Source organism: Macrotis lagotis, chromosome 3, assembly GCF_037893015.1.
Source record: "Macrotis lagotis isolate mMagLag1 chromosome 3, bilby.v1.9.chrom.fasta, whole genome shotgun sequence".
NCBI lineage: Eukaryota > Metazoa > Chordata > Mammalia > Peramelemorphia > Peramelidae > Macrotis > Macrotis lagotis.
In genome coordinates, this window is record NC_133660.1 from 102,033,411 (window position 1) to 102,177,589 (window position 144,179).

The window sequence follows — 144,179 nt, forward strand, 5'->3', positions numbered from 1 at the left end:
GCATTCATTTCTTGATCATGTTGATGAGATGCAAATCAGGCAAATCAGGAGAGAGGGGAAAAAAGAAACTTGTAAAATCAAGTGGAGAAAAAACAAAATGGTGGTGGCAATGTTTGCTAACAGTGTACAATCTGGGATTTTATGAGTATTTGTTATATAGAGACATCACATTATATAAGCCCAACAACATAATAGGATCATAGATTTGAAGTTCAGAAAGGAGTGTAGAAAGTATGTCATACTTTCTAATTTTACAAGTGATGAAATTTGGGCACAGAGAGGTTATGTGATTTACCTTGGGTCATTTGTTGACTAAATGTTTGAGACCTGTGATTTAAACTCAGGTTTTCCAGACTCTAAGACTATTAGCCTCTAAACTATATCATGTGAGTAAATAAAACAGAAACAGATACAAGTGAACATGATAAAAATTATGGAAGGGAAAAGGTTTAACTATTTAACTCCCTCTATAACTTTTAGTCATGATAAAGTTCTGAAGTTAGGAGTTACATGAATCATCTCATCATGTAAGAAAGAAAATAATGATTTCTTGCCCATATTAACTTTTAGATGTTTCTTTTGAGTCCTGTGTTTAAATATTAACTCTTCTACTCAGTTTTAGTATTTTCACAAGGAATATTGATAATTCTCTATTTCATTAAAAGTCCATTGCCTTCACTCTCATAGAATTATGCTCAGTTTTGCTGGCTAAGGTATTCTTTGTTTTAATGCTGAAATTTGTCTTTGGGAATTTCATATTCCAAGTTCTCTGTTTCTTTATAGTAATGATGGCTGCTAAATCTCATGTTATCTTTATAGTACTTTAATTCTCTTGTTTTAGTTACTGGAAGATACTTTCCCTTGATCTGGGAATTTTCATTATAAATTATACTATTCCTAGATACTTTTATTTTGAGATTTCAGGAGATGAATCGTAAATTCTTTCTATTTTGTCATCTGGTCTGTTTTCTAATTTGATTTCTTGAATTTGATTTTCAATTTGATTTTTTTAATTTTTCATTGTCACTGTTTGTGACTTTCAGTTACCTTGGTGCTTCTTAAATCAGCTCTCAATGTATTTTCAAAGTTAGTTATTTATTCAAAGATATATTTCAATCTTTTAATGAAATCATTTCTTGATGTCTCATATATTGTAGCTTTCATTAAGCCAATTTTCAAAGAATTACTTTATTCAGTAATGTTTTATATCTCTTTTGTCAAGTTATGAATTTTCACTTCATATTTTTTCCATAGTTCTCACTTCTTTTTCCATTTTCCTTTATGATTCTTATTTAATTCTGTAATAATTATTTACCTCAAAAATTTCTCTAATTTTCTCTAGAGTTCAAATAGTGTTCTTGTTGAACTTGCATCCAAACTGCCTTTTTTTGTGGTTTTACTTGTAGATGTTTTCAAATCATTGTCTTCTGTATTTGTGCACAGAGCTTCTGCTTCATCATGATGGATCTTTATGGTTGAAGTCTTTCTTTGTTTGCAAAATATTCCTGTCAAAATATTTTAGAGATTTTCTATTTTCCAGAGCAGCAAGAAGAGTCTGTTTTGAGTTTGGCATAACAAATATCTTTTGTATCCTAGAATGATCTCAGCCTCTGACAAAGTGTATTGGTTGAACTTCATGTTCACAAAAAAAAAATTATCTCTCCTTATTTCCCAAAGTTGTCTATCACAATCCTTGTTCCTTGTCCCTGACAGGCACTATACTCCTGTTTCCATCACTCTGCCTCTCTGCACCACAGGTTGGTCACAAACCCTAAGCCTTGAAACAGTATCATTTTCTGCAGGACCTGAGATATCTATATTTCTTAAGAAATACTAATCATGAGAACTTTCTCTAGACCTAAGGATGATTGTGTTGTTGGCCAACATCCATGTATATATGTCTCCAGCCTTAGTAGTATGTTCTCTTTCTGGAAGGGGGTTGTGGTTTCCATCTACAGACATTATTTTCTTCACTCTGACAAATTAAACATACATTTGTGTCCTGACTCTCCTGTATTGAGCCTGCTCTGCTCTGACTTTAGCCACCCCAAGGTGAGAGGGTGATTCCAGTACAGTTGCCATTCCCAACTATTTCTTGATTTTTCTTGTTTATGCTAATGCTATGTTTTGAACACTGTTAAGGGGTAAGGGAGCTTCTGTCTTTTTATTTCTTTTTGGTGGTCTTTCAGCTGGGTCTGGAGGCTCCTAAGACTTCAGTGTTCTTAAAATGCTCTATTTACTTTCTTCCTGGTCTGAACTAAGGAAACTCTTGACCTAGAATTGAGTGTACTGGTTTCTGTATTGTTTAATTTCAGTTGCCTATTATTGTACTGAGTTACTGTTAAATCTTCTGGAAAACCAGTCTGATAGATGTGATTTTATATCTCATAGAGATATTAATTTGGTATTTCTCTAATGAATCATGATTTAGAGCAATTTTTCATGTGATTACAGATAGCTTTGATTTCTTCTTTTGAGAATTTCATTTTCTTGTCCTTGGACCATTTATCAGTGGAGAATGACTTGTTTTGTTATAAATTTTTTTATCCCTCTTTCTGTCCTTGAGTGCTGGAATATTTTTCATCTCCACTACCCCTTTGTGTTCCTGGTCAGCCCTTGCTCAGTGTTCATAGACATCTCTGTCTGTCCCTTAAGCTGCCCCCCTGTGCTAGAGAAATGTCACACAGATTTTTTTCTTCCAATTATTATTCAGTCTGACACATTTTCTAAATTATTGTGGACGAGATGTGTTGGGTAAGCTAGACAAAAAATGCTTCTTCTCACTCCTTTCCTCTACCTCCTAAACAAACATTTTAAAATATCTGCCATATGCTAGTCACTATGCTAGGGTCTGGAATAGAAAGTCAAAAATAAAAGACACTTTGGTGTTTAGAAGATATATGGATAAAAGAGGAATAAAGGTAGCCAAAATATTAAAGCAAAAATGAGCAGAGTGTATGGGGAAGGGCTATTCTTTGAGTTTGTTCCTTCACATATCACATCCTTAAACAGAATTTTTTGTAACTGAAATAAATTCATTTAATTGGAGTAAAAGGGCATTAGATAAATCTGAGGATAATTGAATGGTGAATATAGTATGGAATGGAGATGGTGAATGATTCCAGGAGTGGGGAACATTTTCTGCCAAGGACCATTTGGATTAGTGGACCATACAAAATTATCAGCTTAAAAATGAACCTTATATATCTGGTCAAACATTTAATTTATTCACCTCTAAAAAGTTCCTTGATTTATAGAATTTTGAATCCCACCTGCGGTTGCCATGGCTTCGCCAGACTCAATGATTCAGGGGTCTTTATATGGCCTGCAGCCTGGTCTAGACTCAGAGAGTCAGGTTATGGCCTCAGTGGGAGTGAAGAAGAGAAAAAAATATCCTCTTAGAGGGTTGATATGTTGAAAAGACCCTGGAATAATGGATGGTGACCTGGGCCCTACTGCCCTAGGAAAATGGTTTGTACACACTGTAGCATTGATTGGTATTGAAAATTTTCTCTTCCCTTTCCCCATAACCCTCTCTTTTCAAGGCTTTGTCCTTTGTTACAAAAGGAACATTCAATCTCAAATTGAGAAGGAATACAAGACTCTTCAGTTCCCTTCCACTAATCAAAAGAAAACAATTTCTGTTCTGAAAACCATGTCATGATTATTTTCCTGTTGTATATTTGTGTGCATATATCTAAAATCATTTTGTATTCTACAGTCCATTAGTTTTCTTCTGCCCCACTGTTCTTTATAGCACTGACAAGAAACAGTCACTATTTAGCAACCAAAGGAAATATTTGGTACATTCATACCTCCACTGCAGAACTGAAATTGGAACAACATGGGATTGAGAGGATTAAATGTTCCCTGCCTTCATGATTCTCTTCTAGAAAGTCTCACTATTGCTATCTTCTGCAGGCAACTTAGATACAGTCTTTACAACCATGGCATAGAATTCTTGCCCTATAGGACAAAGTTTCTTCCTTAATCCTGAGAATTTGCTGTGTCCTCTTTCATGTGATCTCACACATTATCAGACTCCCCTGACTCCCCTTTTTTTGACTGATATGAAAATATCCATAGTTATATCTCTGTTGAATTCTATAGATATAAATTTTATTTAGTTGGATCTTCAGATGGTGTCTATTATCAGTTGTAAAGTTATTGTCTTTGGCAGAAGTTAGAACAGTTCAAAACAATGAAAAGATACCAAATTTCTCTATGCAATTAAGGAATCAGAGTTTAAGTTCAATTTCAAAATTTCTGATAAACAGATATTCTTTATTTCAGTTATCAAGCATTCATTTTTTTTCTCCTCCCTATCTTTCACCAGTGATTGGAAAAAAAGAAAAAAGGAAAGGAAAGGAAAAGAAAATAAAACTCTTGTAAAAACTACAGTCAAGCAAAACAAATCACCATATTGACTATATTCAGAAATGCATATGCCATCTTATATTTTAAAGCTTTCAGCAGGCTTTAATATTGATCTTCTATAATATTTTATTTTCAGCAGTATTTATATGTTTTGATTTAATTAAATATTCTCCACATTAACTTTTGTAATATTTATTTTTTCAAGATTATAAATTTCAAACTCTTTCCCTCCCACCCTTCTCCTACCTCCTAAGGAGACAAGCAATTGATGCCAATTAAAAATATGAAATAATGCAAAACATTTTTCCATATAGACATGTTGTGAAAGAAAACAGAGACACAAGCACAGACAAGAATGAAATATAAAGAAAGTAAAAGAGGTATCCTTCAGTCTGCCCTCAGAGTTCATCTTTTCTCTCTCTGGAGATGAATAGCATTTTTCAACTGGGTTTGTTGAATTGATTTGGATCAATGTCTTGACCAGAGAAGTTGTCTTTCACTGTTGATCATCCTTACAATGCTGCTATTGAAACCAAAGAAACATTTTATGCAGATCTGAAGACTCTCATCATAAATATGCAAAAAGAAGATATTTATAATTATGAATGGCTTTAAAACCCATAGTAGAAACAACAGGGAGACCTTGGGAGGAATGAAATCAGAAATAATAGTAATGATCACTTACTACTGAAGACTTGTGTTTCTTCTCGCTCATGGTTCAGCAAGAGTACAGTTGAAATAAATAATAATAATGCAAACCACCTTTATGACATTCTGAAAGCTATTTGTAAGCCAAAGACCTATGGCACAACTCAACTACTCAGTGCTGATGGAGTCTCATTGATTTGTTATTAGTATATGATCCAAGAAAGATGGGGTGAATGTTTCCATAGTGTTCTCAACAGACCATCATCAATCAATGTTGAAACCATTGAGTATATATTTCTTCCCTCTCTAACCAAACTTTCAATTGAAGAAGAAACTTTAAATATCATTAGGCTCCTCTCATGTGGTAAAGTACCTGGTCTGATACTGTTCCTGCTGAGATTTACAAGAGAGGGGTGCCACTGTTTATACAAAAGCTCACTGAAATTTTCTGGGTTACATTGTAAGAGGAGATTATCCTCCAGGTTTATATGTCCATCTCTATAATGGAAAAAAGAAATAGGTAATTCTGTGACAATTATGAGGGTGAGGGGAAATCTCTTTTAGTCATTGCTGGCAAGATTCTTATGAGAGTCCTCCTTAATATGCTGATTCTTCACCTGAAAGATGGTCAGCTACCCCAGAGAAAGTGTTACTTCAGAAAAAGGTGATATGGTGTTTGCTGAATGACATGTTTTAGATAATGTTGTTAGATGCCTTATACAAGAATGAAAACAGCATCAAGGTTTGCTATCACATTGATGGTAAATTTTCTGACTTGAAAAAGCTATAAGTCAAGATTTAAGTGGAGAGAACTTCTTATTCACAGATTATTGTACATTCAAGGTAACCTCTGAGGCCAAGAGGCAGCAAAGCATGGATCAATTCTCTGTTGCTTGTGCTAATTTTTGCCTAATAATTTCTACCAAGAAAGTAGGTTCTACACCAACACCCACGCCATTTGTTTGTAGAAACAAGTTACAGCAAATAAAATAGTTTTGAATGCTGTGGATAAGTTCACTTACCTTGGCAAATACTTTCTAGTGCTTTCCATATATATGATCAGGTTGATGCATACATTCCCAAAGCTACCTCAGTGTTTGTGAGACTCCAAAGAGAAGTTAGTAGTGAAGAGAATTTGACTATCAAACTTAGTCTTCAGAGTCATTTTATTGACTTTATTGTTGTATGTCTATGAAATCTGGACAATAGACTGATAAAATGCCAGGAACCTTGACTGCTTCCAATTGAATTGTCCTAAGAAGATTCTGAAGACCCCCGGCATGGTAAGGTACTAGATATTGAAGTCCTTTATCACACTAAACTGCCAAACATTCCAACTCTACTCTGGAGACCATAGCTCTGATGGCCTAGTTATGTTGTTTGAACACAAAATACAAGCTTGTCTAAAGCACTGTTTTATACAGAACTCATATATGGCAGGTACTAACGTGTAGTTGCTTTTTTATAAAGATTCTATTTACTTTGAATTTTACAATTTTTCCCCTAATCTTGCTTCCCTCCCCCACTCACCTCCCACAGAAGGCAGTCTGTTAGTCTTTACATTGTTTTCATGGTATACAGCGATCTAAGTTGAATGTGATGAGAGAGATATCATATCCTTAAGGAAGAAAAATAATATATAAGAGATAGAAAAATTACATAATAAGATAATGGTTTTTTTTAAATTAAAGGTAATAGTTTTGGTCTTTGTTCAAACTCAACAATTCTTTTTCTGGCTACAGATGGTATTCTCTATCGCAGATAAGCCCAAAATTGTATCTGATTGTTGCACTGATGGAATGAGCCAGTCCATTAAGAGTGATCATCACCCCATGTTGCTATTAGGGTATACAGTATTCTTCTGGTTCTTCTCATCTCACTCAGCATCAGTTATGCAAATCCTTCCAGGTTTCCCCAAATTCCCATCCCTCCTGGTTTCAAATAGAACAATACTGTTCCATAAAGTACATACATCACAGTTTGTTCAGTCATTCCCCAATTCACTCAATTTCCAATTTTTTGCCACTACATACAGGGCTACTATGAATATTTTTGTACAAATAATGTTTTTAGCCTTGGTATTTCTGGATTAAAGAGTATGCATATTTTATTGCCCTTTGGGAGTAATTCCAAATTGCTCGCCATAAAGGTTGGATGAGTTCATGGCTCCACCCCTAATGTATTAGTATCCCAAATTTCCCACATACATTCCAACATTGTTCATAATCCTTTCTAATCACATTGGCCAATTTGAGAGGTGTGAGGTAGTACCTTAGAGATGCTTTAATGTGCATTTCTCTAATCAGTAATGATTTAGAGCAATTTTTCTTTTGAAAATGGATCACTTTTCTTTCCTCATCTATATATTATCTCTGCATATTTTCTGACAATTTGTCAGTTGGGGAATGGCTTTTTTTTTTTTTAAATTTGACTCAGTTTTCTATATATTTTAGAAATGAGTCTTTTTGTCAGAAATACTAGATGTAAATACTAGTTGTAAAAATTGTTTCCCAATTTACTACATTCTTTTGATCTTGGATACAGTGGTTTTGTCTGTGCAAAAGCTTTTTAATTTAATGTAATCAAAACTATTTAGTTTATTTTTAATGATGTTCTCCATCTCTTCCTTGGTCATAAACTGTTTACCTTTCCATAGATCTGACAGATAAATTATTCCTTGATCTCCTAGTTTGCTTATAATATTGTTTTTTATTTCTAAATCCTGTATCCATTTTGATCTTATCTTGGTATAGGGTGTGAAGTGTTGGTTTAATCTAAGTTTCTTCCATACTAACTTCCAATTTTCCCAGCAGTTTTTATCAAAGAGAGAGTTTTCATCCCAATAGCTGGACTCTTTGGGTTTATCAAACAGCAGATTACTATAATCATTTCCAGCTATTGCACCTAGTCTATTCCACTGATCAATCCATGACTCTATTACTTAGCCAATATCAGGCAGTTTTGATTACTGAAGCTTTATAATAACATTTTAGATTCGGTAAGGCTAAGCCACCTTCTTTTGCACTTTTTTCATGAATTCCTTGGAAATTCTCGACTTTTTATTTCTTCATATGAATTTACTTACAATTTTTTCTAACTCATTAAAGTAATTTTTTGTAATTTTGGTTGGTAGGGCACTAAACAAGTAGGTTAATTTTGGTAGAATTGTCATTTTTATTATATTAGCTCAACCTATCCATGGGTAGTTGATACTTGCCCAGTTATTTAAATCTGATTTTATTTGTATGAGAGTATTTTGTAATTGTTTTCAAAAAGTTTCTGAGTCTTCCTTGGCAGGTAGACTGCCAAGTATTTTATATTGTCTAAGGTAACTTTGAATGGGATTTCTCTTTCTAGCTCTTTCTGCTGCATCTTCATAGTCATATATAGAAAAGTTGAGGATTTATGCAGGTTTATTTTATATCCTGTGACTTTGCTAAAGTTGCTAGTTATTTCTAAGAGTTTTTTTAGATGATTTTTTGGGATTCTTTAGATATATCATCATGTCATCTGCAAAGAGTGAGAGATTTTTATCTCTTCCTTCCCAATTCTAATGCTTTAAATTACTTTTTTCTTCTCTTATTGCTGAAGCTAACATTTCTAATACAATATTGAATAGTAGTGGTGATAATGGGCATCCTTGTTTCACCCCTGATCTTATTGGGAATGCCTCTAGCCTATCCCCATTGCATATAGTGCTTGTTGATAGTTTTAGATAGATATTGCTTATTATTCCAAAGAACAATCCATTTATTCCTAAACTATCTAGGGTTTTTTAGTAGGAATGGGTGCAATATTTTCTCAAAAGTGTTTCCAGCATCTATTGATATAATCACATGATTTCTGATATGTTTGTTATTGATATAACTGTTTATAGTAACAGTTTTCCTAATATTGAACTAACCTTGCATTCCTGGGATAAATCCTACTTGTTCATAATGCATTATCCTAATGATAACTTGTTGTAATTATTTTGCTAAGATTTTATTTAAGATTTTTGCATGTATATTCATCAGGGAAATAGGTCTAGAATTTTCTTTTTCTATTTTAACTCTTCCTGGTTTAGGTATCAGCACCATATTGCTGTCATAGAAAGAGTTAGGCAGAGTCCCTTCTTCACCTATTTTCCGAAAGAGTTTATTTAGAATTGGAACCAATTGTTCCTTAAATGTTTGATAGAATTCACTTGTGAATCTATCTGACCCTGGAAATTTTTTCTTATGGAGTTCAATAATGGCTCATTGAATCTCTTTTTCTGAGGATAGGGTTCTTTAGGTATTTAATTTCCTCTTCATTTAATTTGAGAAACATATTTTTTAAGTATTCATCCATTTCATTTATATTATCAAATTTATTGGCATAGAGTTGGGCAAAATAATTCTGAATTATTACTTTAATTTCCTCCTCATTGGTATTGAGTTCATCTTTTTCATTTATGATACTAACAATTTGATTTTCCTCTCTCTATTTTTTAATCAAATTAATTTTATTGGTTTTTCCCCTAAAACCTACTCCTGGTTTTATTTATTAGTTCAGTAGTGTTCTTGCTTTTGATTTTATTAATTTCTCCTTTAATTTATAGTTTTTCTAATTTAGCATTTAATTGGGGGGTTTTAATTTGTTTTCTCTAATTTTTTATTTGCATATTTAGTTCATTGATTTCCCCTCTTTCTCTAATTTATTCATGTAAGCATTTAAAGACATAACATATCCACTGACAGCTTGAGTGAATCTCATACGTTTTGGTATGTTGTTTCATTATTGTCAAGATTTAGGATGAAATGTTTCCTGATCTCATCTAATTTTATTGCCTCCCCTTGTTTATTGTCAAATTTTCTTCTGTATATATCATACTACAAGGGTCTTGAGAGCAGGGACTCCCTCCCCAACTCCAACCTGCACATCCTCCACCTTTTTTTTGTATTCTCAACTTTTAACACAGTGTCTGATGGATAGTAGGGACTTAATGAATATTTGTTATCTTAATTTGACTATATGTGGCTCTCATTTACTCAGTGTTCCCATGATTCCCATTTGTGATCAAAAGTTGTCTCTGAATGCAATGAAATTCTTTCTGTCAATATCATTAATGTTTGTAACTTTAGGAAGAGATTCCCCCAAAAGACTCCAGGGTAACTCTTAACAAGGTGACAAATAGCTGGACCAAGTAGTCATCAATTAGCATTTCTCATATCTGTGTCTCTTGATTCTTAATGAGTAATTTCTATCCTGAGAGTATTTGTGTATCCACATCATTAAGTATATGTTTTAACTTTAGAAGTCATAATTCCTTGGTTTTTTTGGTTTTTAGAAAGATATTCCAAAGTGTCATTTAACTTCAAGTGTTCATTGATCCTTCTTTCTTTTCTATTTCATATTTGTCTCCTCTATTGAGGCCTTCCTCAGATTAAAATAATCCTCTGTTATTCTTTGGAGCCTCTTTGTTTTTGGCTCTCACAAAAGAAAGAACTTTCTTTTCTAAACTTCCTTATTTTTAAGAAATTCTAAACATTGTGCTTTGACTATGACAAGGTCTTATAACACTAAGTGAAAAAATCATCTATGTAATTTTATTTTTCTAGGCACAAGGTAAAGTTCTCTTCCTCTTCTCATATTCCAATAAGTTTTGGGAAAACTTACTCTTTCAGGTACCCCATAGCTTCTCACCTTCTATCTCACTGTTATTATCTGGGTGTTAATTTACAAGTGTGAATATTGAAAATCTGCATGAATGTGAATTTATTCTCCCCTTAATGTCAATGAGTTTTGGTTAGGGTCACATTAGATAAACATTTCAATGTTGAACTTTTTATTCATAATTATGGAGGGAAAGATTTTGATCCCTTATTTTTAAAATTTTATTTATTTATTTTTGAAATTTACAATTTTTCCCCTAATCTCACTTCCCTCCCCCACCCCTCACAGAAAGCAGTCTTTGCATTGTTTCCATTCTATAAATTGATCTAAGTTGAATGTGTTAAAAGAGAAAGACTATGATCCCTATTAAAAGAAATTTTAAAAATCTGTTGAATCCCAATAAATCTTACAAAACATTATAGTTCAACTGAGGTAGTTTCATTAAGTCTTCTCATTTTATTCCTTCCTGTATGATCTTTTCCATCTTAGAATTTGTATTATTTCTTATGTATTTATGATATATCATTTATATTTGTGACCACCTGTCATAAATGGAAAGGTTATACTCAGGAGCTCAGAAATAGCACTACTGCTTTACATTATAAGGATAATGGTTTTGCCCTGCTTTTAACCTGGACCCTGAAGGATTCATTATGAGAAACCATCCTTGCCAACTTCTAATCAACTGCCACTAGTGAGGTAGCTAAGATGAAGCAGAAAAGAACACTGAGGGGGAAAATAGGAGTTAGCATTTGCCAGGGTAGTCAAGTCATGTTCTGTGATTATCACCATCTTCCCTCAAACCTTGTTAGTGACAGTTCACTTCACTGAACCCCCAAACTAGCAAAACCCTCTACACCAAGATCATTGTTCCAACACCAGACCCAGTCCGAGATAGAGCCTTTCAAATGCTTCCTCAACAGACACACTAGTTGAAAAAATACCAGAAAAGAAAATTTTCACAAGAGGCTTTGGGCTGTTCAATGCTTAGCAACAGAACGAATATTATTTCATATTTTGAAAAATATAAGAAGAGAAATTAATATTTGCTTTGTTTCTGTACCAAAAGGGAAATGGTGCTTTTTCATTTGACTTTTATCACAGTCTCCTATATCTGTCATCTCTCCTTTTTAGAATGTAGGCTGACTGAGAATAGTGACTATCTTTTCTATTTGTTTTTGTAGCACTTAGCACATAAATTTTTGCTCTTTCCTTCTTTTCTTCCTTTCCTTCTCTTTCCTTTCCTTTTTTCCTTAACTCCTTTCTGTCTTCCTTGCTTCCCCCCCATCCTATTGTAAAATTTATGAGGGCAGGGATTTTCTTATATAAGCTTTTTAACTTTCTAGTAGACTATCATAGTGCTCTGTACATAGCAGACAAATAAGAAATAGTAATTAAATTATTTAATTGAATATTTAACTATCACATATCAGGTTGATCTAAGAAATAAAGATACTCAAAACTTTTTGAAATTAATATTCATATAGCATACCTTTGAATAATTACAAGTTTCTAATAAAGAGGAGAAATCATAAGCAAAGTCCCTTAAGCCAGAAAGATTCATGCATTTTTATGTAGGGAACTCAGTGCTGTGCTACACATAGTCACACTATATCTGAGATACCTGCCACCTTAAATCTGCCACAGGTAATAAATATAAAATTTATGGAAAATAATTTAAAGAGATAGAGAGCACTTGCTAGCAATAAAGGACTTACATTAGGGAATGGTGTCTGAACTACTCCTTGAATCAAGGATTTGAAAAATTGGAGGTGAGAAGGGAGAACAGACTGGAAATAAGGGAAACTAGCTGTGTGAACATACTTACCATGAATGAGAAATAGCTAATAGGTCAATTTTGAAGTATACAATTTTACAAAGTTTTTCAATTTTGTTGCATAGCTTCTGAGTGAAGGGTAGTAATAAGAAGTGAGACTGGAACATTAGGAATGAACTATAATAAAGAGCCATTGAAGATTTCTGGGTGAAGCGACAAGGTTAGGTTTGATATTAGAATATCGATTTGACACTAATTTGGATGGTGTTTGGAGAAATTTGAGGTTGGTAGGAGGGATAGCAATTAGGAGAGTTTGCAATAGTTCGGGCAAAACATAGTAAAGGCTGAACTAGTGTTTTAGTGGCTTAAATGAAAAGAGATGAACAGGTATGGGGATGACATGGAAAAAGAAAAGAACTGGAAATGCATCACTCATGGGGATTGAGAAATAGGGGGGAATTTAGAATGACTTCAGCGTTTCAAACCTAGATGGTTGAGGACATGATGGATAAGTGTACTGGACCTGGAGTTAGGATAACCTGAGTTCAAATACAGTCTTAGGTATTTACTAGCTGTGTGACCCTGAGGAAGTCATTTAACACTGATAGCCTCTTAAACCACAAGCAGTCCTACATAACTGGAAAGATGGTGGCACCCTTTAAAGAAATTGAATCGTTTGGAGGAATGAGTTGGTTTAGCGGAAAATGTAGTGTTTCATTTTAAATTTACTGAGTTTAAGATGCAGGCATTTTAGTGATGCAAATTATCATTTTTAAGAGATTGGTTTTAGATACATAGAAATAAGGAACATCTTTTAAACGATGAAATATGGTTATTTTTAAACAATCAGTGTTTAAATACTATGTTCAGAAATAGTAAGATATTCTAATTTTCTTTATAAGTAGGTCAAAATATCTAACATATTCAATATCTAATTTCAGCATCATTTTATATCATTTACTACATAATAAAGATATCAATTTTGATATAAATATATGTTTATGGTACAACATGGGTAGCTGACTTTGATCATTAATTAAAGTGATATATACTTCCTGACGGAATAACAAAACTATCAATGAGATGAAACAATGTTCACAATTCTTACCAAATCAAAGCTTTGGAAAGATTCAAGCAGTCCAAATGGATAAAGGCAGATGGTGATTTCAGCAGCATTTGAACATGAGGGTAATAAATGAGAAAAACTTTCCTCAAATTGAGAATGCTACCCTAGTGAGAAAGAAAACAAACACAAAAGGGCCTTGTTATCTAAAATAGAATTGTTCATCATTCATAAAGTACCCAAACTGGGACTAGACCTTATTATTATAGGTAATAATAAAAGTGAGAGGGATATTTGAGGATTTGGAACACAGTGAAATAAGAATAAAATGAAATCTGGTGCATGTGTGTGTGTGTGTGTGTGTGTGTGTGTGTGTGTGTGTGTGTGTTTATCTATTTGTTTATTCATTTATTTATTTTGGCCATTTATCACTAGAAGAAAACATAAAATCAGTCCACCAGAACCAAAGATATGAGAAGAGGAGAGACAGAGACTATTAAAATTGTATCTTGTTCTTGTTCTAATGCCCCCCCTCCATGCCTACCTTCATCTCTGATTTTAATCTGTATAGTAAGTTTCTAAATAACAGATATAAATGGACAGTAGCAGGAAGTAAGATTGAAAATGGGAAACTAGAGCCATCTACAAACTAGAGTATCATAAATCAAAGGAGTATACTTTACAAATTGTATCATATATTAGCCCAAAATCACATCCTGGGAATATCTACTAGAAGTCATCTAGTCTTTGATGTCAGGACCTCCTTGTCCTATAAGATTTAAGCCTCAGACAAGTACCAGATGTTTGGAGAAATGTGACATGTTATTGATAACTTTGTGATGATATGGACTTGGTACTGAGAACTTAGAGAACTATATCAATGAACAATCTCCAAGCATGCACAAGTAAGAGTTACTCTCTAACTTTCAAAAACTCATAAAAATGAGACTTCAAAACTTTCCCTTGAGCATTTTTCCATCTCCATGGAATCTATGCTCCCAGTTCTATTGCAGGATTAAGTAAGTGATTCTCTGTGTCTCTCCCTCATGCCGCCTGACTTCACCCTATCCTTTAGCCCAAACCATCTACTTCTGTACCTGTTTTGTCACTGGATTTAGTACTTTCAGTGCCTTTTGTCTCTGAGTGTTAGTGATAACACCCTCATCATTTCCATTTCATAATTTTATAAATTAGTGATCAATTCAGAAAGAAAGAGAAAAAAGAGAGAGACAGAGTCAGAGACAGACAGACAATCATTCATTACTTTTTTCCTTATTTGATCTAGGGCTAGTTCAGAAAGATCACTATCTACTCAATCACTCAGATTATCCTTTCACAAATAGAATACATCACATTCCTCAGTGTTAAAATAGAGGAATAGGATTCCCTGAACTCTCATTCTCAAAAAGTTTTGAAAGGTCAAAACTCCCAATAATATTTGTTCAATGGATAATGAGGAAGGTGAGCAAAAGTATAAATATTTGTTTAGGTGATTTTGCATCCAGTGTGTTATCATTCAATATTACTATTTAGAATTTCCCCAAATAGATTCCTTAGTCAATTTGGTGGGTCACCCACACCATGACTGTCATTGGGAATGTCCTCTGAGCTACTGTCCATCTATCAGGACTAAAGAGAGGCTGCAGATCTGCTGCAAAGGGCAACCCTGGTGCATTATTAACAGCACCATTTTCAATGAATATCATTATACTCCCCATAAAAGGGAGCACATGTAGTAATGAGTAGAAGCTGATGTGCAGTGAGAAGAAAAACCCTCCCCAGTTGGCAAACCAACCTTCCCACATGACCCTGGCATATCTCCACAATTACCAACAGGAGCAGGGAAGCAAGAAAGACAGGATGTTAGCCAGCTGCTCGAAGGAAATTAGTAAAAAAAGCTTAAAGTCCCTAGTCAAGAGGCATATCTTTACAGCTGGGCTTTGGATAGATGCTCTTTAAAGACCAGCTCAGAGAATTGAAACCAGGTGAGAGCTGCAGGAGAAATTGAGTTTAATCCAATGGGCAGTAGCAAGAATAAATCTTTAATCCCTTTTTCTGATTTCTGAATTGCATGAAAATGGATACTGACCCTAATTATTTCAGAAGACTAGCAACCAGGAAAACACTATGTATTGATAAATTCATATAATTTTAAGCCTCAGGAGACATTTTCATACACATATGATACTTTTTTAAAAGTGAAACTATACTAACCTGAAGATATTTCTTCATTTTCACTGAATACATTTCATCTGGCATTCTTCTGGGTTAGGAGGGTCATATACTAAATTTAAGGTACAGTTGCATTACTGGTGATCTTCATTTACATATAGACTTCAATTAGAATAATAAAAATTCCTTACAAATTGGTTATGGGGCAGGGAGATGGGAAGAGGGATTAGGGCTTGTTATTTTGTTAACTCAGGTTTGAACCTTGAATGTTGCCATCAATTCCCTATTCTCCCACATATCAAATCATTTCTAGCCCCTCAAAATTTCTTATAGCCATCTTATTTTCACTGCTCACTCAGCCTATTCCTTATTTAGTTTAGGATCTTGTCATCTCTGGTTTGCACTATTGTAGGGTCATTTCATTGGTCTCCTTGCCTCTAGTCCTTCCTTACCACATATTATTCTCCACTTAACTAAAATGACATTTGGCCAAAGGCAGAGGGACTTTTCCCTTGGGATGGGGATATCCTGGGAGTGGAGAAAAAAAACAAAGAATGTTATAGAGTTTATACTTTTTAAGGGAAAAGATCAAGGAGGAATGAAATGACTGAGTTGGACAACTGTGGCAAGAGAGCCAGTAGGGAAAATGGAAGCTTGGAGCCTAATTTACTGACTCATTATAGTTTGAGGATAAGAAAGAAGAATGCAAAAGTTATGGCTCTGGATGATCATAGGGATAAGACAGTAATTCCTGGTCAAATGAGCTGATAAGAAATGGATAGTGACTTGAATTTTTCCTTCTGTTCCAATAGGAGTAGATCTTCAGGAACCTCACAGTTATATCTCACTGCCTGGACTGGTCAACCTGTGATTTCCAGCAGCTTGGGGAATAAGAGTTGGCAGGGAAGTGACCTGACCCCAAATTGTTATCAGTCTTCTCATTTCCTAGGTTCTCTATCTTCCCACAGGAGTCATTGTCACCTCCATGTCTCCACAGAATATATTGTGTGTGTATTTGTGGGTGTGTATGTGTGGGACTTAACAGAGAGAAATGTTCAGTGTTTGCCTCAGAAGTCAAAATCTCTCATTGTAGCTCTCTAGAGTTCTCATAATCTTACAGCTACTTTGTGTCATCCTGATTTCTCTATCCTCTATACTGTTTGCCTCTCAAGATGCTTTATCATACAATAACCTGTAAGAATCATTACATTACATGTCAGCTTAAGAAAATTAAAATGTAACTAGGAAAATTCATTTGATTTTTCTAGAAGTATAATGAATTAAGTAATGTATGTAGTAGATCCTTAAGAGAAGTAAAATCTAAGAGAGACCAAATGGTCTTCATATCCTGACTCCAATTGCAAAGCTTTGTCCACTCTGCTATTCTGTTTTTTAGATAGTACTGCATAAAGATCCAAAAGACTTTGGTCCATGTCCCAGCACTGTCATGAAGTAATCAAATGACCTTGGCACTGAATCCCTTAACTTCAATAAACTATTATAAGAATAATAATAATAAAAATCACAAAAACAGCTACAATGATGTCAATAATGACTATTACTTATGTAAATTTGAACTTTGCTAAGTATTTTACATATAGCAGATCATTTAAGTTCTATAATCAGCCTTTCTGGTAACTAGGGATTTTATCTGTGATTTTATTAGAACTGAAAATTCTCAGGCAAAATAACTCCTTCCAACAATTAGAGCTGCTATCTTTTCTGCAAGTCATGACATGTTGTATATGACGACATGGTCCACTTCAATTATGAAGGATGAGTATTACTAATAAGTATGTATATACATATATATATATATATATAATTGAATTCTGTACTAAGCATTTTATCTATACTACAATTTTTTCAAAGGTCTAATTTTGGACACATCATTACACATATAGATTTCCCTTAGGAATTTGTAAAAAATTAAAGCCATCACTTTAAAGAATGACAATTAAGAAAGTTTTGCAACCTCTTTTGTGAAGTTTGATTCAGAATAACATTAATAATTTTATAGGCTTCATCTTTTAAAATTTAGAATTGTAAAAGTAAAATGTATAGGACTTAAACTTAATCAAGTAAAGTATGCACATATGGCAGAGACAGGAAGGGGAAACACCTCTCTCAATCAAGAATCAAAAGCTGACTGTTCTAGGAGTTGTACAATTAAAATTGTATAGCAGAGAAACTTTGAAGGATGTTCTATATCATGTTCTGCCAATATCTAAGGACTTCTTGAAAAAACTTGATATTTCCTATAAAATTTCCATAGATAGATACTTAATCCAAAATGACCTCCTGGAGTAATATTATAATATATAAATTGTTTAATCTCGTCTCTCAAAATACTTGAAACGGCAATGTGCTCTTCCTGCTTATATACATATGTGTGACTCAGATCACTTTCTTTCTAAAGACAATGATAGATTTGTATTTTTGAGCACATCCATCTGACACATTTGTGAATCTGTCCACTTCAAGGGATAATCTGGATCAAATCCATTTGTCACAAACACTTTTTGAGTGTGTCTATGGCTTTGTATTCTTATATCTATTAGATTAGAATTGTTGATTAGAGGTCAAATGAGTCCTTTCCCTAGCTAGTATCTTCCTTTTTCATGATATCATCATCTAGAAACCAGTCTTCTAATGTTTCTTCATGGCTAAGAAATTTATAATGGTTTCTTGGTTTCTATTTATATAAACTCCACATAACTAATATGAGGCTTAATCTGTCCTCCACCAAATCAGTAACTATTTAGATGGGCTGCTAGGAGGCACCATGGATAGAGCACTGACCTTGAATTCAGAAGGACTCAAGTTTGAATCAGGCCTCAGATACTTGCCACTTAATAGCTGTGTGACCTTGGACAAGTCATTTAACCCTGATTGCCCAGCATCCAGGGCAATCTCCAACAATCCTGATCCATATCTTTTTACTGGATCCAGATGACTCCAAATGGGTAAGTGAGATTGGTGACTTAGCATAGCATCCCCCTTACTTGGATCCAGTTCACATGTTTGTCTTGGCATTACCTCCCTGATCTTCGAAAATGAAGGACAAATATTTTAACTATTTAGATGGTCAGTTCACTTACTTAGCTCATACTCTCAACAAATCAGTAGAAGTTTAATGTGATATAATTTTCCTCTTTAGCTGATTTCTCTTTTCCTTAATCTGGAATAATAATATTATTTGCAATTTAATAGAATACAATAAAATGATTTTTAAGTACAATCTACAGTGATAGCAGAAGCACATTTCACTAAAATTTTAAATTTCTCACTTCCACAAATTTTATCAGACAAATGGATTTAATCATTTTTTGTAACAACTCCTTTTCCTTATTAATGATCATAACATATCCATAAAAGAGATGATGACAAGGTACTTGGTCTAAAATCATCATCACTAGTAAGAAAGTGAAAAAATGAACCAGACTTTATTTGAAAAAATCAATCATTCAATTGTCAAGAATGCTATAAATTGGGTACAGAGCCAAGATGGCAGTATAAAGGCAGGAATTCACAGATCTCTTCCAAAAAACTCCAAAAAACCTTAAAATTATGAATCTAACCCAATTTTAGAGAGGCAGAACCCACAGAAAGTTCCAGTGAAATAATTTTCTAGGCCAAGATAGCTTGCAGCCCTCTCCTCCAGCCTTCCAGGAACAGTCCAGGGGCACCTGAATCCCTGGCAGTGACTGGGCTGCTGGCAGTGGAAGTAGTTTCCAGACCTCCCAACCAAGGTTCACTAAGCACAACTTGCAATATCAGCAGGAAAACTCTGTCAGAGTAGACATGGAACCCAGACCAGTGCAGCCTTGGCCCCAGGGAAGTGTAATCAGGCCTTCAGAACCACCCAGTAGGGAGCCGTTCTGCCGCTGTTTCCAGAGTGTTCAGCTCACAGAAGGCAAGGGGGTAAGGGGAGACTGTCAAGGTCTCTTCACTATCCCTGAGACAGGACCTTTGTACTTTGTCCATATTCATAGCCTGGGGCCTCCTATTGCCATAGTAGAGCAGGTACCCTCCTCACAACTCCAGGATAGAGGGGGAAATAGCTACATAAAACTCCATAACTGGGACAATGTACCCTCCATCTTGGAAGCAGAGTCCTCTTTTAACAAAGAGATAAAAATCAAGTCATGTGTTGGAAAATTGAATAAACAGAATAAAAAAACCTCTGACCATAGAAAGTTATTACTATGGTGATAAGGAAGATGAAAACACATATTCAGAGGAATATAATAAAGTTTCCAAGAAAAATATGTATTTGTCTTAGACAATGAAAGAGTTCAAAAAGGATTTTGAATAAGAGTAAGAGCAGTAGAGGAAATATTGGGAAGAAAAATGAGAATGATTCATGAAAAATCAATAACATGAAAAAGTAAATCAGCAACTTTGCAAAGGAGAATCAAAAAGAAATGCTGAATACAATAATACCTTTAAAATGAGACTAGATCGAATGGTAAAAGAAGTACCAAAAAACCAATAAGGAGAAGAATGCTTTAAAAAGCAGACTTGGTCAAATGGAAAAAAAAAGAGATACAAAAATTCTTTGAGGAAAAAAAGAGACACCTCCTTAAAAAGTAGCACAAGCCAAATGGAAAAAGAGGCACAAAAGTTCACTAAAGTAAATAATTACTTAAAAATTAGAATTGAGCAAATGGAAGCTAATGACTTCATGTGAAATCAAGAAACAACAAAAAAGTCAAAAGAACAAAAAAGAAGATAATGTAAAATATCCCCACTGGAAATACAACTGATCTGGAAAATATATAAAGAAGAGACAATTTAAAAATTGTTGGACTACCTGAACAGCAACAAAAAAGAAACACATCATCTTTCAAGAAATTATCAAGGAAAGACTGCCCTAATCTTCTAGAACTAGAGGGTAAAATAGAAATCAAAAGAATCCACTTATCATCTCCTGAAAGAAATCCCCAAATCAAAACTCCCAGGAATATTGTAGTCAAATTACAAGGTTACTAGGTCAAAGAATAAATTTTACAAGGAACTAATATTATGGAATCATAGTCAGGATAATATAAGACTTAGCAGTTTTATTTTTAAGGATCATAGGGCTTGAATAGGATATTTTGGAAGGCAAAAGATTTTGGATTACAACCACTCATTTGGGTACAGAAATCTCGTACCCAACATAGAAGTAGTAGGGAAAAAAGGGACATGGGTAATAGAAGCGAGGACAGATTGGAGGGAAGGGCTGGTTAGAAGCCAAACACTTTTGAGGAAGGAGAGGGTGAAAGGAGAGAATCAAATAAATGTGAGCAGTAAAAAATAGGATGAAGGGAAATACAGATAGCAATTGTAATGGGAAAAAACAATTTGAAGCAAGTTTCTCTGATAAAGACCTCATTTCCTCAAACATAGAAAATGGAGTCAAATTTATAAAAATAAGATACATCCTCCAATTCATAAGTATATATATTTCTGGATATAAACACTTTTTGAATGGGGCTTTCAATGTTCTTTATAGTCATATTAAAAATATTCTTACTCACTACTGATTAGAGAATCGCAAATTGAAACAATTCTGAGGTACTACCTGATGCTGATAGATAGGTTATTAGGACAGAAAAGGAAAATGACAAATGTTGGAGAGGATGTAGGGAAAATGAGACATTACATCTCTGTGGTGGAGTTGTGAACTGAATCATTCTGTAGGACAATTTGGAACTATGCCCAAAAAACTATAAAAGGATGCCTACCTATTGACCTAACAATATCACTACTAGTTTTTCTTCCAGAAGAGATGGAAAGCAAAAAGGGAAAGGATCTATATGTACAAGGATATTTCTATTAGCTCTTTTCTTGTGTCAAAGAATTGGAAATTGATACCCATCAATTGAGAAATGGCTGAACAAACTGTGGTATGTGATTAGGATGGAATGCTATTCTGCTATAAGAAATGATGAACAGGAAACTTTCAGAAAAACCTGGGAAGATTTACATGAGTTGATGTAAAGTGAAATACATTCTGTACAAAGGAGAAGTATTATAGATATCTTTTTAAAAAAAAATTATTCATTTAAGGCAATGAGGTTAAGTGAATTGCCCAAGGTCACACAAGTAATTATTAAATGTCTGAGGCTGGATTTGAACTCAGGTCCTCCTGACTCCAGACTGTGCCACCTAGCTGCCCCCAAAGTAGAAGTATTATAGAATAATCAGCTGTGAACAGTTTAGCTTTTCTCAGCCATCCTGGGACCTAGACAATTTTGAAAGACTTATGATGAAGTATGCTATCCTTCCTCAGATAAAGATGGTATCTGAATACAGATTGAAGCATATTTGTTTTTTTTTTACTCTATTTGTCTTGAGGTTTCTTTGGAAATGGGTGGTCCAAATGTACTTTTGCAACATGATTTTTATGGAAATATTTTGCATGACTCTATATTTATATCCTATATCAAATTGCTTGCTTTTTCAATGAGGCAGGGTGGGTTGGAGGAACAAGAGAATTTGAAATTCAAAGTTTTAAAAAATGAATGTGAAAAATTGCTTCTACAAGAAACCCAGTGAAAATAAAATATTAAATAAAAGAAAAAAGAGAGAAAAATACTTATTAAATGACTGAAAATTCAGAACTCTATCCAAAATGCCACTTAATTGCCCAAGGATTGACATATAAAATGACATCAAAACTGAACAAACACTAACCACTTGCCTAAGTGACCATTACAGTCTTATAAATACAAATTATTTTTCCTTTTGAAAATTCTTCTCATGTAGAGCTATAGATTTCTCATTCCCCAGGATAGAGGATAAGTATTCAAAATGAGGGCAAGTAGATGACACAGTGGGTACAGTAATGAATCTTAAGTCAGGAAGACTCATCTTCCTAAGTTCAAACCACTCCAGTATTTTTGCCAAGAAAACCCCAAATAAGGTCGCAAAGAGTTAAAAAAAACCCTTAAATGACTGAACAAAACATTCAGTATCACTGCTCTCCTCTTCTACATCAACTGACCTTCTCCCCAAAGTGCCTTGAAGGTTGTGACTTTGTCCACTTGCACATGATCAGAATAATTAAATTTTTTAAAAAGACAATTCCCTTAGGTCAAGTAAAGAAATACCCCAGATTTAGACTCATTAAAATTATAAATTGTAATGATATTACATCTAAAAAATTTTGTTTTGTTTTCTGGCAGCCAATGTAACTCCACTGTTGCCATCAAAGAAAAAGACAAGTCCCTAGAGCTGAGAGAACAAAAAAAGGCTAAGATGTATTTCACAATAAAGTTTTATAGAATGTGGGATGGACAGCTGATTTCGCCAGGTAATCATCAGGAGAAAACACTCAGTCTCAATCATTACAGAGCTAGGAGATATGTTCTCATTCTATTATGTGCCAAACAAAAGCCCACAAACTGTATGTTATCAGGTTTATTAGTTACCTTCTCACATTTGTGGTGAGGATCACCTCTGATCCCTCCCTCTTAATGACATGGCATTAAAACACCTCCCTCATCTGAAGCACAGAACAACCCAACACTCCCAGAAGAATTCAGAAAGCTTGTCATATGGGGACTCATTATTAATTATCCTTTCCTTTTTAAGAGGTTCAGAATAATGTCTTTCCTGACTTATTTGATTATTTTACTTTTTTACAAAGTAGCAGCTAATGGCATAAAGAACCAAGAATTCTTTGCTTAGAATGTTTAGCATTTATGACAATTTTCAAACTCATAAAAATCACATTAATTGAGGTTGCCTATTTATATGGCAGTCATTCAAGATGATCTTGCTTGACAGACCAAATGTGTCACCTTTTATGTTAAGTTTAGAGCACTAATAAATAATAATGATATAGGAGGTAAATTTCTTGCTATGTAGAGACTTGTGGCAAAATTTTCCATCTATCTTCTCAGATATTAAATGAGTATATAATACATTTTATACAATGGATTTTCTATTTCATTTTTTGGAGAGGTGAATATCAATGATTAAACTAATTAGGATGCTTTGTAAAATCTATTAGCAGGATATCTTTTCACATAATTAGGTTTTCTATCACTCAAACTGTCTAAAGCAAGCTGACTGATATGAAATGCTTCTTAGAACCCCCTTTTCCAGGTATTGATTAATACTGATTCCAAATATACATATATGTTTGGCAAGCAAGATAGGGAGGAGAATGGGATTTTTTAAAATTATAAAATAAAGGGAAAAAACACCCCTATACTTGTAGTCTAACCTATACTCCCTAATGGTAACCCCTCTACAAGTTTACCAATCACATTGCTTAGCACTTATAAGACAAGTTCAAATCACACCTTTCACAGGGTAAGAGAATTAAGTACAGAAAAAGTATGCAAGACCATTTTGCTTTGCTTAGCCCAACACATGGCAGAACAAATTTTATTAAGTTGCTATATTTATTTGAAAAGTGGCAGAGTTAGAAAGTTTAATAGAAGAACAGATATCAAGACTGCTGAGAGTCAAGTAATCAAAGCATTAATTAGAATTTTATTGTTGCTGTTTGCTTGTATTCAACATTTTGTGACTCCATTTAGAGCTTTCTTGGCAAAGATACTGGTGTGATTTCTCATTTCCTTCTTTACTTCATTTTACAGACGAGGGAATTGAGTCAAACAGGATACATGCCTTATTTGAGTTCATGTAGCTATTTATCTTAAGTCATATTTGAAGTCAGATAGATGAGTCATCCTGATTCCAGGTGCTCCTCTCTTTCTACAGTACCACTTATCTGTTCTTATCAGACTTAGGAACTTAAAGATTATGTAACTCTCAGTTCACTCAGTGTCCTTTGGGGGCAATAATGGGCTCATAACCTGACAGAGAGCACTGGGTAATGGGAGATGAAAATTTATATAGGATTTCAGTTACTTTGGAGAATATTTAGTTTCAGTACCATCTACCAATCAGATAGGAAGAAGAACAAAAATGAGATTTAAGGAACAAGGCAGAGGGGTGTGGAAAGAACTTGATCAGGAAAGAGGATGTTTGAGAAATGATACTTTACTCTAACCCTTGAATACTTTGTAAAAATCTTGAATCAGGGCAGTCAGGAATCAAACAACACCCTAAAATGAGAATACAACATATATCTGGAATATTTGATTTTGAGAGAGGAATTTCCTAATTTGGAATGCTATGATTATAAAAGTTGGATTTAATTGAGTAAATTGATCAATTTTACTGCCCTCCCTCATAAAGTAAAGGATAAGCTAGCCTTCTTAGATACCTTTAAGTAGTCAGAACACATCTCCTTCAGTCAAATACTCCAAGATGCTAAATGAACCAGAGACATTCATAGGAAATATATTTTATTTGAGGAAGGATCTTGATAATGTCCTAAGGAGACTGAATAAAACCAGAAGCAAGTTCATAATCTGAGAGACTTGAGAGCTGTAAGTCAGGAGAGAATAATGTTAGTCAAGCCTCTAAAAAAGAGTTCCTTGTTGTGGAAAAAAAAAAACTATTGGCCTTCATGTACTAGTTACTCACCCCTTCCATTCTACCCCCCATCAACATGATCTATTTACTAGGGAAAGACCTAATAAATTTTGGATAATTGGAAGAATTTGAAATTCTTATCTTCCCTTTGTTGCCCTAGAAGCATCTACAGAAGAACCGATGCCTGTGATTCTGTTAAGAGCCAAGGATCAACTGAACACAGATGCTAGGTTTAAAAAACTGAAGTGTTTTAAGAAGGGTATATCATGTAGAACATTAGAAGAGCCCATCAAAAGGAAGTTGAGGAGCTGTGAGTTAGATATATTCTCAAAATTTGTGCCTACTTTCTCCTGGATTTTATATATACATGTTGGAAAAGTTGTCACAGACTTGGGCAATATTTTTTTTCCACTCACCTTATTATAGAAGTTTAGCAAAAATCCTTTATAGAAAGCTAATTGTCTGCATGAATAATTGATATTAACTAATGTTATTTGTTTTTCATTCTTGAAAATGATCAATGCCATAATGATGGTCTTGATTTGTGAATGAATTGGATCCATGTGGGACAGAGTCGCTCAAAGTCATTATTAACCTCATTATCTCCTCCAGGTTTGTTGAAGTCTAGTGGCAAGACAAAGGCCAAGATGACTGACAATGACTAGTATTAATTAATAGTCCTAAATGAAATTGCATCAGAGGGATTTTTGAATTATAACATTAGAAAGATACCCTACATTTTCCTCACCTAGTCCTCTGATAAGAGACAAAGGAGTCTTATTCTAGAGACTTTGATTGTTAGTACCAATAGCAGAAATAAGAGAAATCACAGGGGACTACAGTGACCTATCTTTATATTAAATAATAGCAGGTTTGATACAGTTATCTTAATTGGAAAGGGAAAGGAAAGGGTAGCACTTTAGGTGATTAGGAGAGGATGATGATGTGAAACCTTGCTGGAGTCAGTCAGAAGTACTGGATGAGAAAAGCAATCACCTTTCACTATAGTGGGACTCCATAGTAAGAGTATGCATGGGGCAGCTAGGTGGCACAGTGGATACAGCACTGGCCCTGGAGTTAGGAGTACCTGAGTTCAAAAGCTGGCCTCAGACACTTCCTAATTGCCTAGCCTTGGGCAAGCCACTTAACTCCATTGCCTTGCAAAAACCCTAAAAATAAATAAAAATTAAAAAAAGAGTATACATGAAATATTTGTAAGACCAGAAAGATGAAGAGATGTGCTAGAACAATGAACTGTTACTGTTCTATATTAATCTATACTTTAGAAAAGTAAGAGATGCTAATATCTATATCCTCTGCAGTTTGAAGGCATTTCTACCTCTCTATCTCCCACCTATCCACTCACCCTCCTACTCTTTCTTTCTTTCTTTCTTTCTTTCTTTCTTTCTTTCTTTCTTTCTTTCTTTCTTTCTTTCTTTCTTTCTTTTTCTTTCTTCCTTCCTTCCTTCCTTCCTTCCTTCCTTCCTTCCTTCCTTCCTTCCTTCCTTCCTTCCTTCCTTCCTTCCTTCCTTCCTTCTTTCTTTCTTTCTTTCTTTCTTTCTTTTTCTTTCCTTCCTTCCTTCCTTCCTTCCTTCCTTCCTTCCTTCCTTCCTTCCTTCCTTCCTTCCTTCCTTCCTTCCTTCCTTCCTTCTTTCTTTCTTTCTTTCTTTCTTTCTTTCTTTCTTTCTTTCTCTCTCTTTCTTTCTCTTTCTATTACAGACTGGTGGAACAGTGGATAGTGCATTGGCCTATGAGTCAAGAGGACAACAGTTCAATTCCGGTTCAGACACTTGACACCTACTAGCTGTGCTCCCTGGGAAAGTCACTTAACCCTTATTTCTTCCTATCAAGGGCCATCCCTAGTCTTCCTAATTCATATCTGGTCATTGAACCCAGATGGCTCTGGAGAAGTGAGGCTGGTGACAACTCAGCAAGCACCCCATCACTCAAATCTTTCATATGCTTGCATGGCATCACCTCCTTGGTTTCATGGTCTTCTTCAAGAATGAAGGCCAAACATCATCCATCTATCATCTAACTGTCTGTCTGTCTGTCTGTCTGTCTGTCTGTCTATCTGTCATATAACTCTTTATTCTTGTTTTGTTTTGAGAAATTATTTTATGCTGCTATTTTGTTTCTTCCCCCCCCCTTTTTTGGTGATATTTCTTGCTTAAAGAAGAATACTTTACCCTCTTCCCCCCCCCCCCCCCCGCCCTTCTCAATAGCCTCAAGAGTAGTTCAAAGTACTCTTTGACACTCCCTCTTCTACTCCTTGTTTCTTTTTTTATTCAGGGTAAGAAAGTTCAGCAAAGCTTGATTTATCTTTCTTCCTAATCTGAATCTTCTAAAATAACAGAGTTTTAGAACTGACATTTGTTTTTATTGAACTGTTTTAATTTTCCAGAGACTTTCTGTAAATTGATTGTGTACTCTGCAAAAATTCTCAATAGTGGATCTATGTGTGTATTTATTTTATCTCATTTTTCTATGAATCTTAATCTAGATCCTTTCTGTGTAAGTGGCTTTTCTGTCTGATTCTATTATTAAACAGAATGATATGGTACAGATGACTTATAATTGGGGGTGGAAGTGGGATTGGGATCATAGACAAGAAGGACCCTCAGAGATTAGTCAAGGGGTATCAAATAGGCAATGTGTTCCAGAGCACTGTCAAATGCCACGCCACACCTTTCTAAGACTTCAGAGAGTTAAATTTAACAAAGTTTAAAAGTACAATAAACATAAGATAACATTAGTTTGTGGGTTTTAAAGTCAATGTAAGTTCTTCAGGGAGCTTATATTTGAATTTGAGTTTGATACCACGGATATAGCTAAACACCCTAATTTGACAAGTGAAAAAACATGCTTCAAGAGAATAAATGACCAATCTATGATACTCTTATGTAATAAATGCCAGAGAAAGGAATTTAAGCCTAGGTCCTCTGACTCGAGTCAGCACTTTACTGTATTGTTACTATTATATACTATTAAAACTCAGTTCTTTATGAATACTTATTTTATTGAACTAATTTTCACTTGTATCAACAACCATTTACATACTTCTTTCAATGTGATCACTGGATATATTAATCTCCTTATGTTCAATCATTTTACATTACAGTTTTGAAAGACAAGTTGTAAAAATGGGAATCATTGGGTGCAATCTGCTAAGATGCACTTTTTTTTAGGGTTTTTTTTTTTTTGCAGGGCAATGGGGTTAAGTGGCTTGCCCAAGGCCACACAGCTAGGTAATTATTAAGTGTCTGAGGCCAAATTTGAACCCAGGTACTCCTGACTCCAGGGCCGGTGCTTTATCCACTGCGCCACCTAGCTGCCCTAAGATGCACTTTTGCCAAAGTTTTAAAACCCCAAGTTCTTGATTCTTGAAGCATGTGGAAAATCATCACAAGTTGATAAGAAGAATCTCATTAACAATGGAGTTCAATCTCTTCCCATTTGTGGGCAGTAGTGGCTAGACATGTACAGTCTTTTTCTTTTTATTTCTCTTTATTTCTCTTTTCCCCTTTCTATTTCATAGGTGTTTAGAAATTTATGTAGATACATGTCAACCTTAGCATAATTGGAGCCATACACTTTCTAGAAGTGTGAGTTCTGTTCTGGGAAAATTTTCAAGGACTATTCATTTTCCATAAGTCATTTTTGATAGATTTGTGTAATTAGAAATTTTCTCTATTATTCCAAATGCTTCATAATAAATAAACAAGCATGTATTAAATGCCTTCTATAGACCCATACTTTTCCAAGTTCTGGAGAATCAAAAAAGTGATCAAACAATACTAACTCCCCTTTAAGGTTTTTTTTGGGGGGGCAAACTTCAATGTTCCTTTAATGTGATGCAGGTACCCTTTTGGTTACTGCTAAAATAAATATCTCAAAGTTTGGTCCTTAGCAGATTTGTTATACTACAGCCAGACTTCACGGCAGAAAGATGTAGGTAGTTGAATAATTAGAAGAGAAACCAGAAGAGTCTTGTTAACAGATAATTGGTAAGGGAATGTGGGTCTAGAGTTTATTAAATTTAACACTGACCACCCTCACCTCCAGTCTATAACAGATAATTAGTGGAACACCGTCTTCCTGAAAATCTTATAAGCTCTAGTGTTCATAACAGTCCTGGAAAAGGATATTCAGCACCTTCAACCTTTCAAATATAGTAACAGTGAAAGTTCTTCTATAAGGAATATAAAACACAAAATATTGGTCCTTCTGATCCACTCAGAGTTTCTGTACCACCTGCTACTGGCAAAATTTCACAACAATATTTAAATACTTCCCCCTCAGGGAAAGAGATAATATGCTGTTAACCCCTGAAATAGTTATAATTGTCTATATTTTATATCCTTAGACTGACCTCCTTGTTCAAGGTCTATGTCATTGCCAGAATACTTGTTCTGATTGCTTTGACTTGCTGACTGAAAGGGAGATTATCTTAGAATTGTAGATATACATACTTCTATTCTGATTGGTGGTTTTGTTTTTTCAGTCACCATCATAATTAGGGCTGGGATGGATCCTGCTTCCCTTAATTTTCCCAAAATCTGCTAGTCAGCTACTTTTCAACTCCTTAGTCCCAGCTCTATTTGACCTCTCCCTCTCCCTAAGTTTTCAGTACTCTATCTTGGCCTCCATGTAACCATGAATACAAAGCAGACTTTACTCAAGAGGCATTATCAACTATTGTAGATTTTGAGGGAAAAAAATCACATGATTAAATCTGTACATAAAAAATAGAACTTTAAAAAAATCATAAAAATAATCTAAGCAACTTCCAGCTCATTACAGATGAAGAAATTAAGACCCAGAATAACAAAGTAACTAAACTTAGCTCTGAAGGGTTATCAATGACAGAACCACCTCTAGGCATATATGTCTAAATTCGACTGCTAAAGCTATTTCAATGCAATAATAGGTTAGTGATCAAATCATTTTGGACTTTCTTCTCTACCAACTATGATAATAAATCATCTATGCCTTGTCATATTAATATGCATAATATATATGTGTATCTGTGTATGCATGAACATTATAATGCTACATATAAGCAGGGGAAATTTTAGATGACTTGGCTTCCATTTAGAAGTATGTTCCAAAGATTATTTCAGTTTTAAATAATGGACTGACTTCTTTTCATGCCCTCTCTCCTCAAATTTCTGACCTGAGAGGTGAAAAAATATGAAAATCTGACTGGAGCTAATCTAAACAAGTTTGGTTGTATAAAAATCTGGTAAGGATATTTTTAAATAGAAAAGGAATTAAGGAAGGTTTCAAGCAGATAATAAATAGTGAAAGTTTCAAATAAAATTAATTCAAGTAGAAAGCATAATATAAGTTCCTACAAAGTAAGCACACAATTGGATGCTTATAGATTTATAAAATTAAAAGTTCATTTTGCATACAATAAACATTTAGACTGATTAAATTTTAATGGGAACAAATATATATATATATATATATATATCACAAGAGAATTCCTCTCCCTCCTTCCTTCTTTTTGCCTTTGAATTGGTTTTAAAAATTGGATGTTACAATTTAGGAGAAGGGTATGAAACAATAATGTGAAACCAGAGCAATTTAATTCTGTAGAGTGAATTAGTTCCTTAGAAAATGCATTACAATTTTTACTATCTTTTTTCTGTTCTTCCAAAAAGCCTATCTTTATTTAGTTTTGTTATCTTTTTTTTCCTCCTTTATCCTTTTTGGCTTGGACATGGATGGCAAAAACAAGAGATCTCTAAAGGACAGCAATAAAGCATCAACTATTGCTTCTGCATAATCTTCTCCCCTACCCATTTCTGGCAATTATAACAGAGCACATTTTTTTATTTTTATAGGCAAACCAGTAATGAGACTCATCTCTTGTACTGGTATTGTTAAGTACTTTAGTAACTAAGTGATCAAATGTGAGTGCAGCAAGTATTCAGCAACAATAGTATACAGACACTTTTCTTGACCTACTAGCATTTCCATGTATTGCTGGAATTTGCATGTTTCAGGTTACTGGCTTTTGGACATCTGTCTGGATGTGAATATCCCTGGAAAGAGAATTGATTACTAATCTTGTGTGTAGGAAAAAAATGCAGTTTGTGCACCTGGAAATCATACTGCTTAACTAAAGAAGTCTAAAATTCATTCAATGTACTTGCCTGTGGGGGGCGGCTAGGTGGCACAGTGGATAAAGCACCCACCCTGGAGTCAGGAGTACCTGGGTTCAAATCCGGTCTCAGACACTTAATAATTACCTAGCTGTGTGGCCTTGGGCAAGCCACTTAACCCCATTTGCCTTGCAAAAACCTAAAAAAAAATTTACTTGCCTGTGGAGACATTGAATTATGTGCAAGAATAAGGACAGGGGAGTCAAGGTGGGGAAGGGAGGAAAGAATAATTTCTTAAATACATAATATATGATGGGCATTGTGTTCAGTGCTTTACAAATATTATCTAATTATATATATATATATATATATATATATATATATATATATATATATATATGTGGCTAGCATGTCAATCAACTCTAGACTCTCCCAGATTGATGTTTAAATTATAGGGATGTCCCTGGCTAATTCATCTCTATGGCTCACTTTCATCCTCCCCTTTTTAGAAAAGTAAGAATTTGCCCATTTAAGTTACATCTACATATTTAGTTGTTGATCCTGAGGAAAAACTCATGCCACAATAACCAGTTTAAACAGTACTATACTAACATTTTATCAAGATAAACACGAAGAGTAAAATAATAGAGAGAAAGAAAACAAAACATTTTAGTTAGCATTTCCCAGAATCTATTATTTGGTCTCATTTTTTTCCCAAAATAGTTTGGGAAAAAGAGCTCTTGTATGTCCCTTGTATAGAATTTATGACTTCCTCCCTCTGTAGCCAGAATAAAGTGGCAGAATTTTTTTTTGTACTGGAAGCTTTATTAGTTTTGTCAGAAAACTATTCCTGTCCATATCAATAGCTCCTTCTGACTGGCTCTTGGTTATTGCTTTCTCAAATAAATTCCCAGCCTGCCTTGCCTTAGATACTTTGTTCAAGTCTTGATAAGTCCATGCTGTCCTGGATTGTTTCTCCTTCCATGTATTCAGAGTTGGATTGACTTGTTTTGTTCCTCTTTTCAAAATCAACCTATCAACCACTTGCAACCCAATTTTATAGTGAATGGAATCTTTATTCTCCTCAAATGAGCATTTGTACTCTATGTCCAAATATTCTTGAATTTATATTTTTTCTTATTCCTCCAATGTCAATCAGTCAACAAACATTTAAGAACCTATAATTATAAAAATCAAATAAACTATAAAGAACAAATGAAGGAAGATGCAATCTATATCCAGAGAAAGAACTGATTAATAGAAGTATGTATAAAATGATTTTACACCAACAAAGGAAAGTTACATGAAAACTTTGTTATATATTTAAAAGAATAACAAGTTGTATATAATAGATTTGCAATTTCAGGGGCAATCATCCTCCTCCCCTTTTTAAACTATGTTATGGAAATGCTTATTTTATTCCTTAAATTCAGAATCAAATAAAAAAGGATCCTTTTATTTTCCATTCATTCTATTAAGTTTTGAAAAAAATACAGAATAAATAAAGAATTCATCAACAGAAAAATAGTCCTGAAATTAAGTGGGTTCATGAGAGGTTTCTTAGAGAATTTTAGTTGGCAACTTAAAGAAAGCCAGGAAATGTAGGATATGTAGTTAAGAGGCAGAGAGCTTTCCAGGCAAGGAGACTGGCAGTGAAAACACCTGGAGTCAAGAGATGAAATGCCTTGTTCAAGAAACAGCATTGTCATTGGATCACAGGTAATGAAGGGAAGAAAGTTGTGAAAAAACTGGAAAGGTAGGGCAGAGCAATGATATGAAAGGTTCTGTCTGCCAAAAGGAAAAATAGATTTGAACTTGCAAGTGATAAAGAGTCATGAGTTTTCTGTTTGGATCAGTCTGGATGTGAATATCCCTGGATAGAGCATCAATTACTAAATATGTTCTGTTTTATACTGATTGTAACAATACAAAACACTTTTTTATGATGCCTGAAGGCTAATTATAGGCCAAAGACATTTGGTGCATCTCAACTATTTAACAGTGATAGTGCCAAACTGGTAAATGATAACGACATGATCCTGGAAAGATGGGATAGACACTTCCATGGTTTGTTCTCAACAGACTATTATCAACCAATGCTGAAACTACTGACTTTATCTCAGGTTAGAATCAAGATTTCTCTAGCTGAATTTCCACCTGAACAATAAGTTTTTTACGCCATTAGACTTGTCTTGTGAAACAATGTGCTTGATGCTGATTTCATTCTAACAAAGATTTAGAAGGCAGGGGTCCCCTGCTCATACAAAAACTGACTGAAAATTTCTGGGGAAGAGGTTATTCTCCTAAGAAATCGAGGATGCCTCCATTGTTCATCTATATAAAGGAAAATTCATTGTCAGTAAGATTTTTGCAAGGGTATTCCTTTATAGTCTGATCCTTCAAATGATAAAAGGTTATCTACCCAAAAGCCAGTGTGACCTAAAAAACAACCAAGAAATGGTTGCTATTGTGTCTGTTGCCCCCATCTCAGGAGAACTGCTAGGAGCAGAGGTCTGAACTAAATTTTCATTGATCTGACCAAGGTCTTTCATACTTTCAGTCATGAGAGCTTGTGGAAGATCATGGGAAATTTCAGTTGCCTGGAGAAGTATATATCGGTATTATATACTAATTTAATGAAGGCACGCTTGTACATTACAGCTAATGAATGATGCTTTTGTGCTTTCTCATTCATTAATAGAATGAAGTAGGATGGTGTGCTTGCTCCCAGATTTTTTGGAATGATATTTTCTTCACTGTTGTCAGATGCCTTCAATGAAGATGAAAATGCATCAAGATCTGTTATCATATTGTAAACTATTTCAATTGAAAAGGCTCCAAGGCAAGATTAAACTGGAGGGAGAGTTGGGTACAGCTTTTGTTTGCAGACCTAATTCAGCTTCTGAGACTGAGATACAGTATAGCATGTATTGGTTCTCTGCCACTTGTGCTAATTTTGGCCTAACAATTAGCACCAAGAAAACGATTCTGCTCTAGCCAGCACAGCACCAAGCATATGTAGAACCATTGGTTACAGCAAATGGAGAAATTTTGAATGCTGTGGATAGTTGTTATCTTGGGAATATATTTTCCAGGGATGTCCACTGAAATGATAAGGTTAATGAATGCACTGCCAAAACTAGCTCAGAATTTGGAAGGCTGCAAAAGAATGTCTGGGAGTGAAGAGGTATTAGGCTGCCCACCAAACTGAAGATCTACAGAGATGTTATACTGACTAGATTGTCAAAGGGGTCTATGGGAAAAATTTATTTTTAGTACTTCTAACTTAATCTTTGAAAATCTTTCTGAATTTGAGGGCATTTGATTCTGTAATAATCAACTGCATTAATTCAGTTGAACAATAGTTTAATAATAGGAACTCAAATTATACTATGATGTGAAACAACTTCATTTATATATATATATATATATATATATATATATATATTTGTACATACACAAGTGTATGTATACTTATGGAACTGAATTAAATTGAAATGAACTAAGCAGTAGCATTACAAAGTTTAGGACAGTTTGCAGAAACTCCTCAACTCTCTTCCATGCCTCAGTGGTAGTATCTGTGCAATCAGGTATCACACACAAAGCTATGTCTCTGAAGACTTGAGATTTTTGAGAAAACATGTGATTTACTGAGGATATGCTCTTTTACCTCCAATTATGGAAATTGCCTATTTACCCTAGTATACTGACATTCAGAGAGGAAAATATTCTGAAGATGAAACCTTTGTTTCTCAAAGTGGCAAGGATTTTTGGTGCTATTACAAAAGAGAAAATCTTCATCCTAAGAAATGCTTTAGGATCAAATCAACTTTTCCTCCTGTTTCATTACTTGAGAACTGGCATACAAGCTGAGCATTTAAAAATATAAGTTCCATGTTTCAATGTTGATTATGTCCCATTTCCCAAAATATTTTTCTCATGTAGTTGATGAGCATGGTGTGCATTTCTATCATCTGAAAAGGTTGACATTCATTAACCTATGGGTTTTAGACACATCAAGAATTGTCTAAAAATACTATTTGTGCCAAGCATAGTCCATTTTCTGATTCAAGCTGGTTATCATTTTGCCCATTGAAGCTGATGGGTTGTTTGAGATTTACCAAGGTACCTGTCAGTAGCAGAACTATCATGAATTTAAGGCACCTGTTTTACATTTCCCTCTTTAGGGGGGCAGGCAAACCTCTAATGTCCAGTACTTCCTTTGACTGGGGAAAAATCCTCCTCTATTCTTAATTTTTCTGTTTCCCATCACCACCATCTCCCTATTCCCCAAATAAATGAATATAAGTAATCCATGAAAATAACCCTGATACTCAGAGAAGCCTGCTCTACCCCACTAAAAAATTATTAGCAACACCAGAGAAAGAGTAGTCATGCTAATAGCTACTGTGTTAACCCTGTTCCAACAGAAAAAAGCTTATGTCCCAGATCTATTGATAAAAATACCAATTTCAAGTTCCCCCTTACAGTAAGATAAATAAAACTAAATTAAAATAAGATCAACATAGATAATAATTAAAAAATGATAAATTTGCAGGGGAAAAGAGAAGCACATACATATCAATACCTGATACTTAACTAATGCTTTGAGATTTCCAAAATAATTTGCTATTTGACTGGAAATATTGGGATTTTTTTGTATACTTTAAGGTTTTAAGTGACTGGCCTTGCCATATAGCTCCTAAGTGTCTGAAATTTGAATGTCTAACTCTCCAAATCCAGGCACTCCTAAAGCATTCCCCTATTCTGGTTTTTATCATTGCATAATGGAATTTTTTATTCTGTTCAGCCTACTTTTTGATTCTTGGAATATTACAGGCTTAGTTTTTTAGTTTGTTTATTGATTGGTGTATCTGTATTATAACTCTTCTCAATCCAATATATCTTCCAATCAGGTGCAGGTGATTCTCCAAAAACATAGATCTGACCATGTCAAAACCCTAATCAGTCAATGTTTCTGATTCTCCATTACCTATAAAATGCTTTAGTTGCCTTTTACTGCCTTTTACAATCTGCCACTTCCTATAGATTTCCAATCTTACATTTTGTTCCCCTTTACAATATGAAGATAGCTCCACTGCATTACTTACTGCTCCTCTACCATTTCTTAGTTCTGTACTTTTTGCTGGTGGCTGTTCTTCATGTTTGGAATGTTGTTCCTTTTTCATCTTGGTATATTGGACTTCTAGATTTTCTTTACTACTCAACTCTAAACTTACATTGTGCCAGAAGCCTTTCCCAATTTGATACACATTTGTGTAATAATTAACTGGGATGTCTTGTACTTTTTTTCCTTCATACTGATCTCCTATAATTGTTCTTTCCAAACATTTCAGCTGGAAATACCTTTTGCCTTCTCTTGTTGCTTAGTCATTCAGTTGTGTAAGACTCTTTGTGATTCCATTTAATATTTTCTTGATAAAGATACTTGGATGATTTTCCATTTTCTTCTTCAGTGCATCACATTTTTTTTAAGAACTCTCAACTATGACTTATCCATCTTAGGTAATCCTGCATTTTCAAAGATTCCTTCTCTCTCTCTCTCTCTCTCCCCACTCCCATTGGTGCACAAGTTCCTCTTCCACAATAGCACAGGGATTCTGTTCTTCTACTTTTAGTAATTGAAGAGTGGGTTAATAATATTATCTGGATTAATCATTTGCCATTTAAATATTGCCTTAATTGAATGAGACAATATGTTTAAAATGCTCCATAAACTTTTATCAATCTTTATTACAATAAACAGTGTCTCACTTTCAAATATCATTTCTTCAAGTAGACTGGTATCTTCTTGTAGATGAAGGGAAAATACTTTGTACTTCTTTTGCATCCTTCAATATATTCACACAACGTATTTGAGAATTAACTAAAATTTTATACATTTGTTCATTCATTTAACAAGTTTTTAAAAGCACCTACTAAATGACAAACATTTTGCCAAATACTGGGAATATTAAGACAAAAAACAAAAAGTCTCTGCCTTCAAGGAGGTTACACTTCAAATTCTTAGATGAATATACAGGAGATGAATTATTTTATATTTTTCCCTTGTGCCAGACCTGACATTCCTAGGCTTATACAGCTTGAAACCACAAAGGCTTTGTGAGAAGTATGTAAGGTGGAGTCCTAGGACTCTACATGATTTAGAACCCCTCAGGTAACTTGTGAAACTTTAAAGAATATTTGTAGCAAAAATTGATATAATGAGGAAAGTGGGCTCATATCCTGTCCTTCTCCTCCTCCCACCACATTGTCATTGGTTCTCTTTGACAACAACAAATATGTGAACACTTATATTTACATAGCATATAATTTTTTCAAAGCATTTTGCATATATTATATCATGTGAAACTTAGAATGATCAAGAAGGTTTTTACTTTATATTATCCATTAGTATATGGATCTATGAAATTTGGAAATTTTTTCACCAAATATATAACTGTGACTGCTCTGTAATTTGTGAGAGTTTCTTAGTACAATAATAAGTGTTAGAGAATTTACTGGAGTATGGAAAAATTATGTGTCTTGCTCATATTCCTGTATCTAGTCTGCATCAAAAACATGACTTGAACCCAAATTATCCTGACTTCAAGTAGGCCATTCCCTTTTTACTCATCCTGCTTCTTGTAAGATAGATACTAGAGCTTTCATCTCCATTTTGCAGATGGAGAATTAGAATCTCAAAGATGTTAAATGATTTGCCTATGGTTAAAAAAAAAGCAGTGTGTGGGACAGTATTGGAACCCTGTTCTTTCAGCTGCCAATAACATGATTACAAAAAAAGGTGATCTGAAACTCAATGAGGACAAAGTTGTCAGGGAGTCCTAGGTTCAAATCCTTATCACAATTAGCTGCTAAGTAACAATTTTACCACTTTTTGATCATAGTTATAGCTGCTGATGTGACAGATCTTGATTTTTCACATCATTAGTATAATCAGTTCTAGCTACCGCAATTGGTTCAATTTACTTGCCAATAAAGGTACAAAACCCATGTAATATAATATCATACCAACCCGCATGAGTCTTTAAATGAATCCTTTATTCAAATGTGGAAAATTATAAATAACAAATCTGAATGCCAGATATTCATTAAAATTCTACCCAAGAAAAAATATCTCCCCATTAACCCTTGACTAATACACTCCTGTGTCTTCATGTGTATAATAAAATATAATAAAATAGATAATGGATATATTTTTCTTAACAATACTGTTATAATTTAAATTCTTATATAATGACATGAATAAGGACTTTTTAAACTTGGAAAAATGGTAAAGTGTCAGGTTATAGCTCAACAAAAGTAGCTACTGTATTATTTAAAAGAAGAATTAATGAATCATTCACACTAGCAAGTAATCATTGCTCCACATCTGCATTTTATTTGAATTATTCTTTGGTACTTCCAGAAAAAAAACAGTAGACTTGACATTCATTAAACATAGCTATCCATTTCAATAGCTACATGAAAGACTTATTTGCACATAATTACTGTTTGAAGATAATTTCTCTTGATCCTGACTTACAAGAATTGAAAAGGTAGCCTTTTTCTTTTTTCTCCCCCATTTTTAAATGAACCATTAATGAGTCAGACAATCAATCTGAAGGTAGATATATCCCTTCTTTCTCAAAAAAAAATCTTACAGATACTAGTGGGGGTGTAGAGAGAGAAGAAGAATCTTTGAAAATGACAATCTAGACCAATTCATAATAGAGTCACTGTCTAACAAAGAAACCAAAATGGCTGCAGAATTCAAGTAATTTATCTCAGGAATATTTCATTCCATATTTGTATGAATGGAATATTAAATGAATATCTTAAAAAGAAATCAACTAAACTCAAAGGAAAGATATCTGAACATATTAAAAAAAGAATTAAATCTATTGCAATGAAGTTACACAATTCAGATTCTGAAATCTGGATAAATGTAATTTATTTATTAAACATTTTTACTTAACTTGTTCCTACCATTTTGTTTTTATTCCTATGAAAAGTGATGTAGGAATAATTATGTAAATGTTTCCATATGTTTATACATAAATGCACCTATATGTGTATGTGTATATATACACACATCTTTAGAAATAGTTTCTTTAGGAAGTGAAACTTGACCTGAACCTTAAAGGAAGCAAAGAATTCTTAAAGGTACATATGAAGAAGTATGACATTCTTGGCAAAGGGTACAGACTACACAAAAACACAAAGAAAGGACATAAATGATGAGTTCAGGGAATACCTTCAACTGGAACAAAAAGGTAAAGAAGATATTAATCCTGAAGAATTAGACTGAGTCAAATTATAAATGAAATGCTTCTAATAAAGGATATATTTTAGACACTGAGTTTTGAAGATTATTCTTTGCTTATACTAGCAATGTACATTTGCTAATTTGTATTTTAAACATCATGATTCCCAAATAATTGCCAATAAAAATGGACTTTCATGTCTCATTCAATTTTAAAGATATCAAAATAAGTACCAGCAAGAAATTAGTTCCTGCAAACCACACCATTATAGAAAGGCTTTTAGAAAGAGTCTCTTGGCAAATAGGTGATAGATTTATTTGGCCACACAAGCAAACAACATCCTTCTAATATGGCTTTGAGTGACTGTGATTTGCTTTATTCAAGTGACTCTCCACATCAAAGTAATTTTTGAAGAATTGACTTGTTCAAAATCAATGCAAGTGGAGATACTTGAGTAGTAAATGAATTAATGAATTAAAAAGTATTTACTAAGTGCTCACTATGTGCCAGGCACTGTGCAAGGGAGATGAGATGAAATTTCTTTCCTTCTATTCATCTATCTGTCCATCTATCCATCTATCATCTTCCTTCCTTCCTTCCTTCCTTCCTTCCTTCCTTCCTTCCTTCCTTCCTTCCTTCCTTCCTTTCTCTCTCTCTCTTTCTGTCTGTCTTTCTCATCCTTTTTTTTCTCAGAGTTGTGAAGAAAGTGCCTTGTCAAATTTAAAACATAAACATCTAACTGCTACTATTAAGACAAAACAGCAAGTTCACAATGAGGAGAAAGGAAGATGGGTGAGCAGTGCAGAGAATTTTGAAATTTCTTTTCTTTTCTTCTTCTTCTTCTTCTTCTTCTTCTTCTTCTTCTTCTTCTTCCTTCTTCCTCTTCTTCCTCCTCCTCCTCCTCTTCTTCTTCTTCTTCTTCTTCTTCTTTTTCTTCTTCTTCCTCTTCCTCTTCTTCTTCTTTTTTGCTAGGTAATGGGATTAATTGATTTGTCCAAGATCACACAGCTAGGTAATTATTAAGTGTCTGAAGTCAGATTTGGATTCACGTCCTCCTGACTCCAGGGTCAGTGCTCTATCCATGGTGCCATTCAGCTGCCCCTGAACTTTGGAATTTCTAGGAGAGGAAGGCAAAAAAAGCTCAGCAGATTAAAAGTAAAAGGCACTGCTACTCTGAATTGAATACAATCATAGACAGTGGGGAACCTTGTATAGCTCAATAGCTTATTTAAGTAATTAGAATTTTGCTATTTTTCTAGTCTATTATCATTTTGGGAGTTGATGAGTATTTGCCCCTTTCCTCATTTGCCCTTCATTGCTGCCTGGTTATCAGTTCTCAACACCCTTTGGTATTTTCTGCTTTATTTATTATCTATAATTTCATAATGGTTTTATTTACTTTATTTACTATCTATGATTGCTATCTCACTGAACTCTGAAAGAATGTTAATGCTACAACTAGACTGCTAAATAAAGGCAAAAGGGAGCTCATAAGACTATTTGCCAGAGACAACTTTATCTCTCTATTGAATGTTGCTTATTCTTTAAAAGTGGTTTCTTGTTTATTTATTTATTTTCCTGGGAAAGGTTTTAGTTTCTAGTTAGTAGTGTCAGGAAAGTTATGTTTTCCTGATTTTTCCCCCATTGTTAATTTACCTCTAACGCAGTTGAATTTTTAAAAGGAATTTCAAAGACTCTGGGAAAAGAAACTCGGTGAGTGTTAAAATACATACAACTTCATTATTTTTTCATTAAGAGGTTTTTTTTTTTTGACAATTTTCACATAGGAAAGAAGTTGTATGAGTTTGAAATTATTCTAAAATCAAAGAAAATTCAATAGACATAGGGAGAATTTCATTTTTAAACAATTTGACCTACAAGAAACTACACTGAAATTCATCAGTTATTATCATTTCCAGTTGATTTATTACATAATGTAGTTGCCTAGATAAACATTTGAGAGTGCTCCTTTTGACTGAGAGTTTCATTAATTTTAAATAGATTTGGAAGGAAGAACTGGCAAATTGTAGAAGAGAAATATGAACTTGATTTTATCAGGAACAGGAGTACTTTTCTTTTTTTTAATTAATTATTTTTTTCTTATTTTTGTACAAATGATTTTTTATACATTACTAAAATATTCTTGTTTAAGAGTAAACATAATATCTCCCCAAAATATAGACCCACATGAGCAATAATATAAAGGAAAGAGAAAAAATTAAAATTAAAATTAAAAATAATAATAATAAGTGCAGCCAGGTGTTGCAGTGGATGGAGCACCAGCCCTGGAGCCAGGAGCACCTGAGCCCAAATCCAGCCCAACACACCCAACAATCACCCAGCTGGGTAAGTCACCCCAACCCCATTGCCCTGCAAAAACTGAAAGCCAAAATAAAATAATAATAATAATAATAATAATAATAATAATAATAATAATAATAATAATAATAGGGACGGCCAGGTGGTGCAGTGGACAGAGCACCAGCCCTGGAGCCAGGAGCACTCAGGTCCAAATCTGGCCTCAGACACCCAACAATCACCCAGTTGTGTGGCCTCAGGCAAGCTACCCATCCCCATTTGCCCTGCACCCCCCAAATAATAATAATAATAATAATAATGATAATTATTATTATTAATAATAATAATAATAATAGTAAATATACTTCAGTCTGTGTTCCAACACCTCCAGCTCTATAGTGCATGGATCACATCCTTTATGATAAGTCCATCACAAAAGCTACTTCCCATTTTTCTACCGTTGCCATTGCTGATTGCAACTGCCTCCATTTGTACTTCCCCACTACCATATACTATATTTTCTCTCTCCTTTCACTCTGTCTCTTTTCTTAAATGTGCTATAGGGTAGCTGAGTGGAGCAGCAAACAGATCCCCAGCCCTGGGGCCAAGAGGCCCTGAGCTCACATACTACCCCTTAGTTCCAGCATCCACCTGGCCCTATGGTCCTGGACAGGCCATCCAATCTCAGCCCCTTGCAAGAAATAAAAAAGAAAATATGTTATATCTGACCACTCTCCCCTCATGGTCCACCCTCTCCTACATCACTCATATCCCCCTTCCTCCTATCCACTTTCTCTCCTTCTTACTCTAGATGTCTATAACCCATTGAGTATATATATATATATATATATATATATATATATATATATATATATATATATATATATATGCTGTTTCCTCTCCTAGCTACCTCTGATGAGAGTGAAGGTTCCCTCATTCCCCCTTGCCTTCCCCTTTTCCATATCATTGCAATAGCTCATTGTAATAAAAAAATTTTATTATATGAAATATCTTAGCCTATTTCACCTCTCCTTTTTCTTTCTCCCATTACATTTTCCTTTTAGATATTGACTCCATTTTTACACTATATTATATCTTCAAATTCAACTCTCTCCTGTGCTTCATCTATAAAACATCTTTCTACCTGCTCTATTAAATGAGAAGGTTCATATGAATATTATCAGTATCATTTTTCTGTGCAGGAATACATGTAGTTCATCATCATTAAGTCCCTCATATTTTCCCCTTCTCCTCCACTCTCTATGCTTCACCTGATTTCTGTATTTGAAGATCAAACTTTCTGTTCAGCTCTGGCCATTTCAACAGGAACATTTGAAATTCCCCTGGTTCATTGAAAGTTCATCTTTTTCCCTGGAAGAAGATGTTCAGTTTTTCTGGGTAGTTGATTCTTGGTTGCATTCTGATCTCTTTTGCCTTCTGGGATATTTCATTCTAAGCCCTATGAGCTTTTAATGTAGTTGCTGCTAAGTTCTGTGTGATCCTAACTGCAGTTCCACAATATTTGAATTATATCCTTCTGACTGCTTGTAATATTTTCTCTTTGACTTGGAGTTCTGGAACTTGGCTATAATATTCCTAGGGGTTGTTTTGTTGGATCTCTTTCTGGTGGGGGCATTGGTGGATTCTCTCAATTTCTATTTTGCCCTCTGCTTCTAGGATATCTGGGCAATTTTCCTGTAGTAATTCTTTGAAAATGATGTCAAGGCTCTTTTCCTGGTCATGACATTCAGGTATTCCAATAATTTTTAAATTATCTTTCTTGAATCTGTTTTCCATATCAGTTATTTTTTTCAATGAGATGTTTCACATTTTCTTCTAATTTTTCATTCTTTTGGTTTTGAAGTATTGGGTCTTGATTTCTCATAAAGTCAGCAGCTTCCCTCAATTCCATTCTACATCTGAAGGATTTGTTTTCCTCAAAGAGCTTTCTTAGTTCCTTTTCCATCTGGCCAATTTTGCTTTTTAAAGCATCCTATTCCTCAATAACTTTTTGAATTGTTTTATCCAATTGACCTATGCTGGTTTTTAACATATTATTTTCTTCAGCATTTTTTTTTTTTTTGGATCTCCTTGACTAAGCTGCTGACTTCTTTTTTACATTTTTCCGGCATCTCTCTCATTTTTCCCCCAATTTTTCTATCTCCCTCACTTATTTTCAAAATATTTTTTGAGCTTTGTTGTAGCCTGAGCACAAGTTTCATTTTTCTTGGAGTCTTTAGATTCAGGAGCTTGTACTTCCTCATCTTCAGATTGAGTATTTTGGTCCTTGGGATCATAGACAAAGTATTTCTCAATGGTGTTCCTCTTTTTTCTCTGCTTACTTATTTCTCCAGTCTGTGCCTGGCTTTGGGGTGCTTCCTGAGCTTTTGAGTATTATTGGGACAGCTCCCCACACACAAGGATCTCCTTGTGTGAAGTTCTGTCTTCCCTCCTTGTCTGTGAATGACCACAAGTGCACTCTCTGTCACAGGGTTGAGGTGGCAGGGTGCTGCAGTTCTATGGGGGGCCTAGACTGCGATCAGGATCTGAATGTGGTCAGTGCCCCAGAATCCTGTTCCAGGTACAGAGGACAGACCTTGGCAGTCTCTCTCTTCTCTCCTAACTAGGCTGAGCTCTCAAGCCTGGGGGGCTTCTGCTTATAGGTTCCACCTGCTTCCAATTCCTGGATCTGGGCTGGCATGGCCATGCTACTTGCTGAGTGCCCTGAGGGCTGGTCCTCACATGTTTGCTCTGGCAGAGGTCCCCTGCTGATCTTCCAGGTTGTGCCTGGTGCTCCCTGGGGTGTAGGTCAGGAAACTGCCCCTGCTACCATGAGCCATGGCTCCCAGGAGCCCTGGGGCTACCTCTGGGAGGCTGAAGTTCCTTCACTCTGGTGGCTGCCCCTCTAACCCCATGGAGCTGAGCCTTTCCAATATTTTCTAGGTTACCTTGGGCTGGAGAACTGCCTCACTGGATCCTTCTGTGGGTTCTGTCTCTCAAGAATTTAGTTGAGTCCTTATTTTTATATCAGAGAGAGAGCACCTAAGAGATGATCCTCTTCTGTCACTATCTTGGCTTTGCCCACCCCCCACCCCCAGGACTACTTTTCTTAAGAAGAAATTTGCAACTAGGGAAGTCATTTAGATATACTTGATATATGTATAGCAATTTTTTAAAATAGCAAAATACCAAGAAAAATGTAGATGTCCATTGACTGGGGAATGACCTAATAAACTGTTGCATAAATTTTCCCACAAGAAAGGGAGGGGAGACAATTATACAGTGCCTACCATGTGCCAGAAACTACAAATATTCTTACAAATATTCATATTTTATGTTCACAACAACTGTGTGAAGTAGGTGCTCTAATTCCCCCTTAGAGTTGAGATGTCTTAGGAAATAGAGTTTAGGTAACTACTTCAGAGTAAAACAGCTATTAAATATCTGAAAATGGATTTGAACTCAGGTCTTCTAGCCCAGCACTAAAGTCACTTTGCAGCCTTGTTACAATGAGCTTCAACTCTCTTCTCACTACCCCTGCTCCTTATTATAATGTAAGCAAGGATTTCTATAAAGAATTCAGGAAATTTCAGAGGATATGTATGAATTGGGACAACCTGACCAGTAGAAAAATTTAGGTAATTTAGGAAAAGTAATACAATGTAATGAAAGTAAGGTATACTTGTATAGTGAGGTCTCATGGGTTATGAGATGTTCTCCCCCACACATAGTTTGGAGCAAAATAGACATCTTTTCTCCAAGGAATAATTTAACTACTGCTAGAAGGAGGAATAGAAAGTTTAGACCAGAGACCATACTTCTCTCCTCCAAGGGAGGGGATTCATGGGCTAGGATTATATCATTCTGCTTCCTTAAATCTTGTTAGTATAGGTGATATGATCAGGTTCAATCTTCTGGTCACTATATTTCATTATTGGGAGAAAGGGAACCCAAAGATTTTTAATTAATAATTGAATTCTTTTCTATCAGAAATAATTTCCAAATTAAACACATATAGGGAAATTAGAGAAACCCATTTATCCAGAAGGGTAGCAAAACAGAAACCAGAGAAGGTCTATATAGGGCAATATATGCTAGACAATGCAGAATGTAGGAGCTCTTCCATTAATGAGTGAGGTAACAACTCAACCAGAAAAAGAGTTTTAGATCTCACTCAAGCTAAAACTCCCCCAAGGTGGAGCCAAAATGGCAGAGCATAGCCAGGAATTTCCTTAAGCTCTGCTACGTTTTGCTCATAAACAACTTTAATCAAACCTCTAAAAGGATTCTGGAATGGCAGAACCCACATAAGAACAGAATGGAGCATTTTCCTGCAAGGTCTGTCTTAGGGGGAGTGGAATTATGCCCAGGGCAGGGACCTGAAACCCAATTTCAACTGGCAGCAGGGTGAAAGGGTATCGCAGGGACCAGTTGGAGGTTCTCAGCTATAGGAAAACTGGTAGCACAGACCTCTGGAGTCTGGATTTAGCAGACCAATGGTGCAGCAGGCCAACTGGGAGGATTCCAGTCCTGTTACTCTAGACAACCTGTTCAGCTGGTCAATCTAGTCCAATGAACACTACTCTAGGGTTCTAAATGTGGAAAGTCTGTGATCAGATTTCTTCCCTAACAAAAGAAACTTGAGATAGAACCCAATAGTAAATCTTATAAGGAAAAACAAAGACTATAGAAAATTATTTTTCAGATAAAGATGGGCAGAAAATCATTTCAGAAGAAGATAACAAAAAAAGGAACTACATGTGAAGTTGCAGAAGAGAATATGAATTGGTCTCCAGCTCAAAAAGACTAGGAAGAGTACAAAAACATTTTCAAAAATCAAGTAGAAAAATTGAGAAAAGAAATGCAAGAGATATACAACATCTTACAAAAGGAACCTCAAAGATTGAGGGAAGAAAACAAATCATTTAAAAATAAAATTGGGCTAAAACAAAAACAAATGGAGAAAGATAACAGCTTTCTTAAAAATAGAATTGACCAAATGGAAAAGGAGATGCAAAATCTAACTGAAGAAAATAATTTCTTGGTAAAAAGATTGGGGGAAGGGAACAGGGGTGTCACAGCTTTTGCCTGGTAAGAAGCAGTGGGAGCTTTGGGAGTAAGTTGTGTTATTTAGGGATGTGGCCAAGGACTTCACTGAGGAGGTATGGAGGTACCTGAGCCCTGCCCAGTGGCAACTCTACAAAGAGGTGACACTGCAGAACTACAGGAACCTGGTGTCCCCCAGGCTCTAGAGGATAGATCAGACATTATCTCCTGTCTGGAACAAGGCAAACAATCATCAGCCTCAGATCTGCAGGGAGAAATTCCAAGGAACCCTTGTCCCTGGGAAGGAGAAACTTCTAAAAGGGGTCTAGAAGCCAATGGATGTTGCAATCCAGCTAAGCCCTCAGTTTGGGACTCTAGACTAGAGCAGCAGGAGGAGTCACTTGAAAGACAAGAAGCAGAATGGTATCTGGCAAAATTTGTGGGAAGCCTCAGAAAGCATGTTATTGCTCAGGGTTCCACATTTTGGGCAAGTCTCATCTAGGAAGTCATATTATGGAAACCAATGGTAACTACTGCAGAAGAGAATCCAAAGAATGTCCTTTTCTGGGAAAAGGATCTCAACTAGTCAGCTGGGCTCATGGCCACTGTACAGGGAGGCTATGAAGGCACTGAACTGGGGAGAAACTTTAGTCAGAGCATGCCCAAATGCTAAGAATCAAGGAGTCATATTAAACATGGGAATCTCCTCTTAATCAGCACAATAAAAATGAACTCAATGATTTGGAAGAAAGTAGCTAGGATTCTTACTCAAAATCAGAGATCTCATGGTGAAGAGAAACCATATAAATGCAAGAACAGTGGAAAGATTTTCAGCAACCAATCAGACAATATAAATCATGAGAAAACTCAAGAGGGAGAAAAAATTGTTATAAGTGTAGTCATTGTGGAAATACCTTTAGGCGGAACATAGGACTTAATGAAAGACCAAAAAATCCACACTTGTGAGAATGCCTGTGACTATTCAGAGTTTGGAGAGGCCATCAACTAGAACTCAGATATTACTAAAAATTATCAAATTCATAGTGGAAAGAATGCATTTTAAATATAAGGAATGCGGGACAGCCTTCACTTGGCATTCATACCTCAAAGAACATCAAAGAACTCACAGTGGGGAAAAATCTTATGAATGTAAGGAATGTGGGAGCCAGAGCTCCAGTCTCACTAAACACCAGAGAATTCATACTGAAGAGAAATCATATAAATGTAAGGAATATGAAAATGCCTTCAGATAGAATTCATATCTTATTTGATACCAGAGAATTCACACTGGAGAGAAAACTTATGAATGCAAGGAATGTGAGAAGATCTTCAGTCAGGTATCAGACATTATCAAACATGAAAGAATTCATAGTGGAAATAAACCATATGAGTGTAAAGAATGTGGGGCAGCCTTCAGTTGGCACTCAAACCTCATTGAGAATCAAAGAGCTTGCACTATTGAGAAACCTTATGAATGTAAGATTTGTGCAAAGGTATTTAGTCAGACTTCCTCCCTTATTCAACATTAGAGAATTTATACTGGAGAAAAACCTTGGTTGGTTCTTATCAAAGAAGATCAAAATAACATCACTATGCTTGAAACACAATACAGTGTGTCCAACTGTGGCTGATCAGATCAAAACAAGGTCAGGATGCTCAACCACTGATCAGGCACAAATAGTCCATGTGAATGCCTGGGGTGGGTACTCTCAACTTATGTACATCATGTTTCCTTTGAGCAGCTCCAATTCTGCCTTCCTCATAGAGTACAGCATCATCACTGATAAGGGCATGCCATACTGTACAATTTATTCTAAAGTTCTTCAATAAGGCCTTCAGAATGTCTTGGTATCGCTTCTTCTGACCCCCTTGTGAGTGTTTGCCCTGTGTGAGTTCTCCATAAAATAGTGGGTTTTTTGGCAAGTGTATGTCTGCTATTCTAACAATGTGTCCAGTATACTATATTTGTAGGATTAATGTTGGAATGCTAGGTAGTTTAGCTCGAGAAAGGACCTCAGTGTCTGGTATCTTCTCTTGCCAGGTGATCTTCAGAGTTTTCCCAAGACAAAATGGAAGTGATTCAGTTTCCTGACATGGCACTGGTAGAAATATATCTATGTCCAGATTTCACAGGCATATAACAAAGAAGCTCTGTTTCAATTTGGTAGTCAGTCTAATACCTCTTGTCTCCCACACTTTCTTTCAAAACCTCCCAAATACTGAGCTAGTTCTAGTTATGTGTGTGTGCCATCCTCATTGCCAATATGTACCTCCTTGGAAAGGACACTGCCAAGTTAAGTGAACTAGTTTACAGTACTCAAAGCTTCTCCATTTGCTGTAATAGATGCGTTCCCATATGTATGGTGTGGTGCTGGCTAATGAAGCACCTGAGTTTTCTTGTTAATTATTAGACCAAAATTAGCAAAAGCAGCAGAGAATCCATCCATACTTTGGTGAAGTTCAGTTTCAGAGGCTGCATTGAGTGCATAGTCATTGTAAACAGATAATCATGCACTAACACTCCTTCTACTTTGGTCTGGGCTTGTAAATTTTTCAAGTTGAAGAATTTGCCATCAGTGGAGTAGCTGACCCTGATTCTGTATTCATCATCAGTGAAGGCATTTTGATAACATGATTTAAAACATCATGCTAAAAAGTATTGGAGCAAGGACATTGCCTTTGTCACTCTCACATCATGTCTGTCTCTTCTCCTTATGATTACATAGTGTAATAAATGCCAATGTTTATTATGAGGGGTGCATCCAGGAAGTATTATTGCATTTAGATAAATGGAAGACACTGTTTGTGATGAGAAGGTAATGACATGCACAAGTATTCAGTAGTAGGTGACCACTGCTGTTCCTATTTCCAACTCCATTCCTTCCAACCACTACCTGCCATGTCTGGTAATCTGAGTCTTCTCTAGCATTAAAATAACCTATAATTATAGGCTTGTCTTCTTTTGGTACATTGATGATAAGGGTCTCCTGATCTTCATAAAATTGTTCTTTAACTTCATCAGTGTTCATCATTGATGGTGGCATAGTGTTTTCCTGGAAGTGTCAATAATATTGTCACGAACCTGTCATTCACTACTTTTAGTAGACAATCAAGAGTGTTGATTGCAAAACCTACCCCAGTTTCACAGTGTACTGGGATCACTCCAAAACATGTGTATCTAGCTCCAACTTTAGTAATCTAGCCTTCATTTATCAGTTGTGTTTCATTTAGGTGCTATTTGTGATATCTGTTGAGTTCTCTTGCAACAAGAGATGTTTGTCTTTCAGGCCCATTGGATCTTGTGTTGTCTATGAGTTTGTTCATGTTCCATGTTCCAATGATGAGTGGAATCTTCTTTGAAGAAGTTTTTGTAGACTCTTTTGTATCTTGACCACACTGTGGCATTCCCTGCCCACCAAGGGCTTGGTAATCAGGCTAGGTTTGGGTAAGCAGACAATTTTTAGGGAAGCTTTTCTAGCCCCTTCCTCAAATCAGGAGGTAAGCAGTGCAATACCTCAAAGGGCTCCTTAGTTACCCAGGGGACTGCTGAATCTCACTGCAGTTTTAAGTGGAGAAATGACCCCAAGACCTGAGCCACCTATGTGCAAGGTTGTGACTACAGCTCCCAGTGTTTCCTCATCTGCTACTTTGTCACTTGCCTGTTCCTACAGGACTTTGAGGAATGGTTATGAGTCTTTTGTTATGTGTGTGTGTGTGTGTGTGTGTGTGTGTGTGTGTGTGTGTTTAAATTGTATCTAAGTGAGGAGGAGCTGCATAAAGTCATCTGGTTCACTTTCTCTTCCAAAGTCATCATGATCCAGGATAGTGGGACAGAGTCAAGACAGCTGCTTTTGATGCAGAAGACTTGGTGTCTTCGATGTCTAAACAAATTCTTAAGTACTCCACAGCACCTGCTTCAGTTGTCTTTATAGCCATTTTTAATGCATTCTTCTCTTCTGTCCATTCCACTGGTGGAAGACTTCACATGGTTGGAGTAGACCCCCCCCCCCAAAACTCACTGATGAACTTGGGACTCCCTTGGTTACCCTCAACCAGGTTTAGTCCTCCTGGGGAAATAGTTTGCCAGGGTGTTGCCACTATGCATGCTACAGCTTCTTGAAGAAGCCACAGATGAGAGTTAGGTGACTCAGGTGGAGAGCAGCTCTCACACCCTGAAAGAAAAACCTTATGAATGTAATGAATGTGGGAAAGACTTCAAACAGATCATCCTTATTCAGCATTATAGAATTCTGGAGAGAAACCTTTTAAATGTAAAGACTGTGGAGCAGCCTTCAGTGGGCACTCAAGCTTTATTCACCACTAGAGAATTTACACTAGTGAGAAACCTTTTGAATGTAAGGAATGTGGTAAAGTCTTTAGACAGAGTTCATCCTTTATTCAACACCATGTAATTCATCCTGGAGAGAAACTTTATAAAAGTAAAGAATAATGGAAGACATTCTGAAGAATTATAGTTCTTACTGAATATCAGAGAATTTGCACTGGAGGGAAGTCTTATGAATATAAGGGATGTGGCAAAGTCTTCATCCAGAGAGAAACTCTTAATCAAAATTAGAAAGTTAATACTGGAAACAAACCTTGTCTTTGTAAGCAATGTCCAGAGATACTGTACAAACTATACAGTAGAAAAGCTTCTAGGCAGAACTTAGCCCTTTTTCATTATCATATCATCTACTAGAGAGAAAAATCTTATGAACATAAGGCATGTGAGGAAGCATTCAGTCAGATGCCAACCCTTATTAACATGAAAGAAGTAACACCAGTGAGAAAATTTGAGTGTTCAATAATTAGAGAAAACCTGATTCAATGAGATATGAGTCTTTACTGAACATGAATTAATTGATGCACATAGAACCTGTGAATGTGAAATTGTAGAAAATCTTTCATATGGAAGTCATGTCTTACTTTGAATCAGAGAATTTACCTTGGAGAGAAACTATAAATGTGATGGATGTGGTAAACCCTTCAGTCTTGAGAAGATCCTAGCTGTATCAGGTAATTCCATATGGTAGGAAACCCTACAAATGAATTGAATTTGGAAAAACTTTCATAAATGACATCACCAAATATCTGGTTAGAATTCCTGGGAAGGTGATGAGTATCGAAAGCTCTCAATCAGCAGGCCAGTATACTTCACCATACCAGAGGTCTAGCCTGCTTTACTATACTCAGGGGTCTAGTCTGCTTCACCATCAGTGAATTCCTGCTGGAGAAAATTCCATCCAATCAAAATCACACAGGACAGAAGGAAAGTGTTCTACTAAAGCCCAATTTACCTTCATTTCAGAACTTCAAGAAATTTACCCAATAATGTGAATGAATAGCAAAACAGAAAAGAAATTCTCACAAGGAAAACAACAGAAAAATTGCATAGAAACTATTAGTAACGAGTAAATGCAAACAGAGTTCTAGTATAAAACATGACTATTATCTCTTAGAAATCTGACTTTGTCTAAAGATCACTAAGGGAACAGAGAACAGTAGCTGATGCTATGAGTTGTAAGCAGACTGAATTATTTTCAAAAATGTCCTTGAAAGAATCAATCACCTCAAGAAAGAAATCCAAAATATCAAATAGAATCATATCATAATATCATTGAAATACTTAATAATTTCATCCAGAATAATGATGAGATAGCACACCACAACTTGTGGGATACAGTCAAAGCAGTTATTAGGGGAAACCTTATACATCTAAATACTTACATGAATAAAATAGAGAAAGAGGAGATCAGTGAATTGGGCATGCAACTAAAAAATCTAGAGAAATAACAAATTAAAAATCTCCAATTAAATGCCAAATTAGGAATTCTGAAAATCAAAGGGTAGATTAATGAAAGCAAAATTGTTGAATAAAATACAAAATCATAAAACTACTGAACTAATAAATAAAACTGAGTTGGTTTTATGAAAAAAAACCACTATATTAAATAAACCTTTGATTAATTAGATTTTAAAAAAGAAGTAAAACAAATTACCAGTATCAAAAAGGAAAAGGTAAATTCAAAAGTAATGAGTCAGAAATTAAAGTAATATTTCAGAGCTATTTTGTCTAAATATATAGTAATGTTTAGCACTATAACTGAAATAGATGAATATTTGCAAAACTATAAATTGTCCATACTAACAGAAGAGGAAATAAAATGCTTAACTCCATTTCAGAAGAAAAAATTGAACAAGCCCTAAGAAAAAAAATCTTCAGGGTCAGATGAATTAAAAAGTGAATTCAAACAAACATTTAAAAACAATCAATTCCAATTCTATATAAACTAAAAAAATATGAAAAAGGAGTCTTGTCACATTTTTTCTATGACACCAAAATAGTGTTGATAGCTAAAACAGTAGGAGTCAAAAGAAAAAAAAGAAAATTGCAGACCAATTTGCCTAATGAATATTGATGCAAAATTTTTAAATAATATATTAGCAAAGCAAGTATAATCAGTAGGATAATACTTTATGATCCAAGAAAGATTTATCCCAGGAATGCAGTGTTGGTTCAATATTAGAAAAATTATTTGCATAATTAACATACCTATCTATGTGATAGATTTATAAATCTATCCAAAAACCATAAGATCATTTCAGTAGCATCTGAAAAAGTTTTTGACAAAATATAGTACCCATTCCTATTAAAAGCATTAGAGGAAACAGGAATAAATGGGGTTTTCCTTAAAGCCATAAGCAAAATCTATCTAAACCAGCAAATATAATGTAGAAGTATTTCCAAACAGATCAGGGGTGAAGCAAATATGTTCACTATCATCACTATTTTTCAATATTGCTTTAGAAATGTTAACTTTGGCTAAAAGAAAATAAAAGGGAATTGATGGAATTAGAATAGACAATGAAGAAATAAAACTCTTACTCTTTGTAGATGATATGATGGTATATGTAGATAATTTGAGAAAATCAACTCAAAACAATTAGCAACTTTAGAAAACTGGTAGAATATAAAATAAACCCTCATAAATCATAAACATTTCTATAAATGAACAACAAAGGGCAGCAAGACAAAGAAAGAGAAATTTCATTGAAAAAACTAGAGACTACATAACATACCTGAGAGTCTACCTGCTAAAACAAAGAAACTATGAAAACAATTTCAAAATACTTTTCACACAAATAAAATCAAATCCAAATAATTGGACAAATGTCAATGGCTCATTTATAGACTGAGCTAATATAATAAGAATGACAATTCTATCTAAATTAAATACTTATTCAGTGACATACCAATCAAACTACCAAAAAACCCCTAGAAAAATAATAACAAAATTTATTTGGAGGGGGGAAAAAAAGGTCAAGAATATCAAGGAATTAATGAAAAAATGCAGAGGAAGGTGACCTAGACATACTAGATCTAAAATTATATTATAATATGGCAGTCTTCATTGGCTAAGAATTAGAGTGTTGGATCAGTGGAATAGATTAGGTACAAAAGAAAAATCAACAAATGACTATAGTAATCTATGGTGATAAATCGAAAGATCAGTTTCTGCAATAAGTCACTCTTCTAATAAATACCCTGACAGCCGCCTTGAGTGTATCCCATAGGTTCTGGTATGTTTCATTGTTGTCATTAACTAGAATAAAATAATTAATTCTTTCTTTAATTTGTTGCTTGATCCATTCATTCTTTTTTTTTTTAAGGTTTTTGCAAGGCCAATAGGCTTAAGTGTCTTGCCCAAGGCCCCACAGCCAGGTAATTATTAAGTGTCTGAGACCATATTTGAACCCAGGTACTCCTGACTCCAAGGCCGGTGCTTTATCCACTGCGCCACCTAGCCGCCCCTGATCCACTCATTCTTAAAATGAGTTTATTTAGTTTCCAATTAGTTCTGGGTCTATATCTCCCTGGCCTAATATTGAATATGATTTTTATTGTATTATGATCTGAGAAAGATGTATTCACTATTCTGCCTTTCTACAATTGATCATTAGGTTTTTATGACCTAGTACATGGTCAATTTTTGTGTAAGTGCCATGTACTGCAGAACAAAGTATATTCCTTTCTATTCCCATTCAATTTCCTCCATATGTCTATCATATCTAGGTTTTCTAACAATCTATTTACCTCCTTAACTTCCTTCTTGTTTATTCTATAGTTAGATTTATCTAAATCTGGGAAACAGGAAGTTGAGGTCTCTGACTAGTAGAGTTTTGCTGTCTATTTCTTCCTGTAACTCCTTCAATTTCTACTCTAAGAATCTGGATACTATACCATTGGGTGCATATACATTTAGTATTGAAATTATTTTCTATGGTACCTTTTAGGAGGATATAGTTTCCTTCCTTATCTCTTTTAATAACATCTATTTTTTTTCAACTGCTTCATCTGAGATAAGGATTGCTACCCCTGCTTTTTTCACTTCAGTTGAAGCAAGATATATTTTGCTCCAACCTTTTACCTTTACTCTATATGTATCTTTCTGATTCAAATGAGTTTCTTGTAAGCAGCATATTGTAGGGTTCTGGTTTTTAATCCACTCTGCTACTTGCTTACATTTTAAGGGACAGTTCATCTCATTCAAATTCAAAGTTATAATTACTAACTCTTTATTGTCTTCCATGTTACTTTCCCTGTTTGTATTTTCCCCCTTTTCCCCCTTTATCCATATTCTCCAGTGTTTTGTTTCTGAATACCACCAACTTCAGTGTGTTTGCCCTCCTATATTCAACCCCCCTTTTTTCCCCTTTAACTTTTCCCCTCCTTCCTTCCCTTCTTTCTGTTAATTCCCCCTTTCCTCCCCCTCCCCTTTCCCTCTTTTTAACATTTTAAAGGTAAGACAAATTTCTTAACTTAACTGAGTGTGTGTATATTAACTTTAAACCAAAATGATGAGAGTAAGATTCAGGTGGTTCTCACAACCTCCATTCTTTCCATCTAATCCAATAAATCCTTTGTACCTCTTAATGTAATAGGATTTACCCCCATTCAGTCTCCTCCATTCTCCCATCTCTTTACTGTCCTCCTTTTTAAGAAGGTATTGTTTTTAAATCATTCTATCTGAGTCACAGAAAGGTCTTGAGTGTCCATCACTTCTGGTTATTCTCTCTACTAGAATTACAATTATTGCAAGTTATTAGAGTCTTTCTTCCAGGTAAGGATATTTCCAGTTTCATCTTACTGAGTAACAGTTTTTCAAATAAGTCATGTGTATCATATCTTCTGGCTAATTAAATTCTCTCTAATAGAGTTATAATTCTTGAAAGTTATTAAAGTCTTTCTTCCAGGTAGGGATATTGCCAGTTACATCTTATTTGACAACAGTTCCCCACCCCCTTTTAAAAAATTTACCTTTTCATGTGTCTCTTGAGTCTCCTGTTTGAAATCCAAATTTTTTATTAAACTCTGGTCTTTTTATCAGTAAAAGTTGGAAGTCTTTTATTTCATTAAATGTCCATCTTTTGCCCTGGAAGAGAAGACTCAGCTTTGTTGGATAGTGGATTCTTGGCTGCATTCCATGCTCTCTTGCTTTTTTGGAATAGTGCATTCCAGGCCCTTTGATACCTTAATGTTGATGCTTCTAGGTCCTGTGTAATCCTTTGGCTACAATATTCCTTGGCATTTTCATTTTGGAATCCCTTTCCAGAGGGGATCAATGTATTTTTTAAATAACTATTTTCCCCTCTAGTTCCATGATATCAAGGCAATTTTCCATGTCTAAATCCTGTAATATTGAGTCCAGACTTTTTTTTCTCTTCAATGTTTTCAGGAAGATCAATAATTTTTAGGTTATCTTTCCTCCATCTATTCTTGAGGTCAGTGGTTTTGCTGATGAGGTATTTAACATTTTCTTCTCTTTTTGTAGTTTTTTTTGGTTTTGTTTAATAAATTTTTGTTTTCTCATTAAGGCATTGGTTTCCATAGACTCCATTATTTTTTTTTAGGGAAGAATTTTCTTCATTTACCTTCTGCAACTCCTTTTCCAGTTGGTCAATGCTATTTTTGAAGGAGTTTTCCATTTGCCCAAGTGTAGTTTTGAGATAACCATTTTCTTTTTTGCATCTTCCAAGGCTTTGTTTTCTTGTTGCAAGGTGTTAATTTTATCAGGTTTCTTTTCCCAAATTTCGCAATTGATTTTTAAACTCCTCCCAGATTTCTTCAAGGAAATCTTTCTGTGTTGGAGACCAAATCATATTCTTTTCAAGAGTTCTATGTCTCTCTAAATTAGAGTCTTTTCTTTCTAGGAATTTTTCTATGGTTTCCCCTCCTGCTGGCCTTTCTTTATTTTCCTAAGATCTTGTGTAGGGGGAGGGGCTAGTTCACAGAGATTTGGTATTGAGATCCTTAGAGACTTTACTCATTGAGTGTAATACCAGTAGGAGTGCTAAAGGCTTTGCTCACTGATTGGCTAGTAGGGCATATTGGAGGCTTTTCTCAATGATTGTAATATCTCCTCCCGGTCAAAAGGGGGTGCTAGAGGCTGAAACCTGAACTTTCTGTAAGTCCCAGACAGTCAGTCCCATGTCCACATCTCCATTCTCTGGTTGTTTCTCAGAGCGAAGGGTGTCCCACTGTGAAAACCCCCTGGAATGATCTTAGATTAGTCTAGCTTTTGCCCCTCCCCCATTGACTGTCTACACTCTGCACTCCCCACACCCCTGATCCCTAAAGATAGACCTTGAGGCATGTGTTGTTTTTCTAGCTTCTCTTTCTGGGTTTTGCCAATAGGACTTCATTAAGATGTTTGCTTCATTTTATTTTTGAGGGAAGATCAAGAGACTTTAGCACAGGACCTGGCTTCTCTCCACCATCTTGACTGGAATTCAATAAGTTACTCTTTAACAAAAACTGATGAGAAAACTGAAAAATTGTATTGTAGAAATTAGGCAGAGAACAACTTCTCACACACTATATCAAGATAAAATCAAAATGGGTATAGAATTAGGCATAAAAGGTGATACCACAAGTCATTTCGTAGAACAAGGGATAGTTTATCTGCAAGATCAAAGGGAATGGCCGTAGTTTATGATGAAAGGAGAGATAGAAAACATTATAAAATACAACATGGACAATTTTGATTATATTAAATTAAAAAGTTTTTCTACAAATAAAACCACTGCAATTGAGATTAAAAGGAATACAGTAAATTGGGAAATAATTTTTCCATTAGTATTTGTGGTATATTACTCATTTCTAAAATATCTAGAGATCTGCATCAAATTTTTAATAATATAAGTCATTCCCAAATTGATAAATGGTCATAGGATATGAACAAGCAGTTATCAGATGAAAAAATTAAAACTATCCACAGTCTTATGGAAAATGCTCCAAATAAAAAAAAAATAATTGTTGAAAACAATCTTTGCATTTAGTTGGAAAAATAAATTAATAAACTATTTTTAAAAAAGATAAAACTCCGCAGAGTTTCTAATGTAACAAATTGGGTATACAAACACAGGATACTGCCACTTTTTTCACATCATCCCAGAGTCTTTTATTTCAATAATCTTAATGTGGTTGGCCTCTGAAGTATGGTGGCTATGTCTACCATCCCTCTCAAAGTCAGAAGCCAGAAACTCCTAATGTGACTTGGGTTCAAAGAAAATACAAAGAATATTAGACAAAAATTCAAGGTTCCTCACTTTCTCCAACTCTGTCCCCTCATTTAGAACAGGACATTCATACCCACCAATAAGGAGAAATTGCCACAATTTTACAATGGGATTTAAGGCAAAAAGACAAAATTCTTATCAGCACAATGACCATGACTTCATAGAACTTATTGATAAAGTATGCTCCCTTCCTCTCTGTATAGGGGATAATGGACTACATTTACAAAACAAGGTATAACCTGTCAGACTTGGCTCAAGTATCAAGTCATTTTAGGTTGACTTCACTTTCTTACAAGAGAGAGTTTGAGAGGGAATTAGGTGTGAAAATTATTTTTAAAAAGAACTTCAGAAAAACTTATTTTAGTCATTTTTCAAAAGAATGATAAATTTGGTATATTATTATCTCCCCCACTCTCTTTTTATGGATCATGAAACTATTTCAAGTAGACAACTATTCTAAATTCAAAATTATCATAGTAATATTAGTAAATGATCAATCAACCTTCACCAGGGTAAGGGTAAAGAATACAGGCATTGCGGAGTTATAGATCTAGAAGTGAGAGTGTCCAAAGCCATTTAATTATCAATTTCCTCATTTTACTGATGAAGATCTGAGGCCTAGAGAGTGAAGGATTTCCTTCCCAGAAAGGAAAAAGTAGAGCCAAAATTTGGATCTAGGTTCTTTGATCCCAAATAGTGGATAGATTGCTAATTCTAGTGTCAAGAAGATTTATCTTCCTGAGTTGAATTCTGGTTTCAGACACTGATTAGCTATATGACCCTGGGCACGTCACTTGACCCATTTGCCTCAGTTTCCTTTTCTGTAAAATGAGCTAGGGAAGGATATGGCAGCTCTCTTAAGTATCTTTGCCAAGCAAACCTCAATGGGGTAACAAAGGCACAGAAATGATTGGAAAAAACAAACAAACAAGTTTTCTGACATTTTACCCATCTCCACATGAGAAAAAGGAAGGAAATATGATTTTCTTATACTTCAGAGGCATTTGATTTTATTCTTTTTTATACTTAGGAGTTATTCACATATATTGTGGAGTATAGGAATATTTTAAATATATTTGGCATTTAATAAAGGTTATTCCAAAAGCCTTAGTGAAGTTTTAAGCTTTGAGCATTTCAGAAGTTTTAATGCTACAAACTTACAAAAAATTGAAAAGTTAATTATTTATATTTTTTAAAATATTGATGTATCTTATTATTATTCAACACAGACACCTTTATGTCTAGTGGAATTCAAACTCTATAAAAATCTTTATCAGCTGCTGCTTAGTGACTGAAAGGATTTCATTTGGAATCCTAGCCTTAAGAACATTAAAAGAATAAGATTTTCATACTTACATGACAGTTTTGACATGACCTCTGAAGTAACTGCCTAATAGAGATAGATTATATGACTGAAGTAGCAAAGTGCCCAGTCTAAGAAAATGCCATTCAGAAAATTAAATTAAAATTAAAATTACATCATACAAAAGTTAAAAAATTAAATGAATGTACATGAAATCTAATCTTTTTAGATAGATACTATTTATCATTTTTAGAAAGAATGCTTTGCTTCCTATGCTTTCTAGTGTTTTAAATAGGAATGAATGCTGAAATTTGTCAAAAGTTTTTTCCTCTAAATTTGAGATTATCATATTTTTGTTGGCTTCATTTTTGATATGGTCAATTTTACTTATAGTTTTCCTAATATTGATTCAATCATGAATAACTAGTATAAATCCCACCCAGTTATAGTATATAACCTATGGCTATAATCTCCTTCCTAGCATTTCATTTAAAAAATTTTGTGTCAATGGTCATCAGTCTTTCATTAATATATTCATTAAATTCATTAATATTCATTAAATACATTTTGGTAAGTATTTAGCCTTTATACGTCTAAATTTATTAAGGCTGAAAACTTCACCAAAGTGTCAAGAAACAATAATGTCTTTGGCCTATTGAGAAGGAAGTCAATTACATTTTTGCTTTTTTAAAAATGACTATTTTTCTATTTCTATAATAGAATCACTTTTAAAATTTATGCTTGAAGTATGTAAGTCTAAGGTAAGCCTATTGTTTTAGTTGACAAATAGCAAAATTAGGTGAGGAAATCTACTTTCATTTCTTTTTACCTTAGGAATTTTCGAATCTATAATTTCTTAGAAATAATTCTTTTCAAATTTGACAGTTCTTTGATTTCAGTATGATGCCCTATGATGGCACTGAAAGATTAAAACTTTTTGACACTTTCTGACACTCAATCACACTTGTTTATTGACAGGCAAAGAAAGTATTGTAATATAATTATTTTAAAGACACCTGAGTCCAGTGGCCAGATTTGAATCAGGATGACTGGAGATGACCCTGGATGCAAGGCAGTCAGGGTTAAATGACTTGCCCAAGGTCACACAACTAGTAAGTGTCAAGTATATGAATTTGGATTCAAACTCCTGTCCTCCTGACTCCAAAAGAGCTCTATCCAAGTTGAGAATTAGAATAGAATTTTAGAAAAATGTAGCTCTCTGGAGAAAAGTGAATATGAATACAAGAGAGTATAGTTTTTCCCTCAGTTGTATATAATATTTTCACAAAAATTGACTATGTATTAGGATATAAAATCCTCACAACCAAATCAAGAAAAAAGCAGTGCACCGTTTTCAGATGCATAGACCAAAATTTAATTGGAATAATCTAATTAATTTCATTAAAGAGAATTACAACAAAATACTGAAATTTATAGAATACAAGCAAAACAGCACTTAGATGAAAATATATATCTCTATATGTTTGCATCAATGAAAAGGACAAGGCAGGTTAATTAATTGGACATGCACTAATAAAAAAACTAGAAAAAGAACAAATTAAAAACCAAAACGAGAATCCTGCAAATCAAAAGGACATTAAAATATTGAAAGTAAAAAAAAAATAAATGAACTAATAAATAAAATTAGGATTTTTTTGAAAAAATAAAATAAACAATTTATTAATTTGATTTTTAAGAAGGAAGGAAGAAAATCAAAATGCCAGTATCAAAAATGAGAATGTTGAACATACCACCAATGATAATATAATTAAAGTAATTATTAGGAGTTATTTTGCCAAATTATATATTAGTAAAATTGACAACCTAGGTGAAATAGATGAATATTTACAATAATACATACTGTCCAGATTAAGAGATGGGGAAATAGAATATCAAAATTACTCTACTTATAATTTTTTTTTAACAAACCATATATAGGGGCAGCTAGGTGGCGTAGTGGATAAAGCACCGGCCCTAGAGTCAGGAGTACCTGAGTTCAAATCTGATCTCAGACACTTAATAATTACCTAGCTGTATGGCCTTGGACAAGCCAATTAACCCCATTTGCCTTGCAAAAAAAACAAACCATATGTGATAACCCTAAGAATAAAATCTACAGGACCAGATGAATTTACAAGTGAATTTTATCAAGCATTTAAGGAAAAAAAAATCGTAATACTATACAAACTATCTGAAAAGTGGGGAAAGAAAGAGATTTAGTTAAATTGCCTTTATAACAAAAAAATGGTATTATTGCCTAAACTAGAAAGAGGAAAATAGAAAAAGCAAGCTGTAGAACAATTTCCTTGATGACCATTGATGCAAAAATTTTTAAATAAAATGCTAGGCAGGAAATTATAGTCATAGGTCATACACTATGACTGGGTGGGATACTAGTTATTCATGACTGACTCAATATTAGGAAAACAATAAACAAAATTGACCATATCAAAAATGAAACCAAAAAATATGATTATCTCAAATTTAGAGAAAAAAACTTTTGACATTTCAGCATTTATTCCTGTTTAAAACACTAGAAAGCATAGGAAGCAAAGCATTCTTTCTAAAAATGATAAATAGGATCTATCTAAAATTATGAACATGAATTATCTGTTATGGTGATAAACTTGAATACTTTCTAATAAGATCATCAGTGATAAAATGATGCCCATTATTATTACTATTACTATTATTACTATTATCGCAACAAGAAACAAAAGACAAAGAAAAAGAAATTGAAGGATTAAAAATAGGTAATGGGAAAACAAGAGAATTACAAATAATGAAAAAATATCCTCTAAGATACCACCTTGCATTTATCAGATTGGGTAACTTGACAAAAAGGAAAATGACAATAGAGGGAATATGGAAAAATAAGGACATTAATACATTGATGGTATGGTTGTGACTGATCTACCCATTCTGGAGATCAACTTGGAGCTATGCCTAAAGGTCCTTAAAATTACATTCCTTCTGTGATACCACTACTAGGTCTGTATCATATGTACATTAAATAAAAGGGAAATGGACCTATTTGTTCAAAAAATGTTTATGTCAGCCCTTTTTGATTTGGCAAAGTTTGGAAAGTGATGAGATAACCCTTCAATTTAGGAATGCCTAAAGAAATGGTGAAATATGATTTTGAAGGAAAACTATAAGAAATAGTGAATAGGATGGTTTCAGAAAATCCTGGAAAGACTCCTATGTACTGATAAAAAGTGAAGTAAGCAAAACCAGAAAAAATTGTACACAGTAACAGCAAAATTGCAATTATGATCTGTTGTTATTACTGTTTATATTATTTTTTTTTTGCTTGTCCTTCATTCTAGAACAATGCATGTGAATGGAATTTGAGTGCGGGGATGTTGTACTAAGTTTCTCCTGCATAGTCCTTTGGAGTGGCCAGATTTAGGTCAGGATGACTGGAGATGACTGTGAATGAAAGTCAGTGATGGTTAAATGTCTTTCTCAAGTTCACACAGTTAGTTAATGTCAAGTATCCGAGGCCAGATTTAATCTCAACTCCTTCTGATTCTAGGGCTGGTGCTTTATCCACTGAATGATCGAACTGCCCCTATTATGAAAATGGAGCTACTCTGATTAAGACAATGATCTAAAACAATATCAAAAAACTCATAATGAAAACTGATACCCATGTCCAGAGAAAACTGATGAACTCAGAGCAGATTTAAATATACTTTTTTTCTTTGATTTTCTTTATTCTCCTTGGGACTTTGTTTAAAAGAAAAATTTCTTTTCCAACATTGCTAATATAGAAATGTTTCATATAACTTCACATGTGTAATTGATATCTCACTTATAGGTTAGAGGTGGTAGGGAGGAGTATAATTTCAAAAAAAAAAGTTTTGAAATGAATGGAAAAATTTCATTGTAAAAGGAAACATTTATGAAAATAAATATGTAGATTTTTAAAAAACCACCTCTTTCTCCTGAACACATCTCTTAATATCTTTTTCTTTTATCTTTCTGGCACTTTCCTTTCTTGAATTTTGCTTCTTAGTGAAATAAGACCAGCCTCTCTGCCAGCTCCTAGCTTCAGTCTTCTTAGATAAGAAGATATGGTTTGTTGCAGGACTGTGAGTAAGCTTATTATGTCTAAAGTCTGTCATTTGAAAACTTCAAAATGAGTTGAGACAAAATGAGGGAGATGGGTAAACCTAATATAATGATAACCTTTTCTCCCCTCCCTCTATTTCTCCCTCCCTCCCTCCCTCCCTCCCTCCCTCCCTCCCTCCCTCCCTCCCTCCCTCCCTTCCTTCCTTCCTTCCTTCCTTCCTTCCTTCCTTCCTTCCTTCCTTCCTTCCTTCCTTCCTTCCTTCCTTCTTTCCTCTCTCCCCCCTTTTTTGATCTGTCTAAAATATTTTCTCCTCTTCATCTATTATATTTTTCAAATTATTTAAAATGCACTTCAAATGCCATTTCATTCATGAAGATTTCTCTGTTCTTCTCTACCCCTATTGACATTGACAGCCTCAAAACTCATGAAATACTATATTTTCCACTCCTCAAATGAACTTTTAATGTATTATTTTTTGTGTTATAGCTATTTGTTATTCTTTCATATCCCCCCTCTCACCCTAAAAGCTCCATCAGGAGGCTTATATAATATTTAAACTTTGCATGTGCACTAGATTCATTCTTTTCCTACATTAAACATTCAAAGTATCAATGGAGTATACTAAATTGGTTAAATTCTATTCTTTAAAATATTATATTATTTCAAATTCAAAATATGAAATAAAACAATTTAACTATTTTATATCAGTGAATGACTAAAACTAAATTAAAAAAGTATTTATATATTTTACATAGTTTCAATTTTGGTCATTCAAAGAGCTATGTTCTAAAATCTATGAAGAAGTTTACTAATAACTTTCAACACCTATGGGCTATTTTTGCCATTAGGGGTCTTATCAATCATCTAATCCAAAATCATTTTGTGGATAAGAAAATTAATACCCTTATTTATGGTGGGGTTACATAGCTGTTTATGGAATTTTGTTCTTTTCTGGAAACTGAAAACACATGCACATATATGTGTGTATATGCATGCTTGTGTATATGTGTCTATTCATATGCATATATATTTAATTTAATTTAGACACTATAATAATAATAGAAAATGTGAAATGAAACCATATAATTCCCAGAAATTTGGGGATAGGTTTTCGTAATGGATTGAAATACCAGATCTTGAAAAGTATAAAGGAGAATATCCTAAAATCAATTTTTAAAGACAAATTACTGAGAATAGTTAGGACCTCAATTGATGAGACTATCTTTGACAGAATTTCCTGGGGTTATAAAAAAATTTAAACTAGGCAGTTTTAAATGAATGAATGAATGAATGAATTGGAATGTATTGAAATGTTAAAAATTTGGATAAAAATAGTTGAAATAGAAAATAAAGGTAGTTGAAGAATAACTTAGAAGTTCACCAATTTACTTTTTTATCATGCTGCATACATCTTTTTACAAATGAAATTTGTTCTCTACACAGAATTATTTTTGTCTTTTGACATAAACTCCCTTGAAACCAAGATAAAGAGGCATCTTATCATTTTATTGGATCAACACTTTTGCATTTGTTAGTTGAAAGTTTACACTATTCGTAACCCAGTTTCAGAATGATAGTCTTCAACCTGATATTGCTAAACATAAAGCAGACTTGTCTATGTCAGCCCACATAAGGAACTTCAGCTAGATAAGAAAAATGCATGTCAGTCCAAATGGTCCCTGTATATGAAAATTATAAATCTTTCTGCCATTCTATATCCTCAAGACATCTCTGACAATATGATGGGACTTGCCAGGCTGTGATTATGTTATCTTGCTTCTAAGATAGATGGCCTCTATCAGCCCCATTGAGTTCCTACCTACCATCTATCTCTGGAACTCTCACCACAAGTGCCAAACTGATAACTTCTGAAGTGACCAAGGTCATTGGATGGATGGTCTTTCTGGATGAAAACTAGCATGAATGATCAGACTAAGGCATTTGGCAAGTTAATGACCCAGGTTGCTTACAAAAGGGCCTCAGTCCAGAGAGACTGATTTCTCAGAGTTTGACATGAACTGAGGAGTTCTTTACTAAAATTTTCTTTTTTTACCTTAATGACTGTGTTAATCCCTACTAGAAGTACAGCTTGAACATTTATAAACATCAATGCCTTCAAGTGGTACCAGATTCTTAATAAGCATCACAAGTCATTTGAGTCCCAATATTTAGTTTTCTATGTAACTTTAAAATTGTCATGTGAAGATTAAATTAATTTATAAAGGGAGTACCTTATCAAATTACAACTAGAAAAAAATAACAAAATTCATCAAAAGAAAGGAAAGGTAAAAAAAATCAAGGGAAATAATTGAAGAAAGATGTGGGAAGGAAGGATAACTAGTGGAAATAAATCTCAAATATCTTTCAAAACAAAAATCAAGAATAATTTTGGTGCTGATTTAAAATTAGAAAAACTAATCAATGTTATAGTTTTAGGTTCAAACACCACATCAGAAGCAGACTATAGAAGCACAGTGTATGATACATGGAACTCCATCTATTTGATAAAGATTCATGATTTGACAAAGACTCATGGAATTAGAAATGGTTTGGCATAAATAATTTACCATAATAAGTTCCAAATGAATAAATTAACAAGATATGAAACATTATAAAAGAATTATTATTTTCACAATAATGGCTAGAAGAAAAGTTCTTGACCAAACAAGGAAGAAGACAAAATGGATTAATGTAGATACATAAAGTTGGAATTTTTTAATACAAATTGAATAGATTCTCTTTTAATTGGAATTCCAAGATATCTGGATGAAATTTTATAGCAAATTTCCTGATTAAGGTATGTATCATTTTCTTAAGAAACCCTTTTGACATATTGACTAAGCTATAGGGAGTTAATACAAATCTATGTGGAATAATGGATAGAGCACTAGCCTTGGAGTCAAGAAGATAGGAGTTTGAATCCAGCCTCTGACACTTGATATTTATTTGCCTTATGACCTCACACAAGTCATTTGACCCTGAATGCCTCACATCCAGGGCCATTTCCAGAAAACTTGATTCATATCTGGCCACTGGACCCAGATGGCTCTGGAGGAGAAAGTGAGACTGATGACTTAGCACAACAACCCTTAATTCAAATCCAATTGTTGTGTTTTTCAGGGCATCATCTCCCTGATGTCATGGTCTCCTTGGAGAATGAAGGACAAACATCAATCAATAAGAATAAAAGACTTTGATGAATTTTCAAAGTATATCCAGAGGAACTTCACAAAATTTGAAAAATCTTATGAAAATAATAATAATGCAATTCACCATTAAAAAAGAAAATTTCTAAGTAAAGCAACTCTAGTTTTACTTCATACCAATTAGATCAGCAAAAATGATAAAGTAAATGGAAACCTACATCTTTTCAAGGAATTGGTATAAAACCAAATACACAAATACTTTGTTGGTAAAGCTGTGAAGTAGATCAACCACTTTGTCCTTCATTTCTTGAAGAATGGTGGTGATGCCATAACAAGATTTGAGTAAAGGGGTGCTGTGCTATGTCACCAGTCTCACTTTCTCCTCCAGAGCCATATGAATCAGGATGACTGGAGACAGCCCTGGATGTGAAGCAATTAGGGTTAAGTGATTTGCCTAAGGTCACATAGCTAGTAAGAGTCAAGTGTCTGAGGTCAGATTTGAAATTTCTTCCATCTGACTCCAAAGTCAGTGTTCTATCCAATGCACCACCTAGCTGCTAATAGATCAACAATTATGGAAGCAAATGAAAATCTAAATTGTGCTCACTTTTTGATATAATGATAACACTATTGGGCTCATACCCAAAAAGAGATTAAAGAAAAGAAAAAATGAAAATATGTATAAAAATATTTATAGAATCACTCTTTACTAACAAGAACCTGGAAACTATGGGATACCATAAATTGGAGAATAGATGAACAAATATGTATGAATAAAATATGTGAGATAATAGAATATTGATATTCTGTAAGAAGTCACACAATTTGGGGGGGGGGGCAGCGGCTAGGTAATGCACTGGACAGAGCACCGGCCCTGGAGTCAGGAGTACCTGAGTTCAAATATGGCCTCAGACACTTAATAATTACCTAGCTGTGTGGTCTTGGGCAAGCCACTTAACCCCATTGCCTTGGAAAAACCTAAAAAAAAAAGTCACAAAAGTTAAAGAAACAGAAAAATGTGTATCAAATGATACACAGTGAAGTTAGCAAGAAGATGGGAAGAATTTATAAAATAACAATAGTATCATAAATTTAAACAATTGTTTGAAAGACAAAAATTATTATCAATACAACTGATCATAACTCCAGAAAACTGAAAACAAATGATGCTTCCTATGTATTTGGAAAGAGGTGATATATTCGAGATGCAGAATGAAACATATACATACATATTATATATATATATATATATATATATATTTTTCACACAGGACTGATAAGTGCATTCATTTTGCTTGACTATACATTTTTGTTGCTTTAATAATGCTTTATATTTAAGTGGGAAAAATAGTTGTGAGTAATTTTAACCTTGTCAAAAAGGGAGAGGGGAAGAACATCAATGACATCCTTAAGGACAAATGAAAGATCAAAAGGGTGCAAAGGTGGGCAGTGTTGAAATGGTTTTGTTCAGTTAAGAATAAACTTTGAAATAAATTATATATGATATTCATAGTTTCAAATATATTACTATTTTTGTTCTTTGAATATAGAAATATCCATTTGTTAAGTTCATAAAAATATAAAAGAGGACTTAAAAATCTTTGATAAGAACATTTATTAATTATCTTAAAACTATTTGCCAGATACCTTTTTTCTTTTTATTAATTTAAAATTATATTTTTCAATGTTCTATTACTCTAAAGGATCTGGGATCTAATTTTCTGAGAACACACAAATAACACACATTACAATCCAGAAAAGTCTTTATTTTTTGTACAACTGATTTCCATGTCCACTCAAAATTTCATTATATGACTTCCATCAATGTGCTGTAAACATTTCTGAAATGACCTTGACATCATTTACAGACAAGTACAGTATGTGACATGACTAGTATATTTGTCTATGTAGCTTCTCATATATAATATATGGCAACTTGGTTATATTTACCATGCACATTTCCATTTTATTCTGGGCTGTTCTCATCTTTAATTCTTTGGAGATGCACTCCTTGACTTATAGTGAAATTACAAAAAATATTCTTGACAGAACTTGAACTACATTAATATTGAAAGTACTTTTTAAAAATTTAGTGAAGCTTAATATTAATAAAATTTGAATTTGAAAATTTAGGGTTCTTAATATTAAATAATATAACACATAAATGTGTTGTTTTTTTCCAGTTCACTGTTAATAATCAAAGCAACTTCAAATAGTTCAAGTGACTTTTTTTCAGTTTTTTGGTTATAACATTTTTACATATACAAAATAAAATACTAATACATAAGGAGAATAATTCTTTAAAAAGATGAAATAATGATGTGTTTTGGTACTGAATTCTGAAATAATGATCTCACTTGAGACACCCATACCTCCCTCTGTATGTGACCTTGAAAAAAGATATAGTTCAATCATGTATTTCATACATTAGATGCATCTACTTGGCTGAGGAGCCAATGGGTCACAGCTACCATTTGTGGAATCTTTTTTGACTGAATATTACTAAGTCAAAGCCCCCTTAGTCTGACAATACCAAAGTTCTGAGGCTTCAGTGATCTGACAAAGCCTTAGTTCTAAAAGGTCAAGGTCTCTCAAGTTCTGTTCCTATTATAGCAAGCCACTGTGATCAGATGGTTCTGGAAGAGTTAGTAAGAGTGGTGTCTTTGCACAATATGACTTGCTTTAATACAAATTAAGTGCATGCTATAACATCATTTTATTCATGTTATCATCTTCTCTAAGATCAAAGGACAACAATTAGGGTTGATATATAGGTAAATCAAGTGCTGTGCTAGATATTAAAAACCAAGAGGAAGACCTTCAACATAAGGTCTCCATGGAGACTCCATGGAAAAATAAGCATTGTATTGAATGAAAATGCATATATGAATTGAGATTTATTTAGTTGGAGGGGATGTCCATCAGTGAAGTCATGGACCTATTAAAATGTCTAAGTTAGATCAAGTCAACAAGGCAACCCACATTTATTTGTGCTCATTATTTATGAACCAGTCATTGTGCTAAGCTTTGATGACATGAAGAATGATGAAAACAGTCTGCTTTTCAGAACTCACTTTTAAGTGGAGGAAACAACATACAAATAGCTGTTAATGCATAGGATATATATAGAGGGAAGATTAGAAGAATTCTCATAGTAGAGACAACAGCATTAAAGGGAATGGGAAAAATCTCTTATATAAAGTAGGATTTGAAATGAAACTTGAAGAAAGCCAAGGAGGCACTAATATTTCCTTCAATCTATCATTAAGCTAAGAAGAATGTCCAAAGCATAGCCAGAATATTTCTCAGGCACATGAATTATTTTTTAAAAGGATATAAGTCTAGTAATATTTATGTGAAGCAGATTTAGTGAGCCAGTTCATGGGTGGGGGGGCAAGGAATATGAACTACCTTCAGGTCATCTTTAATAAATTTGATTTTAAGGAAAACTGGTAATTTCTTAAACTAAATATTTAAGCTGAAATTATGTTCCTAGGAGATCTATCCTAATTTCCCTGGATAGGATTTAGTCTCTTATTAGCTGATCAGTTTTCAAGATTGTTTTAAACCTCCAGGTCAGAAAACATATGGAGCTATAATTCAAAGAAAGTACTATATTAAACATTACAATTTTAATGACTCATTTCCATGACAAAAAAAATGTAACCAGCTAAGCATAGTACAAAATCTATCCTTATGTAACAAGACTGGAAAATGGTATCAAATTAAATTGTCCTCATTACAGTCCTAAGCCGACAATCTCACATTATGTCTTACACTTGGTCTGATAAGCACATTTATAATGGTTGCCAGACTCTCATTACTTCTTTCTGCTATTTATCATTCCTAGAGTAGTGAGCCAAGAGGAGAAGTAACATAATAAGAAATAAATAAAAGCAATATAAGTTTTGTAATAAAGAGATCATAATAGACTTTCTTGCAAATTATTTTTTTGTGATGGAATACAGTTTTCCAGTTTTGTCTGACCCTTATTTTATAAGACTAACCAAAAGGGAAATATGCCAACAAGCTGTTGTTATAGTCAAATGGCAAAGGGATTTGTAAATTTCTAGAGTGGATCAGAAGCTGAGAAGAGTAGATATACTGCTGTTACTGTAAACACTGAAAATTTGTCTGGCTAAAGAAATTAGTTTTTTGATAGTCTAACAAGAATAATATTATAGGCTTTGTAACTTTGCAAAGGACTGTATCTGAAGCAATGTTTCAGTATTTGATAAAAACTCATTTCAAAACATAAGTTTTACAACAATACCATTTCAGATAATGGGTGAAGAGGAATAATATTGTCACAGTTTTCAGGAAAGTAAAAACTTTGTTTTTTTTTAAAATGATATGCTGCATGTAAACACAATAGATGAATAAAATGATTATTTGTGAAATACTTATACTATCAAATACAGTGTTTCACTCATAAACATTTAATAATCAATCATATTCTCCTTTTCTTCCCAACCCATGCTTTGTTTTGTTTTGCTTTTTTATTATTTTAATGAATTCTACTTTAAATACCATGGTTGTTTTTTACACTTGTACAGCTGGATCTCTTTTTTCTGTAATCTCTCAACTGATGCTTATTAAACTCAACTATATATTTCTTCCTTTGTGGAAGTGATTCAATATTAGGAGATAAATGATGTTACTCCAGTATGAAAAAAAATGTGAGGCTAATCCCAGGGTGAAAAGGGTTAGGAGTTTCTTATATGACTGGTAGTCAGGAAGAACTAAGTTCAAATCCTGCCTTAGATATTGTCACCTATGATCGCCCAGATCTATTCCAATGGTTTTTGTTCCCATCACCCTTGATTTCAATATACTCAGTTCTCAAATACTGCTTTTAGAATCTTCAATTTCCTTCAAATTTCAATCTAAGAATTATTTTCTTCATTTGGATTTTCTATATTCCTATAGCTTCTAACTTTTTCCTATTCCTCTTCATCAAATTATTTTGTATATACTAACACATTTTTATGCCATTCTCAATGGCATATAAGTTCCCTGAAGACAGAGATCATTTCAATATTGTATTTCTACTCCTATTGTACCTAGTTAGCCTTTTAAGCATAGGTAGAGAATTGGGTCCTTTATCTCATTTCTACTGAGGGGTCCTCACTGAGAAAACTCTTCTCTCAGTATAGATCAGCATCCTCTGCATCATCTTGGAGAATTATATGGAGCATTGAGATATTCAGTGACTTGTCTAAGTCTACAAAACCAGTAAAATTCAGAGGCAGGCAAGCAGGAAGGAAGGGAGGAAGGAAGGAAGGAAGGAAGGAAGGAAGGAAGGAAGGAAGAGAGAGGGAGAGAGGGAGGGAGGAAAGAAAGAAGGAAGAAAGGAAGGAAGGAAGGAAGGAAGGGAGGGAGGAAAGAAGAGGGGGTGAAGAAGGGAGGGAGGGAGGGAGAACAGGAGGAAGGGAGAGAGGAAGGGAAGAAGGAAGGGAGGGAGGTATGGAGGGATGGAGGGAAGCAGGAAGGAAGGAAGGGAGGGAGGGAGAAAGGAGGGAGGGAGGAAAGAAGGGAGGGAGGGAAGAATAAAACATGCCTTAATACATGCCTAGTATTAACAGGCACTGCACTAAATATATTATCTCCTTTGATCTAGATAACAACCTTGGGAGGACTGTTCTGTTACTGTTCTATTTCTACACCTGTTCTTGATTCAGTCATTTCAGTTGTGCCTGACACTCTTTGGGGATTTTCTTGGCAAAGACACTGGAGCTATTTGCCATTTCCTTTTCTGGGTCATTTTACAGATGAGGAAATTGAGGCAAACAGTTAAAGTGATGAACTGGGTTACATAGTGTCTGATATCAGATTTGAACTCAGTAAGATGAGTCTTTTTGACAAAAGAAATGTCAGTCTACCTGTACCCCACAATTGAACAACTCTGGGAGATTTGTGCTGCCACTATTCCATTCCTAAGCCTAGAAGCAAAATAGGTACTTAATAAGTTGTTATTGATTGATTCATTCTTTATTTTTAAGTCTAATTATGGTCCTTGATTGTTAAAAGTCTTCAGTGGTCCCTTATTATCCCTCGAATATAATGAATGTAAATATAGAATTTTCCTTTGTCTTCATATTTAAATCCTCTAGTATGCAATGGTTTGTTTTCCCAAGAGTTCCAGTCATTCAGTGTTGCTGCTAAACACCAGTTAAACTGCAACAGCTAGTGTGCTAAAGTCGGGATACAAATAAGACAAAGAAGGACAGTTCCAATCCTTAAGAAGTGTAGACATCTACAATTTCCCTCAAGAAAAGAAGACAATACACCAAAGGAAGGAAGTTGAAAAGTGTGTGGGAGTACAGCAGAAGATATGAACTGTAGGGAGGGCATTTTCCACAACTACGACTAAAGAAGGCTTCACAAAGACTAAGGTAAGTTAAACAATGAGAACTTTTATTTTTGTGTATTTAAAAAGTATCTAAAAGAATGTGGAGATGTTTTATGTGAGAGAGAGAAGCTAGGGCAGGAGAAGGCACTAGGACAATTCAGTGAATCACTCAATCTGGAATCAGGATTTATGCTTCCAAGCTAAAATAGTTCCTCCACCATCTTGGTCCTTAGGAACAAGACTAATAGCTCCAGCGCGAGAAATACTGATTGGGGTGCTCCCTGGAGACTTGATGACAGGAAATGCAAGTCATGGCAGGAAGAAAAAGTCACACATCCATACCTATTGAAATCAATGCCTTCTATTAAAGTCCAGTTCAAGGATCACAATTAATAGTTATAATAAATGATGCTGCCAGTGAGATACTCCTAGAGTGCCAATTTAATTCTGCTTCTCTGTTTAATAAATTCCAATAACTTTTTATCTCTAGGATCAAATGCAATTATAACAAATAATGATGATGATGGTGATAACAATTGCTCATGTTTATACAGTCTCCTAAAATTTAGAAAGGACATTTCATTGACAGGGTGTTAATAAAAGCCATGAAATGATTTTAAGCTTTAATCCAAAGCTAGACTGATACTTTTGGGACACCATATGTTATTTTATTTGATCCTCCTGACAGCTCTACTGAGGTAGAACTAGTATATTATTATTGCACATAAGGAAGCTGAGTCTTAGAGAGATTAAGTGATTTATCCAGGTAGGCAGTATCAGAGACAGTTTTAGAACCCAGATATTCCATATTCCCATTTCTCCTCACTTACCAATGAAAAGATTTTACATTCCTATTCTATATTCCTCTGAGACATATATATCCCAACTCTAGTGTCACTGATTGCTATATTCACTTGTTGAATTCCCAATCATCCTTTAAAATCTGACACAATCATAGCCTTCTCCATAAAATGTAACCTCAAATGAGACCTACTTTCTACTCCAGAACTCATGTGCTACTCCTTTTTGCACCAATCCTGTATTATCTTATATTGTTACTGTCTGGGTATAAATTTAATCTGGATTATAAAGTTGCAGACAATGTCTTATCCAAATTTTATATCTCCTTTAGGTCCTCCGATACTCTGTATAGATAGTAGATAATTCATATTATCTAAGTAAGGTCAATGAGCAGTCTCTCTCTCTCTCTCTCTCTCTCTCTCTCTCTCTCTCTGTCTCTCTCTCTCTCTTTAGTTTTTGCAAGGCAATGGGGGTTAAGTGGCTTGCCCAAGGCACACAGCTAGGTAATTATTACATGTCTGAGACCGGATTTGAACTCAGGTACTCTTGACTCCAGGGCCGGTGCTCTATCCACTGTGCCATCTAGCTGCCCAACAGTATCTCTTAAATGTGCCTCTTTCTATTTACTTAGTCATGTCTCACCTGCACTATTGCGATGGCCTCCTAATTGATTCTGTCTTAAGACTCTTTTCTCTTCAATCTGTCCAACATTGTTACCTCTGAGATATTCCTAAAGCACCAGTTTAGCTGTGTTACTCAGTTCAATAAATTCCAAAAAAACTTTTTTATCTCTAGGATGAAATACAAATAATTCTCAAAGGGAATTTAAACCTTTCACAACTTAGTCCCATCTTATTTTTCTAGTCTTATTATCCTTCTTGCAGTTTATGGTCTAGTTAAATAAAAATTGCTTTTCTTTACATAAGATATTCTACCTTCTGTTTCTGTGCCTTTGCCTGGACATGGGGGACATGCTTTCATTACCTCTGTCTCTTAGAATCTTAGCTTCTGTGAATGATCAGCTTAAATGTTACTTCCTACCTGATGCCTTTCCTGAATTGTCCAGCTGCTCATGCCTTCCTACAAAAATTAACTTGCACTTATTTATTTTTAAAAAAATATATTCTCATATTTTGTGATGGGGCAATATTCTAACCTTCTCAACTCCATAAAAGTCAACTTAGTTATGTATATCATCATCCACAGATTTATGGAAATACTTCTTTAAATCATTTATATTTTCAGCCCAAATGATCTTTTGGGGTAACAAATTCTCCATGCACATACAATATCATTCCTTTTATTTGTGCCCAAGTCTCTTCTTTTAAGCTCTCATAAAACTCAATTCCAGAGTACTGAATTTTCAGTCTATTTCAATTTCAGTAATTTCCACTTACTTTGCATATTCTAACACATCATACCCAGAATCCATGGTCTGACTTTCGAGACACATTGGAATGTCATCCCATCCTATTGACCATAGTTAGGAAAAGGTACAAAGCACATAATTTGAAATACATTCAAGGTCCTCTGTAACCTGACCCTAATCAAATAGCACAATATAAGGATGGTGGCATGTGTTAATTGTGAAGATTATGTGGCTACATGGGTCACTCTGGAGGTTGCTCATAGGGAAACATGAAATTACAATCTCTAGTCTCCTTTAGTCACTCTTCTCCAAGGGACATTGATTCCTGAAATGAAGGTAAGAAAACATGTTGGAACCAGAGACTGGTCACCCTGCTCCTCTCAGAGAGAGGGCATTCTGGGATAGAATAATATTCATATGCACTTCTCCAATGTTTTTAGTGTAGAGGAAATAATTTCTGGGTTCAAGTTGAACTTCTCATTTCAATCTCTCCCTTCCTACGAAATGCCAGTTCATCTAAGGACAAAAATAAATTCATTTATCCAAGCTGATAGCAAACAGAAATCAGAGAATTTATATAGAGAAGAATACCAAATAATACACAGAATATAAAAGCTTTCCATTGGGAGTGAGATAGTCAAGCTCAATATGAAGAGAAAAGTCTTTTAATTAATATTTAATTTACTTCCCAATTATATATAATAGCAGTTTCTACTTAGCATTTTTATAAGGTTTTAAATTTTACAATTTTCCCCCACCATCCCTTCCCTCCTTCCATCCCCTCACAGAAGGCTGATAATCTTTACATTGTTCCCATGTTATACATTGATCAAATATAATTGTGTTGGCAGAGAAATCATCTCCTTGAGGAGAAAATGAAACATTAGAGATAGCAAAATTATGTAGTACATAAGACACTTTTAAAAAAATTGAAGGCAATAGACTTTTGTCTTTGTTTAAATTCCAGTTCTTTATCTGGATATAGATGGCATTCTCCATCACAGGTACTCTAAAATTGTTCCTGATTATTGCATTGATGGAATGATCAAGTCCATTAAGGTTGATCATCACCCCTATGTTGCTGTTAGAATGTACAGTGTTCTTTTGGTTCTGCTCATTTCACTCAGCATCAGTTCATGCAAGTCTTTCCAAGCTTCTCTAAAATCCTGTCTCTCCTGGTTTCTAATATAACAATAGTGTTCCATCATATATCTATATCTATATCTATATCTATATCTATATCTATATCTATCTCTATCTCTATCTCTATCTCTATCTCTATCTCTATCTCTATCTCATCTATCTATATCTATATATGTGCCACAATTTGTTCAGCCATTCCCCAATTGATGGACATTCACTTGATTTCCAATTCTTTGCTACCACAAACAGGGTTGCTATGAATACTTTTGTACAAGTGATGTTTTTACCCTTTTTCATGGTCCCTTCAGGGTACAGACCCAGTGGTGGTATTGCTGGATCAAAGGGATACACATCTTTATTGCTTTTGGGCATAATTCCAGATTGCTTTCCAGAAAGGTTGGATGAGTTCACAGCTTCACAAGCAATATATTAGTGTCCCAGATTTCCCACATCCTTTCCTACATTGATTATTGTCCTTTCTGATCATATTGGCCAGTCTGAGAGGTGTGAGATGATACCTCAGAGATGTTTTAATTTGCATTTTTCTAATCAATAATGATTTATAGCAATTTTTCATGTGACTATGGATAGCTTTGAGGAAAGAATCTTATCTTATCCAAATTCCATGAAAACTTTAGTGTAACAAAACTGGGGATGGGAACATGGAAAAAAAGCTGAGTCCTTCCCAGAGTTTTTCTCTCCCTTAAAATACCAGAAAAAAATCTGTAATTCTGTACCTTCCTTCTTGAAAATGGATTCCAGGAGACTAAGATTAAGTTCTCAGGAGCTTCTTCCTTCATGGAGAAATGGAGCAATAAGTAATTAATCTCCATCAGTGAGGAGATTCTTATGAGAATAGGCTTTGAGCCTCGGGTTCCATTAACTTTTTTTCTTTTTAAAAATTTTTATTTATTTTCATCCATATGCACATGTATATTTTTTAAGTTAAAAAATTACCTTTCACTCTTCCTTCCCACCCTCCCTTCCCTCAGAGTGAACAGTCACAGTAGCATTATATATATATATATATATATATATATATATATATATATATATATTGATAAACATGTTCGCAGATTAGTTATTTTCGGTATGAGGACATTCACTTTTTAGTAGTGCTTTTGCCTCCTCTATTCTCTTCTAAACCAGGCTACTTGACTCCTCTTTTCTATGCATGCTGTTTCACAATATTTGAAATGGCCTTCTCCCTAGCCCCAGAATTTTTCACCTTCCACATATAACACCACTTAAGGAAATTCTTCCTTCAAAAGTCACTTGATAATAATTATAAAAATAGCAATAGTGTTTATATACATTTTTGATACTGGCAAAGGTGCTTTACAAATATTTTCTCATTCAATGCTTTTAACAACCCCTTGGAGTATATGTTATTAGTATACTTATTTTATAGGTAAACAAATTAGGGTCTAATGATGTTAAATGGTTTACTTAGTGTAATGTGTCTGGAAGAGGATTTGAACTTATATCCTCCAAAAAAACCTTTTTTTCCCCTTTCTTCTCCATACCCTGTAAATATTCTTTTCTAGATCTTTCATTCCACTTGATTGGATCTTTCCCATGAATACAGCATATAATAATTTATGAATTCAAGTTACCCTCACTGGATTTGTGAGAACACTGAGGTCAAGAATTGCATCTTGTTTTTTCCATTAAATATCTAGGACTTATCTTAGTAGCATTATTACTTGAGTATTTTCTCTAGGGCCCTCTTCTTATTCTTAAAAGTTTCCTCCTCATCTTGCTGATATTCTATACTCAAGTTCAGCTCTGTGTATTTGAACGTGCCATTCTTTCTACTTACAAAATTTAGCAAGGAAAGATGAGTTCCCCAAGGTCTCTTAGCCAGTAAATGATATGTCTGAGATTTCAAAATAGCTCTTCTGATTCTTACTCTTGTGACCTGGACTCCCAATGTCCATTTCGAATACCTACTAGAAATTCTTCTTAAAAGAATCATTTTTCCCTATCTAGGGAGTATTTTAGAAATCATTTTAACAAAAGGTAAAGCAACTAATTTTAATATAAATCACTCATTATTTAAATCAGTTTCCCTATAGCTTCTAATTTGTGTTTCAGTAAATAGAAGCATATGAAAGTCCTATGTATTTCTGAGGAAATCAAAACAAAATTCAGATTCTGGGCTGATGACTTGAAGACAATTTTAGTCATCTTTGCTCTCCCCCAATCCCATCTTCCATTAGTTCCTGGATCTGGGCCTTGCAGAGGTAAGGACTCAACTGTTTTTGATTAATTGATACTTTTATAAATAGTCTTTCCTTGTCTATGAAATCAGATATTACTTTTCTCTTTTCTGGTTTCCCAATTTTTAATTTTATTAGCTTGGAAAATTCCCTCCACCTAGATATTCAACTTCTTTAAAATTTCTAGTAATTATAGTTGTCTTAATAAGAGATTAAGGGACTTTTCAGAGTTAGTGAATATCAATTCTGTATCCACTATAATCTGCTTCCTCCTTTAACAAAATAAGACAAAAACAAACAAAAATCCCCTAAAACATCATTTTACAGAAAGGTAAAAGAACTTTTCTTCACACCATGCAGGAAGAGGCTGGCAGCATCCAGAATGTACTTTGGCCATCCACATTCCCACCTAGCACTTTTTTTTCCTACCAGACCATATTGTATTCTGAGATCAATAGAGTGATGAACTTAGAACTATGACAGTCATTGATTTTGAGACTCTGCAAGAAGCATCTCATGGACTTTTTTCCTTGAATTTATGGAGAATTTAATGAAGTAAACTGAACTGGAACACAGGAGGGTGCCAATTAATTTTATTGTGTTTTTTTTCACAAACATTTAAATTTTGATTGGGATAGAGTTGGGAAAGGAAAGTGATATGTAATGGATAAAGATATATTATTGTTGTATTTCTCTTCAATTGCTATTTTTTAAAACTTGTAGTAATTCATACCCCTATTTGAACTATTTACCATCTCAAAATTTACTTAATTCTCTATCTACCACCTAATGGGAGTATACTAAAATCTCTATTCCAGGTTTTTTGCTTCTTTTTGTTCTCTCTCAGGTCAATCATATAGAATGAAAAATAGTGATAGAATCAGGAAAATAATTCTCCTTGAACATATATCTATATTCATATCTGTATCTGTCTAAAGCTATATCAACATCATTTATATACCATGAATTTCTATAATAATTATGATATTAATTATCAGCATAAGAAATAATTTGACCTGAAAGTTCAATTCAGTCATTGGAGGATCCATAGCAAAGAGAAACACTATCAAAAAATGAATCTTAAAAACTTTGATATAGAGAACATCCCTTAATATTTACAAGAATACAATTTGAGAAACACCATGTGTATGTTGTGGCAGAACTAGCTGGTACTAATGCTTTTAAATCTTTTTTTATAGACATCAGAAAGTGAACAATGGAGAAATTACAAGACTAACAAGAATCTAACCAATGTTTTACCTTGAAAATAGACATTCAAGTTCACAAGAAAAGTTACATTAGAGATATCTCTCATGGAAGACAAGCCATGGAAAATTGTAGCCCTGAGACTGAATATTTGTGGAGAGGAAACCAATTAAAAAAATTAATGAAATGTGTCAGTTGTGAGAAAGCTTTTATCCAGAGTTCATGATATGGATGCTCATAAAAAGTATATTTGATCAAAAATCTATTACAAAAAGCATTTTCTCTTGTGATAATTTTAATTAATCACAAGTTTCTCTTTAAATTTTATATTAAATATATGATATTGAAATTAATTCTCATATCATTCATAAAATAATCTAAAACTCTATTAAGTATTATGTATATTTAAATTATATATATATATTTAAAACACTACTTTGGCACTTGTAAAGTACTATATAGAAAAAAACCTTTACTGATATAATCTCTATGTGGATACTTTTGCAAATATATTTATATACATGTAGATGTGTGTTTGCCAATATGTATTCAAATATGTGTGTTTACACAGAAAAAAAAACAAGTGTCTAAACTATTCCATTTTTTTTAGGCTATGACTTATGGTTAGATGGATAACCCACTGAGGTAATCTATCTGGACACATAGCAGACCATCACTATAGAGGGACAAGCAGCTTAGAGCAGTATTGATAGAAGAAAATGATCTAGACTGAATACATTTGAGAAATTGCACATTTTTCTGGCACTCTCCTGTGCTCCCTCAGTTTACTTCATTAAATTCTCCATAAATTCAAGGAAAAGTCAATTAGGGTTGAGTGACTTGCCCAGGGTTACATAACTAGTTATGACCAAGGTTGATTTTCAATTTAGGTCTGCTGACTCCAAAGTTGTTCTTCTAACTACTACTATGCCATCTAGATGTCCCCAAATTCCACTTTCTTTTGATCCCAAGCTAAGTCTTTACAAAATTCCATCTTATTAACACTAATATACTTCTCATTTTGTTAAATTTGTTTGGAAGAATCATTAAAGGTAACTTACAGGCAAAGTAAAAATGTATACATTTAGACCACAACATCATTATTGATAATAGTTTGAAAGTGAAAGGTGTCATAAAAAAATAACAAAAAATACATATTGCCAGGACCTAAGGTGAAATGGTTGTTTTGAGCAAGAGGTTTCAGTAGCACAATTCAGTAGCAGGTGAAACTGTGGGAGCAGGATGGGTCAGGGCTGTGTTCATGATTGGATTGGAGAAACAAGAGAAACTGAAATTGCAATGATAACCCAAGTTTGCAATAAACATATGGGACTGGATAAATGACTGTCACAGACAAAAAGGATGACATCAGAAAGAGCAGGTTTAGATAAAAGATTATTTTGTTACATAATGAATCCAGCACTTGCAAGAATAATCCATTAAGCAACATGGGGGTGATGATCAACCTTGATGGACTTGATCATTCCATCAGTGCAACAATCAGGGACAGTTTTATGATGGAGAATACCATCTGTATCCAGAGAAAGAAGTGTGGAGGTTGAACAAAGACTAAAGACTATTACCTTCAATTTAGGAAAAAAACCCATTATCTTATTATGTAATTTTGCTATCTTTTATACTTTATTTTTCTTCCTTAAGGATATGATTTCTCTCTCATCAAATTCAATTTGGATCAATGTATACCATGGAAAAATGTATAGACTGGTAAATTGACTTCTTTGGGGGGTGGAGGTAGGGAAGCAAGATTAGGGGAAAAATTGCAAAACTCAAAATAAATAAAATCTTTGAAAAAAAAGAATAATTAATTGTATTTAGTATCAGTTTGATAAATGCTAGCTGAAAGAGCGAATTAATAAGTCACTCTCCACAGCATGAAAATATTTTTGGATGATTTTTAATTTTATAATCTGATTAATTTTAACAAATATGCAAAATGAATAAAAAATATTGAGCATTTTTGTGTGGCAACCACTAAGAAAACACATGATAACTATTCATAGAATTAATGTTAAAATTAACTAGTATTTATGCAGCATTTTAAGATTTGCAAAGTGCTTTATTAATAAAATAGAAAAATTATCAATATTTGGGACTGTTAGGTGGTAAGTTGATAGAGTGATGGGCCTGAAGTCAAGTCTTATCTTTCTGAGTCTAAATCTGTCTTCAGACACTTACTGTTTTTACGAATTTTTTTATATGGAAAATGAGCTAGAGAATGAAATGGAAAACCACTCTAGTAACTTTGTCAAATATGGTAAAAATTACTACATAAGAAAAACATTAAAATATCTCATTTTATACTCAAACCTTTGGAAGTAGCTTACCATTATTATTTTTCATTTTAGTGAGTAGAAAACTGAAAAAAGCATGGTATAGTAATGTGTCTAGATTTATGCAACTAATAAATATCTGAAGGGGGATTTGAACACAGATCTTTCTGACTCAAGGATCAGTCTTCTATACTTTGTTCAACCTAGCTACCATGTTATTTCATTTGAAGTAATTGAAAAGTCAAGACAGATTCTGCTCTCAAAGGAATATAGAATCATTATAAAACTATAAAGTCTTATATTTTTGTTTGAACTCTTATCAATAAATCCTGTAGACTGAATCAGGATGTAAATAAACCACATAACATTAATTCAACTTTCAATTAACAAACACATGCTACCAAGAGAATCATGGTGTTTTTTTAATGAACCTATACTATATCTTAGTTGACAAGTAGAAAAATAATGATTCAAAAAATTGAAGGGTAGACATGTACTTTGGGCCTTTAAAAATGAATACTACATATTGGATTTGAAAGGACTTGGATATGTCAAATGAAATTCCACCTTTGATAAACCAAGATGAACAGAACACTCATCAGTGGTCACAAAATCCTCTGACCAGAGATTTTTAATAAAAATAGAAAAGATCATTACTAATAAGGAAAGACAGTTTTGATCATCAGTTATCTATAGCCAGGTCACTATGATTCTAAGTAAGTCTTTTAGGGTAAACATGAGAGATAATCTCATGACTATTATCCATTTTATTTTTTAATCTCAAAGCTCATTGGAAATGAAAAGCTTATCAAGATCTGTACAGGAGAATTCAAAACAAGAAAGTCCCTGTATAACCTAGGAACAATTGTAAATGTTATCAGAGTCTTAAAAGTTAGGTAGTGATTTTAGAGCTTGACCCAGGGTAGGAAATTCAGATGACCCAAGAGTATTATCCAGGAGTAATCTTTTTTTTTTCTTTTACTTATTCTCAAGGGGTGGAATATGGAACATTTCTTACCCTTTCAACAGTTTAGAAGATCATCATCCAGTCTCAGCCAGAGGCACAACTTTCTTGCTTTTGAGGCTGATTCTTAATCGACTCTGCCATATTGTCTCTCCTTGTGTGAGCCAAGTCCAGGCCAGAAGAATACATTAAATGTGTGCAATGTACATTGGTGTTGGGTAAATTCTGGGGATGCAAAGAAAGGCAAAAATCAGCCCTGCTCTTAAGTATCTCATAATCTAATTGAGGATACAATATGCAAACATATGCACACTATATGTGTATATCTATATTTTTATAATATATAAATTATAATACATTAATGTATATCAATTGATATGTGTGTGTGTTTGATGTGTTATGTGTGTGCTTAATCTCAAGACGTTTTGATTAATCTCATTTGAATTGAGGCTTCCTTCATTAAACTTACCTTGCTCTGATCTTATTAGTAGCGAATTACCTTTTGCTTTCCCATCTTTACCAGTTACAACTTTGTTCTATGACTCTGGACTGCACTTTTCATAAGTAGAATACATCTCATTTACAAAGGATGGAGTCTTAAACCCTTACATGGCTGCTAGCTCCATAGAAGTAGTATTCCATATTGACTAAACTTTGTATTGTCTGGGTATCTCACACAGTGCTGAGTATAAAGCACATCCATAAAAAATTCTTATTATTGGATTACTACCATCTTTAATTGTTAACTTTTTTGGGGGGTTTTACAAGGCATTGAGGTTGTCACTTGCCCAAGGTCACACAGCTAGATAATTATTAAGTGTCTGAAGCCAGAATTGAAATTAGTTTCTCCTGACTCCATGATTAGAGCACAATCTACTGTGCCACCTATCTACCCCTAATTGTAAACTTTAAAAAATTTTTACCATCTGAATTCATCTCATTCTCTCCCAGGGATTCAATGATCATCTCTTTGTGCATGGATCCCAAATCTATGTTTCTAGTCCTCATCTCTTTCCTGAAATTCTGTCATCTGCATCATCCAAGGCAGCTAGGGGGCACAGTAGGTAAAATTCAGGAACTAGTGTTAGGAAGAGTTGCATTCAAATGTTACCTCAGACATTTTACTGTGTGACCCTAAGTGTGACTTAACTTAAGCTTGCCACAGTTTATCTGTAAATTGACCATAAATAGCAACATCTACCTTTCCAGGGTATTGTGAAGATCAAATCCTAATTATTACAATTTCTTGACCATGTTGTTCATTGTTTTTTTAATGATGACTGACCCTTTGTGACTGCACCAGTATTTCTCTTAAGAAGCCCCAAATGGAGTCACAATGATTTGAACAAGACTGAAATAACTGAATAACTACACCTAGAAATATATATATATAGTATCTACAATTAGACTACAAGCTCCTTGAGTGCAGTTTGTTTTTGTTTTTGTTTAGTTTCAAACAGGAGTTTAATAAAATAACTGGAACATGGTGGATACTTAATAATGTTGTTGAATTGGATTGGATTGAAATGAATAATAGTTGAAATAGGATTAAATGCATAGCTTTTATTTCATCATATTCATCCCAAGAGAGCATCAGAAAACCCAAAGTTCTCAGCTGCATGGGTATTAAATTTAGCAAGATAATTAGAAGTCAGTAGCACTCTCTGTGACAGACATCACTATCTTACATCTTTGCATTATTTTTTCATACCCAATCAAGAGTCCTGAGGAAAATGTATTTCTTCAAATTGAAGATGACAGTTCTCAATGAATCAAACCACCACAGTCAAGAGTTATAGCATAAATGAGATAAGGATGCCAGCTTCAGAGCTGACCTGGTTTTCTTTGGAAAGTATGCTGGACTTTGAGCCAGAAATGACTTGGGTTTGAATTCTGTCTCTGTTGCTTATTATCTAGAGCTATTCACTCAAATTCTTCACTTACAAAATAGAGATAATAATACACACAGTACCTAACTCACAGGAGTTTTCCAGAATATGCCTGGAAATTAGGTAATACTAGCAATAGCTAACATTTCCTTGACCTTTACTCTCTATTAGGTACAATGTTGCTTGCTTTGAAATTGTTATTATTTCATTGGATCCTCCCAATAACCCTGTGATACAGTTGCTATTACTTTACCCATTGATCAGGAGACTGAGATAAACAATACCACATAACTGCCTCATAGTGCCTTTACCTTCTCCTTCCCTTTATAGAAAGGAAAAATGAACTCCAGAGAAATGACTTTCACCTGGTCATTCAGTAAGCAAGTTTCAGACCTGGGCTTTGAACTCAGATGCTATGATGCCACCTCCAGACCTCTATTGCCAATTCTACAGTGATTTTATGCTTCCAGATCCAGAAAAAAACATACAGTTACTAAAGAACTTAAAGTTATAATGAATGAAGAAACTATTGGGTCAAAAGACTAGGAATGGACAAATACAAGTCTGATTATTTTTAAACCGACAAAAATGAATTCTACAGTGATAATAATCAGCAATACTCTAGAGCACCATATTAAACATAAGATTTGGGGTTCTCCATTGTATCAGACATGGAACCCAACTCAGAGAAGGTGAGAGTGGAAGTTAATCAGTCATTATTAATTGTAATCTCAGGCTATTGGCTTGGTTGATTTAGCTGAAATCCATTAATATAATGTCTAAGTAGAAGCCACAGAAGGCAGAATAAAGGAGATATGACAACTACCATGAGTGCAATGTGGACAAAATACTAGTCAGAGAAGAGATAGCTATGGAAATGATCATAGTGTCCATAAAGATAAATAATAAATGATTTGGCTGGAAAGGTAGGATGAGATCATGTTGTCAAGAACTTTAAATATCCAATATAAGAGGTTTATATTTAATCCTAGAAGGAATAAGGAGTGATTATATAGTTTATTGCATAGAGGTAATACAGGAAGGAATTAAAAATGTAATTAATTGTGTCTTCTGCTTCTGAGTTTGAAATTTCATGGAAGATTAGCCTCAATGAATAAAAATTAGAAATGTATTTCATAATTGAGGAATTGTGTTAATGAGAACTATGAGTCCTAAGAATTTTCAAAATTATTAAATAATCTCTTATTTTTACTTAAGAGGGTGACCAGAACTTTAAAATGGCCAGGGACTTCAACAGGAAAAGATGTTCAAACCACTTGAATTATACAGATTGGCAGGATGAAGCAGAGAAAATTTATGGGAGGGTTGTTTGGAATATTTAGAACTATAATCTTTCATAGATTTGTCACAGGACAGCATTCTCTCTCTCTCTCTCTCTCTCCAGTTTTTCTCTCCATGTCTATCTATCTATATCTATCTCATCTATATCTGTATCTGCATCTCTATTTCCATCAAATCTTTATCTACTGTGCCTATAAATACGTGTATTTATGTATATCTTCAATAATAAATGTAGGTATGTATATGTGTGAACTTATGTGCACATATGTATTGTGTATATTAAACCTGTATACAAATGTATTATATGTATATATATATATATATATATGTGTGTGTGTGTGTGTGTGTGTGTGTGTGTGTGTGTGTGTGTGTATGTATATATGTGAGGGGCCATCCAAGGAAATTTTAAATATTGTCAGAATAATTCCAACATTCTTATAAAATTAACTTGCTTTTGGTCAAATGTGATAGAAAAGTGTTCCTAGAAAAAAGCGAGGAATTGTTTGAGTAATTCATTATTTTGAGGAGATGAAGAAAAGGGTAATAAGGAAATCCCCTAATTATGATGAAGGGACTAAAGAATGTATCACTCAAAAATAAGGGGAAAGAAAACTCTGTTCAAGTATTTTAAAAGCTATTATGTAGAGAGAGTCAGATTTGTTCTGCTTTATCCTGAGATGAAAAAACAAGGAATAATGGATATGATCTGAAGAGAAACTCAATGAAAGGGGGAAAAAAACCCAAAAAAACAATACAATAAGCATCTGGATGTTCAAGTAGTCCAGATGGCAGATACTTCATCACTGGAGGTCTATAAGTCAAGGTGAAATATTCACTTTTAGAGATGTAGAATTTGGAAATACCTCTATTCTCAGATGTGTTTTGTATTCTGTTGCTCCTGAAGCCCATCCTGAATCTGAGATTCCATCCCTCAAAGAAATCACAAGCATAAAATAAGTTTTCTAAAGAGGTTTAATTTTATAGAAGTTTATAGTCTGGTCACCTTTATTAAATAAATAGGCAAATTTCTTGATCCTACCTTGTAATATTAACTCACCCAAAGTCATTGTTTTCAAAAAGATTCAGGAGTCATTAAGTTAAAAATAAAATACATCTATCTAGAAAATCCTTGGACTTTAAAATAAACTATCCTGAATATTCTATTTGGATTAAACTATACACATATATGAGACAAAGAATAAACAATTATAGCTGAGTCTGGAAAGAGATAATCTAACAAGGATTAAAACAAAGTATCCCTTTTTTCTTTTTAATATGGTACTCAAACTTTCCCTGACTCCTAAATAAATAAAAAATCCTTTGTAGTCAAAATTCTCTGCTCCCTGGCACTATCCTAATTCCAACATTATCTTAATTTATAACCCTTCTTAAACCCTGTGACCCAAACTGGACTTTTTGACATCTACAAAATATTTTTTCTTATTGTCACATTTCTTCATCTTTCTTCATACAGTTTTATAATATATTGGATGCCCTCCTCTTGGCTTGTTTTCTCTTGTCACAATCCTATTGTTCTTTTAATGTCCAGTTCAAATGTAACCCCTTCCATGAAGCTTTCCCTGAATCCATGAGTTTGGAGAAAACTATTCCTCACAAGGAATTCTGAGTATCTTTTAATACTCAGTTATCATTTAAATTTGTATTACACACACACACACACACACACACACACACACACACACGTGTATTATAATAATCCTTACTAAATTGTCAATCCTTAATTGTAGGCATCTTGTTCCATTTATTGCTTAAGGTCTCATATCTCCTTGACTCATGTATTACTTAGAGTACATGCTTAAATAAATGCTTGTTGAATTTTCTGAAATATTGACCCAAAGTTTAAAAGATAACAAATAAAAAGCAAGTAAGTCAAATGCTAAGCATGGGAGAATGTCAAGCAGCATTTGACAGGCAAAAGACAAATCCTAATTACAGTAATAAAATATAAAGACCCAGGCTATTAATTTTCATGTCCTTGACTCAATCAATAAGCAGATATTATTGGGTATTTATTGTATATCTTCTACTATATTAAAATGTTTACTATATGAATTAGTTGTTTCAAAGTATCATTTTTATAATTGATGAAATAGGTCCAGGGAGATGAAGTAAATTTTCCTAAAGGTTCCCAAATTAATGTTAGAGCAGGGACTCAAACTAAAGTCTATTAAATTCATTAGAAAAATTTCAACTTGTCATACATCTCTCAGTTTTCTTGTGATCTTTAAAAGTGAAATAGATTAGTTTATTTTTTTATTATTCAAAGTGACTTCAAACTTGAGACAGACTTTCATGAATATTCTCTCAGTTTATCTTCTATTTCTATGAAAAATAAACTTGTGAAATTTTAGGTTAATCAGAACATTTGTGACTTTTTGCTAATTATTCTAAAAACACTGACTTCTAAGGTCTATAAGGAATTAAAAGTTTATTAAAGTGTTACCAGTCATTCTTTAATGGATAAATGACTAAAAAATATGAAAATAATGATATTCACAGAAAAAAAAACTGTCAACAATGGAATGAAGAGTCCAATAATCACAGAAATTAAAATTGTAAGAATTGTAAGATACAATGTTGTACTTATTAAAATAGCATAAATGCTTATAAATGATAAAATTTGTGTTTATGTTAATGTGTAGAAAGTGAAACATTATAAAACTAATGATAGAGCTGTGAATTTTTACATTTTTGGAAAAACATTATAGAATTATATCAAATGGATTAACATATTGCTCATAGATTTTGGTGAAGTGACCTCAGTAAATAGGTCTTTGCTCTAATGATGCAGTTAAGAAGGAAAATATGAAGCTAGCTTTACAAAAATATTCTCCACAGCTTATTTATAATAACAGAAACTAAAAAAAGCCACAAATCTGACTCAGGAATTAGCTGCAACAAATCTTATTATACCATGAGAAGTAGCATATACAAAAACTACAGAGAAATATGGGATAAACTGAATCAAATGGCCCAAAGTGAAGAAAAGAGAAAATAGTAGCAATATTAATCCTGATTAGGAATCAGTGGAAAAGCAATACTGTATGTTCTGGTTTTATGTATATTTTTTATTTTTCCCTATGGATATGAATAGTGTTGAATAGGTCTCCCAGGGTTGTTCTAGCTCTAAATTACTGAGAGGAACTGTCTCTATTATAGGTGATCATTTCACACTCTTAGTTGTAAAATGTTCTCTTGCTTCTGCTTCCTTTGCTCAGCATACATTCATGCAATTATTTCCATGTTTCTCTAAAGTCCAAGCATTCAGTTTCTTTAGAACAATAGTACTCCATAATAGTCATATATAATGCTTTTTTTTCAGTCATTCCCCAGTTGATGAGCATCCCCTCAATTTCCAATTCTTTGCCATTACAAAAATTGCTTGTGAGACTTTTCCCATTTTTTTTTGTGATTTCTTTTGGATGTAAGCATTGTATTGCTATTGTTATATATCAGTTTATATAAATCATACCCTTTGGAGTGATGGGAATTAGGACATAGTTTCATATTGCTCTCCAGAATGGTTGGATTAGTTCACAATTCCACCAACATGCATTAATTTACCAATCTTCTCCAAATCTCTCCAAATTTGATCATTTTCCATTTTTGTCATATTAATCAATCTGATAGATGTGAAGTGTTACCTCATAATTGTTTCAAGAAGTAACAAATCTTTTTCTCAGTTTGCATTTCTCTAATCAATAATTATTTGGAGCATTTTTTCATAGAAATCAATATCAATATCTTTATTTATTTGAAAATCTGCCTGTTCATATCCTTATCAACTGGGAAATGATTTATAACCTAAAATAAAAAACAATCAATTCTCTATATATTTTAGAAATGAGAGCTTTATCAGAACTTCTAGATGTGAAAATTGTTTCCCAAGCATTCTGTTTCCTTCTAATGTTGGCTGCATTAATTTTATTAGTGTAAAAACTTGTTAATTTACTATAGTCACAATTATCCATTTTGCAATTTAAATTGTACGCTATTTCTTGTTTGTTCATAAATTTCTCCTCTTTCCATAGATCTGAGAAATAGGAATATTTCTTGATTTGTTATTTTGTTTATGGTATTGCCCTTTATGACTAAATCTTGTAGCCATCTTTGACTTTATTTTGGTTTGGGTCTATGCCTGTTTTTTGCCATTTTATTTTCCAGTTTTCCCAGCACTTTGTAAAATAATGAGTTTTTTTTCCCGGAAATTAATGTCTTTGGGTTTGTCAAATAATATATTACTATTGTCATTTACTGAAGAATCTTTTCTACCTATTCTACTGATCCATTATTTTATTTCTACTCCAGAATCAGTCAGTTTTGATGACTGCCACTTGATAGTGTAGTTTTAGATCTGGTAGAGTTAAGCCACCTTCCTTAGGCCACCTTTTTTTCAATTCCCTTGATATTCTTTTATTTTTTTTAGGTTTTTCTAGGCAATGGGGTTAAGTGGCTTGCCCAAGGCCACACAGCTGGGTAATTATTAAGTGTCTGAGACCAGATTTGAACCCAGGTACTCCTGACTCCAGGGCCGGTGCTCTATCCACTGCGCCACCTAGTCCCTTGATATTCTTGACCTTTTGTTGCTCCAGATGAATTTTGTTACTATTTTTCCTAGCTCTGCAAAATAGTTTTTTGTTAGTTTGATAGGTATAGCACTGAATAAATAATTTAACGAGTAAAATTGACATTTTTATTATATTAGATTGGCTTTTACATAAGCAACTGATGCTTTTACAATTATTTAGATTTGACTATCTGTGTGAAAAGTATTTTTCAATGTGTTCAGGATTTCAGCATTTGTCCTGCGATGTAGATTTCCAAATATTTTATGTTGTCTACAATTATTTTAAATGGAATTTCACTTTATCTCTCTTGCCTTTGGACTTTATTGTTCATATATAGAAATGCTCATGATTTATGTGAGTTTATTTTATGTTATGCTATTTTCCTGGGTGTGTCAATTGTTTCAAGAAATTGTTTATATTTGTTTTTTCTAGGATCCTCTAAGTATACCATCATATCATCTGTAAAGAGTGGACATCTTGCTTCCTCATTACAAATCTTTTTCTTTCAAATTCTTTTTCTTCTCTTAGGAATACCTAAAGCTAACATTTCTAAAGCTATATTGAATAGTAGTGGTGATAATGGACCTTCTTGTTTCAACCCTAATCTTATTGGAAATGCTCCTAGTCTATCCCCATTACATATATTGTTTGTTGATAGTTTTTAAATAAATACTGCTTATTATTTTAAGAAAAATTCCACTTATTACTATAATCAATAGTATTTTTAAAAATAGGAATGGATGCTGCATTTTTCAAAGGCTTTTTCAGCACATAATGAGATAATCATATGATTTCTGTTGGGTTTATTATTATTAACAATGTTTAATTTTGTTGAGTGTTTTCCTAAAATTGAACCATCCCTGTCTACTTGATATAAATACTATCTGATCATGGTATATTATTCCAGTAATAACTTGCATTAATCTCTTGGCTAAATTTTATTTAAGATTTTTGCATTAATGTTCATTGGGGAGATTGGTCTATAATTTTCTTTGTCTGTTTTAGGTATCAGCATGATATTGATGTCATAAAAATAATTTGGCAGTACTCTTTCATCTATTTTTAGAAATAGTTTATGTAAAACTGGAAATAATTGATCCTTAAATGTTTGGTAGAATTCACTTATAAATCAATCTGGACCTGGACACTTTTTCTTAAGGAGTTGATTGATAGTTTCTTCAATTTCTCTTTCTAAAATGTGTTATTTCAGAATTTTATTTCCTTTCTATTTCTTCTTTCACTCAAGTTACCAAATTTATTGGCATGCAGTTGGGGAAAATAGATCAGAATTATCTCATTAATTTCCTCTTTGTTGGTGGTGAGTTCACCCTTTTCATTTCTGATATTGGTAATTTAGTTATCTGCTTTCTTTTTCAAATCAGATTAATCAAAGTTTTATTTAATTTATTGTATTTATCTTTTTAAAAAATTATTTATTTTTGAATTTTACAATTTTCCACCTAAATCTTGCTTGTCTCACACCCCCCACCCCCTCAGAAGGTAGTCTGTTGGTCTTTACATTGTTTCCATGCTATACATTGATCTAAGTTGAATGTGCTGAGTGAGAAATCATATCCATAAGGAAAAAAATAAAATATAAGAGATAGCAAAATTACATAAGATTACTTTATATTTTTTTAAATTAAAGGTAACAGTCTTTGGTCTTTGTTCAAATTCCACAATTCTTTCTCTAGAAAGAGATGGTATTTTCCATCACAGATACTCCCAAAATGTCCCTGATTTTTGCACTGATGGAATGAGCAAGTCCATTAAGGTTGAGCATCACCCCCATGTTGCTTTTATTGTGTACAGTGTTCTGCTTCTGCTCATCTTGCTCAACATCAGTTCATGCAAACCCTTCCAGGCTTGTCTGAATTCCCATCCCTCCTGATTTCTAATAGAACAATAGTATTCCATCACATACATATACCACAATTTGTTAAGCCATTACCCAATTGAAGGACATTCACTTAATTTCTAAGTCTTTCCCACCAGAAAAATGGCTGCTATGAATATTTTTGTACAAGTGATGTTTTTACCCTTTTCCATAATCTCTTCAGGGTATAGACCCAGTAGCAGTATTGCTGGATCAAAGAGTATGCACATTTTTATTTCCCTTTGGGCATAATTCCAAATTTCTCTCCCAAAAGTTTGGATGAGTTCACAGCTCCACTAACAATGTATTAGTGTCCCAGATTTTCCACATTCCTTCCAACATTGCTCATTGTCCTTTCTAGTCATATTGGCTGGTCTGAGGGATGTGAGATGGTACCTCAGAGGTGCTTTAATTTGCATTTCTCTAATCAGTAATGATTTAGAGCAATTTTTCATATGACTAGGGATTGCTTTGACTTTCTCATCTGAAAATTGCATTTGCATATTCTCTGACCATTTGTCAATTGGAGAATGGCTTGTTTTATTGAAAATTTGACTCAATTCTCTGTATATTTTAAAAATGAGTCCTTTGTCAGAAATACTAGTTGTAAAAATTGTTTCCCAATTTACTACATTTCTTTTCATCTTGGTTACAGTGATTTTGTCTGTGTAAAAGCTTTTTAATTTAATGTAATCAAAATTATCTAGTTTGTTTTTAATGATGTTCTCTTTCTTCCTTGGTCATAAACTGCTTTACTTTCCATAGATCTGAAAGGTAAACTATTGCTTCATCTTCTAGTTTGCTTATAATATTGTTGTTTATGTTGAAATCATGTATTCACTTTGACCTTGACTTGGTATAGGGTGTGAGGTGTTGGTCTCATCTAAGTTTCTTCCATAATAACTTCCAATTTTCCCAACAGTTTTTATCAGAGAGAGTATTTATCCCATTAGCTAAACTCTTTGGGTTTATCAAACAGCAGATTACTATAATAATTTCCTGCTATTGCATCTAGTCTATTCCACTGATCCACCACTCTATTTCTTAGGCAATACCATACAGTTTTGATGACTGATGCTTTATAGTATAATTTTAAATCTGGTAAAGCTTTTTTTTTGCACATTTTCTTCATTGAATCCCTGGAAATTCTGACTTTTTAATTCTCCACATGAATTTGCTTACAATTTTTCTAAATCATTAAAGTAATTTTTTTAGAATTTTAATTGGTAGGCAACTAAACAAGTGGCTTAGTTTTAGTAGAATTGTCATTTTTATCATATTAGCTTGACCTATCCATGAGCAGTTGGCATTTGCCCAGTTATTTAAATCTGAATTTATTTTTGCGAGAAGTGGTTTGTAATTGTTTTCAAAAAGTTTTTTAGTCTGCCTTTGCAGGTAGACTCCCAGATATTTTATATTGCCTGAGTTTACTTTGAATGGGATTTCTCTTTCTGATAGGTTTGTTATTGATATAATTAATTATACTAACATCTTTCCTTGTATTGAATCAACCCTGCTTTCCTGGGATAAATCCTACTTGGTAATAATGTATTATCCTAGTGATAACTTGCTATAATCATTATATTAAGATTTTATTTAAGATATTTGCATCTATATTAATCAAGAAGATAGGTCTATAATTTTCTTTCTCTGTTTTGAGTCTTACTGGTTTAGGTATCAACACCATATTGGTGTCATAGAAAGAGTTAAGCAGAGTTCTGTGTTTACCTATATTTCCAAAGAATTTATACAGAATTGGAACCAATTTGTCTTTAAATGTTTGATAGAATTCACTTGTAAATCCATCTGGACCTTGAAATTTTTTCTTAGGGAGTTAAATAATGGCTTGTTGAATTTCTTTTTCTGAGATAGGGTTAATTAGGTATTTAATATTGTCCTCTTTATTTAACCTGGGAAACATATTTTTATTAATATTTATCCATTTCACTTAGATTATCAAATTTATTAGCATAGAATTGAGCTTGCCCTCTCATATCCAACCCCTTCCCCTTTCTTTCCCCTTTCCCTTTGCCTCTTCTCCCTTCCATTGCTTCTGTTAGTTCCTCTTTTCCTCCCTCCTCCTCCTTTCCCTTTTTAATACTTGAAAAGTAATATAAGTTTCTTAATTTATCTGAGTGTGTGTGTATATGATAACTCTAAGCCAAATCTGATGAGAGAAAGATTCAGGCAGTTCTTACCTCCTCCCTTCTTCACCTCCTTTGAAAAAGGTCCTTTGTACCTCTTTCTGTAAAGTGATTTACCTCATTCAATCTCCTCCATCCTCTCATCTTTTTATTGTCCCCCTTTTTAAGGAGGTATTATTTTTAAATCATTCTATCAGAGTCATGGTTAAATCATAAGTGTCCATTAGTTCTGGCCAAGTATATTCTCTCTAATAGAGTTCCAGTTCTTGAGAGTTATCAGAGATTTTCTCCCAGTTGGGGATATAGCCAGTTTTTTCTTACTGTATAACATTTTTTTTCCTTTACCCTTCCTTTTTTTTAAAACCTTTTTCATCTGTCATCCTGTTTGAAATCCAAAATTTCTATTTAGCTCTGGTCTTTTCATCAGGAAAAGTTGGAAGTTTCCTATTTCATTAAATATCCATCTTTTCTCCTGGAAGAGAAGGCTCAGTTTTGCTGGATAGTGAATTCTTGGCCGCATTCAAGCTCCCTTAGTCTTTGGAATATTTCATTCCAGGCCCTTCAATCCCTTAATGTTGATGCAGCTAGTTCCTGTGGCTCCTTGGTATCTAAATTGTTTCTTTCTTGCTGCTTGCAGGATTTTCTCTTTATCTCATAGTTCTGGAATTTGGCCACAATATTCATTGGTGTTTTCATTTTGGGATCCCTTTCCTGAAGGGAATCGATGTATTCTTTCAATAACTGTTTTATCCTCTGGTTCCATGATATTAGTACAATTTTCTATCACTAAATACTGTGATATTAAGTCCAGGCATTTTTTCTCTCCACTATTTTTAGGGAGACTCATGATTATTAAGTTTTCTCTTCTAGATCAATTCTCAATATCATTGATTTTGCCAATGATGTATTTTACATTTTCTTCTATTCTTTTGTATTTTTTGGTTTTGTTTAACAGATTCTTCTTGTCTCATGAAGTCATTAATTCCCACATGCTCCATTCTTCTTTTTAAGAGAAGAATTTTCTTCTTTTACATTTTGCAACTCCTTTTCCAATTCATCAATTCTATTTTTGAAGGAATTTTCCATTTGTGCAATTGAGGTTCTTTTTTTTTAGGTTTTTTTTTCAAGATAAACAGGGTTAAGTGGCTTGCCCAAGGCCACACAGTTAGGTAATTATTAAGTGTCTGAAGCCAGATTTGAACTCAGGTACTCCTGATTCCAGGGCCGGTGCTCTATCCACTGCACCACCTAGCTGCCCCCTGTCCAATTGGGTTTTGAGAGAATTATTTTCTCTTTGCATTTGGCTAATTGAGGTTTTGAGAAAATAAATTTCTTTTTGCATTTGTCTCGTATTTTCTAAAGATTTGTTTTCTTGTTTCAAGGTGTTTAATTTCCCTTGGGTTTCTTTACCCAAATTTTTCAATTGATTTTTAAACACCTCCCTGATTTCTACTAGAATGTCTTTCTGGGCTGGAGACCAAATAATATTCTCAGAAGTTCTAGATTTCTCTGAGTTAGGGTCTTACTTTCTAAGTTTTCTATAGATCTTCTTTTTGCTGGCCTTTCTTCATTTTCCTAAGATCTTGTGTAGGGGAGGGACTGGTTCACAGAAGTTTGGTGTTGAGATCCCTAGAGGCTTTGCTCTCTGGATTTAGTAACTTCAAGTTGGCCAGCCTGTGATGGTTGCTTTCTCTGGAATGTCTTTGACCTTGATTTGAGGCTCTCTCCCTAGACCTGGAGGGGGTGGATGGCACTGGTGATACTTTTATACTTGGACAATGTGGGTTGGGCCCTGGATCAAGGTAGTTAATCTCCCTATTCAGCTGAAGGAGTTTTGCTACCCATGCCTGATCCTGGGGGAGGGGCACTGTTACTGTGTTTGTTCTAGGAACAGGACTCTGCTGAAATAAAATTATAGAGTCCCTGGTCCTCCAGACTAGCCAGACCCAGTGGATCAATGTCCAACTGTATTCAGCAACTCTCTGCACTGGAACTTGCCTTCCAGCCCTGCTGTAGAGCCCCAGACCACAGCTGCCTCAGCCAAAGTTTCCATGGCTGATCTTAGGCTAGTCTAGCTCTCACCGCACCCTTGTTGGCTCTCTGCTCTCTGCCCCCAGCTTACCCACATTTCCTGAAGACAGACCTTGTCCTTAGATGTTCTTCTTCTAGCTTCTCTTTATGGGTATTGTTGATTGAATTTCTGCTAAGAGGTTTGTTTCATATAATATAGGAAGGAAAACCAGGAGACCTTAGCACCATGCTTATCTTCTCTCCATCATCTTGGCTAGAAGATATTGTATTTTTTTTTATAAAATTAACACTTACTTTTGTTTATTAGATGAATAGTTTGCTTGCTTTCAATTCTATTAGTCTTTTCTTGGATTTTTAGAATTTCAAATTTGGAATTTAATTGGGTATCTTTAATTAGTTCTTTTTCTAACATTTTTAGTTGCATGTACAGTTCATTGATCTCTTTCTCTATTTTATTCGTATAGACATTTAGTGATATAAAACTTCTAAAAACTGCTTTGACTGTATCCCATAAATTTGGGTATGATAGCCTATTGTTGTCATTTTCTTGGGTTGGTTATTTCTATGATTTGTTGGTTAATTCACTCATTCTTTAAAATTAGATTATTTAGTTTCCAATTAATTTTTGATTTATCTTTCTTTGGCCCTTTTCATGTAATTTTTATTGTACCATGATCTGAAATTCATGCTTTTATTATTATGCCTTTCTGTATTTGATTGTAAGGTTTTGCATGTCCTAGTTCCTGATCATTTTTGGTATAGATGTCATGTACTGCAGAGAAAATGGTAAATTCTTTCCTATTCCCCATTCATTTTTCTCCAGAACTCTGTCCCTTAATACTCCAAGCATAGTATTAATCCATGCTAATTATAGTATGAATTAATACAATATCATTTCCTGATCTATTTATATCCAGCCTTTCTAAATACACTCTTACCCTTATTCCCTATTGTACTACAACCCTCCTTAACTAAAGTATCTAGTAATGTAAAGTCAAATCATAATTTAATTATGTATAGACCCTCTAAGTACTCTCCCTACCTCTGTCTAAGTACTCTTGGATACTACCCTCATAATCAAAATTATGTCTCATTTATACCCATATCCTCTAAGTATGATACCTTCAACTATATTCAACCCTTTAACTATTCTAAGAGGAATACCATTCTAGAATTACAAGTGCTACCTTCCCTTGTAGGGATGTATATAATTCAAAGTTCTTGACTAGTCATTTTCTTTTCCCTTTACGATTTACCATTTTTATGCATCTCTTGATTCTTGTATTTTAAGATTCAATGTTCTGTTTAGCTCTGGTGTTTTTATCAAAAAATTTTGGAAGTTCTCTATTTCATTGAAAATCCATCTTTTCCCCTGACAGAATAAGCTGACTTTTTCAGGGTAGTTAATTCTTTTTCATAATCTAAGGTCCTTTGCTCTCTGAAATATCATATTCTAAGTCCTCTGATTCTCTAATGTTGAAGCTAATAAGTCTTGTGAAATTTGACTGTACTTCCTTTTTATTTAAATTACTTCTTTTTGACTGCTCACAGGATTTTCTACTTTAGTTGAGAATTCTGGAATTTATCTATTATATAGTCCTTGGAATTTGTATCCTGGGGTCTCTTCCTAGAGTTCTTCTTTGTATTCTTTCAAGGTCTATTTTGTCTTCTTGATGTAGAATTTTAGAAAAGTTTTCCATGATAATTTCCAGAAAGATATTTTTCAGCCTTTTTTTAAAATCTAGGCTTTCTGGTGGGTCAATAATTTGTAAATTATTGCTCCAGTTTTTTTTCTTTTTTTCTTTTTAGGTTTTTTTTGGTAAGGCAAATGGGGTTAAGTGGCTTGCCCAAGGCCACACAGCTAGGTAATTATTAAGTATTTGAGACTGGATTCGAACCCAGGTACTCCTGACTCCAGGGCCGGTGCTCTATCCACTGTGCCACCTAGCTGCCCCTCAGGTTCTTTTTTCAAGCCATTTTTTCTAAAAATTATTTTACATTTTCTTCACTTTTTTACAGCTTTTGATTTGTTTGATGACATATTGGTGTCTGATAGAGTCATAAGTTTTCATTTGTTCACTTCTAATTTTTAGGGCGTTTTTTTCTCCTCAGCTTTTGTTTTTCCTCTTCCAGTTGGTTACATTTAAATGAGTTGCCTTCCTATTCCAGTTATACAATTTTATTTTTTGATGAGTTACATTTTTTCCAGTTGATCATTTTTACTTTTAAGAGTTGATTTCTTCAGTCAATTTTTCATAATTCTCCTTCATGACTCTAATTTCTTTTTTCCTATTTTTCTTCTTCCTCTCTTTGATTTTTAAAATCTTTTTTAAGCTTTTACATGAGTTTTGGATTTATGTTCAATTCACAAATTCATTTGAGATTTCCCATATCAATAATTTGATACTGCTTTCTTCTTCTGAGATGGCATTTTTTATCATTTATATATGAATGGTAGCTTTCTATAGTTAGTTTGTGTGCTGTCTCTCTTGCTTAGTTTGATATTTGAGCACTGCTCCTGGGTTTAGGAATAAATTCTTAAGTTTTTAGTACTATAATTGTGGCCTGGATTATTGCTTGCCAGGGTGATGCCTATGCAGCTCAGGTGCTGCCTTTGCAGAGTTTTGTTTCCTCCTTTATATCTAGACTTTGTGTGTGCAATGGTTTGTTTCCTAACTAGTCCTGTCTGCTGCCCCATTGTTCCCAGGGAGGACCTTCCCTCCTGGTCTGCTATCTAGTTGTTCTGGGACTTATGCTGCTATGTAGCTGCTGAGACTTGGGCTACTGTCTAGTTGCCAGACCTGGACTGCTGCTTAGCTGCCAGGACTTGTGCTCTGCTATGGATAGAAGTCTCTCACTGGTTTTCTGGCTCTCCCAACTTGATGGGCTCTACTTCCCCTTTCTCCCAAAGAAATAGACCTTTACTGAAGATCCTCCATGATGTCTCAAGTTGAAAACTTATTTTGCTCTTTTTTTTTGGTAGGATCTGTAGTTTTAACATCTTCATAGAGACGTCATTAAGGTTACGTAGGGAAAAGTTCTGGGAGCATACTAGCTTCACACTGCTATCATATCTCTGCCTAGTAATATATTCTGCAATAAAGGTACAAAGGTGAAAAAATTCAAAAGGAGATAATGAAAAAATCACAAATAAAAGTTCTTATTTTTGTGATTCTGAATGAATTAATAATAACTAGTGCTTTGTATCTTGCTGCAGTTTTCTTGTGAAGCAGATCGATGATATTTTGTACATATACTCATTGAACAGGTTGCAGCAACCTTTTATTGAGAATCATATAAGTGATATAATATGTTTCATCAGAGAACTATTAGGAGCATTAAAGTATTAAAATATCAAAAAAGAATATTTATCAAGATCAGATGATACTCTTTAATAGCTTGTGTGATCAATTATTATTTATACAGTGTTGTATATCTGGTTTTTAATTTTATTTTTAAGCATTCATTTTATAAGATTTTGAATTCTAAAATTTTCTCCCTTCTTCCCTCCCCTACCTTATTCCTAAAATGATAAGTAATTTGATATGGGTTATTTATGTGAAATCATGTAAAATACATTTTAATATTAGTGAAAGAAGAAAAAGACCAAAAGAAAAAAATTAAAAATAAAGTAAATGTCAACAATATGCTTCAATCTGCATTTAGAATTCACTAGTTTTTTATCTTGATGTAGAAAACATTTTTCATCATGAATCTTTTGTAACTGTTTTTTATACTTGTATTGCTGACAACAGCTAAGTCATTTGTAGTTGATTTATCAGAACTCTTTTTCAGTCATTCCTTAATTGATAAACATTTCCTCAATTAATTTTATTGTTTTGGCACCACAAATATTTTTGCTTTGTTTCTGAAGAGGACCTCTGATATCATCAAGAGATATCTTGACTTAAACATGAATTGGACTTAAGTGAGGCAGTTTCACAAAATTATGTGTCAGTCTCTATACCTCAGTCATCAAAGTCCAGTAGTAAGACAAAAAATAAGAAAACTGGCAATAGTCAAAGATGGAGAGGATGATCTTGTTTGTCTTCAATGTCAGACTAAACTTTAAGCATTTCACAGTCCCTACATCAGCTGCTCTCATAGCCATAGCCAAATAGTTCTCATCTGCCCATTCTACTGGGGCAAGTCTTTACATGCTTGGAGCAGACATCTCCCAACTCAGAAAAATTTGAGACCCATCAGTTACCCTAAATCTGATTTAGCTTCTCTGCCAAGATGGTTTTACTGTAGTGGCCACTGCCACATGCTACAGGTTTGTGGAGATACAAGAGAGAATTGGGTGGAGGAGGAGCTCAAAGGTGAATGAGAAATCCTGAAAAAGATTCAATAAGCTCTAACACTAGAGGTGCTAGTCCTCCCAGAACACTTTCTCCCATGTTCCAATAAGCATTATAATTGTGCCCACCTTACTTATAGAATAGGAAGCTTTAGGTTACAGTAGGTAATAGTGCTGGGCCCACATTTTGATGGGGAGTGGGTGTGGTAGCTGAGGTCTATAAGATATTAAGAGAACATAAGGAATGTCTTTCAGTATGTTAGGTGGAGAAGCTAATTTTTCCAAACTGAGAATCTGTATAAATTGTACTAGATAATAAAGAAAGGGGGTGGAAGAACTTTATGCTGACAAAATTCCTTAGCTGTCTTTTTGATCTGAATGTCTCTGTCAAAAGATTAAAGTACCCTTAAGGAAGAATAGGCAATAATAATATTAATCACTTATGTATTTTTCACAGATCATGCTCAATCTATATTCAGTATATATTGGATAATGCTGATGTCTAAATTTGCTTCAAAATAATATCATGTTATATAATGTAATATGATTACTTGACATAGGGAAATTGTAAAAAATTTTAAAAAATCATTTTTCATTTTCCATTTTACCTATCAACTGGTAAGTAGAATTTTTGTAGGTTCTTGATTTGGGGAAATAAATGCTCTGACTTCTGAAATTTAAGTGAAATTTTAGAAAAAAATGAAATTCACTTAGTTCTAAAGTAATTTTCCTTTTGGACACATGTAAATCATTTAAAAAGATTTAATGCAATTAGTTTTAGTTAAATATTACTTATCTCACTATAGTATGTTTATATGTTTGAAAGATCCCTGATTTCATCTGTGCAGATATTCCATGTACTATCCCAGGGCACAGTTCTTTAACTCTGTAGTAGATGAGCTACTGAGACCAAAATAAATTATCACCTTTTCACTTGGTTAACTTTATGGTGCTGAATATCTATAAATTTTGCCATTCCATTTTTCACTCAACACACACAAAACTTTCATCAGATTCTATATTCTGAGCCTTTTCAGTTTGTTGGAAACTATCAAAAGTTACTTAGTCTTGATATAGCTGTGATCATTTAACATGAGATATGAGAGCAGAACTTCACATGAGAACCCATAGTTTTCAATTTATTAAATTACCTTTACTTATATTCATACATGTAAAAGGATATTGCAAATAAGTCCTAATAATCATTAGAGGTGGCAGCTCCTATTGAATCAAATGGCAGAAATGGATGGATCTGAAATGCAAGATTTTAGTACATCTTTCTCCAGTAATAATAACATGAGTATTAAAACCTCAGCCCTTCTTTCAATTTGATACACACAATTTAACAAACAATATTTCTCCTACTCAAAAACTCAATTTAAGACAATGGTAGTATTAAAAGAAAGAATAGAACAGCTGGTGTATATGCTAATTAATTCTTTTTCTTCTTCAACCTACTTAGCCATGAAAAAGTGCTCATATTATAATGGATGACTCTTCATTGAGTACAATTTTTATTTTTGAAATGAAATTATAGAAAAACTTATGCATAGATCAATTACCCAAAACATAATACAAGGGTTTTATTCAGGGTAATCAAGTGCATCATTTAGATACACTAGACATGTATTCACTCATCCATCTATCTTTCTATCTCATTCCCTATCTATCATTAATCCTGAAATAAAGGAAGCTCAGAAGAAGAGGGAAAATGCAGCCTTAATAGAAATAAAGGGGTCATAAGCTTGAATTACCCATATATACCTGAGTGTAGAAGTTCACAAAAACAAAAACAAACATACAATTATACAGGACGGTTTTTATACATTCAAGAAGAAAAAGGTATGAGGAGTAAGGTCTAGTCATGGGGTCCCAGTTCTTTCTGAGTTTTTACCCTTCCTGAACTCATATGCTCCAAAACTTGAGGAGACATTAGAACCAGTTTTAAGAGCTGCAGCTAGCTCTCTTTAGATTAGAGAATATAGCAAAGGGAATGTGTACTCCTAGTGAGGTGTCTAGCCCAACCTACTTAAGAGTGCAAAGAGATTATTAGAATTCTGACATTACCAGGTTTATTTAGGGAGTGGGTGGCAATAATATTTATTATTTTCCTATCTATGTATCCATCTATCACTCTGTCCAATTTTTTTTCTTTCCCTCTCTCTCTGTCTAAATATATTTATTCATTTTCCACTTAAATATTTCAGGAATCTGATTCTTTTGCTGTGAATAATAATCTGCTTATATTTGAGAAGATGTTTTTCAAGAGGTGTTGTAGCCAAATATTTCATCACTCTGAATCCAAATTAGTGAGAAGCCTCCTTGATCTTAGACTTGTCCTAGAAGACACATTATAGTCTGTCATAACCTCACCTCCCTAATTAAAATTTTTCAACCTTCCTTATGTCTTCTAGTTTGTATTTTCAAAATCTGTAAGAATTCCTGTCATTTCCACATCATGATGAGGAATCAGCATAATTCTTTTGAAAAAACATATAATAGTAAAAATGGATATGCATGTTTATCTATCATCTATACATTTTTATACCTACTTATACCTACATGTCTGTGTAGTGTAATAGAAAGAATACTTCTAAAGTCATGTCCTAGAGAACCTGAGTTGAAATATTGTCTCAGTCACTTTCCAACTCTGTGATCTTGGACAAGTTAACCTCCTTGATCCTCAGTTTCTTCTTTTGAAATGCAAAAGGGGAGGATTAGGTAGTATCTGAGATAGGTCTTTCTATATCATGTAATCAATGAGCAATTATGAATTAAGAACTATGTGCTAGAAGTGGCTAGCTATTGAAGTAAGGGGGGTGAGAACAGCTTTTTTCCTCTCAAGCAATTATTAGAGAAGAAAACATATAAAAACTATGGACAAATGCACCAGATGTATTGAGAGTAGTTTCAGAGGGAAAGCACTAAGATTAAATAAGACCAGGAAACATTTCTTTCTTCTTTAAAATTTTTGCAAGGCAAATGGGGTTAAGTGGCTTGCCCAAGACCAAACAGCTAGGCAACTATTAAGTATCTGAGGCAAGATTTGAACTCAGGTACTCCAGATTCCAGGGCCGGTGCTCTTTCCACTATGCCACCTAGCTACCCCTAGGAAACATTTCTCAAAAAAAGTAGGAAGGATGTTAACCAGGACTTGACAGAAATCAAGGAAGAGATGAGGAGAGGTAGAGCATTCCAGACATGAGGAATAATCAAAGAACATTCCCAAAATCAAGAGATGTTTCTTATTCAAAACAGAAAGGACATCAATATCCTTCTATCAAAGAGTGTGTACTAAAGAAAATGTGTAAGAAAACTAGAAATGTTGGGAGGGGGTGGAGTTAGGTTATGAAGGGTTTTGATTTACAAATACAAGTTTTTATACTTGGTTCTGGACATGTTAGGAAGCAAAGGGTGTACTGAGTTGGAGGTGGGGGAAGGGATTGACATGATTGGGTCTTCTATGGCAAGACCTTCTTTCAGCCCTCTTTTTTACTCTTCTATTCTTCCCCTCTAAATCTCTTATATTCCCCCCCTTAATCCTTCTTGATAAACTTGGACACATTATTATCTATTCTATAATCATATTGAGGCTGGGGAAAAGTACATTCTTGGTAAATTATTATTCTTTCACTCATTCATTTAGTCATTATTCACATTTAAATCCCCATTATATCTTTATTTTTTCTTTTATAAGTGATATATCACTCTGTATCCTAACCTGACAAAACAATAATAATCCATTGAGAGGGGATTGAGGGATTCAGTCCATAGAATATTTATTCATCTCTTTCTTCTCTCTTTTTTTCTATGTTCCCTTAAATTTTTATCTTTTTTAGATTTCTTTTGAGTCTGAATGAGCCCTTTTTGGTTTTTCTTTTACCCTCAATTTATTTTATAAAAACGATGATCTAGAAATAAGAGATAATTGAATTGTTTTATCTTTTCTTGATAAACAGGTTGATTGATCTTTGTAATTTGCTTCTTGTTTGCAATATTCAAAATTTGAATATTCCACTTATCTCTTTTATTTGAGTGCCTAAAATATTTCTCTTATTGAAATTCCCTATTCTTACTGATTAGCTTTGCAGAGTGAGTTATTTGTTAAATCCTGCATATTTTAAAATCATCAAACATTTATTTCTCTCTCTCCCTAATACTTACACTGGCTACAAAAATCTTTATTTGTATGTATATTTATATGTATATACAGATATGCTTTCATACATACATATACATACATGCATACATACATACATACATAAACACACATAATATATATTCAAGCAAAGTAAATTCCTATATTAGTCATATTTTAATTTGTGCCGCATTCTGGGTATTTATTCATCAACATTTTGTCCAAGACATGTGTAACAGTTTTCATCATCAGTCTTCTGGAATCAAGATCTAAGATCAAGATTGAGCATTTCATTGCATTGTTTAGAGTTCTTAAGTCTTTTGAAATTTTTCTCTCCAACCATCTACATAATTTATTTTATTATATATATATATGTATATATACATATATATATATATATATTGCAGAAATTTCTTTTCAAACTTTGAAATCATCAGTTTTGTTTTTGCAAAATCTTTTTCAATTTCATGTAATGGAAATTATTCAGTTTATTTCTTGTAGTCCTTTTCATCTCTTGTTTGGTCATAAAATCTTCCCTTATCCATAGATTTGACAGGTAAATATTTCCATTCTCCTCAATACTTATGATATAGCTTTTTAGGTCTAATTCATTTTTCCTTTTTTTTTTATTTTACTTTGAAATACAGTGTTTATCTCCATGATTTCTTTTTTTTTTATTTTTAGCAAGGAAGATGGGGTTAAGTGGCTTGCCCAAGGCCACACAGCTAGGTAATTATTAAGTGTCTGAGACCGGATTTGAACCCAGGTACTCCTGACTCCAAGGCTGTGCTTTATCCACTACTCCACCTAGCCACCCCCCATAATTTCTTATAATAAATTATTTCATTATAGTAGTAAAATTTATTCATCAGTTCCTCAATTGATGGGAATTAATTCCCAATAATTTGTCATTACAAAACATCTGCTTTGGTAAATTTTTTTATTTATGGAGAGTATCTTTTCAGTATTATTTAGGATTTCATGTTGGGTTTCATTACTTTTCAGAGTATTTTATTTGAATCTTTTATTTGATGTCTTATAGCTATGAAATAAATCTGAATTATATGATTGAATGTTGCCTTATCACTAAGGATCTTTCTCCTGGTCACCAACATGGTTTGTTGTTAGAAAATGAAATACTATATTTTATTTATTACATGTCTTGGAGTTTCAAATGTGTTCTCTCTCCCCTCCCCCACAGTTATTTCTATGTATTCTATTTCTAGGAAAATTTACTTGTTTAAAGAGAATGCATGTATTATTTCAAAGATGTTATCTTTTATGTATCTTCTGCTACTTATCATTATACTTAAGTAATCAGTTATTGTATTTGCTCTCCATCAGGTATTCCAAGTTGTCCATTCTATTTGTTTTTGCTTTTGTGTATTTGAGAACTCAGATTTACAATGCTATTTTTACCTTGAAGTCTTCTTTTAAAAGCATTATATAATTTAATAAATAATTATGGAGACCTTTGGGGGGCATTATTTTTCCATAATTTCTTAGGAATATACAGAGTTCTTTTTTATCCTTAATTTTATTTATTTAGTAAATACTTGTTTAATGTATTATTGCTATTTTTTAAATTACTCTCTTTCAGTAGGGGAGGCAGAGCCAATGACAAAATAAAGCAGCAACTCAACTAAGTTCTTCCCCAAAACTTTCTGAACATTTTTTTTTGCCAGGCAATGGGGTTAAGTGGCTTGCCCAAGGCCACACAGCTAGGTAATTATTAAGCGTCTGAGACTGGATTTGAACTCAAGTACTCCTGATTCCAGGGCCAGTGCTCTATCCACTGCACCACCTAACTGCCCTCTGAACATCTTTAAATAAAGTCATAAACAATTCCTGCAGGGGCAGAACCCCCAAGAGGATGGAGTGAAATACTCTTCCAGCCAAAGACAACTTAGAAGGTCAGCAGAAAAGATCTGTGACACCTGGCTGAGAATGAAGCACAGTGCAGCGAAAGCTGAGGCAGCCCAGATCCAGGACAGGGATCCAGAAATAGTCCTTAGGAGCCATTGAATTAACAGCAGCAGTGGCTGCCTCTAGAGCGCTCATTCCACAAATGTAAAATTGAACAAGTGAGCAGAAGGAAAGTACAGGGATCTATCTGCTGGCTCTGGGGGCCAGTCCTGAGTGGCAGTTCCTGCTAGCAAGCCAGACCTGTGGCCTCAGTGGCGTAGAGACATTCTTCACAATTCCAGAACAGAAAAAAGAGTGGATACTCACAGACCTGTGCATAGGGCAGGAGAGTAGTAAATACATCTCTCTTTAGATCATATCACCTAGGAAGAACTGAAAACTTACTGGTTCCTAGAAGTATCTCTGAAAACAGATGTACAAAACTTCTGTAGTATACAGAAGGCAAGAAAGAGGGCAGTATATCCTCCTCCCTGGAAGCTGAGTCCTACTTTAACAGAGGTAAAAGTCAAGTAATAGGTTGGGAAAATGAACAAGCTGTATTATTATAAGATGATCAGTTGTGAAAGATAGGTATTCTAAACAACTCAGTGAGGTTCTACCACATCACCTCCCAATTAAGGTCTATGTCAAAAAGTTAGTTGCTACTGAATTTCTAGTCTTTACCTTGGGCCCTCTCTCTCTCTGGTTATTCTTCCTTTCCTCACCTATCCCTCAGTTCACTTTTTTTTTAAGTGACTGAGTAGTCAAAGTGTTTTATGCTACTTGTGAAATGTGAAGGAGGTAGGATAGTCATTGTCTTGGACTATTCAAGAAATTACCTTATTTAGGCTTGAATATACAAGCTCCAGAGTTTCCTTTGCAGCAGCTTCTTTCATAGGAAGAGAGAAATCTGAGAAGAACCTTTATGTATGAGAGCTTTCTGATATTTCATGAAGCTTGTACCTCATACAGCATTTCTGTCTTTCAAGAGAAATAAGTGAAAAAGTTCAGAATTCTTTTGAGGTCAAGAAGATATGGACTCAATGCATATAATGAAAAATACATTTTTGGACATGATTTTTCTTGACCGTGTGTATTTGTTTCAATTTTTTTCTTGTTCATTTTTACTTGGAAGGGATGAGTACTGTGGAAGAGAGGGAGATTGAGAGTGCTGACAAAGATTAAACTAAAAGAACAAAAAGGTTCATTGAGTATTAAAATACATGTAAGAGAAACTAAAGAAGATCATAAAGAAACATACATGAAGGAATTTTTTTTTAAATTACATGACAAAGTCATTAGAAAAGTAAAAGTGGCATTTAAAGATACATATTTAGGTACATTACTCATTCTCCAATATTTTATCATATGTCTTTATGTATAGTGCAATATTTGATCTTTGAGCTTAAGAATAGTGAAATATTTGATCAATAAAAACAAATACATATTTTAATTGAAGCTACTGTTCAGAATTAAGAAACAAAAAGTGACTTTAGACTATTCACAAGACTTTCTCATTACATCATTAATATCATGATGAAGATTGAACCAACATCACAAATTGAAATAGATCCTATCTTAACAGGTCAGAAACACATGGATATTAATGTGGGAATCATTTCCTAAAGGCCAGACTATTTGAAGTGTGACCCTAAGCTATTTTTAGCAAAGGGTGAAACAGAAAATAAAGTGTTAGGAAGTATAATATTGGGGCAAAGGCACTGCATATATTTACACCAATTCTGCTTTGCCCTATTTAAATCTATTTAAATTTAGAGTTTATTGAGGGCAAAAAATAGGGTACATAACATAAAATGAAATTGTTATAGATATTATTATTAATATTATGTATTATATATTATATAGTAATGCAATAACATTGTATTATTCATATATTGTTTTAATATTATAATATAAATATAAAAATTCATATTGTATTGTATATTTTTGCTTTATTTTTAATTTTAAAAATATTTTAAATTAATTTTTTGTTATATTTTGAGTTTTGAGTTATCTCCTTCCCTCTCTCCCAACCAACTCTGCTTTAGAGGACAGCACTTGTTATAAATTTATTCATATATACAAGTCCATATATACAATATTTATGTATGTATGTATTTATATATATTCCTATATAACATATGCTTCCATATATTAGTTCTCTGGAGGTAGATATCATTTTCCTTCCTAAATCCTTTGGGTTCATTAGAGGGCTCTTGTTACTCAAAATAGCTTATTTATTTACAATACTCTTCAAACAATATTGCTATTACTGTAGACAAAGTTTCTTAGGTTCTGTTCCTATACTTTGCATTTTTACTATTTCTATCAGCACAGTTGTATTCCAATACAATCATATACCCTAAGTCATTCATACACCAATTGATAGATATCCCCTTGCCATCACAAAGAGAGTTGTTGTAAATGTTTCAGAACATATAAATTCTTTGCACTATTTCTAATTCCTAGACTGTTGGTCAAAAAGTAGACACAATTTTACTCTTTGGATATAATTCCTAATTTATCTCCAAAATGGTTAAATCAGTTTGAAATTCTACTGTTTTCCAATGTATTAGTGTTCCAATTTATCTACATCCCCTCTAAAATTTGTAATTTACTTCTTATATCATTTTAGTCAAGCTGAACGACTAGAGATATGAGGTCTTTATCCAAGCAATTGACTTTAAAAATTCCCCCCTTCCCCTTCTGCTTTTCTTCTAACCTTGGTTGCATTGTTTCTATTTATATAACCTTTTTAAAATTTAATGTAATCAAATTTATCCACTTTATATCCCACAATTCTCTCTCTTAATTTACTCATATATCTCATAGAATAATATATTCCATGTTCTTGAAGGACTGGAGTTCAAATCTGGTCTCAGACACTTGACTCTTATTAGCTGTGTGACCTTGGATAAGTCATTTAACTCTGATTGTCTCACATCCAAGGCCATTCCCAGTCATCCTGCATCATATCTGGTCACTGGACTCAGATAGTTCTAGAGGAGAAAATGAGACTGGTGACTTAGGATAGTGTCTCCTCACTCAAATCCAGTTCATGTGCTAGTTATAGCATTGCCTTCCTGATGTCTTGCTCTTTTTGAAAATGAAGGGCAAACATTATTATTTTGGTGAACAATTTAAAATATTGATCTAGGCTTAGTTTCTGCTAGACTGTTTTCCAGTTTTCCCTAGATTTTGGTAAAAATTCAAAATTTTGAATTTCTAATCATCAAAGTTTAGATCTTTGCATTTATCAGGCATGCTATTACTGTCACTATTTACTAATGTGAATTGTAATATACTCTATCTCACTTATCACATTTTCTAGTTCTCAGCCAGTGCCAATTTTTATAACTTTTGTCTCATAATAGTTACAAATCTAGTACTGCTAGATGCCTTTCCTTTTAATTTTCTTTTGATAATTCCTTCAATATTCTTAACCTTTTATACTTTCAAATGGATTTTATTATTACTTTTTCTAGTTAAATAAAGTGAGTTTTGTTAATTTGCAATTGGGCTGACATTGAATGAGTAGACAAATTTAGACATTGCAATTTTTATTTTATGTTATATTGATCTACTATGAATGATATTTTCCTAATTATTTAAATTTGACTATATTTGTTTAGAAAGTATTCTATAATATTATGTTAAACAATAATATCAATATCAATTCTATAATATATGTTAAACATAATATCAATATAAATACTATATACAATATATCATTATCTCTAATCTCTACTTCTATATTTCATTTTTACCATCCTTTTGAGCCAATATAGTCTCTTAATGTCACATAAAGAGAGAATGCTAAACTTGAAGTCAGGTCGACTTGTGTTTGAATACTGCCTCTGACACAACCTTAGTAACTCTAGAAAAATCATTTAAGATCTAAAGGCTCCATTTTTCTCATTTGTAAAATCAAGGGACTGAACACAATGATCTTTAGGATCCCTTCAAGTTCTAAACTGATGATTTTTAAAAATTTTCTTCAGAAGTTGAACTGATAAAAAGAGCTAGACAAGAGACTCAAAAACCATACAGTCAGAATGAGGCAATAAACTCTGAATCTCCTTTATAAGTAGAGAGAAATGGCAGTCAAGCACAACATCCAAATTAAGGTGCATTTGTTTATAAAATTCCATCAAGGAAAATTCTGGAAGATTAAAAGATTTTCATCAAAATAACTGTGACATAAGTAGTGCAAATCATCATTTTACAGATAGGCAAATTGAGGATCTCTATCTGCAGTTCTTAATCAAGCTTTCATGAAGTTTTTAAACTCTTTCAGTGTAATTGGTTTCCTTATATTCTTATACATTTCAGTTAATCATTTAAAACAATTTTCTGTGAAGAAAACTATATATTTACCAGACTGCCAAAGGGATCCATCACACAAGCAAAATGAAGAGTTATTGCTTTAAAAGATTAAGTCATCAACTCTGATGCTCCATCTAGTTGATATTTGAGATGGAATTTTGACTCAGTTCCCCTGACTCCATGTACATGGCTCTATCTACTATGCCTCAGTATCTCTCAGTGTCAGGTGAAAGAACACTAGATTTAATCTGGAGCTCTGGGTTCAAATCTCAATATTTTCATTTAATATCTATGTAACCTTGACAAAGTTTTCTTAAACTTTAGGTCTGTTTCCTCAGCTGTAACATGATTGTGTGAAGCTTTGGTTTAAATGATCTCTAAGGTTCCTTTCAGATAAAAATTGTATAACATGACCCCAAAACAGTGATGAAAGGTAGGGTATGGCAGGCTCAGAGAACTTAACAACCTCACTATGTGACCTCAGAAAGTATTTGACATGTCTTTGCTAGTATACCTCTTTAAGAGATGATGGTAATCTTTATTGTTAGAATTTCCTTAACAAGGAGTTCCATAAGTCATTGAAATACCACCCTCTCTACTCCCTACACAGTAAAACTGCAGCATTTAGACTCCAACACCCTCAATGCTCTACTGGAATAGAGAGTTGGAACTAAAAAAAAAGATATAACAAAAAAATCAATGTTAAATGAAAATAGAGATTTTTATTTATTTAAGGCAATAGGGTTAAGTGACTTACCCAAGGTCCCACACAGCTAGGCAATTAAGTGTCTGAGGCTGAATTTGAACTCAGGGACTTCTGATTCTAGGGCTGGTGCTGCCTAGCTGCCTTTGAAAGCAGAGATTTTTAGAGCACCAAAGGATCAATTTTCAAGATTAAACTAAACCAGGGGAAATGTTAAATGACTAGAGGAATTTGAATGTGTATTATTATTATTATTATTATTATTATTATTATTATTACATTCCATCCCAAATACATGTAAAAGAATCTTTCAACTTTTTTAAGTTTTGAGTTCCAAATTTTATCATTCCTCCATCCTTTCCTACCTATCACATCCCAGAGATAGAAAGCAAACTGATATAAATTATATATTTGCAAATTTATGATATTTACATATTAGTCATTTTATAGAGAAAGCAAACTAAAAAGAGTGAAAAATAATACCTTAGCCTTATTATTTTTCAATTTTTGAGGGGACATGAATGCCTATTCATATTTGTGTGTAAATAGTATGAACACAATTTACTCATGGATTAAGAATAAGTTTAATGAAAAAGGAACAAATGATTTTGTACAGTCTATACCCTCACAGTTATTGAATTGACTTAAAATTTTAAAGAGTGCAAAATTTCACCATTTATTATTATTTCAGTATGATGAGCAAAAAGTAGCTTCAAGATTGTCCACCAAGATATCTCCCATGAATATGATCCAGAACCACAGTTAAGCCCACAGAACTGAAGTTCTAACTTTCTATCCTATGTCAAAACATTTCTATCTGTTAGTTTCAGTTTTGGGGAAATCAGACCTGTAATGAGATAGATTTAACTTTACATTCTCTCATTCATTGACTAAGTGCCATAGTGATGATTCAAATTATAATAATAGTTATTACTTGCAAGTCTAAGGGAATGACCAAAGTGAAGAGTAAAAGAGATACGATCTACAATTTGAACCTTGTAAGAGAAAGATAATTCATATAGAAAGAAATTTCAAATAAGGAAAAATCAGTGTTCATTAACAGAATTAATAAGATTAGCAAGATTCATGGACAACTTCTAAGTGTGGTTATAAATTAGCTTGGGGACCAATATTTCAATTTCATTAGGACAAAATGGAGCCTTGTAAGACTGCTAATAAGGTGATTTATATTTTACCTTGGTTAAGCACAATCTGATCAAACAGCCAAGGTTGATATTCTTTCCTCTCAATTGTATAAGCTCCCTTTGCATGCCACTCCAGGGAGAGCATAGCTGTTGTATTAACAAACTTCCCAGGATCCCTAAACCTTCCAAACCTCCCAAGATTTCTGTCAGTGTTAAACTTGGGTATCATGGGATAGTCATTTGTCTAATATTAGGAAGAACAAACACAAAGAAAACAAAGGACAGCCAGGGGTTTTCAATATGGAGTTAATGAGGGGAGCCCCATCAGGGTCATCATGATACCAGCCTTAAGGACTGCCCTTCTCTATCCTTCACCTGAATCACATGTTGCATCATAGATTTATAGCCAAGAGAGACCAAGCCAGAGGTTTTTCCTTTTTAACAAACAGCAATCTGCCAAACTGTTTTGTCATGGGGAAGGGGAAGACCAATCAATCAAACACCAAGAGTTTATTAAATGCAGGCACTATGCTAAGACTTTGGAGTATAAGGTAAGGGGGGAAAGCCCTTCCTCTCAAAGAGAACATACATTAATGAGGAAACAATATGTAAATTACTAGGGTTGAGAGACTGACAGTTTTCCATATCATTCTTTCTGCTCTAGGCTACACATGATTAGAAACAGCCAGAAAATAAAACTTTCCCCAAAAGACCAAGCAATGTTCTTGGATTCACTGAGATTTTCCACATAAACTCAGACATATGTTCCCTGGGTTATCATTTATAGGTACATTCCTTCTTGTTTAATAGGCAAATACCATATGAGAATCCTTGCAAATATATAATGCTTTACTTAATAAAATTCATGTTGTTAAAGTAAATTGAGATATAATTCATGAAGACTTGAATTTAGCAGAAAATGTTAGTCACCAGAGTAGAAGTCTTGTATCAATAAATGAAGAATGTCTCTGTGTTCTTTGCACATTACAGCATACTCACTATATTCAGATTATTGCTTTTTAACTTAAAATTTTTAGCTAAGTTTTGTTTAAATATTAGTTATCTTTTGAATTAAATATATGTTAAAACTCCATAAATATTGTCAAAATAATCTGTGTTCTTTAGTATCATTCACATTTTCTGAACTTTTATTCATTTTATATGCTAATATACAAATTAACTACATTATACATAAGGGCCTTAAAATGTTCAATTACTTTTATAATATGTCATGTAGTACATTTATAGTATTTAGCATATTTAACTCTCAAACAATTATCCCAGTTCTATAAATGTCTTTAAACCAAATCATAATATAATGTTAAAAGACTAAAAGGTGGTATTTAGTAGATAGGATCAGCTTTAAGTTCAAGAAGTTCTGAGTTCCAGTTTTGATTCTGTTAGATTTATGGTATAGGCAATTCACTCATTTTCCCAGAAACTCAAGTAATTCTTTGTCACTATAAAGTTACTTTTGAATTATTGACCTGGGGAGGCAGCTTTCTTATTCATGCTTCCCTGCATTCCCTGAAGAAATTCCAAGTTGCAACAAAAAAAACAAACACTCAAATGCAAAACAATAAAATCGACTGTGTCCACAGGAGAGATAATGCTCTCTGGACCACTATTATTTGTTAATTCTAACCCAACCTCCATTGTCATTATGTGGGAAAGCAACTTCTTTGGAGAAAGGATAAGTCATATAGTTGAACCATTTTGGAGAAAAATCTGAAATCGTGTCCAAAGAATTATTAAACTGCTTGTATTCTTTGATCCAGAAATACCACTACTAGGTCAATTTCCAAAAATGATTAGGGAAAAATGAAAAGAACACATATTTTTAAAATATTTATAACAGCTCTTTTTCTGGTAGCAAAGGACAAGAAAGTGAGAGAATGTCCATCAATTAAAGAATGGATAAGTTGTGGAATATGATCTGATGGCATACTACTGTTCTATAAGAAATGATGAGTTCATTGATTTTAGAAAAACATGGATAGAGAAACAAAATAATGAAGAGTGAAATGAGCAGAAACAAGAGAACTCCTAATAAACTTTGAGCCATAGACCAGGCAAGCACCAAGGTAACCTGAATTAGAGACCAGAGGCAACAATTGTCAGAAAAATAAAATGGGCTTGGCCACTCTCTTTCCTGAGGTCCATGAAACTGAATGACTAATGATAATATGTACATATATTAATGAAAATGTATGAATGCCTATTTTGTCAGTGAGTCCTAAGAACCATAGGACTATGAAAGTTGACTTGCTGCTACAATTTTCTAGTGTTTCCTCCCCCATTAGAATATGAGCTTCCTGAGAGTAAGGATTGTGTTCTTTTTATTTGTAGTAATATTTAATACTTAGAATAGTGCTTTGCACATAGTTCTTAATAAGTACTTGCTTAATTAATTTATTCCTTCTTGTAAAGTTAGTAAAGATTGGAGTATTCATTATGAAGTGTCCAGCCTACTTCAAAGCTGCTTCTTGCAAAACAGTTAGTGATAAGGACCTGAGTGCTTTGCATAATATATGTATGTATGTATTATATATCACTGAACAGAGAAAATGAATAACTAAGTAAGTAGATCTTTAAAGGAAATGATCCTCCCTGGGTGTCTCTTTTTTTCATGTCAAGCTATTCAGACATAACATCTAGAAGTGAAGAAGTTTGGACTGCTTCTACCTATCCTGAGAGGAATAGAGAATTTTCAGCATATGGCAGCTAAAATACATAAATACAGATAGATAGATGATAGATAGATAGATAAATAGATAGATAGATAGATAGATAGATAGATAGATAGATAGATAGATCGGCTTACACGGGCCTCAGTTGGACTTTTGAGCCATTTCTTCTGCATTATTTTTTATGTATAGATGATCAGTGATCCTGAGATAAATTGGTCAAATATTGGAGGAAATAAAAATTTTGAGATATCAGAGTTCCTGAATCCTTTAGTTGAAACAGAAGAAAGGGAATCTCTGCATCAGAGTGAATTTTCACTTAGAGGAGGAAGAGTTCAATATCTAGATGTTTAACTTGAAGACATGAACCTCAGAGTAGTTTTTTGGACAGTGTAGTCATGATGAAATAAGAAATACTTTTAAAAATAGTTTTTGTAACTATTTCAAGTTCTTATATTTAAATTTCAACTCAGAAGAATTTAACTGTGGTTATGAGTTACTGATGCAGTTTTGAGTCATTGGTTTTTTTTTTGCTTTTTAGGTTTTTTTGCAAGGCAAATGGGGGTAAGTAGCTTGCCCAAGGCCACACAGCTAGGTAATTATTAAATGTCTGAGACTGGATTTGAACCCAGGTACTCCTGACTCCAGGGCCGGTGCTTTATCCACTGTGCCACCTAGCCACCCCTTGAGTCATTGTTAATGCTTACTTGGATAGAATTTGGGGTTTAGTATTTTTCCCTATAACACTAGCCAAAGAAGCTATTTTGAACCTTCTCTTCCTTCCTCAATTGAATCCCCATAACAGCCCTCTGCATCTACATCTCTATGTCTATTTCTTCCTGTGCATCGGTCTCCCCCTGACCTCTCTCTCTCCATTCTCCTTTCCACCCTCCATCTCTCTCCTGCATCTTCCTATTTTTCAAGGCACTGATACTTTCTAGTGTCACAAATTTATCTTCTCATCATTACCCTGAACTCCTTACTTTTTCTCACTCCATATAGCCAACTAGATGCCAAATTTTGCTGTTTCTATCTTCATAATATCTCTCAAAACAGAACCTTTATTTCCACTCACACTGCTACCAAAGTAGTTAAGACCTTTTGACTGGATCATTACTATTCTAGACCATTCTTCATATAAGTATCAAAGAATTTTTTTCTTAAATGCAGATCTCATTGTGTGACTTCTCTAGTCAGCTGACTCCAGTGTGTTTGTGTGCATGTATCTGTCTCTCTATCTATCCATCTATCTATCTATCTATCTATCTATCTATCTATCTATCTATCTATCTATCTATCTATCTATTTATCTATCTTCCTCCCTTAGAAAGTAAACTCATTGCAAGTAGGGATTGTTTCAATTACACATTATGAAAAAAGGAGCATTTTAGTATATGAGAGAATGCACAGTACTAGTTCCTCAGTCCCTTGGACCTGATAGCAATTCTTATTATAACTACTAATTAAAATAAAATACTTGCTTTATTTTTTCTCCTAGATTGGTGGAATGAAAAAAATCTTTTTTTTCCATCTCCCTTTGGGAAACACAATATGCACTTGGTACCATGGGAAGTTTTGTTGAGATTCATAGGTAACTGATCCCTTGGCTTGGTCTGAAAAATAAAATCTTGATAGCTTCATAATTGGAACTAATCATTTAAAAAATAATGTAATAGAATTTGAAGAATAAGTGTCAAATAAGATGCATACATTAAAATAAGCATGCATTAATTGTATGTATATACATTTATATATTTATATATCTACCATTCTCTGTTTTATTTCTAAAAAGAATATAATGTAAACTCAGCTTGCTTATTGCTAAAATACAGCGCATAATATTTCATACATGAATTTGTAGAGCTTTCAAATTTCTATCAAATACACTTTTTAAAATCTCTTTTCTTTATGGTATATCTAGCGAACTAATTTGGGGGAAAGAAACAGGAGTCTCTTAAATCTAAACTTAGACCACAGGAAATGTACTTAAATAGGAACTAGACTACTTCATGTCAGAAGTAATTACCTAACTTTTTTTTATCTCTTTATACTTATATCACAACAGTGTCCTTTCTCTGTCATATAGGAACTTATATGTTAAAGTGATTACTGCTTTGGCTAAACATCTGCTAACTCTATAGGAAATGGTGTGGTATAATAGCCAGAGGGGGATACTAGAATTGTAAGTGACAGATTTGAGTTTAAGTGACAGAATTTATTGTCTATATCACAGGAATATTTCATACTTTAAAGTATTATATAAATGGATGCTCATTAATGGGAATGTAAAATGGCAATGAGAGAGTATTGCAGGCATCACTGTAATGTTAATTCTATAATATGAAATTTGAAAACCTTCTACAATACTGTAGCATAAAGAAAACAGTACATATGCATTTAAATAATTATACATAATAAATAATTCTACTGATTGAACAAAGCAATAAAATACAGGAAATCAACCTACTTTTTCTTCATTCCTTCTTCCTTCTTCTTTTTCTTCTTTATTCAATTAGAGAGAAGGTTCTTCACTGTATTTTTCAGGTATCTCAGGTATCTCATTTTCTATGAGATCCTGGTAAGGTTCTGTATGCTAAACTCTTGAATGATTATGGATTTAATTTAGGAGACTGGTTTTCTGGGGTTTGTTGTAATCATCACTATACCATTCACAAACAAATATCTGGAGAACTCATCATTTATGGGGAATCCCTTTTAATCTTGTTCTTTTACCTGGAAATCCAAAATGACAGTGGAAAACATCTTTGATAAACACATCTCTTTATCTTATGGTAAGCTTATTCAAAACAATCATCAACTGGATCAAGATTTGGACTAGGTGAGAGTGGACAAGATTATATCTTTGAAATTTTACAGTTATTTGAATAAATGTTACTAATACAACTAGTATTTATACAGATTTGCAAAGTACTTTATTTGTACCACATTGTAGTACATGAAATTCTACAATAGATGTGGAGAGAAATAACACTACAAGTACTTTGGAATCATGATTCCATTCTAAATAGAAAACATTTTCTACTATAGGGTTCTTAAACATAGTAACTTGGTTGACCAACTTTTAAACAATAAAGGACCCTAAAGTTACCTTTGAAATTCTTGGTCACATCCCTGGAACAAAAGTCCAGAGTCTCAAATTCTTCACTTTATTAAATATGCTAACTATATTTTGAGTAAAATCTCTTGTCATGGCACTTTGTTCCAATGAAGGGTGAGAGTGCCAAACGTAACTGAAACACACAAGATACTTGGGTGAAGAAAAAAGAAGGGCCTAACTCTTTACTCTCCTCTCCTTAAAAACTTCCTAAACATCAATGTACCAGAAAAGCATGTTGAAAATGTACACAAAATGAAAGTCTTTAGAAGATCTTGAAAATAAAGTTACACCTTCCCAAAGCTATGCATATTTATGGTAAATCTCACTCTCCACTCATAAACCAAAGGTTACTTCTCAGTACTCTATCCACCTGCCAGTGTAACTAGGCTATAATATTCAATAGCTCTTTGTGCCATTCATCACAATTATGCAAATTTGGTGCCCCATCATGATTCTCATGGACCTGATATAGTCTTACAGACCATGCCAGAAAACACAGTGAAGGATCATCTCCCTTTGCATGTATGAATTACCCTCCCTCCCCAAATATGATCCATGGAGATAACCACTAAATGATAACAATTAAATTTTATGCTTTATTATTTTAAATTTTTGTTTTCAAAGAAAGTGCCATATGAGTGTGAGTTATTGCATATAATCTGCTAGAGGACAATAGCTACACTAATGACAAAGTTAAAAGATTGCAAATTTACAAAGTTTGGAAGTCTTACTATATGAAATAAGTCATAAAAATGAAAAATGGAAGGGGAGATGGGTTAACAGAAAGCTTGGCACAAGAGCTAATTAAACCAGTTCATTCTGGGAAAACAATGAGGAAATTGAAAAGAGAAAAATAAACAGATGAAAACTAGAAAAGTTCTATCAAAATTTCTATAACTATTTTCTTCACCAGTAAGAATGGAGCCTCAATATAGATTCTAGCACCATAATCTTTAATAGTCAGCATTTGGAAGTAGGAAATCAATACTCAAAGGGAAACTGAAGTGGGAAAATATAGATAGAGGAGGTCTACAATGGAGATGCAATAAATCTGAATGTCCTGAGGAAGCAAATCTTAAAAATATTAAAAAGAAAAGATGTTATAATTTTTTTTAGTTCAAATATCTTTTTTTAATGAGGCCTGAGATTTCAGTTATCTAAAGAACTTCTATTGAGGCAACTCCTTTAACCCATGTGGAGCAATGCTTGTTTTAAAATTTGTGGTTTGAGGGAGTTGGTTAGAGCACTAAGATTAATAAAATATTTTTCCCAGAATCTCACAGTCAGTATGTGAAAAGGTGAGATTTGGACCTAGGTCTTACCAATTTAGAGGCTAACTGTCAATTATATCTTCCCCCTCTACAATGTCACCATTTCTCTAGAGAAAAATGAAGTAAGCCAGAGGTTCTAACTTCATCTGATTCTGGAAAATAATTAGGAATAGGGAATATTAATCAGTAATGACTTTAAATTAAGTATTAACATTAATAATTTAAAATGAATAAAAGTAGTTACCCCCCATGTTGACAACTTTAAAAATACTAGAATTGCATTTGGTGTTAATTTATTATATTATGCCTTCCCAATATTCCTTTAGGAAAATACTCCTGTAAACATTTAAATTTTTAAAAAATAAACTTAAAATCTTGTAGGTGTTGTGCCATAATCCTTTCAGGAATGGCATGCTACTATAATAGTTCAATTAATAATGATTTTCTCTAATTTAATGCCTTCAGCTAATTTTTCCTCATGATTACCACTTCATTTCTTTATAACTATAGTTTTTGGGTTGGTTGATTTCATTTTTTTCTTATTATTTGAGAAATAAATACTACTGAAATTATATGTCCAAAATTCCCAAAAATTTTCAGTTAAAATGTATACTGTTTCCATATGCATAATCATATATATAATAATATGATATATAATATATATAATATATGGTAGCTTAAAGAAATCTATACTTTTAGATTCTAATGAATGAATCTTGAATTATACCTTTCAGTGTCATATATCATGATTGCATAAAACCTCACCCAGACTGAAGACATTTAAAGGAAGCATTGTTTGACTGATTTTTCATTTAGTTGCTTTTTATACTGAAAACATTTTTAAATACTTTTAAAGATTTTGCAATTTGTGTTACCAGAAGCAGCTAGGTGGCACAGTGACAAGAGTAGACCTGGAGTGAGGAAGAGCTAAATTCAAAACTGTCCTCAAACTAAGCTGTGTGACTCAGGGCAAGTAAGTTAACCTTCATTCCACTATCTTTGCCAAGAAAACATCAAATAAGATGACCAAGAGAAGGAAACCACTGAAATAACTGAACAAAAATGATTGCTATTAGAAGTAGCATTTCCACACTGATGAAATCATAAACCATTCATATCATATAATAATTTCTAGAAGGCTTTAGTTTTCTGCAATTGCATTCAATGAAGCATCAATACAGCAATATCTGTGTTGAAATGAGCCAAATGTCAGTACTACTAGATAAATACACATCAAATAAAAAGTTTACTTGAACAGAATTAAACTTTATGTGATTCAGTTTTTTTAATTTTAGTGAAGAAAAAAATTATAATATCCACAGTGATCCTTTTTTTCTGTTGAATAGGCTACCTTATTTTATTTTTAACACAAATACTTTTCCTTTATCCTAGATTATCTTGGTTATAAAATAGTAATAGCAGTTATAGAATACTTGAAGATGTGAAAAGTGCTTTACTCACATTATCTCATCTACTCCTCACTTCAAATTTGTGAAGAAGGTGCTATTATTATCTCAACTTTACTGATAAGAAAACTGGACTGAGAGGCTAAGTGACTTGCCCAGAATCACATAGCTGTTAAGTGTCTATTCTAAATTTTTGAGAATTTTTTTCAGACTCCTAGATGATCACTCTATCTGTTACAGTAACTGGTTTCATTAAAATACAATAAGGAGGGGCGGCTAGGTGGCTTAGTGGATAGAGCACTGGCCCTGGAGTCAGGAGTACCTGGGTTCAAATCCGACCTCAGACACTTAATAATTACCTAGCCGTGTGGCCTTGGGCAAGCCACTTAACCCCATTTGCCTTGCAAAAAATCCTAAAAAAAATGCAATAAGGAAAGCACTAATTCAAACAGACAAATATATTTGATGAAATATTTTTAGTATGTCAATGAGCACATTATATAATTCACCCATATAGATACTGTCTCCTTTGAGAAGTAAAATAGTGTTAATGATTTATTTTAAAGTGATAGATTTATGGCTTTTGTAGACATCATAGTTATACCATAAGGGTCTTTTAAAAAGTAAAACTCGAGGTTCTATATTTATTCAAATTAGATTACCATATCTTTTTTTTTAGATTTTTTTCAAGGCAATGGGGTTAAGTGGCTTGCCCAAGGCCACACGGCTAGGTAATTATTAAGTGTCTGAGGTCGCATTTGAACCCAGGTAATCCTGACTCCAGGGCCAGTGCTCTATCCACTACTCCACCTAGCTGCCCCTAGATTACCATATCTTAACACACATGTAAGAAAGTAATTTTATTTTTGACTCTTAAGTGGTTGTTTTATTTGTAATTACAAGTTAAAGGGGATAAAATATCATTCTATTTTCTCAATTATAAATCATTCCATTATGGCTCTACTATCAACTATCAACATTTTTCATACAAGTTTCAGAGGGTGAATGAATATTCACAATAAAGATGATCCATAGGGGAAAAGAGCAATCAATCATTCATGATTCATATATTTTTGTATTAATTTGAAAAATATATGAATTATATATTATTCCCTATAATGAACTAAGCATATTATTTCCTTTAATTTCTTTTTTCTTTTTTTCAAGGTCACACAGCTAGGTAATTATTATGTGTCTGAGGTCGAATTTGAACTCAGGTCCTCCTGACTCCAGGGCTGGTACTCTCTATCCACTGCATCACCTAGCTATCCCTTATTTCTTTTATTTTCCATTTGTCCAGAAATGCATACAATACTGAAGAAATATATATATATATATATATATATATATATATATATATATATATATATATATGTTTATATATGGTTGGTGATTCAGTCTTCCAAAATCTCCCTAATTTCTCATTTAGCAAAGTGGAACAATATATTAAACAAAATGAATTATGAATCTATTTTAAAGTATTCCAGAATCTCCTCTTTTTCTCCACCTCCTAGTGACTAGTGACATTCACTGAAGGGGAGCAGGTGAGGCACAATTGAGCCTCACCACAGATTAGGAAAGTTTGAATGCATACATTCATGTATACCAGGTGTATGGGCTCAACCCTTCTGAATCAGAGGCGAGACTCAGCTCTGCTTTACTTGCAGAGCTTTACTCACTTTACTTACTTTACTCTATGTACCTGCTACTCCTTTTGCAAATGATAGAGCTGTGAAAGTGGACTTTCTAGGATTTATTTTGAAGAGATGCTTGAAAATTGGCATAATAATAAGTTAGCCTTTACATAATGCTTTTAAGTTTGCTTCCTTATTCCCTGCCTATCCTGAAGAAACTAGGTAAATCTCTCTTTCTTTATCACTATTATTATTTAAATAGTCACCATCATCATACTTCTATTTAGTTTAATTTTGGTGAAGAAGTGGGGAAGAAAGTTAGTTGTAATTTTTGTTTATCTATAATCTTGTACTATAAATAATTATAGTATAGAAATATCATTTATCAAAATTTATTAAGTTGCATACATCCAAATGAAAAAATATTGGACCTCTTTACCATTCTCTATATCTATTAACAAATTTCATGAGAATTGGTGGTATCTTTAACTTTGATGTAACAAATGAACTGGTTGTGATTGAGAAATAAATATATTTGACTTCACTTGTTTCTATATTGAAAATACCACGACACAATGAATTGGATAGTGGTATAAGGAAGACCCAAGATAAAAATTCCATTTTAAACATTTATTGGTTATATGACTTTTAATGTCTCTGAAATTATTTCTGTATAAGCTAAAATAATGAATAATGAAATTCTCAAGTATTTACTATGTGTAAAAAACTTAGTTAAATTATGAGGATACAAGTAGAACCTGCAGCTTCTGATCTCAAAATACATTCTAATGGGGAAGATGACATATATGTATGGTTTCAGTTTATATTCAGGTGGAAAGATCCTATGGTCCTTAAGATGTAATAGTAAAGCAAATGGTAAGACCTCTTATTTAGTTTAATTTCTGCTAATAAAATCATATCAATTTCTGATGCAGAGCCATTTGACAATGCTAAGGATTTCAGTCATAAAAATCTTACTTTTCTGGTTCCTTTATTTTTTATTAGTTTTACAAGGCAATGGGGTTAAGTGACTTGTTCAAGGTCACATAACTAAGTATGTATTGAGTATCTGAGATCAAATTTGAACTCAGGTCCTACTTACCCTAGGATCAGTGCTCTAACCACCACACCATCCAGTCATTCCTACTTTTCTGCATCTTAAGTAACTGCCTAGTATTTGCAGGATCTGGTGCCAGATTGCATCTCTTTTGAAAATGCTTTACTTTCCAGAAAGTTATTTGTAGAAAGTGGGATTCTACTGTATGTACAATTGGTCCAATTCAGTTGATGCTTAACCTATATTTCTTCTTTTTATTGATATTTTTGTTACTTCTTGAGAACTAAATGTGGAACTGTGATTTTGGAGTGATGTTTAGAGGCTTTATTCCTTAGTCATTATTGTTATAAAAATTTTTGCATATCTTGACAGTTTTTTCTTCTGGTGTCCTTTCATTTCAAAACTTAAAAGGATGACTATTCAGATTGGACTCTTGTTAAGTATTTTAAATTAATTTTGACAAAAAATTCATCATCTTCCATTATTTTTTGAGTGAAATTTTACAAACAATGTTTATTTTTTTAAACTACACCTGTTTCCAGGCACAATCTTTTTTTCTTTGTAAGTAAACCAAATATTTACTTATTCAGATATGTTTTCACTTGTTAATTCTTCTTGTGATGAATATTGATTTGCAGTGGTTAAAATGTACAAAATTATTATAATTATTGTTGATACCATTTCTGTTATCATGAATTATTACTGGAAATAATTTCTTTAGATAGACAGGATTAGTTGTTTCAATTGTCTACCTTGTCTTTTCTTCTTGGTTTTTCATCCATCTTTTTTTTTTAACAAATTCTGACCATTGTTCTAAAAAGTTGGTAGCTTGACATTATGTTGATTGTTAATTCAAAGTTGTAACCTCTATCAGTAGAGAATCTTTTCTTATCTGTTAAAATCTAAGCAATCTAATTTTTGTGATATTGATTAGTGCTTGTCTTGTCTGACAGCTACCAGTATTTTATTGAAGAAAGTAATCATGGTCTAATGACTGAGGTTTCTGTATAGTTTACAAACATATGATCTCTTTCATTCATAACTATTAATCTATGGGTTCTAAAATTTTTTTCTCAGCATCTTTATCTATTCTCACCTTTGTAGTGAAGTCACTAAGAATCAAAGTTGATTTAATTTGGTTAGTTCTTTCAAGTTTTTCTTAAAATGTTGCTACCATTTCATTTTTGCAAAAGAAAAAAGGAATAAGAAGTAATGATTTTTCAGATGATCTTTCTGCAAGTACTATCATGAACACAGAAATATTATATAGCAATTATACCATGAAATATTTCCTTTTCACTTTGAGAAACTTACTATATTTACTTCAGTTTTCTCAACTATAAAATATATAAAATAATAGTCCCTATCTCCCATGATTGTTCAAATGAAACATTTGTAAAAAATGTGCTTTGAAATGCTTGTTTCTGGGGTGGCTAGGTGGTGCAGTGGATAGAGCACTGGCCCTGGAGTCAGGAGTACCTGGGTTCAAATCCAGTCTCAGACACTTGATAATTACTTAGCTGTGTGGCCTTGGGCAAGCCACTTAACCCCATTTGCCTTGCAAAATCCTAAAAAAAAATGCTTGTTTCTTTGCTACATAAATGGAAATATGACTCAAAGTATCTGAGACTGACTCTAGTCTAACTGTATGCCCACTTGCCCACTGTAGCACTTTGTATGTCCATCTAATTTTTTTAAAATGAGATTTAAATCCTCATTCCACCCTCTGGCTACTGGATAAGGATTTCATATTTAGAATACAGGTCAAATGAAAAATCTAAAGACAGTCAAAAATATGAATCATTTTTTGCCACCTGGTATCATTATTGTAGATGTAGATTAAGACCACACAGAACAGAGGTCTTGTGTATTATTGCTACAGCTCTCTGTACTTCTAGACTGGTACTCAAAAAAGCAGATTTCTGAGTTATGCTGTTAAGATTATAATTGAAATCTTTCCCAAAATGGAGCACATGTTCCATTGGCATAGCGTTCAAGAATCCATGGTCCCAAATATGAATATGACACAATTGCAGCATTTAAAAGTATATGCTTCTCATGTACAAAAAAGAAAAGAATAGAATGAAAATAATGTTTTGTTCTTTTTTTTTGGCTTGTTTTTTTTTAAGATGCTTGAAGCATTTGACTAGGACTTTGGGGAGGTAAAAACAGTTAGGTTGTAACAAGAATACATGTAAGAAATTTGTGCTAGAAGGGAAACAATTGTGTAGCCATTGGAGGACTAATTCACAAGTATCTTAAGGAGGAGAAGATTCCAGAGGAATTGTGGAAAAAAGCAAAGTCAAATTATTTAACTTAAAACTGTGACAGATATCAACAATTTTTTCCATCTACACATATTTTAGTATCATTAATTCATTCATTAATGAAATCTTTAATGAGTTAATTTTTATCATTATGAGGGATCAAACTTACCTTTTATAAGCATATTTCAAAGTAGATTACTAAAATGAAAATGAAAATGAATAAAAACTATAGAAAGAAAGTTAGGTTTCATTTTGTTCATTTTCTCTGTATTATGAAACAGTATTTCATTTGGTAGAATAATGTCTTAAAATAAGGGTTGGCACACTGGACCAAATCTGGCTTGCTATCAGTTTTCGCATAGTGAGATTAAAAATGGGTTTAACATTTTAAATGAAGTTTTATTGGAATATAACTTTGTTTTTGTTTTTTGTTTTTTATTTGATGTTTTGCCCTCTTTCTCAAAGAAGTCCATGACACCAGGGAGGTGACACCATGGCAAGCTAGTGAATTGTATTTGAATGAAGGGGACTCTGCTGAATCATCAGCCTTATTTTCTTCTCCAACGTCATCTGGGTCCATTGACCAGAGATGAATCAGGACACAAGTAGAGATGGCCCTGGATGCCAGGCAATCAGAGTTAAATGACTTGACCAAGGTCACACAGCTAGTGTCAAGTATCTGGAGCTGAATTTGAATCCAGGTCCTCCTGACTCCAGGGTTGGTACTCTTTCTACTGGGTCACATAACTGCCCATTTTATACATTTTCTAAGGTTACTTTTGGGCTAGGAAAACAAAACTAAATAAGAGCAGAGATCATAAGTGGCATCACTTTGTACTTCTCATCCCTGTACTATGATTTGACAGGATTTTAAGTGCCACGTGTATTGTATAACTATAAAATAAAAAAAAAATCAGTGTGTACTTATGTCAAAACAAGAAAGGAAGACAAACAAAAAGCAGTTCTGGCATAATTTTTTTTAAGCTCAAAGTTGAGATTGAAATTTTCTTAAATGAGAACTGTCCTCAATCACACAAATTCAACACTGAGTAGCAGTGGAAATTAGCTTTGGCTTCAGACTTAATAATGTTCCTTAATGAATTCAGCCTAAAATTATGAGGCAAAACAACACTTCTCTAGAAATGTCCTACTATAAAGTCATTGGGAAGACAACTAATATTGTGTTAATGACAAGAAATGTCATGCTGTCAAAAACATAAAGCAAAAGCTACATCTCCATTCCCACACAAATTTGCAGCAGATGTATTTTCTCAGCTCAAACTATAGTTGCTGTAGCAGTTTTTGAACCTTAATGCAAGTGCAAAATAAAAATTCATATTTTAAAATCCAATTAATTGTTCATTTGAGGAGTGTCCACTTAGTCAAAATAAATATAAACAGAAGAATATAACAGTATTCCACAAATGTTTTCTAAATGATGAACATACTCAAATAAAAATTATGTGCTCATGAAGTGATGTCAGTAATTGGTAATTATCTATATGACAAGACATTTCTAAAGAAGATATATAAAATTTTCTAGTATATCAGAATTAATAGATAAATATTTGCAATCAATTTTGCAGATAGGCAACACTGACTTTGATTTGATTAAATTAAATATCTATCATTTGAAGTTCCATTCTTCTCATTAATATATTGCTTTATAAAAATTTTACTCTATTATTATTTTTAAGTCCATTAATAAAAATCTGCAGAAATTTTTTTTCTCTTGCTATATAAGTCTTACATATTCTCAAAGTTAACTCTTGGTCCAGAAGACATGAAATATCTGGCCCTTTACAGAAAAAAATTTGTTTATCCTTTCAAAAAATAAAAGATCTTTATATTTTTCCTGTCATGGTCCCTGGTGAAATCCCTGATTGTTTCTCAGAATAATGCTTTGTTTCTTATGTTCATAGTTGAAGCAAATACTTTTCAGTAGGATTTTAGTGAAAATAAAGATGTAATTTTCTCCCAGAAATTTCACAGATCATAGGTTCAGAGCACCTTCTTTAAAAGACCTCTTCCAGTATGGTATCTTCCATACATACAAAAAAAAAATCCATTCAAGATTCCTTAAAATCTATAGCAATATAGTTAGTTAGTCCAAGAATCCTATGCAAAAAAATGAATGGATTAACTTCTGTAGGGATGCTGGAGATGAGGTCCAACATAGTGTCCTTTTAGGGAGGAACATGGCATTGATAGTATGACAGATGACAAGATAGTTTATGGGATGAATAATACAATTGCTGATTAAGCTAATTAGTACAGACAGAATTCAAATTAGACCTTAAACTCTGGGTAGTTATTCAAAAGGTAGAAAAGGTACTGTTAACTGACAGCTATTTTTAGACTATTCATAAGAGATTCTGAACAAAGTTGCAGGTTTTTAGAATCTGCAGGAGAGTATAAGTAGTTCAGTTTAATTGTAGAATATACAAAAAAGATATAAATAAAACTAGAAAGAAAATGTGATACAGTATTTTGGGGGTAAAATATCATAGATGACAAAGTGGCAAATGGAGTTTACATAATTTAGTTCAACCCCTTTGCTTTTAGATGAGAAAAACAATATCCAATGAGGTTGTAACTTTACAAATATCACACAGTGTCAGAATTTGAACATGCATCTTCTAACCCAGAAAAAAAAATTACATCTTGGTGCACACAAATCCACCAGAGATCCAAATTCTCAGAATACCTAAGATTCTAGAGGACTTGAATTTCAAGATACTCAGATACTGGAAGCTGAGTACTTACTTCATACATTTAAATCATTTTATAATCCATAAAATTTTTATAATCTAAAATAATAATTCTCCCCATCTAAGTAGATTTTTTTTTATGGTATTCCCTTTGCTCAAAATTCTAACCAAGCTAAGTCCTACTTCCTTCCTCCCCAGATTTAATATGCCATGCCCCATGTTGTGTCTTTGCAGTGTTCTCCATACCTGAAGGGCACTCTTTTTTCCATTCTGTTTATTAGACTACTCCACGTATTTGAATTGTTTCAAAAAGAAGAGTCAGGAAGACAACATACTCAATGACTGTAACAATATAAAACAAACTACAGCAAAGTTGATCTCCAATAGTGTGTAATTATAATAGTCAGTCTTGGCCCCATAGAAGGGTCAGGGAAGATTACCTCTTATCTTATTTTTTCCAGAGGTGAGTAACTAAAGATTTGGACATTGCAAATACACACTGAATCAGATGATGGGTTGGTAATTTGGCTAAATTACTTAATTTTTTTCCTTTATAAATTCATCCTAATTATGGGAATACTTTCATGGAGAAATGAAAATGATACAAATCCAACAGATATCAATATCCTTTTCTTGTGATTTCAGTAGTCACGTCTCTCCCTAGAACCCCTTCAAAACTATTCTTGCTCCCAACTCTTTCCATTGTTAGTGATCTCTACTTCAAATTATCTTTTATTTACATGCCTTCCAAGGTAGAATGTAATTTTCTTGAAGGTAGGGAATATTTTCTGTCTTTATGTCCCTAATGAATAGCATAATGTTTGAGATACTTTAGGTACTTCATATGTTTGTTACCTGGTAGAAAATATTAAGTAACAGAGCCATAACTTCAAATATGAAACTTCAAATAAAAATTCAGGACTCTTTCCATTATCTTTTCATTTTTCACTGAGACTGAAATTTTTTGATAAACTCTCTAGAAACACTTTTTATATGTAATTCATTATAACTATAGATTAGTAGTTTCAAAACAATTTGATTACAATATAGATTAGTACAATTAGATGCAATTAGATTACAATATAGATTAATAATTTCAGAACAATTAGAATACAATACAAATGAGCCTTTTTTAGATGATTTTTTTTTTTATTTTGTGGGATAAAGTCTTCAGTGTTATCTTATCTTTAGTGTCTGGTAGTACTAAGACATTAAGTCACTTGCTCAAAATCATAGTCACTTTGTCTCAGAGGTAGGGCTTGAACTAGGGTTTCTCTAGTTAATGAAAAATCCCCAAATATGAAATAGTTTTAGAAAGAAATCTATTATATCATTTGGTAGAGGGGAACTGACCTGGAAATGGGGTGTGACTCTTTCTCCAGGCTCTGAAAGTTTTACATTATTCAGTATAATATTTAGGCAAGGGTGTCCTCATAAATCCTATGTAAGCCAAAACAATAGAACCCCAAATAAAACCTTGATTAACCCTACCACAAGTCTAGATGTGGTATTTAAAAAAAAAGAATGATTTGGGTGAATCCAAGGGGAACCCAAACTGTCTTAGAGTTATCCCCAGCATTCTTAGAGAGTAACTGGGGTCAGGGAACATTTTGGGCATGGAAAAACTTTAATCACATTAGTTTGGAGTGAAACAGTTTAACAATTTATTGAACAATATAATAAATCATTTTTCTACAGTACTATGCCAATCTACCTTTCCAAATTAAAATTTTTGTTAACTATGTAAAATTTAAACTCTAATGAACTTTGGTATTGTTCAGTCATGTCAAACTCTTCATGATCCCATTTTTTTTTTTGATAAAGATGCTGGAGTGGTTTGCCTTTCCTTCTCCAGTTCATTTTCTAGATGAAGAACTTATGCAAAGAGAGTTAAGTGACCTACCCAAGGGTCACACAGTAGTATGTTTCTGATGTTTAGATTTGAACTCATGAAGATGAGTCTTCCTGATCCCAATCCCATTGTTCTATCTGAGGCACCACCTAGTTGCCCCATTCTAAACTGTGGAATTCAATTGAATCTTTATATTCAAAAGGTACTACTAATTCTTTTGTTGTCTTGGGAATCTCATGACTTGAATTTGAACTAAAGATCATGTTGCATAATAGAATTTGCATTAGCATTCAGGAAACTTGGCTTCTGCTCTGAGGTTTGATGTTAAATATTACCAACTGGATCTTAAAAGGGGATGGGATTAGTTTATGCACACACACTCTAAGTGCATTATGCATTAAAAACATTCTCTCTGTCCCTTTCTAAAGTTTATACAATAAGCAAAGCAAAAATAAAATCAAACTCTGCTGTATTTACTAGTGCTGAGGTATAAATGCTTACACTGAAAATTTAACAGTCAACTCTCTGGAGCTGGTTTGAACTGCATCCAATACACCTTTCTTCTTTTCCCCCTTGTAGATATGTGCAAATTAGAACTTTGGAAAATAAAACTCCTTTCTTGATTTTCTTTGTTCTTTTTTCTCATCTGTGATTGGGGATAATATCTGTCTTGCCTTTCTCATGAGATTTATGAAATGTTCTTGAAGACACTAAAATGGGCTACAAATTTAATTCATTGTAATAGTTAAGTTCAAATGGAGATGTACATTATGAAACATAAGGGGATTAGGCTTGCTTTGTATCCATGAGGCCTCTTTTAAATTCCTTTTTTAAAAATCTGATATTTACTGCCTACTATTAATAGTATTTTCTTTCATAAAAGTAGAGTATAGAATGGACAATTGAATAACCTTTACCCAGACTACTTGCCAGCAAAGGTGTCCAATAGATAGAGTTCCAAATAAAGTAGCTTTGACTTTATATGACCTTCTTAAGTGAATAATACTGTTTACTAATATCACCAGAAACAAATAGTATATGTTTATTTTTATAATGGTGATGATTTTTGAATATTACTACTAGTCTCAAAAGCGATAAATCTCAACTAATACATTATTACCTCATTGAAATTATAGCTGTAGTAATAGGGTAATATGTTGCCTAATGCATACATTTTGCCAGAAGCAGGATATATTAAAGGAGCAAGAAACACATTCGTTTTAATGCTTTCTTCTATAAGCTTCCCAAGCCATAGTTCTAGCCTTGTTTCCTTTTCTCCTTATCTCTCCATATAATGTAGCTATGTTCCTTTCTCATTAATTTCCATAACAGTGGGTTAATAATTTTCTTTAACTATATTTCTCTTAATCCTTTCTGTAATTCCCCACATGATGTAGCATTAACCTATAAATTGATTGTGCTATTACAACCTTATTGCCTTTTATATTAGAAAATGTATCTTTTAGACCAGTATTGTCAAACTCAAGAAATGTACATAAGGGTCCCTGCAGGGTTCATATTGATATGTTATTGTATTTTTACTTTGTTAAATATTTCTCAATTGTATTTTAATCTGATTCATTTAACACTTGGTTGGGTTGTGTATTAAACTGACACACGTGTCACATATTTGACACCTGTCTTCTAGCTCAGTGGTCTTGAATACAAATTTCTTCTCATTTTTTATCATGATAGGAAAACAATACTTTGATTTAGTCTAAGACTTAATCATCTCTCTCCAGGTGCTTACCTCATATAATTCTCTTTTTAATATTTCTTCATAACAGTTAAGACACTACTAAAGAGAAAGATATTTATCCTCACCATCTTTTTCTATGACTCGTCCATAAATTGCTCATAGATCCTCATTTATTAAAATTAAATTTAAAAATTCTCTGCCTGCACAGGGGAAAGCATCTCATAGAATCATAATTACAACTGCAACTTTTAGATTCTCTTATTAAAGAGATGACAACAATTTTTAATGGTCTCTGTAATAGAAATTTTTGAAAAAAGAAGCTGCAGTTATAATCATCCACAAAATGAATTGCAACTAGATTTTATATGATCATAGAAATATGGATGTTAGAAATATATTTGTCTATAACTTCAGAGGGCAGATAAAAATGAGGAAACTGAGGTCTATGGAGGGTTAAAAGACTTACCCAGATGTACATAAGTAACATCAAAGCAAAACCTTCATAATGTGTATGTGTTTGTGTGTGTGTGTGTGTGTGTGTGTGTGTGTGTTTGTGTGTGTGTATTTTGGGGTTAAATAATTTAGAATAATAATATAGAAATATTAAATAATATAGAAAATTAAACCAGGAAACAGCTGCATAAGTGAAATGGAATTTCTTTCTCTTCTATTCTGCAGATTCAACATCCATCTCTTGCTATATCCTTTCCTACCTAATCTCTTCCCAAAAAATTGGGGAAGTAGAGGCTCCCATTTAAATGTCTGACTATGTCCCTCTCACCTCGCAGTGCATTTACCTTCAGTCTTATCTCTAACCTTTCCTGAAAAGAGTGGTGCTCTCCACTCTGTGATGAGCATACCCTCTACATTAAAGTGATTCTGAACCTGCTGTTCCCTGTCCCATCATCTGATTCTTTCTTCCCACCCTCTTCAGCCTTCCCATCCCAAAGTTTCAACCACTTTCAGACTCTTACTGAAACCTGTGGAATGACTGTTTTTGTAGTCAACAAACTTTGTATTATCTTTAGTCTTTTCCTCTTCCACTCCTTCCATCTATTAACTATTATTGATACCTGGATCCACCCCACCTCCCACCCCCACTACACACACACACACACACACACACACACACACACACACACACACACAAACACACACACATACACAAACCCTGGTAACTACAGAGGACCATTTTACTCCCTTTTCTTTTGCAATGAATTTGATACAAGGCTCACAATTTTTCTCTCTTCCTTAAATCCTGCCTGCATTCTTGAAGTTTTCAACATGCATATTGCCTCTCCCTAAATTTCTCTTACCAAAAAACTCCTCAATCAACTCAATTCTCATAAGTCATGCCTCTACCCTATCTCAGTCACAGAAAGATTGTAATACTCTTGTTCTTGTGAGCACCCATAAATATACCACCTCCATGATCAAGACTTCTGAAATTCCTTTATCTAACAATAACTTTTTGACTCCTTTCCTCTCCCTCTACCTTCCTTATCCACATTTTGGCCTTTAATTCCTGACCCTTAATTCTCTCCCAGCTCATCTCTCCTGCACTAGCCACTATTTCTATTTATATCTTTTTTTTTAAATTTTTGACTTCCTATTACATTCAGGTTCAACAAAATATATTCTGTTTGAAATTCAAAGCCCTTCATTCCCTAATCCTTACAGCTTTTTTTTGTGCCTTATTTCTTGGCAAGTATTCACATACAGAGACAGTAGGTTCTTCTTGCATGAATACTGTATCTCTAGACTTAGTATTTTTCTCTTGATTTTCTTTCCTTTCTGAGTATTTTCTATTTATTTTGTATAACATAGAATTGTTTGACTTTCTTCCAATACACTGCAAGTTCTTGGAGGGTAGCAATTGTCTTTTTGCTTTCTTTTAATGTACATTGTTTAAAACAGTGTCTGGTACAAAATACATGCTTAGTAAATTGTAATTAATTGATTGATTTATAGTTTTGCAATAAATTTTAACAATTTTTAATATATTTATATGTGTTTTTTATAGTTTGTTTGTTTAGCCTCTCTACATGATGGAATTAGAATCAGCCTTCTGCTTTCCAGATTCAAAGAAGTAAATGAAAGGAACATTTTGCTCCATCATTATTCAAGAAGTCTCAATAATTTTTGGAATTTGCTTTGTGAAAAATACATGTTGTTGCTGCCATAGCTATTCCTTCTAGGGATAAATAAGTGCAACAAATTGGGATCTGTGACACCACAAGTTTGCAAAAATATAAAGAAAACTATGGATAGTTCTGGTCCATGAAGTTATGAAAGGTTTGATATGGATTAATGAAACAACAATAATGCATGACATATGCTTCTCAAGTCTGAAATGCATTCCTTTCTAATCTTATTTCAAAGTATAGATCAAGTGCTCCCTTTCTAAAGTGTCTCTATCCTCACCAACTTAGTTACTGATATTCTTCCTTCTCTTAATACTTTGTATTTAATGAGTTATAAAGTTCTGTTTAATATATTAGCTTACATTTAATAGCTATTTAATGATTTTGTTTCTTCCTGTTGTTCAATTCAGAGTCCTAGACGTGACAACATAAATGTGTTGCCTACCTTGCTTTTTATATGAAGCTTACCACTGATCAGTAAGAAATATACTTCTTTCTTTTGAACAGATTTAAGTCAAACCACGCCTTCATTTTTACCATTTGTTAAATTTCTATTTTAAAACACATTGGTTTGTTTATTAATGTTGGGATTTTTTAACCTGTCTTGACTAGTATCCCATAGATGATACAAAATATAAGAATGTCAATGAGACTTCTCCCAAATCAGAGGGTCATGAAGATAACTATTCAGATCCTTTGTAATTTATTTTCTAGACTCAGTGATTATTTGTTTGATAAACCAATAGCTAAAAACCAAAACAAACAAACCAAAGTGAAACTTATTTTAATTTTTAAAAATTAAAGCTGAAAAGAATGAGGAGCCAAAACAATGATGACAAGAAGTGAAGATGAATGGATTATTCTCAACCAAATTTGGCAAGTCTTGAACTGAGATTGGAATATTATACTTATACAGAACACTACAAATTGAAACAACTCTGGAATGTGGAAAATATGAAACACTGAGGCTATTATGGGATCTTAATTAAAGTCCTGTTTCCAACATTCAATAGGCATGTCCTCAGGAAAATCACTTCATCTCTCTGGCTCTCTTTTTCCCCATATGTAAAATGAGAAAGTATGACCTGATAAACTCTAAAGTTCCCCCTAATTCTACATTTGTTATCCTGGGTTTTTTTGGGGAGTCTGAATATTTTCATTCTAGGTCCACTATTCCCTATTTTCCATTATGTTATTTATTCAGGCTGGTTTATTACTTACCCCAAAATTGGGTATTACAACCAAATTTCCTCATATTTTCATCTTTGGATACCATCTTTCAGTAGTGGCCAGGTATATCCAATACTTGAAAAAATAAACCTTATCCATTTAAAACAAATTGTTCTTTCTGCATGACTCTCAAAATATTAAAAATTTTACCTAAAAGAAATTTTTTAAAATGTGCCCTACTTCCTAGTAGCTGATAATTCTGTTGGTAAAACATGTCATATGATTTATTAAAAGGATCAAGGATTTGGCAAAGATTATGTAGTCCAACAATTTTATAGGAAAGAAAATGAGGTCCTCCAAATTTAAAAGATATGTTCAAATTCCCATAGCTAGTAAATAGCAAAACAAATTTCAAACTCAAGTACCTTTTGACTCCAAATCTGCTTCCTTTTTCTGATTCCTTACTCCCCTTCCTACATCCTAAGCTCCCTAAACCTTAAAGGCAATAGTATATTTCTTGCCAACAAACAAAAGAATTCCTAGTTTATGAGCCATAAATCTGGAATGTTTTTATTTGTGTAAGAAAACCATTTGGTTTCTTCAGAAGAAAATCCATTGATGGACTATAAGTGGTAAAGGACTAATGAGCTGTGACTTATCATCTTTTAATTTATAGTTTCATACTTTTAAAAATTCACTGCCCTGAATTTTCCTATATGTTATACAATTTTAATGAATAGTTATTGTCAAGGGACTATCAAAGTTAATAGTATTTTTACAGCATTGTTAGTTTGTTTCAATATTGTGGGTAGATAAATTGAATAAAACATGACTTGCTTAATTACATAACTATAGCACAAAAGATTCAGAAAAAGAATAATTTATTCCTTAAAAAAACACTTGTGTTGGCTGATAATTTATTATAAGTACATTTCAACCTAATTTTATAAAAATGAAACAACTGTGGTCATTAAGTGCACCAGTGATGAATGATTAAATTCCAAAGGTTCACACCTCTTAGGAGAATATTTTCTCTCCTTGCAATGCGGATTTTAATTGCACAGTGATTTGCTGTAGTTTCTGGAAGGATAATTCAGTATGCTTCTCACAGGTTGAGTTACATGAACTTGTAAAAAGCCAGACTTTTATTGGAAGAACTTGTAAAGTATTTGGGTTTGGAAAAATAGGAATTGCGTTTCCCTTTTTACTTTGTAGGTCAAGAGACATCATTACAAAAACAACCACAAATAATGAGCTTGGTGAAGTTTTCCAATATACTTTAAAAAATCCTTTATTATTTAATGGACATAGGCTTCATTGGTGGTGGTAGGGATAGGGACAGAACCTGTGATTTCATTATTATAAAGAACTCTCAGGGAAGAAAATTCTGTCCAGGTGGTTGGCACCTACTATGCAACTTTTATTCTTTGAGAGTTGTGTAAAATATTCAAAAGTTAGGTAACTTATACAGGAACGTGTAGAGCCAAGATGTATCAGAGAGAAGATTTCAATGTGACATTTCCTGACTCTGAGGTCTGATGTTATTTGCTATGTCACAATGTCTTAAGTAATATCAAGAATATGATTTATATTTCTGTGATTAATCTTGCCACATTAATAGAATCTCTCATCATATCTCTATTACTCTGAAGAAGTTTCCACATCATAGAACTGACTCCTGAATACCTCACATGAAGTTTTACATGTGCTCTCAGGAACACTATATTTAGAAAGTCATTAAAGTTTTATATTTCAATATAGTATTTTACCATCTGTGTTCAATAGTAAACATGTTGGGGAAGTTGGGAGAGGCATATTGTGAATAAAGGTAACTACAAGATATATAAATTGGAATTCTTTCATCTAGGGAGTTGAAGTTGTTGCATTGGTAATTGTTTAAAAGTAAGGGAGAGAATAATATTGTCATAGAAATGAATAGTGATACCACATATCTAAACCAGCAAAATAAAATTGAACCTATGTACTCATAATATTTGGGGATGGAGGTAAGCTCCAAGAGAAGGATTCTTGCTATCTTAGCTTGATGAATCTATCCCTGTGGCTTGGTGAAGGAATAGGATGACATCTTATTGCACAGATCAAAAGCATATCATAAAATAGTAGAATAGCAGTTTTTGGAAAGCAACAGAGTATATGCATGTACCCTTTCTCCTTCCACAGGGGAAAAGTACTCATCCTTCCCTGTTTATAGGTCTGATCCTGAGCACATATACTTTTCTTTTCCAAATCTGACAAGATAATATTCTGATGAGAGTATCTAGGTAGTGCCAGAAGTTAGGAAGATTCATATTCCTGAGTTCAAATATAGACTCATGCTAGCTGTATGACCCTATGCTAGTCATTTAGCTCTGTTTGATTTCATTTTCACATCTGCAAAATGAACCAGAGTCCCCAGTATCTTTGTCAAGAAAATCCCAAATAGAGTCACAAAAAGTTGCACACAACTGAAATGACTAAACAACAAAAATACTATACAGAAGTAGAGATACTGTCACCTTAAGGGAAGGTGTCTATATTTGTTTCCACAAATCAAAAACTTTTGAAGGTTACCTGAGGAATTTGTTATTTTGATGCAATTATAAAGAGATCTTCAAATTTTAAAATTATTGCTGAAATATGCCATCCTTTCCTTAAAGAATAATATACCAACTTCAGAATAAACAACTTCCCAAAAATCAGTATTCCTTACCCTTTAAAAAATGAGAAAATATACCAGAAATAGAAGTAGGGTGGCAATACTTATTAGCAGAAAGATCAGTCAATCATAACAGTTGTAAAAATTTCTCTTTTCTCTAAAAGCTCCATCTTTTTTTGTGGGAGTCATACAAGTCCCTGAATATCTTCATTTATTGAATTATAGATCAATGCACTAAAATGGAGGCAGCATTGGTGTAACTTTTATTCATTTCACCCCAACACTCCTGACTCCCTGGAACATCATAGGGTATACCAAATGCTCTTCTCTTAGCTATGGCCACTTCCAGACTCTTGCCATACCTTTACTTCTTTTTTTCCTAGGTTCATTTGATCCACATTTATTAGTCCATCAATATTAAAAGAACTAATATCGACTGATCCTCATGATACTTCCTTAATGAATTCCATGCCTGGCTAACAATCTTTTTCTACATCTTGTTTTCTTCCCCCAGACTTCAACAACCATATTGAAACCCTTCAATATATCCTCATTTTTCTATTCTTCAGTTTCCTCATTTCCTATGATCTACTTCTTGATTTTGCCAACACCCTAGATTTTTCCATTTTGTTGTTCACGGGCTCTGAAATTCTGTAATCTGATCATAATATTTTATCATTTCATCCTCACTCTGCAAACAATTAACCTGATTTTTCATTTCCATTGTGGTCTTCAGTCTTTCCACTGCTCAGTTTTTTCCAAGATCACTACTCTTGCACCGATTATATTCTTATCTCTTTTCATCTTGACCCCTTAGTGAATCAATTTGAATCTAACCTATTCTATAACACTCAAAACACTGTCCTCCTGTCCTATCACTGATCATTCATTTTCTTAGCTATACCACCTTTGCTTAATGTGCTGTTCAATGAGATTAGAGAAAAAATCAGAAAATTATGCTAAATGGATCAAATACAAATTTATGCTAGGTAATCTCAACTGGACCCTCATTTCAGCAATGTAGTCTTTTCATACTACCCTAATTGATTCATTATACCAGTAAATATGAAGGTTTTTCAAAACCTTTTTATCCTCCTTCAAACTTCTCATGGCATTTTCTATACTTCACCCTCTTGGATTATGATCTTGCCTGCATTTTACCATAAAACAAAACAAAACAAAAACAAAAATAAAAAAACAAAAAAACCTCACTCTCCCCTTTCCCTCTTCCTCTTCTTGTGATACTCAAACATTTTATCTCACTATCCACTTTGTCAAGCCTTTAATATGCAAAAATTCATCCCCTTATAAAGGTAAATACTTCTATATTAAATCTTTATTCCATTGCATCTCACATTCTTCTCCAACTAATTATTCACACTATCATTCTCTGTATCTTTTATGCTTTCATCTTTCTCTCCTCTCTCCTCTCTCCTCTCTCTCTCTCTCTCTCTCTCTCTCTCTCACACACACACACACACACACACACACACACACACACACACACACACACACACAAACACACAACTTCAAATACTGAAATATTCTTTTACCTTGGCTGCTTCCCATTTAACTAAAAGAAGGCCTATATCTCTATCATGCTTCAAACAAACAAACTCATTTTATCCTGCCATCTATCCTAGCAACTATCCTATATCTCTCCCCCTATTTGTGGCAGAAGTCATTGAAAAATAAATAATCTATATTTGGTACTACATTTTTTTCCTCTCATTTTCTTCTGAACCCTCTGTGGATCAGGATCTGACCTCATAATTCAAATGATTGTTGACTTCAACTGTTGGAGATTTAGCCAATGATATCTTAGCTGTCAAATCCAAAAGTTTTTTCCCCCCTCTGAGTGAATCCTTCTTCATCACTCTGCAACCTTTGCTACTGTCAATCTCTTAAGGATATCTTTTCCTCACTAGATAGTTTTATGACAGCCCTCTTTTGGTTTTCCTTCAATGTGGCTTCAATTCATCCCCGTTTTTCTTGACTGTATCTTCATCCATGTTGACCCACAAATGAAGGGTCTGTCCTGGACCTTTTTCTCCATTGGTACAAGAAGTTTGTAATTATTTTGTGTGTATGAGTGAGTATAATCAATATCTTTGGCATTTTAATGAAGTCACCTATGGACTTCTCTTCCTAAATGTTTTTAAATGTTTTTAAATAAATAAATAAATAAATAAATAAAATAATGTATTTATGATTATAAAAAAGTTAATTATATTGATGGTTATATATACATATTTGCATAAAATGCATGTTCGCATGTGTACAGATACCAGTTTGAGAATAGCTGCTCTATGCTCTCTCTTGGTGACTTCTTTCTTAGTGGCTTCATCAACTTTCATGGTTTTAGTAATCATTTCTATGCCAGTAATTTCCAGATTCACATAACCAATGTTAAACTCAGCTATGAGAGGCAAATAGGTGGTACAGTAGCCTTATGGCTGGAAGACTTGAGTTCAAAGTGATCTCTGACACTTACTAGCTGTGTGACCTTGGATAATTAACTTATCTGTCTGTTTCCTCAATTATAAAATGAGGATAATAATAGTACCTACCTTTCATGGTGATTGTGAGGCTCAAATGAGATAAAATTTTTAAAATGCTTTGCAGAGGGCTGACACATGAGGAGAAGGAATATTATTATGAGAGGTGGGCCTATTTTAATGAGGGCTGCGGGGGACGTGACATTGATCATTCTTGCTTCCAGGACACCACCAGCCTTAAGAAATCTAGACTAAAGATCTATCCCCAATTGGAGCCTTTCTCAATTGAACACAATAGTCTCAAATTGACTGTGAATTAAATTCTTAATAAGATTTTCTAGTCTGGTGAGGTCTCCCACTTAATTGAAAAGCACCTACCCCAAGGATTTGGACTCTTATCCATCAACAATGTCCTTCAGTGACTAAATGACCTGAAGGTTTCTGTTTTCTGAATAATGAAATTTAAAAAAAGAGAGAAATAATCATTTTTTCACCCTTTTCAGAACATCCTTATTTTTATGAAAATCATCTTTTATCCTCTCACTGCTTCTCTCTCACAACATCAGAGGCATTATTGACTTTTCATTAACTCACTCCACATATCTAATTGATTTCTAAATGTTGCTGTTTCTGTCCTCATCAGATAATTTGTATATATTCCACTTATTCAGCCACTTCCTTCCACAGGCATAATCAACTCAATAGTCTTCTATTTTAGTTTCCTTGCTCTAGGGCTTTCCCTACTATCTTTTATCTGGTACTTAGCTGACAAAGTGTTTTTCCTAAAGGAAAAGCCTGACCACGTCAATACTGATACCTTCTCAATAAATGGTAATCTAAACACTTATGATCTCCAACTGAATATGTATATGTACATAGAATATTATATATACTTATGTTTATTACATGTGTGTATATGTATAACTATATGTGTACAAACTACTAAACTAGGCAGTTTAACTTGAGAAAGGACCTTTCCTCAAGCTATATTGCCTAGTTTAGCAGTGCAACTGCTATGGGATGGACCCATTGTTAGAATGTCAGATGTAGGCTTACCAAAAAAAATGATTTTATGGAGACCCCACACAGGTCAAGTGCTCATAAGGGGGTTAGAATAAGTGATACCAGGACATCCTGAAGTCACATTGAAGAACTTTAGAACTGATTGTAGAGCTTGGGAAACATTGGCTCAGGACCTCCGAGCACAGCGTGCCCTCCTTATCATTGAGGGGACGGCACTCTATAAGGAGGGCAGAATTGAAGCAGCTCAAAGGAAATGTGAAATCCATGAGTCCAGACAGACTCGTTATGCCCTACCTAGTTGGTAGAGCATTCCAAGCTCAATTCCAGCATTGGTCTGATTTGCCACAGTTGGACACACTGTCATTTGTCTCAAGTATAGTGATGCCATTTTGATCTTCTTTGATAATGAAGGATAAGAAGCAACCAATATGCACACATATAAACACATATGTATGCACATATGCCCAAACACAATTATATATAAAAGTCACTCTTGCATTTAATGCCCTTCATAGCCTAGTCTCTTCCAACATTTAAAGTCTTAAGATTTTATTCCACTCTATGTCTTCTACAAGCCAGCAAACAAATTTACTGTTGCTCTCATGTAACATTCCAATAACTGTCTTTTAATTGGTTTACTCTCGTACTTCTAATGCATTCTCTCTTCACTGAATTTCCTGACTTCCTTTAACAATTAGCTCAAATTCCACTTTCTGCAGAAAACTTTTTTTCTGTTTACTCATCCTTTCTTCTCTCTGAGACTCATAGACATATACAAATACAAATGCATTTTAAAATTTAGTGGAATATTAAGTTTATTGAAATTGGCTAGTCATGTAATGTATTTTAGTTGCAATTTTTGGTAGATTATGTGTACAACACACTTTTAAATTTAATCTATGATATTAAACTTTTCTCCATTACTTTCTTAATTATAAATAAACAAAAAACAATAAATCAAGTCATAATATGTAGCCTTTGTCATTTTTCAGAATGTAAATCTTCATTTGGAAAATTTTACAATTAGCTCTCACAAACCAGTTGGAGCTGACTCTAGCACAGTTCTGCTTCCATACTTCAGTCACATCTGAATAAATGAAATTAGGGTATCTGAAGATGGTGTCAATGATGTGAGTTAATATAATCAATAACTAAGGAAGCCTGGGAAGTCAGATTCTCAGAAGGACTTTAAATCAGGTCAATATTCATATATCTAGAATGGTCAATTTTGATAAGGAAGTCTATTTGGGGAAGGAGAGGAGATAGAGGTGTTGAATAGTGTAGTTAGTCTCTTCGCCTTATGTTTCTATGGATCAGAACATAGAAAATCACAAAATCAGT

The 144,179-nt window shown here is 33.5% G+C and overlaps 1 pseudogene; it reads left to right on the forward strand.

Annotated features, from left to right (window-relative positions):
• The first annotated feature begins 19,478 nt into the window (after window positions 1-19,478).
• Window positions 19,479-107,591, forward strand: LOC141519173 (uncharacterized; annotated as a pseudogene).
• Window positions 107,592-144,179: the final 36,588 nt, after the last annotated feature.